Below are 144,179 nucleotides of genomic sequence, written 5' to 3' on the forward strand. Positions count from 1 at the left end.
CTCTGTTACACTCAGGAGTATACCTAGTTGCCACAAGACAAGATGCTCAACCATACATTTAACCTTATCTGTTCCTGTGCTTTCTTGCATAAAATTCTCAAGCACACGGTTCCCCTCACAGAAGACCTCCTTATTCCTGGTAACCACCATAGAGCCACCTGCTGCTGATCAAAGAAGTTTGACAATTACTGGAAATAATCAGTGATCATGAGACAGACCCTCCCTTTTTTTATAAGAGCATCTTTCCCCTTCTGCTCGGGGAGCTGACACATTTTTTCCCCACCTTCTCCTATGTGAAGAAGCTGTCTCTTTTAATAAAAAGCTTTGCATGCCTAAGGGTCCTGTGGAAGTGTTATTCATTTCTATGGTACTGCTGTCCAAGAATCTGGAAAAGGCCCAGTAACAAAAAGCCTTATTGGATTTGAGTCACATTTCGGAACTGGTATTCCTTTGTTGATTCTAAATTCCCAATGGCCACATGACAGATCTTTGAACTGAGAAAGATTTTATATTTAAAAGGATTTTTAGAGAGCTCCCACCCTAGACAAATATCCTATTAGTACCTATGGGATGATCAAATTAAGCAAAAGGAAAAAAAGAGTACCATGGTTCACACTTAAAATACTCCTTTAACAAAATTAAAGATCAAATATCAGATTTAGAACAAAAATTAAAATCCACAACTATCATAAATGCTTTCTAATTTTTTTTTAACATCCTTATTGGAGTATAATTGATCTACAATGGTGTGCTAGTTTCTGCTTTATAAAAAAATGAATCAGCTATACATATACATATATCCCCATATCTCCTCCCTCTTGCGTCTCCCTCCCACCCTCCCTATCCCACCCCTCCAGGTGGTCACAAAGCACCGAGCTGATCTCCCTGTGCTATGCAGCTGCTTCCCACTAGCTATCTATTTTACGTTTGGTAGTGTATATATATCCATGCCATTCTCTCACTTTGTCCCAGCTTTCCCTTCCCCCTCCCCATGTCCTCAAGTCCATTCTCTACGTCTGCATCTTTATTCCTGTCCTGCCCCTAGGTTCTTCAGAATGATTTTTGTTTTCTTTCTTTAGATTCCATATATATGTGTTAGTATATAGTATTTGTTTTTCTCTTTCTGACTTACTTCACTCTGTATGACAGACTCTGTGTCCATCCACCTCACTACAAATAACTCAATTTCATTTCTTTTTATGGCTGAGTAGTATTCCATTGTATATATGTGCCACATCTTTATCCATTCATCTGTCAGTGGACACTTAGGTTGCTTCCATGTCCAGGCTATCGTAAATAGAGCTGTAATGAACATTGTGGTACATGACTCTTTTTGAATTATGGTTTTCTCTGGGTATATGCTCAGTACTGGGATTGCTGGGTTATGGTAGTTCAGTTTTAGTTTTTTAAAGGAAACTCCCTACTGTTCTCCATAGTGGTTGCATCAATTTATGTTCCCACCACCAGTGCAAGAGTGTTCCCTTTTCTCCACACCCTCTCCAGCATTTATTGTTTGTAGATTTTTTGATGATGGCCATTCTGACCGGTGTGAGCAGATACCTCATTGTAGTTTTGATTTGTATTTCTCTAATGATTAGTGACGTTGAGCATTCTTTCATGTGTTTGTTTGCATTCTGTAATCTTCTTTGGAGAAAAGTCTATTTAGGTATTCTGCCCATTTTTGGATTGGGTTGTTTGTTTTTTTGATATTGAGCTGCATGAGCTGCTTGTAAATTTTGGAGATTAATCCTTTGGCAGTTGCTTCATTTGCAAATATTTTCTCCCAATCTAAGGATTGTCTTTTCATCTTCTTTATGGATCCCTTTGCTGTGCAAAAGCTTTTAAGTTTCATTAGGTCCATTTGTTTATTTTTGTTTTTATTTCCACTTCTCTAGGAGGTGGGTCAAAAAAGATCTTGCTGTGATTTATGTCATAGAGTGTTCTGCCTATGTTTTCCTCTAAGAGCTTTATAGTGTCTGGCCTTACATTTAGGCCTTTAATCCATTCTGAGTTTATTTTTGTGTATAATGTTAGGAGGTATTCTAATTTCATTCTTTTACATGTAGCTGTCCAGTTTTCCCAGCACCACTGATTGAAGAGGCTGTCTTTTCTCCATTGTATATTCTTGCCTCCTTTATCAAAAACAAGGTGACCATATGTGCATGAGTTTATCTCTGGGCTTTCTATCCTGTTCCATTGATGTATATTTCTGTTTTTGTGCCAGTACCATACTGTCTTGATTACTGTAGCTTTGTAGTATAGTCTGAAGTCCAAGAGCCTGATTCCCCCAGCTCCGTTTTTCTTTCAAAGAATTTCTTTGACTATTCAGGGTCTTTTGTGTTTCCATACAAATTGTGAAACTTTTTGTTCTAGTTCTGTGAAAATTTCCATTGGTAGTTTGATAGGGATTGCACTGATTCTGTAGATTGCTTTGGGGAGTATAGTCATTTTCACAACGTTGATTGTTCCAATCCAGGAACAAGGTATATCTCTCCATCTGTCTGTATCATCTTTAATTTCTTTCATCAGTGTCTCATAGTTTTCTGCATACTGGTCTTTGTCTCCTTAGGTAGGTTTATTCCTAGATATTTTATTCTTTTTGTTGCAATGGTAAATGGGAGTGTTTCCTTAATTTCCCTTTCACATTTTTCATCATTATTATATAGGAAAGCAAGATATTTCTGTACATTAATTTTGTATCCTGCTACTTTACCAAATTCATTGATTAGCTCTAGTAGTTTTCTGGTAGCCTCTTTTTGATTCTTTAGGTATAGTATCATGTCACCCTCAAACAGTGACAGTTTTACTTCTTCTTTTCTGATTTGGATTCCTTTCATTTCTTTTTCTTCCCTGATTGCTGTGGCTGAAACTTCCAAAACTATGTTGAGTAATAATGGTGAGAGTGGGCAACCTTGTCTTGTCCCTGATCTTAGTGGAAATAGTTTCAATTTTTCACCATTGAGAATGATGTTGGCTCTGGGTTTGTCATTATGGCCTTTATTATGTTGAGGAAAGCTCCCTGTACCTCTACTTTCTGGAAGCGTTTTATCATAAATTGGTGTTGAATTTTGTCAAAAGCTTTTTCTGCATCTATTGAGATGACCATATGGTTTTTCTCCTTCAATTTGTTAATATGGTGTATCACATTGATTGATTTGCATATATTGAAGAATCGTTGCATTCTTGGGATAAACCCCACTTGATCATGGTGTATGATCCTTTTAATGTGCTGTTGGATTCTGTTTGCTGGTATTTTGTTGAGGATTTTTGCATCTATGTTCATCAGTGATATTGGCCTGTAGTTTTTTTTCTTTGTGAAATCTTTGTCTGGTTTTGGTATCAGGGTGATGGTGGCCTTGTAGAATGAATTTGGGAGTGTTCCTCCCTCTGCTCTATTTTGGAAGAGTTTGAGAAGGATAGGTGTTAGCTCTTCTTTAAATGTTTGATAGAATTTGCCCATGAAGCCACCTGGTCCTGGGCTTTTGTTTGTTGGAAGATTTTTAATCACAGTCTCAGTTTCAGTGCTTGTGATTTGTCTGTTTATATTTTCTATTTCTTCCTGGTTCAGTCTCAGAAGGTTGTGCATTTCTAAGAATTTGTCCATTTCTCCCAGGTTGTCCATTTTATTGGCATAGAGTTGCTTGTAGTAATCTCTCATGATCCTTTGTATTTCTGCAGTGTCGGTTGTTACTTCTCCTTTTTCATTTCTAATTCTATGGATTTGAGTCTTCTCCCTTTTTTTCTTCATGAGTCTGGGTAATCGTTTATCCATTTTGTTTATCTTCTCAAAGAACCAGCTTTTAGTTTTATTGATCTTTGCTGTTGCTTCCTTCATTTCTTTTTCATTTATTTCTGATCTGATATTTATGATTTCTGTCCTTCTGCTACCTTTGGGTTTTTTTTTGTTGTTGTTGTTCTTCTCTGTCTAATTGCTTTAGGTGTAAGGTTAGGTTGTTTATTTGAGATGTTTCTTGTTTTTTGGGGTAGGATTGTATTGCTATAAACTTCCCTCTTAGAACTGCATTTGCTGATCCCAAAGGTTTTGTTTCATCATGTTTTCATTGTTATTTGTTTCTCCGTAATTTTTGATTTCATCTTTGATTTCTTCAGTGATCTCTTGGTTATTTAGTAGTGTATTGTTTAGCCTCCATGTATGTGTATTTTTTGCAGATTTTTTCCTGTAATTGATATCTAGTCTCATAACATTGTGGTCGGAAAGGATACTTGATATGATTTCAATTTTCTTAATTGTACCAAGGCTTGATTTGTAACCCAAGATAGGATCTATTCTGGAGAATGTTCCATGAGCACTTGAGAAGAAAGTGTATTATGTTGTTTTTGGATGGAATGACCTATAAATATCAATTAAATCTGTCTTGTTTAATGTATCATTTAAGGCTTGTGCTTTCCTTATTTATTTTCATGTTGGATGATCTGTCCATTGGTGAAACTGGAGAGTTAAAGTCCCCTACTATGATTGTGTTACTGTCGATTTCCCCTTTTATGGCTGTTAGCATTTGCCTTATATATTGAGGCCCTCCTATGTTTGGTGAATAAATATTTACAATTGCTATATCTTCTTCTTGGATTGATAATTTGATCATTATGTAGTGTCCTTCTTTGTCTCTTGTAATAGTCTTTATTTTAAAGTCTATTTTGTCTGATATGAGAATTGCTACTCTAGCTTTCTTTTGATTTTCATTTGCATGGTATATCTCTTTCCATCCTCTCACTTTCAGTCTGTATGTGTCCCTAGGTCTGAAGTGGGTCTCTTGTAGACATTATATATATGCATCTTATTTTTGTATCCATTCAGCCAGTCTATGTCTGTTGGTTGCAGCATTTAATCCATTTACATTTAAGGTAATTATCTATATGTTTGTTCCTATTACCTTTTTCTTAATTGTTTTGGTTTTGTTATTGTAGGTCTTTTCCTTCTCTTGTGTTTCCTGCCCAGAGAAGTTCCTTTAGCATTTGTTGTAAAGCTGGTTTGGTGGTGCTGAATTCTCTTAGCTTTTGCTTGTCTGTAAAGATTTTAATTTCTCTGTCAAATCTGAGTAGAATCATCTTGGTTGTAGTTTCTTCTGTTTCATCACTTTGAATATGTGCTGCCGCTCCCTCCTGGCTTGCAGAGTTTCTGCTGAAATATCAGCTGTTAACCTTATGGGGATTTCCTTGTATGCTATTTCTTATTTTTCCCTTGCTGCTTTTAATATTTTTTCATTGTATTTAATTTTTGATAGTTTGATTAATATGTGTCTTGGCGTGTTTCTCCTTGGATTTATCCTGAATGGGACTCTCTGTGCTCCTTGGATTTGATTAACTATTTCCTTTCCCATATTAGGGAAGTTTTCAACTATAATATCTTCAAATATTTTCTCAGTCCCTTTCTTTTTCTCTTGTTCCTCTGAGACACCTATAATTTGTAAGTTGGTGCATTTAATGTCCCTGAGGTCTCTTAGACTGTCCTCAATTCTTTTCACTCTTTTTTCTTTATTCTGCTCTTCAGTAGTTATTTCCACTATTTTATCTTCCAGGTCACTTATTCGTTCTTCTGGCTCAGTTATTCTGCTATTGATTCCTTCTAGAAAATTTTTAATTTCATTTATTGTGTTGTTCATCATTGTTTGCTTGCTCTTTAGTTCTTCTAGGTCCTTGTCAAATGTTTCTTGTATTTTCTCCATTCTATTTCCAAGATTTTGGATCATCTTTACTATCATTACTCTGAATTCTTTTTCAGGTAGACTGCCTATTTTCTCTTCATTTGTTTGGTGTGGTGGGATTTTTCCTTGCTCCGTCATCTTTTGCATATTTCTTTGTCTTCTCATTTTGTTTAACTTACTGTGTTTGGGGTCTCTTTTTCACAGCCTGCAGGTTTGTAGTTCATGTTGTTTTTGATGTCTGCCCCCAGTGGCTAAGCTTGGTTCAGTGGGCTGTGTAGGCTTCCTGGTGGAGGGGACTGTTGCCTGTGTTCTGGTGGATAAGGCTGGATCTTGTCTTTCTGGTGGGCAGGACGGCGTTTGGTGGTGTGTTTTGGGGTGTCTGTGAACTTATTATGATTTTAGGCAGCCCCTCTGCTAATGGGTTCTGGTTGTGCTCCTGCCTTGTCAGTTGTTTGGCATAGGGTGTCCAGCACTGTAGCTTGCTGGTTGCTTGATGGAGCTGGGTCTTAGCAGTGAGATGGAGATCTCTGGGAGAGTTTTCACCATTTGATATTACGTGGAGCTGGGAGGTCTCTGATGGACCAATGTTCTGAAGTTGGCTCTCCCTTTTAGAGGCACAGGCCTGACACCCGGCCGGAGCACCAAGACCCTGTCAGCCACACAGCCGTCATCCAGCTTTAACTACTGTCAACATATGGGAAACTGCAAGCATTCTGACTTAGTTAAAATAGCATAACAATGGGAGTTCCGTGGTGGTCTCGTGGTTAGGATTTGTCACTTTCACTGTTGTGGCTCAGGTTCAATCCCTGGTTGAGCCGAGATCCTGCAAGCAGACAGCAAATCTGCTGACACCTTGATCTTGGACTTTCCAGGCTTCTGAAGTTCACTTATTGTTTAATGCAGACGCCTGCGGGCTGTTCTCAGCAGCGGCCGCCTCTTCACAGCGAACACCCTCAGGCCCTTTCTCATTCTTTTAAAATGTCTCCTTGAAAAGCTCAGTGTTACCAGGAGAATTTACTGTGTGTCAGAGTCAAAACACCGGAAAGAGGCAAATATTCCCCTAAAATTCCTCTTACAGCAGTTATTTTAGAAAGCTTGTAACCTTTCTCTCCTTCTTTGAGTTGCATAACTTGCATCACCCAGAACTCTCTTCTCAAGGACCTGGGAGCAATCTCTTTGAAATGTAAATATTTGAGGTAATAACTCAGTCTCCTAGTCAGAAGGGAACCTTGCTTTAACTTCTCAGTTGACTAAAAAACCACCTGGGCCTAAAGCCACAGCCACCACAAGATTATATGTCAAGAAAACAAAAACAAAAACAAAAACAAACCTTAAGTCACCCCCACAAACATTGGTAAAAAAGCTTTATCGCTCATACTGAGCACATAATAAAAATTGATTGGTTCACCTGACAGAAATATAATTTGGATTAAAAAAGTGAGGCAAATATGGGAATCAACTCTTATATAATTAGTGAGTTCTATATTTACATCTGAATCATGACTAAAATCTTAGAACAAAATCCATTAAATCTCTATTTGCAATTGTCCATATGTTTATATATGTATGTTTTATATATATATATATATATATATATATATATATATATATATATATATATATATATATGTATACACACACAAATATATATAATATATGACATTATCTCTTACCTCTATTTGGATGATATTACCAAATGAATAAAGCAGTTCTATTCTAAATTGGCTTAGAAAAAACAAGTGCATATAAATCAAATATTTTAAAAAGTTCCAGAAATATAGGAACCAACCAAAATACTTTTCAAAGTCACATGATTTAGATAAATCTTTGTTAAAAAAAGCTAGTTTATTCTTGTCGGCTTAATAAAAACAAGTATGCCTTCAGAGTTGTCAATATTAAATAGAAAGCCGACATACAATTTTAATTCTGCTTGTGTTTACTAGTCCAAAAAGCTAATGATATATCTACTAGATAATTAAAGTTAGTAAGCATACATTTGATTTTAATCAAATTGAGTCATTGTTCTGACAAATTTTATGTCAAAAATAATTGTGTTTTATAATATGTCTGCATAAAAGTAGTTCCCAAAATCTTTGGTATTTCAAAACTTTAAAGGCATATTAAGTTAAGTTAAATGATGGATATTCATTGAATATTTGCATCATTTCTACATAAGATTAAAATATTGAAACATTAGTTAATGAAGATAAGTTTAAGTTTTTATGCTTTTGGCTTTTCAGTTTTTACAGAGAGACTTAAGATATTTGGGTGTATTAATAAATATATTCCTTTTCTCCACTGGTAAATTTTTCTATAAAGAAGCATAGCCTCTAGAGGTTATGCAATTGTATATTCATAAATTTGCTAATCTACTACAAAAGGCTGATATCTGACAGACAATTCATGATTGTCTACTTCCTATTTTCTCTGGAAAATAAAGGATACTAAGAATTAAGATTTACCTAAGAATTAAGATTTATCAACATTTGTAAATTAAACTACTAATATAATAAGGGTGAAAAATAAATTTGTATGCAAAGTATGCAAGGAAAATAAGATGGGTTTTGATAACTACAAGTATACAAGTATGAAATATGAAAGATATGTTTTGGTTAAGAAAAATAAAGGAGAATATGTTCTGTCTAAGATGACTGTTTAGAGGTTACTTAAAGATTGTTCTGAAATAATAGAAGAAAAATAAAATACAAAAACTTGAATGGATATAAAAAATTGTAAAAGGTTTATGGACATAAAGAAGTGAAAAAGAGAGAGAGAGAGTCTTATATGGTCAAACTGACTAAGACTGAATAAACTATTACTGAATGCAAATTTGTGTGCCCGAAGCACAGTGAGGTCACAGTGAAGTGTTAGGGTTTGGAGCAGAGAAAGGTTTATGGCAGGGCCAACCAAGGAGAATAGAAGTTTTTACAGGCAAAATTTGGAGTGAAGCCTGCAAGTTACGTGACTTTCTTCTGATTGGTTGGTGGTTAGGTAACAGGGTAGAGCTCCAGGAATCTTGAGCTCATCCTGAAGTTGCCATCCTACTCCTGGGCGGGGACCTTAGTTCTTGCAGAAGTCAAAGATCTTGTTATGTATATTCCTTCAGGAGGAACCAGGACCCTGCTTTATTACTACAGTATTTTTTCTTGACTGTTTTGCCTTTGTTCCTGCATTCCCTCCTTTCCTTGATTAGCAACTGTTTAAATAAGCTCTTTGGAACTCAGGGAAGGTTTCGGAAGCTGAATGGAACCTTTTTCCTACAAACAAGAAATGGAGGTGGGGGAAGGGGAATGGAAAGGAGTTGTACCCAGGAGGACCCCACAGGATTCTGCTCAGTTTCAATTTTATTGTAAGTTTTAAAATGAGCTTCAAAATAAAAAAGTGTCCAATGCAAAACTAGAGCTAGGTTTTCTTTACCTGTTAAAATGATAAAATCTTCCTGGAATATTGGTTTGCTATTAATAAGAGTTTGTAAAAAGTTTTTTTTTTTTTTTTTTTTTACTTTTTGAGTAATCTGTCTAAGAAACAAAGATACTTTGTCTTACCAAAATAATTTCTTATGCTTTATGTTGTCTTTACCATGTCTTTATTTAGGGAAACCTACTCTCCTCAATAATAAAAGAACTACAGTTTTTCATCATGTTACCTCTTATATTTATTTTTGAAATGTTTTATTATTACTTTGGTGAAATGGATAACTAAATATTGTTTCACAGTGACCTTGATGCCAGAAACTTGGTCTCTGTACACTTGTGCCAAATCGAATCTCGGAGACAGAGTTTTGGGTAAAGTAGAAAAGAATAGCTTTATTGCTTTGCAAGGCAAAGGGGGACACAGGAGGCTAATGCCCTCAAAACTGTGTCACCTAAAAATTGGCACTTGCCATCTGCTTCTACAAGGATCAAATTATGAGCCACTGCAGTTGCTGACCATCAACACCCCCTGAAAGGAATTCAGAGTGGAGATCAGGAATGAGGCACTCTGTGCTCTGGGAAAAACTGGCAGCACAGGTCTTCAGATAGTGAGATATTTTCAGGAGAAGATTTTATGAGCCCAAGTTTTGTATCTCCTCCTATCTGAAAAAGCACTAAAATCGTTCATGGTGACGTCTGCTCCTCGTGGCTAGAAGTAACCTTCACGAGACTAGCAGCAACCTTCTGCAAAAAAATATGTGCTTGGGACTTCTTTGATAGTGCAGTAGTTAAGAATCCACCTACAACGCAGGGGACACAGGTTCGAGTCCTGGCCCGGGAAGATCCTACATGTCATGGAGCAACTAAGCCTGCGTGCCCCAACTACTGAAGCCTGCCTGCCTAGAGCACGTGCTCTGCAACAAGAGAAGCCACTGCAATTAGAAGCCCACGCACTGCAACAAAGAGTAGCCCCCACTCACCACAACTAGGGAAAGCCTGCGTGCAGCAACAAAGACCCAACTCAGCCAGAAATAAATAAATAAATAAATAAATAAATAAATAAATAAATAAGTGTATTAAAAAAATATATATGTGCTTGATTGCATGTACTTCTCCTTCACCAAAATCACATATGTACTGACCTTCCCCCCACCTTTTTGGAGCAGTTTCTCAGAGCTCTCTGAAATGCTGTCTCCCAGGCTATAGTCCTCATTTTGCCCCAAATAAAATTTAACTCACAACTCTCACATTGTGCTTTTTTTTTTTTTTTAGTTGACAACTGTGTGTCCCAACCCAGGGGAATTTAGTGAGGAGTTTTTTAGCAAAGGTTCAAGGGCAGGGTTGCCAATAAGTATCAGGGTATGTGCAGGACCTGCATTCCTTTAATCTGGCCTCAGGTGGTCTCCTGATGAGCTTCTGTGGTTCTCAAAGTTATCAAACTGTGACCTTCTCTCTGAAATGAAAAATGCTTCATCAAATAGTTAACATCTTCCATTTGTTGGGGGTTTTAGTTGTGCAGAAGAGCTCAAAGGTATTATATGTATCCCTTGAGGCAGAACCAGGACCCTGTCCTAAGGCCGCACTATTGTTTCCTGACTGCTCCTCCCTTGTCTCTGCCTCCCCTCCCTTCCCTGATTAGCAGCTATTCAAATCTGTCCTTTGAAACTCAGGGAAGGTCATGGAGACTGAAGCCTATTCCCTACAAACAAGGATCAGGTAACACAGAAAGACTTTCAGGTTCAGGAGACCCATAGGGTCCTGCTCAGTTTCAGCCTGTGATCTTATTTCATCGAATATTAAAACCTTTTGACATTTTGGAAAACTTTTCCAAATCAAATTCTAAATGAAATCTTCTTGACCTTGAACTGACAGTGAAATTTCCCAGAGGGCCACTGGAAACCTCAAAGGATTTATTCTCTCACCTTATAAAAAGTGGATTTTAAACTAATTGATATGCTGAATTGTCAAATAAGAAGAAATACTTAACCTTCACTAGATTCTGTTTTCATGAATATGTTATTAATAAAGTATTTCAGAAATTATATAAAGTTTCTAGAATTTTACCAATGTCCTTACTGTCCATGATACATCCTGATATAATGTTATCAGTCATAATTCCAATTATTATGTTAAAATGTTGTATGTCACAGAGACAACCAAATTTCCTTGTTAATTGAATTATAATGAACTCTCATCAGATCCATGACCATTTTAAATCTTTTGTCATTAACAGAGAGTTATTGTTTTATTCTGATGTTTCTCTAAAATCTTTTTCAATCAGCTACAGGCCAAAGTTCTTGCTATCACCAAAGGGGGCTGCTTCAGAGACACAGGGAAAGGAATGTGGCAGTTGCTCTGGGGTTCAGGATTCTGATGGCATTAATTACTTTGGGATCATACCACTGATTTGAGTAAGGATTTCCAGAACTAATAATGAAGCAGAGTCCCCCTAAAACTGAGTTCCTTTGCCGAGTTTATGACTAACCTCTCTGTCCAAAACATTATTACCTTTCTTGCCCAACACCTGTTCCTCTCACAATTGAAGAGTATCAAAGAAGGGGCATTGAAACAGAGTAGGACACATTGGGGCTTTTCCTGTTCCCTGTTTCTTGTTTGTAGAAAAAGGCTTTAGTCTCCTAGACCCTCTCTGAATTCCAAAGGGCAGATTCAAACAGTTGCTAATTAGGGAAGGGAGAGGATGCAGAAACAAAGGAGGAGCAATCAGGAAACCATAGTGCAGGGTCTTGATTCCTCCTCAAGGGATATACATAACGATATCTTTGAGTTCTTCTGCAGGAACTAAGGTCCCCTTACAGGTGGAGGTTGGTAAATTCAGGCTGAGCACAGATTCCTGGAACACCACCCTGTTACCTCACCACCAACCAATCAGAAGAAAGTAACATACCCTGCAGCCCTCACCCCAAATTTAGCCTATGAAAACTCTTCCCTGAAAACCACCAGGGAGTTCAGGGTTTTTGAGCATGACCTGCTTGCTCTCCTTGCTTGGTCCTGCAATAAACCTTTCTCTGCTCCAAACTCTGACGGTTCAGTTTATTTGGCCTCTGTGTGCATCAGGCACACAAACTTGGGTTCAACAAAAATTTGAAATTGATGGGTTTATGAAATTCCTAACCCAAGAGCAAAAAGGACTGAAATTAATCACATAGGACTGAGTAGACTGATAAAACATGATTAGGATTCCTTTTATGACTTTTGCTTGGAATATTTTTGGTTCTTTAACGTTTTATTTAATGGATTTAGGAAACATTTTTTTTTTCTTTTAAGCTATCTCTAACTTACAATAATTTAGAAGATTATACATTTATAAATAGCAATCAAACATTTATTTTTCTCTCTACTTATCCCTCCAGAATTCAAGAAATCTTAGTGAATATTCTTATTTTCATAGCAACATAGTTATTTGCATAAGTGCAATAAGACTTAAGGACTCGGGGAGAGGGAAGGGTAAGCTGGGACGAAGTGAGAGAGTGGCATTTACATATATATGCTACCAAATATAAAATAGATAGCTTGTGGGAAGTAGTTGCATAGCACAGGGAGATCAGCGTGGTGTTTTGTGACCACCTAGAAGAGTGGGATAGGGAGGGTGGGAGGGAGACACAAGAGGGAGGGGATATGGTGATATAAGTATAGGTATAGCTGATTCACTTTTTTATACAGCAGAAACTAACACAACAATGTAAAGCAATTTTACTCCTATAAAGATGTTAAAAAAACTTGCTGTTAAATTCAGATGTCATTAATAGTGCTGTTAAATTCAGATGTCATTAATAGTGTATAAGCCAGGGTCAAGAATTATGGTCTTGCTGCTAGCTGTAGTGTAGGTATTTCTAACCGCTTTCTCACTGAGTTCTGAATTCTGTTGGGGTTTTACTGGTTTAAGCCCCACAGATATGATTCCAGGATAACAGTAATATAATAAAAATTCAGTAAATAACTTATAGTAGGCCCAGTGTACAATCACAAAATGCCAAAGCTCAAGAAAACAGCATCAGGTGCTGACTTATAAAAGGATCACTGACACTTTTTCATAAAAACATTTGCCTAGCATCACAAACAAGCAAGGCATTGGATGTCCTTACTTTGGAGTGTTTCTTGCGCAAATGAAAATGAGGATTGCCTTAGCTCTCACTCCCAGGGTTACAATTCTCACCTCTTCACAGTGACAGGATTCTCAGTTTTGTACTGGGCTCATGGCTGCAGAGAATAAAGGCAACATTTCCCAGTCTCCCTTTTTTCTAAGTGTGGCCATTTGACCAAGTTCAAGTCTACAAGGTGGGATGGAAGAGATGCAGGCAGACATCTACCCTTGTAACAAAATTTTAAGTATAGTTGACTATAGGCCCTTTGCTGTATGGCAGATCTCTAGAATTGAATCATCTTGCATAACTGAAACTCTGTGCCAATTGAAAAAACTCTCATTTTCCCCTCTCCCTTGCTCCAGATAACCACTGTTCTATTCTCTGCTTCTGTGAGTTTGAACATTTGGAGCATCTCCTGTAAATGAAATCATGCATCACTTGCCTTCTGTAACTAAAGTTCAATTCTTTTGCTTATATACAAAGAAATGGGATTGGTGGATCATCAGGTAGTTCTATTAATTTTTATTTGTTTTAAATTGAAGTTTAGTGGATTTACAATATTGTATTTTATGTATACAGCAAAGCGATTCAGATATATATATATATGTATATATGCATATATATCTGAAATATATATATTTCAAATTCTTTTCCATTATAGATTATTACAAGGTATTGAATATAGTTCCATGTGCTATACAGTAAATCCTTGTTGTTTATGTATTTTATATACGGTAGTGTATATCTGTTAATCTCATACTCCTAATTTATCCCTTCCTTCCCCTTCCTGTTTTGTAACCATAAATTTGTTTTCTACATCTGTGAGTCTGTTTCATTTGGTATTTAAGTTCATTTGTATTATTTTTTAGATTCCACATATAAGTGATTATATGTGATATTTGTCTTTGACTTACTCCACTTAGTATGATAATCTCTAGGTCCAGCCATGTTGCTGCAAATGGCATTATTTCATACTTTTTAATGACTGAGTAATATTCCATTGTGTATATGTACCACATCTTTATCCATTCATCTGTCTATGGGCACTTTAATTTGCTTCCATGTCTTGGTTATTGTAAATAGTGCTGCTGTGGATATTGGAGTGCATGTACCTTTTCAAACTAGAATTTTCTCCAGATATATGCCTAGGAGTGGGATTGCTGGATCATAAGTTAGCTCTATTTTTAGTTTTTTAAGAAACCTCCATGCTGTTTTCCATAGTGACTGTACCAATTTACATTTCCACCAACAATGTAGGAGGGTTCCTTTTTCTCCACACCCTCTCCAACATTTAGCATTTATAGACTTTTTGATGATAGCCATTTTGACTGGTATGAGGTGATAGCTCATTGTGGTTTTGATTAGTATTTTTATAATATAATAATAAGTGATGTTGAGCATCTTTTCATGTGCCTGTTGGCCATCTATACATCTTCCTTGGAGAAATGTCTATTTAGCCCTTCAGTTCTATTAATTTTTGAGGAACCTCCATAATGTTTTGCATGGTGGCTACAAAACATTCTCATCAACAGTGTAGAAGGGTTTTAATTTCTCCACATCTCTGCCAATGCTTGCAATCTTTTGTTTGTCTGATAATAGCCATCCAAACAGGTATGAGGTGGTATCTCACTGTGGTTTTGTTTTGCATTTCCCTCATGATTAGTGATGTTGAGCACCTTTTCATGTGCCTGTTAGCCATTTGCAAGTCTTCTTTGGAGAAATGTCTATTTAAGTCCTTTGCCCATTTTAAAAACCAGATTGTTTTCTTGCTTTTGAGTGGTAGGAGTTACTTACATTTTTTGGACGTTAGTCCCTTATCAGATATATGGCAGGATGGTTAATTTTAGTTGTCACCTTGACTGGGCCAAAGGTGCCCAGATTACATATTATTTCTGGGTGTGTCTGTGAGGATGTTTCTAGATGAGATTAGCGTTTGAATTGGTCGACTCAGTAAAGGAGATGGTTCTCCCTAATGTTGGTGAGCATACTCCAATCCATCGAGGGCCGGAATAGAACAAAAAGTGGAGCAAGGAGCAATTCATCCCTTTTGTTTCCTGCCTGCCTGTTGAGCTGGGACTGTGGTCTTCTTCTGCCTTTGGACCTGGATGTAGATTTACACCAATGCCTCCCCTGGTTCTCAGGTCTTTGGACTAGGGCTGGAACTACTCCACTGGCTTTCCAGGGTCTCCAGCTTGCAGAGAGCAGACTGTGGGACTTCAGCCTCCATAATCACCTGAGCCAATTCCTCATCATAAATCTCTTTATAGTGTCTCTCATAATCAATTATCTCATAATAACTCTCTCTGGAGAGCCCTAATACATATCGTTTGCAAATATTTTCTCCCATTCCATAGATTGCCTTTTTATTGTGTTGATTGTTTCCTTTGCTGTCCAGAAGATTTTTAGTTTGATGTCTTCCCACTTGTCCATCATATATAGGCCAGTGGAACAGAATAGAGAGCCCATAAATAAGCCCAGACATATACAATCAACTGATCTTCCACAAGGGTATCAAGAATACACAATGGGGAAATACAGGCTCTTCAACAAATGTAGTTGGGAAACCTTGATATTAACATGCAAAAGAATGACACTGGAATCCTATTCCACACATATAAACAATTTCAAAATAAGTTAAAGACTTAAACATAGGAATAGAAACTGTAAATTTCCTAGAAGAAAACATAGGAGAAAGCTTCTTGACATTAGTCTTGTCAATAAATTATTGGTTATGACACCAAAATCAGAAGCAACAAATGCAAGAATAAAAAGGGATTACATCAAACCAGACTTGTCTTTTTATATTTAGAATTGGGTCCTTCACCTTAGGTTAAGTGTGAGAAGGAGGTGGACTGAGGGCGCTGGTACTGAGCCCTGAGTTAGCACCTAGATGTCACATCTATACAGTGATTTCTGGAGGAATGACAGTGGACAGGTCTGATCCCTGCCTTCAGGGGGCTTGAAAAGAGGGAAAAAAATTAAATAAAGATACTGAGTAAAAACCTTTATTTTCCCACTTGTCTCAGAGTAACATTTGTCTGCAACTGTATTCTCCTGAGTCAGAGTTTCTTGATTTTTTTTTTTATTTGTCTTTCCCTTTACACTGCATTTGTTATTCTTCGATGATGATTTTCGATTTCATTGTAATCATGCCTTAAATTTCTCCAAATTCTGTTTGAAATGGTAGAAATATAGACACATCCACAGACAGAGAGAGAATGCAGAGAGGTATAAGAAAGAAAGAGGAAACGTGCCTTCACCAAGCTTATACTATAGTCATTTTATATTTAGACTTTACTATAGTCATTTGAGAATATATATTTGAAGAAATAACTTCATTGCAAAGAAAGATGAAAAATAAAAAAACAGAGAAAAACAATGAAACGTTAACATTTTTCTTTGTTGTGTAGTACTAGAGAAACTGAAATGTATTACTGGAGTGGTTTCCTCTTTGTTTTATATTAAAATTGGACAAGGGGAACCAGAATTGTTATCACTATTCCAATAACTGTAAGACTTCTACTGGTGAGACTGATACTATTTTTTGTTAGTCTCACCTTGCAATATAAATGTTTGGGAGGTCTCCTCCATTAAATTTCAAATGTGTTTAAACAGCTTTTAGGAATATATTTACCCTGGCATATATTTTAAGGCAATTTTTATAAAAGAGATAGGTAAAAGATCAAATAGTTCCCAAGTGGTGGTATTTTTTTATCATAGACATTATGTCTACTTTCCCAAAGAAATTATCAAGCAGAGAACTGAATTTGAAATCTTCGAATGATGAAATTCCTCCATTGTCTAGAAAAGTGCTTGAAATGAAGGCTATCCCAGTTCCAAGAGTGAATTCTCGATGGATTCTGTGGTATTTTCTGATAGTAAGAAATGGAAAGGAGAATAGCAATCACAGTGTATGATTTAGCCATCTTTCTCTTTTTCCATCACTCATTCATTAATTTATTTTTATACTTGACTGATTTACTAAGTGTCTCATTTTCCTTTGTTTTCATTTTTGTTGATTGAAGTATAGTTGATTTACAACATTGTGTTAATTTACCCCGTTGCTCATTTAAAAATCTCCCAATATGCTGCTTTTCTCAAAGTGTTTATTTCAGAAAACACTAACTTTTCAAGATCTTCTAGTAAAAAGTAACAGTGGACTCTATGTTTGCACGTGGTATGTCCTGCTGGGTACCCTACTGTTCTGTGGGCATTTATGACACATACCCGCATAGTACAGTCCATGATGGATACAACTGACCTACTGCCACCATTTGCCAGCCTAGAGGTGATTGATTGGTTCCAGTCTATTACAAATGTATTTCCTTAAATGACTGTAGTTTTGGATGTTCCTAAAATCCTTATAAATATTGGCACATCAGCTTTTTTTTTTTAATTGGTCTCTCTTCCGAATTTTAAAATAGAGTCACACATTTGAATGTGTGAAAGCATATCATTTCCTGTTTTTAAGATTCTTAGCTTTATGTCCCCATTTGTTGTGGTGGATACAGGAGAAGAGCTTTTAATTCATCATCGTCAAGTGCTCAGTAATTTGATTGAGGAGACTGAAGATTTTGAACAACAGACAGGCTTAGTTGAACATGTCTTCTCTAAGTTATGGTAATTCTCTCATTGCAGATTTTAAAACTCTAGTCAGTGAAGCATTTGCATCAGTATTACCCTCTCCACTTGTAGAAGAATCTGATTGAACTGATTGTAGAGAAAAGAGAAGCATTCTTGATTTTCTAATATTTCCATTTTGTGCCCTTTGCTGTTATTCATTTTCTTATTAACCCTATATTTCTGGGTACTTGACTGCATGTCTAATGGATTCCCATCCTCATACCCCTGCTCCCAGACACCGAGAGGCAACTGTGGTTTAAGTGTTGTGATGAGTGGGTGCTGTTATCGTCCTCGAGAATGTGGTCTCCACAACAAGGATTTGCTGTTACAGATGTTATTTTCTTCTTTATAAGTTAGACGTTAAGGGCCGGAAGGGGTATCAAAACAAAATCTTGTCAGTTCACAGTTGAAAGAGTACTAATACCAATTAGTCCAAACTCAATCCAGAGTCCAGCTCAAAACGTTACACATTTTGACATTTCTTCTGTGACTTGGAAACAAGTCCACTCACCTCTGAGTCAAAATATCTATTACTTTATCACTCTTTACATATCTTATATGGTACAAAGGAACATTTGACATAAATATCTATTTCAATTTTACAGTGAAATTAGCATGTTGTTTCTGAGTTATTATCTTATTAAACAATTACAATTAGAATTTTGCTCTTTGTAGGCAGTAGAAAAATGTTTCACAAAATTATATTTCTTTTCTGAATAAAAAACTCTTGCGAGTTTACTGAAGTAAATTTCTTTTACATGAAAAAGTAAAATTAAGGAGAATAAGACCTTCCTGAAATCCTATGACTAAAAGAAACATTAATGTTTTCATTTTTGTGTACAAATATGTTATACATTTTTAAAAATTAGAATGATACTGTTTTGAAATACATTCTACATTGGCTTCAATGTGAGTATGATTTTCCCCACGGCTTTATATCTCTCTTTAACATGATTTTTAATAGTAGAGTCTTAATATTTAGGGATTTTTTAAGGAACACATCTATCATATTATAAGAGAAAAGAATGCATATAGTACGTTTCTGTCACCTTTTTTGGAGATTTTGTCTCTTTTATTTCTTTTTATGTCTTTCTTATCTGCTTATGTATCCCTTTAATTATTGAATTATTTTATTTTTCCTTGAAATTTATAAAGCATGTTCTCCCATTTCAATGCTTTTATGGGCTAGTTTAAAGACAGTTTTCAAAACCAGCTTACTAATATAAGCTAACATCCACAGAGAGACGTGATTTAGCCTATAGCTTCGTATTACCAGGGTTAGAATTAAGCTATAACACAGAATAGAAGACAATATATTTACATTTTAATATATGTAAAATATTTTACCTACTTACGTCTCTCATGAATGCTTGTTTGTATGAGCTGGGATGATATTACTTATTAATGTTAAATTGTATCTTCTCTCAAGAGTTACTTTCTGTTTGTATTCTGTTTAGAAGCATGCTCAAATCAATTATTTAGTCATTATTTGTTCAGCTTATAATGGTCACTGCTACTCATTTTATATTGCAATGCTATTGTTCTTGAGGTGTTTCTTTTAAGGTTGATTCCAATATTTGTAACCTTAAATATCCTTAGGTCTATCTCTATGAAAGTTATATTGATAGCTTATTTTTCAGGCTTTTGGATATCTGGGAGGGAGCACAATTTGTTGCCTGCATTCACGTCTTGTCAGTCCCCCCAAAACTCTAAGATTTTGGTCCATGGCCTTCAGTTGCCTCATGTTTTAAGTAATAAAAATGCTAATTGTAGGAAACACTGAAGTAGCTATTACCCATCTCTCCCCACACACTCCTTTCTAGCTCACGACACCTACCACTCACTATCATAAGGGTTCACTTTTGAGAATCCTCTTCTCCATGTCATGCCTTCATTGTGATCTCACCAGAACCTTCATGAATGACATCCTGTATCAGCTAGTCAAGGACACTGCTCTAGGAATTCTGCCCTATCCTTCTGGTGTCAGCATATTTTCTCTCTCTAATGGACCGTTTCTTTTAACTCCCCACTTCCCACCTAATTTCTCTACCGGCTCTTCAAAAGGATTGTCTGTGCTCATCATCTCTGAATTCTCTCTTCCATTTCTCTTCCAAACTTCTTGTAATATGGTATTCACCACCAACTTTGACAAAGCCACCAATGTCCACCTTACTGTTACATCCAGCAGTCATGTCTAAATCCTCATCTCACTTGCCCCCGTATAATCATTGGATACAGCTGGGGGTTCCCTCCACTTTGAAATCTTTGATCAGGTGGTTTCCAGGACACCACACTACTGATTTTCCCCTCCCTCACTCATTTCATCTTTCCCATATATATTGTCTGTATACTTTGCTATGGCCTCATCTCTCCAAATACTTGACATTAGAAAGACTCCAGTGCTCTGTATCACACCAGACTCTTAGATCCAACTATTTAGTTGACACCTCCACTTGAATATCTAATTTGGCATCTCAGTACCGGAAGAAATTTCTTGATTTATCTCCTCCAAATCTATACCTCCACCCCCATTTTTTTCCTTTTCTCAGTTAGTAGCAACTCCATTTTTCTTGTTGATAGGGTCCAAAATTTTGCAATCATTTTATTCTTTCTTTCATACTCCATACAGAATCCATCAGCAAATCCTTTACCTTCAAAGTGTGTCCAGAATTTGACCATTTCTCCCACCATCCCTATGACCCTGTTGCAATCCACCATAATATCTGAACGGAGATCTTGTAATAATCTCCTAACTCTTCCTACTTCTGACCTTGTTCTCTGCCTTGATTCCAGTCTATTCTCAGCATAGCAACAGCTTAGCGTGCTCAAGAAATGCCACCACTCTCCTTCAAACTTCTAGTGTCTCCCCACCTCACCCCCTGTAATGCACAAAGGCTTTGCAGAGGCCTCAGTGACACCAGACTGGCCGCTGGTCACCTCTCGCACTGTGTCTCCTCCCGAGATCGATCTCCCTGCTCATCGCCTGCAGCCACATGGCCTCCTTGCCATTTTTTGGAACACACACCTGCTGTTCCAAAGCTCTTCCCCCTGGGATGGCCTCCCCCAGATAGATCTTGCTCCTCCCCAAACCCTCTCTATTATTTCTTCAATGTCACCCTCCCAGGAAGGCCTTCATTAAGACCGTTTTAAATTTTGCAACTTCTACTCCTGAGATTTCTTAGTCTTTTTCTCTACTTTATTTCTCTCCCCAGCATTTATTAAGTTGCCAATTATCTGTGCCCCTTATCTCCTCCCACCTCATCAAAATGCAAACTCTATGAGGATGGAGACTTTAGTCTCTTGTATTCTTATTATATTGCCAGAGACTAAGATCAATAACTGACATATGGCACTTTATAAAATTTTCAAACAAATTAGAGATACTGTCTCACAATATACTATGGAAAATTGGTCTAGCAATGTGACAAATATAAAGTTGCATGAACATCTTTCAAAGCTGTCAGTGAATTGCTGAATGCATGTACAAACCCATTTGGACATAACAGCAGAAATATAAATTAGACTTATTCTGTGAATGTGAAACCACATAAAACTCTGGCCATTCTCTTTTTTCTCTTCCTCTCCCAGCCCTCACCTTGTGATGGACACAGACACACCTTCTTTCTCTTGGCATCTGGCTGGAGGCTGCCTATGCCCAGGTTCAGTGGACTCAACTTGGTCAATGTCTCTTACTTACACTCATGTTTCAGAATTTATAGTTTCTTAGTTTTTTGAAAGCCTGAAGTGAACATTGTTTTGTGTGTGTGCATCCTTCCAAGAACAATGCTCCTCCTATTTATCACGAGTATGACCTTTTATTCCCTGCATACCCAGGGTATCTCTGTCCACTCTCACCACCTCCCAACTTTGCTGAAAGAGGAGTGGTCCATTCAGCTCCATGCTTGTGCCCAGATGGGGAGGGAGGGGTCTCATTATTTTCCCGGTTGTCAGGTCCCTCCTTTTCCATTAGGAGTTTAAATCTGGTGGTGTGTGATGTTCCGTTCAAATTCCTGCTGCTTTTCATTTCCTTCATGTGGAAGCTGGGCCAAGGAGAGAGCTTCTCTCCTGCTGTACAAGAAGGTAAGAAATTCATTATTTGAGAATCTGGAAAATATCCTTCTTTCTTTCCATATAGAAAAGAGTGATTGCATAACTATCGTCCTTAGATTGCAAAACTTATTAGTAAACGAATTTATCATAGATTCTCTTCTAACCCTCGAATATAAAGCTCTACAAGATAGGTATTTACACCTCTGGAGGTGTTCAATGCACTGGGATTTCAGTTTGTAGAGCTGATGCGCATGCATGAGGGTTTAAACTGACAAGATGATCCGAATCCTGAGCGGGAGGGGCAGCCCTCAGGGGCTGGTTGACTTAACGGGAAATGCTGTCTCTTTCTGAGATTTGAGGGAGGAGATACAGACATGAATCAAATTATCATCCTTCCCACCAATGGCCTTGTTCTCCCCCAGGTAGAAAAGTGAGAGGTTACCAGTGTAACCTGCAAATTATAAAGAGTTCCATTTCAGCTTCACATATATTGAAATTTATAGAAATTCCTGGTAGAGTCTAGCAATAGTTTCAGGGTTGTTATGAGAAGCAATTCAGGCCAATTTAAAACTTTTTATAACTGGAATGAGACAGATTGGGGTATGAATCTCAGTTCTTCAAACTTCTAGCCACATGATGTACACAGAATTCCATGCATAGGTTCTCTTATCTGTAAAATAAGAAACTATCTTGTAAAGTTCATAATTGATGGAAATAATGTTCATAAGTAACTTATCAGAGGTGATACACAACATGCTTGAAATGTGTGCTGGTGATTTATTGGGAAATTATTCATGCTTGTAATTGCTATTTTGGTGAAATTGAGGCAATTGAGTATTAAATTCCTATCTGGATACTGTCATACACTGAGCACCTTTTTTATTATTTTGTTAATTATTTTTCCAGAAATGTTTGAAATGGAGTTGATCAGTGGGGTTACTATAGATTTGGTGTCATTGTTGGAATATTAACTCCAGCATTTTTCTATTCCAGCAGAAATGTGTGGTTACCTAGATAAGAAAAAAGGGAAGAATCGATCCAACTTGCAATATCTTCCATTTCATTGGAGAAAACAAAATTAGAATCAGTGTGTTCAGTCAAGGGTGAACCAATAATTCAGTCCCTGAATCAGAAATTGTGCCACAATTTAAAGCATAAATTATGTCCCCTCCTAAAATCAATTGAATAAACATGGACTGTTTTATAATATCAAATATATATTAGGTTTTCTTACAGAACAAACTTTTCCTCAGCAAGAGATAATAATTAAACTATCTTTTTCTATCATTAAGCAAACCATATACAGCATCCCTTTAGCTGGTGAAAAACAATGATAGGTTTTTAGCTCTTAGGGGATGCTTTTAGGGTAACATCCCAATGTGAGATAAAAAGTTCAAAAGAAAAACACAGACACAAGAAAATGTGCTATAGTATTCCTTGAGTTATATATACACCCCAAAGCAAAGTTACTAAAATCATGATCTGTATGCTTCTTTATATTAACCTTCCCTGGAATATTTCTGAGAAGCCACAGTAGAAGAACACTTGAGATATGAGTACATTTTAAAAGGTAAATTCAGAACTTGATGTGGCTGGTCCATGGGACTTAATTCTCTGGAAGACAAGATTAAAATGGGACTTTGTGTGCATTAGGAAAGGGGGAAGTTGGGCTCGCCCATCCCATGGCCCTGGGCCTAGGCTGAGTGTTTGCATGGCTGTTGTAATTCCACCAAGATGCAAGAGTAAACCTCAGGCCTTGTGGGTCTAGTTTCAGGTAGCTCATCAATATTTCTGTGCACGAATATTAGAAAGTGATTAACAACTCTCTGTGATTTCATCTCAAGATTGTTATTTTCTCTCCTCTCAGGGACAAAGTCCAGGCAGCTGTACCCTGTTACTTTATGAAGCTGTAGCGGAGGACCTGGAGATTTTGCCACCTTCATCTGTTCCATTTCAGTGAAATAATAAGCACATAGGGGAAAATTTCAAAAAAGAAAGAAAGAAAAATTACACTACAATCTAAGATTTATGACATTAAGTGAAATCTCTGTTCCTCAAACCTTCAATTTATAAATAGTGACAGCTGGTGAAGATGAAGATTTTGTACACACACGTAGATGTGTGCACACATACCCACACTCATATTTTGTCTTTGTACATAGACACACACACATACACATAGACACACACACATACACATAGACACATCTGTCTGTACACATCATTTGTTTCACTTCATATAATTTTTAATGTGTGTGTTGTGATGTAGTGAAGTATATTTAGAGAGTTAAAACTAAGAATATATAGGCAAAGTGTCACGAACCATCTTCCTAATACACAGTTGATTTAAAGGGTCCACAAATGAAGCAACGTATCCCAAGACGGTGATCTCAAAGGCTAGGGAGACATTGTGGCGCTTATTCTAGTAGAAATTGTGGCCCTATGCAGGAAAACTCAAACTATTTGGAATATGGCCACTTGGGAAAGGACATTTTATATGAGTTTGAAGTAAGATTTTTGATTGCCAAAACTTTAAAATTAGTTTAATGCGATTTCACAGAACTTTTGGAGAAGCTGACAGCCCCCTCCTCCAGGCTCTGTCTCCTTGTGCATGTTCATGCTTACTATTACCCATGTTCCACAGACCTTTAGCTCTATTCTCCTTACTTTTCCAGTTATATTTTATTGTCTAGGAAGGAAAACATGGAGAACAGATACTCAGAAGAAGAGAGGGGTCAGGAGACCGTGGGGCAGCTGATGAGGAAAATGCCTCCATGATCTTTGCAGTTTTAAACTGTTCTCCAGGCCCCTTGGATGCATGATCTAGTTGAAGAAACAGCTTTAGGGGCTTTGATTCAATTACCACAGAATAACAGATAAAGAAACAGGGTTAGGCAGTTCATCAAAAGTGCATTTGCCGCTGTATCTTTTTCTTTATCCAGATTTCTTTACTTCTAGAGGGCTAGGGGAGACAGACATAGGAGGGATTTTTAAATTCTAACCCCCTTTATTTTTACAATTTGTCAGCAACATTTAGTTCTGAAAAAATTTCAGACATATAGAGATTTGAAGAAAAGAGTAAACTGATCATCTGTACCCATCTGGTTTCAACAGTTGTGGACATGTTGCAACAATTTCTCTGTATGTGTATTTCTATCAACCTACCTCTACCTATATGTCTGTCTGCCCTTAGCTGAATGTTTCTAAATAAAAAAAAAAAAATTACGTTTCTAATTAGATTTCTTGAATCTCATTTATTCTACAATAGTCACCCTACTGTTTTAATTTCAAGGTATTGAATGTGGAGAATATTGAATGTGTCCACCACCCCCATGCTGGACTTGTCTGAGTGATGCCTCATGGTGACACTGACCTCGTTCCTCCATCGCCTGATTTCCTGTATCAGCTAAGTAATCACTGTGTTGTACACCTGAAACTAACATAATATTGTAAATCAACTAACTGTAATTAAAAAAAAAAAGTAGGGTGGGGAAGAGACAGTGATCAAAATCATTCTGTAAATTAGACTATCATCAACGGTAGAATATGCTGTTAAGGGCTAGAAACTGAATCCTAAAGCAATTTTTAATTTGTCTTCTACCTTTTTTTTTTTTTTACTTTTCAATTCAAATTTTTATTAATTTAATTATTTTATTTTATCTTTCTAACGTCTTTACTGGAGTATAATTGCTTTACAATGTTCTGTTAGTTTCTGATGTATAACAAAGTGAATCAGCTACACGTATACATATATCCCCATATCCCCCCCCTTGCGTCTCCCTCCCACACTCCCTATCCCACCCCTCTAGGTGGTCACAAAGCACGGAGCTGATCTCCCTGTGCTACGAAACAGCTTCCCACTAGCTATGTATTTTACATTTCGTAGCGTATATATGTCAATGCTACTCTCTCACTTCACACCAGCTTACCATTCCCCCTCCCCCCATGTCCTCAAGTCCATTCTCTACGTCTGCATCTTTATTCCTGTCCTGCCCCTAAGTTCGTCAGAACCATTTTTTTTTTTTTTTTTTTTTTTTAGATTCCATATATATGTGTTAGCATACGGTAATTGTTTTACTCCTTCTGACTTACTTCACTCTGTATGACAGAATCTAGGTCCATCCACATCACTACAAATAACTCAATTTTGTTACTTTTAATGGCTGAGTAATATTCCACTGTATATATGTGCCATATCTTCTTTATCCATTCATCTATCGATGAACACTTAGGTTGCTTCCCTGGTCTGGCTATTGTAAATAGTGCTGCAGTGAACATTGTGGTACATGACTCTCTTTGAATTATGGTTTTCTCTGCGCATATGCCCAGTAGTGTGATTGCTGGGTCATATGGTAGTTGTATTTTTTTTTTTTTTTAAGGAACCTCCATACTCTTCTCCATAGTGATTGTATCAGTTTATATTCCCACCAAGAGGGCAAGAGGTTCCCTTTTCTCCACACCCTTTCCAGCATTTTTTGTTTCTAGATTTTTTTAACATCTTTATTGGAGTATAATTGCTTTACAGTGGTGTGTTAGTTTCTGCTATATCACAAAGTGTATCAGCTATAGGTATACCTATATCCCCATGGACTGCCCTCTTGCATCTCCCTCCCACCCTCCCTATCGCACACCTCTAGGTGGTCACAAAGCACCTAGCTGATCTCCCTGTGCTATGCAGCTGCTTCCCTCTAGCTATCTATTTTACATTTGGTAGTGTATATATGTCCATTCCACTCTCTCACTTCATCCCAGCTTAACTTTCCCTGCCGGGTGTCCTCAGGTCCATTCTCTATGTCTGCATATTTATTCCTGTCCTACCCTTAGTTCCTTCAGAACAATTTTTTTTTTATTCCATATATATGTGTTAGCATATGGTATTTGTTTTTCTCTTTCTGACTTGCTTCACTCTGAATGACAGACTCTAGGTCCATCCACCTCACTACAAATAACTCAATTTCGTTTCTTTTTATGGCTGACTGATATTCCATTGTATACATGTGCCACATCTTCTTTATCCATTTGTCTGTCGATGGACACTTAGATTGCTTCCATGTCCTGGTTATTGTAAATAGTGCTGCAATTAACATTGTGGTACATGATTATTTTGAATTATGGTTTTCTCAGGGTATATGCCCAGTAGTGGGATTGCTGGGTCATATGGTAGTTCTATTTTTAGTTTTTTAAGGAACCTCCATACTGTTCTCCATAGTGGCTGTATCAATTTACATTCCCACCAACCATGCAAGAGTGTTCCCTTTTCTCCACACCCTCTCCAGCATTTATTGTTTGTAGACTTTTTGACGATGGCCATTCTGACTGGTATGAGGTAATACCTCATTGTAGGTTTGATTATCATTTCTCTAATGATTAGTGATGTTGAGCATCTTTTCATGTGTTTGTTGGCAAACTGTATATCTTCTTTGGAGAAATGTCTGTTTAGGTCTTCTGCCCATTGTTGGATTCGGTTTTTTTTTTATTGAGCTGCATGAGCTGCTTGTATATTTTGGAGATTAATCCTTTGTCCTTTGATTCATTTGCAAATATTTTCTCCCATTCTGAGGGTTGTCTTTTCGTCTTGTATATGGTTTCCTTTGCTGTGCAAAGGCTTTTAAGTTTCATTAGGTCCCAACTGTTTATTTTTGTTTTTATTTCCATTTCTCTAGGAGGTGGGTCAAAAAGGATCTTGCTGTGATTTATGTCACAGAGTGTTCTGCCTAATTTTTTCTCTAAGAGTTTGATAGTGTCTGGCCTTACATTTAGGTCTTTAATCCATTTTGAGTTTATTTTTGTATATGGTGGTAGGGAGTGTCCTAATTTCATTCTTTTACATGTAGCTGTCCAGTTTTCCCAGCACCACTGATTGAAGAGGCTGTCTTTTCTCCATTGTATATTCTTGCTGCCTTTATCAAAGATAAGGTGACCATAAGTGCATGGGTTTATCTCTGGGCTTTCTATCCTGTTCCATTGATCTATATTTCTGTTTTTCTGCCAATACCATACTGTCTTGATTACTGTAGCTTTGTAGTATAGTCTGAAGTCAGAGAGACTGATTCCTAGAGCTCCATTTTTCTTTCTCAAGATTGCTTTGTCTATTCACGGTCTTTTGTGTTTCTATACAAATTGTGAAATGTTTTGTCCTAGTTCTGTGAAAAATGCCATTGGTAGTTTGATAGGGATTGAATTGAATCAGTAGATTGCTTTGGGTAGTATAGGCATTTTCACAATGTTGATACTTCCAATCCAAGAACATGGTATATCTCTCCCTCTGTTTATATCATCATTAATTTGTTTCATCAGTGTCATAGTTTTCTGCATACAGGTCTTTTGTCTCCTTAAGTAGGTTTATTCCTAGGTATTTTATTCTTTTTGTTGTAGTGGTAAATGTGAGTGTTTCCTTAATTTATCTTTCAAATATTTCATCATTAGTGTATAGAAATGCAAGAGATTTCTGTGCATTAATTTTTTGTCCTGCTACTTTACCAAATTAGTTAATTAGCCCTAGTAGTTTTCTGGTAGCATCTTTAGGATTCTCTATGTATATTATCATGTCACGTGCAAACAGTAACTGTCTTACTTCTTCTTTTCCGATTTGGATTCCTTTTATTTCTTTTTCTTCTCTGATTGCTGTGGCTAAAACTTCAAAAACTATGTTGAATAATAATGGTGATAGTGGGCAACCATGTCTTGTTCCTGATCTTAGAGGAAATCATTTCAGTTTTTCACCATTGAGGATGATGTTGGCTGTGGGTTTGTCATATATGGCCTTTATTATGTTGAGGAAAGTTCCCTCTATGCTTACTTTCTGCAGGGCTTTTATCATAAATGGGTATTGAATTTTGTCAAAAGCTTTTTCTGCATCTATTAAGATGATCATATGGTTTTTATCCTTCAGTTTGTTAACATGGTGTATCACATTGATTGATTTGCATATATTGAAGAATCCTTCCACCCTGGGATAAAACCCACTTGATCATGGTTTATGATCCTTTTAATGTGCTGTTGGATTCTGTTTGCTAGTATTTTGTTGAGGATTTTTGCATCTATGTTCATCCGTGATATTGGCCTGTAGTTTTCTTTTTTTGTGACATCTTTTTCTGTTTTTTGTATCAGGGTGATGGTGGCCTTGTAGAATGAATTTGGGAGTGTTCCTTCCTCTGCTACATTTTGGAAGAGTTTGAGAAGGATAGGTATTAGCTCTTCTCTAAATGTTTGATAGAATTCGCCTGTGAATCCATCTGTTCCTGGGCTTTTTTTTTTTGGAAGATTTTTAACCACAGTTTCAACTTGTGTGCTTGTGTTTGGTCTATTCATATTTTCTATTGCTTCCTCATTGTCTCAGAAGGTTGTGCTTTTCTAAGAATTTATCCATTTCTTCCAGATTGTCCATTTTATTGGCATAGAGTTGCTTATAGTAGTCTCTTATGATGCTTTGTATTTCTGCAGTGCCAGTTGTTACTTCTCCTTTTTCATTTCTAATTCTATTGATTTGAGTCTTCTCCCTTTTTTTCTTGATGAGTCCGGCTAATGGTTTATCAACCTTGTTTATCTTCTCGAAGAACCAGCTTTTAGTTTTATTGATCTTTGCTAATGTTGCCTTCATTTCTTTTTCATTTATTTCTGATCTGATCTTTATGATTCTTTTCTTCTGCTAACATTGGGGGATTATTTTTTTTGCTGTTCTTCTTTCTCTAATTGCTTTAGGTGTAAGGTTAGGTTGTTTATGTGAGATGTTTCTTCTTTCTTGTGGTAGGATTGTATTGCTATAAACGTCCCTCTTAGAACTGCTTTTGCTGCATCCCACAGGTTTTGTTTCATCATGTTTTCATTGTCATTTGTTTCTAGGTATTTTTGGATTTCCTCTTTGAATTCTTCAGTGATCTCTTGCTTATTTAGTAGTGTATTGTGTAGCCTCTATGTGTTTTTTTTTTAAATTTTATTTATTTATTTATTTATTTTATTTATGGCTGTGTTGGTTTCTGTGTGAGGGCTTTCTCTAGTTGTGGCAAGCGGGGGCCACTCCTCATCGCGGTGCGTGGGCCTCTCTTGTTGTGGAGCACAGGCTCCAGACACACAGGCTCAGTAATTGTGGCTCATGGACCCAGCCGCTCTGCAGCATGTGGGATCTTCCCAGACCACGGCTCGAACCTGCATCCCCTGCATTGGTAGGCAGATTCTCAACCACTGCACCACCAGGGAAGCCCCTGTGTTTGTATTTTTAAAGTTTTTTTCCTGTAATTGATATCTAGTTTCATAGAGCTCTGGTTGGAAAAGATACTAGATACAATGTCAATTTTCTTAAAGTTACCAAGGCTTGATTTGTGAACCAAGTTATGATGTATCCTTTAGAATGTTCCATGAGCACTTGAGAAGAAAGTGTATTCTGTTGATTTTGGATGGAATGTCCTATAAATATCAAGTCCATCTTGTTTAATGTCATTTAAAGCTTGTGTTTCCTTATTTATTTTCATTTTGGATGATCTGCCCATTGGTGAAAATGGGATGTTAAAGTCCCCTACTATGATTGTGTTACTGTCGATTTCCCCTTTCATGGCTTTTAACATTTGCCTTATGTATTGAGGTGCTCCTATGTTGCGGGCATAAATATTTACAATTTTTATATCTTCTTCTTGTATTGATCCCTTGATCATTATGTAGTATCCATGTTTGTCTCTTGTAATAATCTTTATTTTAAAGTCTATTTTGTCTGATACGAAATTGCTACTCCAGCTCTCTTTTGATTTCCATTTACATAGAATATATTTTTCCAACCCCCCACAATCAGTCTGTATGTGTCCTTAGGTCTGAAATGGGTCTCTTATAGACAATATATATATGCGTCTTGTTTTTGTATCCATTCAGCCAGTCTATATCTTTCTGTTGGAGCATTTAATCCATTTACATTTAAGGTAGCTTTCGATATGTATGTTCCTATTACCATTTTCTTAATTGTTTTGGGTTTCTTTTGTAGGTCTTTTCCTTCTCTTGTGTTTCCTGCCTAGAGAATTTCCTTTAACATTTGTTGTAAAGCTGGTTTGGTGGTGCTGAATTCTCCTAGATTTTGCTTTCTGTAAAGATTTTAATTTTTCCATCGAATGTGAATGCGATCCTTGCTTGGTAGGGTAATCTTGGTTGTAGGTTTTTCCCTTTCATCACTTTAAATTTCTCCTGCCACCCCCTTCTGGCTTGCAGAATTTCTGCTGAAAGTTCAGCTGTTAACCTTTTGGGGATTCCCTCGTATGTTACTTGTTGCTTTTCCCTTCCTGCTTTTAATAATTTTTCTTTGTATTTAATTTTTGATAGTTTGATTAATATGTGTCTTGGCATGTTTCTGCTTGGATTTATCCTGTATGGGACTCTCTGTTTTTCCTGGACTTGATTGACTATTGCCTTTACCATATTAAGGAAATTTTCAACTATAATCCCTTCAAATATTTTCCCAGACCCTTTCCTTTTCTCTTCCTCTTCTGGGACCCATATAATTCAAATGTTGCTGTGTTTAATGTTGTCCCACAGGTCTCTGAGATTGTCCCCAATTCTTTTTTCTTTATTCTGCTCTGCAGTAGTTATTTCTACTATTTTATCTTCCAGGTCACTTATCCGTTCTTCTGCCTCAGTTATTCTGCTATTGATTCCTTCTAGAGAATTTTTAATTTCATTTATTGTGTGGTTCATCTTTGTTTGTTTACTCTTCAGTTCTTTTAGGTCCTTGTTAAATGTTTCTTGTATTTTCTCCATTCTATTTCCAAGATTTTGGATCCTCTTTGCTATCATTACTCTGAATTCTTTTTCAGGTAGACTGCCTATTTCCTCTTCATTTGTTTGGTCTGGTGGGATTTTACCTTGCTCTTTCATCTGTTGCATATTTCTGTGTCTTCTCATTTTGTTTAACTTACTGTGTTTGGGGTCTCTTTTTCCCAGGCTACAGGTTTGTAGTTCACGTTGTTTTTGTTGTCTGCCTCCAGTTGGTGAGGTTTGTTCAGTGACTTTTGTAGGCCTCCTATTGGAGGGGACTGGTGCTTGTGTTCTGGTGGGTGGACCTGGATCTTGTCTTTCTGGTGGGCAGGGCCACGTCTGGTGGTGTGTTTTGGGGTGTCTGTGAACTTAGTATGACTTTAGGCAGCCTCTCTGCTAATGGGTGGGGTTGTGTTCCTGTCTTGCTAGTTGTTTGTCATGGGGCGTCCAGCAATGGAACTTGCTGGCCATTGGGTTGAGCTGAGTCTTAGCGTTGAGATGGAGATCTCTGGGAATGCCCTCTGTGTTTGATATTACATGGGGCCAGGAGGTCTCTGGTGGGCCAATGTCCTATACTCAGCTCTCCCACCTCAGAGGCTCAGGTCTGACATGCAGCTGGAGCACCAAGACCTTGTCAGCCACACGGCTCAGAAGAAAAGGGAGAAAAGAAAGAAAGAAAAAAATAAATAAAATAATAAATACATAAATAATAATTTAAAAAATAGAAGAGAACATCCAAACCAATAAATCCACCAATGATAACAAGCACTAAAAACTAATCTAAGATAAACATAAAAACCAGAGACAAATCAGTCACAGACAGCAAAGCCCAAGTCTACAGTTGCTCGCAATTTCCATGGCCTCAATTTCAGGAGGATTCATTGTCTATTCAGGTATTCCACAGATGCAGGGTACATCTAGTTGATTGTGGAGATTTAATCTGCTGCTCCTGAGGCTGCACAGAGAAATTTCCCTTTCTCTTCTTTGTTCACACAGCTCCTGGGGTTCAACCTTGATTTTGGCCCCACCTCTGCATGTAGGTCGCCTCAGGTATCTGTTCCTGCCCAGACAGGACAGGATTAAAGCAGTGGCTGATTAGGGGACTCTTGCTCATTCAGGTTGGGGGGAGGGAGGGGTAACGTAGTTATAATTGGAATTCTGGGTGTTCCTGCAGCAGCAGAGGCTGTAGTGATGTTGCAACAGCCTGAGGTGCACGTTGTGTTCTCCTGGGGAACTTGTCCCTGGATCATGGGACCTTGGCAGTGGTGGGCTGCACAGGCTCCCAGGGAGGTGTTGATAGTGACCTGTGCTTGCACATAGGATTCTTGGTGGCTGCAGCAGCAGCATTAGCATTTCTTGCCTGTCTTGGGGGTCCAAGCTGATAGCTGCAGCTCATGCCCATCTCTGGAGCTCCCTTAGGTGGTGCTCTGCCTTCTGTGGGCATACAGGGAAGGAATCCCCTCTCCTCATGCACCCCGAAACAATGGTCTCTTGCTCCTTAGGCAGGTTCAGACTTTTCCCCAGACTCCCTCCCAGTTAGCTGTGCCATGCTGGTCCCCTTCAGGCTGTGTTCACATAGCCAGCTGCAGTCCTCTCCCTGGGATCTGACCTCTGAAGCCAGAGCCTCAGCTCCCAGCCCCCACCCACCCCAGTGGGTGAGCAGACAAGCCTTTCAGGCTGGTGAGTGCTGGTCGGCACTGATCCTCTGTGCGGGAATCTCTCCGCTTTGCCCTCTGCACTCCTATTGCTGTGCTCTCCTACGTGGCTCCGAAGCTTCCCCCCTGCCACCCACCCTCTGTCTCCACCAGTGAAGGGGCTTCTTAGTGTGTGGAAGCTTTTCCTCCTTCACAGCTCCCTCCCAGAGGTGCAGGTCCTGTCCTTATTCTTTTGTCTCTGTTTTTTCTTTTTTCTTTTGTCCTACCCAGGTACAAGGGAGTTTCTTGCCTTTTGGGAAGTCTGAGGTCTTCTGCCAGCATTCAGTAGGTGTTCTGTAGGAGTTGTTCCACATGTAGATGTAGTTTTGACATATTTGTGGAGAGGAAGGTGATCTCCAAGTTTTTCCCCTCTGCCATCTTGCAGGTCCTCCCTACCTTATTTTTTAAAAAAGATTTAAAGCAGCTTACTGAAATATATCTTAGTCAAAGGAGAAAATTAGATACAGAGCAAACTCAGAACAAGGGAATATTAGATGTAGGTAAATAAAACAGAGAATAAGATTAGGCTAAAAATTAAATTAAATTAAATTAAATTAAATTAAATTAAGAAGATGGAAGGAACAAAAGGAGAAAAGATTTAAATAAATCTTCACTAGTTACTGCATATATACGTTTTTCTCAACAGAAAAATTATTCCCTAGGTGTAAATTAAGTACCATTGAAAAATACATGTATTCTAGTGAGTTATGCTTTCAGTATTTGGTGATTTCTCTTAAAATGATGAAAAGCAGAATTGTGTCATTACAGAAGATGTGCTTTTGAGTGGGGCAAATCTCCACTCCCATGTCCCTTCCACTCATATGGGACATGAGAAGGTACCTAACCTATGCGAGACTTAGTTTTTTTTTTTTTTTTTTTTAAACATCTTTATTGAAGTATAATTGCCTTACAATGGTGTGTTAGCTTCTGCTTTATAACAAAGTGAATCAGTTATACATATACAATATGTTCCCATTTCTCTTCCCTCTTGCATCTCCCTCCCTCCCACCCTCCCCATCCCACCCCTCTAGGTGGTCAAAAAGCACCGAGCTGATCTCCCTGTGCTATGCGGCTGCTTCCCACTAGTTATCTATTTTACATTTGGTAGTGTATATATGTCCATGACACTCTCTTACCCTGTCACATCTCACCCCACCCCCTCCCCATATCCTCAAGTCCATTCTCTAGTAGGTCTGTGTCTTTATTCCCGTCTTGCCACTAGGTTCTTCATGGCCTTTTTTTTTTTTTTTTTTTTCCTTAGATTCCGTATATATGTGTTAGCATACTGTATTTGTTTTTCTCTTTCTGACTTACTTCACTCTGTATGACAGACTCTAACTCCATCCACCTCATTACAAATACCTCCATTTCATTTCTTTTTATGGCTGAGTAATATTCCATTGTATATATGTGCCACATCTTCTTTATCCATTCATCTGTCGATGGACATTTACGTTGCTTCCATGTCCTGGCTATTGTAAATAGAGCTGCAATGAACATTTTGGTACATGACTCTTTTTGACCTATGGTTTTCTCAGGGTATATGCCCAGTAGTGGGATTGCTGGGTCGTATGGTAGTTCTATTTGTAGTTTTTTCAGGAACCTCCATACTGTTCTCCATAGTGGCTGTATCAATTTACATTCCCACCAACAGTGCAAGAGTGTTCCCTTTCCTCCACACCCTCTCCAGCATTTATTGTTTCTAGATTTTTTGATGATGGCCATTCTGACCGGTGTGAGATGATATCTCATTGTAGTTTGGATTTGCATTTCTCTAATGATTAATGATGTTGAGCATTCTTTCATGTGTCTGTAGGCCATCTGTATATCTTCTTTGGAGAAATGTCTATTTAGGTCTTCTGCCCATTTTTGGATTGGGTTGTTCGTTTTTTTGTTATTGAGCTGCATGAGCTGCTTGTAAATCTTGGAGATTAATCCTTTGTCAGTTGCTTCATTTGCAAATATTTTCTCCCATTCTGATGGTTGTCTTTTGGTCTTGTTTATGGTTTCCTTTGCTGTGCAAAAGCTTTTAAGTTTCATTAGGTCCCATTTGTTTATTTGTGTTCTCATTTCCATTTCTCTGGGAGCTGGGTCAAAAAGAATCTTGCTGTGATGTATGTCATAGAGTGTTCTGCCTATGTTTTCCTCTAAGAGTTTGATAGTGTCTGCCCTTACACTTAGGTCTTTAATCCATTTTGAGTTTATTTTTGTGCATGGTGTCAGGGAGTGTTCTAATTTCATACTTTTACATGTACCTGTCCAATTTTCCCAGCACCACTTATTGAAGAGGCTGTCTTTTCTCCACTGTATATTCTTGCCACCTTTATCAAAGATAAGGTGACCATATGTGTGTGGGTTTATCTCTGGGCTTTCTATCCTGTTCCATTGATCTATATTTCTGTTTTTGTGCCAGTACCAAACTGTCTTGATTACTGAAGCTTTGTAATATAGTCTGAAGTCAGGGAGCCTGATTCCCCCAGCTCCATTTTTCGTTCTCAAGATTGCTTTGGCTATTCGGGGTCTTTTGTGTTTCCATACATATTGTGAAATTTTTTGTTCTAGTTCTGTGAAAAATGCCAGTGGTAGTTTGATAGGGATTGCATTGAATCTGTAGATTGCTTTGGGTAGTAGAGTCATTTTCACAATGTTGATTCTTCCAATCCAGGAACATGGTATATCTCTCCATCTATTTGTATCATCTTTAATTTCTTTTATCAGTGTCTTATAATTTTCTGCATACAGGTCTTTTGTCTCCTTAGGTAGGTTTATTCCTAGATATTTTATTCTTTTTGTTGCAATGGTAAATGGGAGTGTTTTCTTAATTTCACTTTCAGATTTTTCGTCATTAGTGTATAGAAATGCAAGAGATTTCTGTGCATTTATTTTGTATCCTGCTACTTTACCAAATTCATTGATTAGCTCTAGTAGTTTTCTGGTAGCATCTTTAGGATTCTCTTTGTATAGTATCATGTCATCTGCAAATAGTGACAGCTTTACTTCTTCTTTTCCAATTTGGATTCCTTTTATTTCTTTGTCTTCTCTGATTGCTGTGGCTAGCACTTCCAAAACTATGTTGAATAATAGTGGTGAGAGAGGGCAACCTTGTCTTGTTCCTGATCTTAGTGGAAATGGTTTCAGTTTTTCACCATTGAGGACAATGTTGGCTGTGGGTTTGTCATATATGGCCTTTATTATGTTGAGGAAAGTTCCCTCTATGCCTACTTTCTGCAGGGCTTTTATCATAAATGGATGTTGAATTTTGTCGAAAGCTTTCTCTGCATCTACTGAGATGATCATATGGTTTTTCTCCTTCAATTTGTTAATATGGTGTATCACATTGATTGATTTGCGTATATTGAAGAATCCTTGCATTCCTGGGATAAACCCCACTTGATCATGGTGTATGATCCTTTTAATGTGCTGTTGGATTCTGTTTGCTAGTATTTTGTTGAGGATTTTTGCATCTATGTTCATCAGTGATATTGGTCTGTAGTTTTCTTTCTTTGTGACATCTTTGTCTGGTTTTGGTATCAGGGTGATGGTGGCCTCGTAGAATGAGTTTGGGAGTGTTCCTCCCTCTGCAATATTTTGGAAGAGTTTGAGAAGGATAGGTGTTAGCTCGTCTCTAAATGTTTGATAGAATTCACCTGTGAAGCCATCTGGTCCTGGGCTTTTGTTTGTTGGAAGGTTTTTAATCACAGTTTCAATTTCAGTGCTTGTGATTGGTCTGTTCATATTTTCTATTTCTTCCTGGTTCAGTCTCGGCAGTTTGTGCATTTCTAAGAATCTGTCCATTTCTTCCAGGTTGTCCATTTTATTGGCATAGAGTTGCTTGTAGTAATCTCTCATGATCTTTTGTATTTCTGCAGTGTCAGTGGTTACTTCTCCTTTTTCATTTCTAATTCTATTGATTTGAGTCTTCTCCCTTTTTCTCTTGATGAGTCTGGCTAATGGTTTATCAATTTTGTTTATCTTCTCAAAGAACCAGCTTTTAGTTTCATTGATTTTTGCTATTGTTTCCTTCATTTCTTTTTCATTTATTTCTGACCTGATCTTTATAATTTCTTTCCTTCTGCTGGCTTTGGGGTTTTTTTGTTCTTCTTTCTCTAATTGCTTCAGGTGCAAGGTTAGGTTGTTTATTCGAGATGTTTCCTGTTTCTTGAGGTAGGCTTGTATTGCTATAAACTTCCCTCTTAGCACTGCTTTTGCTGCGTCCCATAGGTTGTGGGTCGTCGTATCTCCATTGTCATTTGTTTCTAGGTATTTTTTGATTTCCCCTTTGATTACTTCAGTAATCACTTCGTTATTAAGTAGTGTATTGTGTAGCCTCCATGTGTTTGTGTTTTTTACAGATCTTTTCCTGTAATTGATATCTAGTCTCATAGCGTTGTGGTCGGAAAAGATACTTGATACGATTTCAATTTTCTTAAATTTACCAAGGCTTGATTTATGACCCAAGATATGATCTATCCTGGAGAATGTTCCATGAGCACTTGAGAAAAATGTGTATTCTGTTGTTTTTGGGTAGAATGTCCTATAAATATCAATTAAGTCCATCTTGTTTAATGTATCATTTAAAGCTTGTGTTTCCTTATTTATTTTCATTTTGGATGATCTGTCCATTGGTGAAAGTGGGGTGTTAAAGTCCCCTACTATGATTGTGTTGCTGTCGATTTCCCCTTTTATGGCTGTTAGTATTTGCCTTATGTATTGAGGTGCTCGTATGTTGGGTGCATAAATATTTACAATTGTTATAGCTTCCTCTTGGATCAATCCCTTGATCATTATATAGTGTCCTTCTTTTCTCTTGTAATAGTCTTTATTTTAAAGTCTATTTTGTCTGATATGAGAATTGCTACTCCAGCTTTCTTTTGATTTCCATTTGCATGGAATATCTTTTTCCATCCCCTCACTTTCAGTCTGTATGTGTCTCTAGGTCTGAAGTGGGTCTCTTGTAGACAGCATATATATGGGTCTTGTTTTTGTATCCATTCAGCCAGCCTGTGTCTTTTGGTGGGAGCATTTAATCCATTTACATTCAAGGTAATTATCGATATGTATGTTCCTATTCCCATTTTCTTAAATGTTTTGGGTTTGTTATTGTAGGTGTTTTCCTTCTCTTGTGTTTCTTGCCTAGAGAAGTTCCTTTAGCATTTGTTGTAAAGCTGGTTTGGTGGTGCTGAACTCTCTCAGCTTTTGCTTGTCTGTAAAGGTTTTAATTTCTCCATCGAATCTGAATGAGATCCTTGCTGGGTAGAGTAATCTTGGTTGTAGGTTTTTCTCCTTCATCACTTTAAGTATATCCTGCCACTCCCTTCTGGCTTGCAGAGTTTCTGCTGAAAGATCAGATGTTAACCTTATGGGGATTCCCTTGTGTGTTATTTTGTTTTTTTCCCTTGCTGCCTTTAATATGTTTTCCTTATATTTAATTTTTGACAGTTTGATTAATATGTGTCTTGGCGTGTTTCTCCTTGGGTTTATCCTGTATGGGACTCTCTGTGCTTCCAGGACTTGATTAACTATTTCCTTTCCCATATTAGGGAAGTTTTCAACTATAATCTCTTCAAATATTTTCTCATTCCCTTTCTTTTTCTCTTCTTCTTCTGGGACCCCTATAATTCGAATGTTGGTGCGTTTAATGTTGTCCCAGAGGTCTCTGAGACTGTCCTCAGTTCTTTTCATTCTTTTTTCTTTATCCTGCTCTGTAGTAGTTATTTCCACCATTTTATCTTCCAGGTCACTTATCCTTTCTTCTGCCTCAGTTATTCTGCTATGGATCCCATCTAGAGTATTTTTAATTTCATTTATTGTGTTTTTCATCATTGCTTGGTTCCTCTTTAGTTCTTCTACGTCTTTGTTAAATGTTTCTTGCATTTTGTCTATTCTATTGCCAAGATTTTGGATCATCCTTACTATCATTATTCTGAATTCTTTTTCAGGTAGACTACCTATTTCCTCTTCATTTGTTAATTCTAGTGTGCTTTGACCCTGCTCCTTCATCTGCTGTGTGTTTTTCTGTCGTCTCATTTTGCTTATCTTACTGTGTTTGGGGTCTCCTTTTCACAGACTGCAGGTTTGTAGTTCCCGTTGTTTTTGGTATCTGTCCCCAGTGGCTAAGTTTGTTCAGTGGGTTGTGTAGGCTTCCTGGTGTAGGGAACTAGTGCCTGAGCTCTGGTGGATGAGGCTGGATCTTGTCTTTCTGGTGGGCACATCCACGTCTGGTGGTGTATTTTGGGGGTGTCTGTGGCCTTATTATGATTTTAGGCAGCCTCTCTGCTAATTGATGGGGCTGTGTTCCTGTCTTGCTAGTTGTTTGGCATAGGGTGTTCAGCACTGTAGCTTGCTGGTCATTGAGTGATGCTGGGTCTTGATGTTGAGATGGAGATCTCTGAGAGATTTTTACCATTTGGTATTACGTGGAGCTGGGAGGTCTCTTGTGGACCAGTGTCCTGAAGTTGGCTCTCCCACCTCAGAGGCACGGCCCTGATGCCTGGCTGGAGCACCAAGATCCTTTCGTCCACACGGCTCAGAGTAAAAGGGAGAAAAAATAGAAAGAAAGAAAGAAAGAAAGAAAGAAAGAAAGAAAGAAAGAAAGAAAGAAAGAGGCTATAATATAGTGAAGCAAAATAAAGCTATTGTAAAGCAAAGCTATACAGACAAAATCTCACCCAGAAGCATATACATATACACTCACAAAAAAAAAGGAACAGGGGAAAAATTAATATATCCTGCTCCCAAATTCCACCTCCTGAATTTGGGATGATTCGTTGTCTATTCAGGTATTCAGCAGATGCAGGCACATCAAGTTGTTTGTGGAGTTTTAATCCGCTACTTCTGAGGCTGCTGGGGAGATTTCCCCTTCTCTTCCCTGTTCACACAGCTCCTGGGGTTCAGCTTTGGATTTGGACCCGCCTCTGCGTGTAGGTCAGCTGAGGGCGTCTATTCCCCGCCCAGACAGAACGGGGTTAAAGGAGCAGCTGCTTCGGGGGCGCTGGCTCACTCAGGCCGCGGGGAGGGAGGAGTACGGAGGAGGCGGGGCGAGCCTGCGGCGTCAGAGGCCGGCGTGACGTTGCACCAGCCTGAGGCGCGCAGTGCGTTCTCCCAGGGAATTTGTCCGGGGATCACGGGACCCTGGCAGTGGCGGGCTGCACCGGCTCCCGGGAGGGGCGGTGTGGAGAGTGACCTGTGCTCACACACAGGCTTTTTGGAGGTGGCAGCAGCAGCCCCAGCGTCTCACGCCCGTCTCTGGGGTCCGCGCTGATCGCCGCGGCTCGCGCCTTTCTCTGGAGTTCGTTTAGGCGGCGCTCTGAATCCCCTCTCCTTGCGCGCAGCGAAACAAAGAGGCAAGAAAAAGCCTCTTGCCTCTTCGGCAGCTGCAGACTTTTTCCCGGTCTCCCTCCCAGCCAGCTGTGGTGCGCTAAACCCTTCAGGCTGTGTTCACCCCGCCAACCCCAGTCCTCTCCCTGCGATCCGACCGAAGCCCGAGCCTCAGCTCCCAGCCCCGCCCGCCCTGGCGGGTGAGCAGACAAGCCTCTCGGGCTGGTGAGCGCTGCTCGGCGCCGAGCCTCTGTGCGGGAGTCTCTCCGCTTTTTCCTCTGCGCCCCTGTTTCTGTGGGATCCGCGCTGTTAGCTGCGGCTCGCGCCCGTCTCTGAAGTTCGTTTAGGCGGCGCTCTGAATCCCCTCTCCTCGCGCACCAGGAAACAAGGAAGAAAAAGTCTCTTGCCTCTTCGGCAGCTGCAGACTTTTTCTCGGACTCCCTCCCGGCTAGCTGTGGTGCGCTAACCCCTTCAGGCTGTGTTCACGCCGCCAATCCCAGTCCTCTCCCTGCGATCCGACCGAAGCCCGAGCCTCAGCTCCCAGCCCCCGCCCGCCCCGGCGGGGGAGCAGACAAGCCTCTCGGGCTGGTGAGTGCTGGTCGGCACCGCTCCTCCGTGCGGGAGCCTCTCCGCTTTGCCCTCCGCACCCCCGTGGCTGCGCTCTCCTCCGTGGCTCCGAAGCTTCCCCCTTCTGCCACCCGCAGTCTCTGCCCGCGAAGGGGCTCCTAGTGCGTGGAAATCTTTCCTCCTTCACAGCTCCCTCCCACTGGCGCAGGTGCCGTCCCTATTCTTTTGTCTCTGTTATTTCTTTTTTCTCTTTTGCCCTACCCAAGTACGGGGGGAGTTTCTTGCCTTTTTGGAGGTCGGACTTTTTCTGCCAGCGTTCAGTGGGTGTTCTGTAGGAGCAGTTCCACGTGTAGATGTATTTCTACTGTATCTGTGGGAAGGAAGGTGATCTCCGCGTCTTACTCTTCCGCCATCTTCTCTCCTCCCCTAAACATTTTTAAAGTCGAGACTTAGTTTTTATGATTCAAACATTTTATGATTTTTTGGAGGCTAGATAACTTTCCTGTGAAAGCACATAGCAGAGTACCCGGCCCAAAATGAATATTCAAATTAGCATTCAATTGATATGTTTGTATTCTACATACGATCTTAGAAGAATGGGTGATACCACTTTTTATAGCATAGATAAAGTTCATTGTATGAAATATATAAAAAAATCAAAGGAAAATCTAGGTGCTAGTTATAGTTATAAATTTTGAAGCAGCAGTTGTGTTCCATAAACATTTGGAATTATTTACGTTGCCCCTACCAAGTTCAATTTTTATATTATTGTGATTGATGCTATTCCTGTTTTCTCATTAGGGGGTTTTTAGGTTTTACTCTGAACAACTCTCCCCAGACTGATAGGCCATGAAATACAGTACTCATTTTCTCTAATGCACTGTTTATGGTCTGAGTATTACTTGCATATTTCACTGTGATGGAGAGCTACTGGAACAGGAAAGCCACTCAAAGTGTCTTGGTGAGGGTGAGAATCTAAGAACGTGACCGCCTCATTTGCCTTGACAGCTACCCAGACCTGGGGATGCATTTCAGGCAGCCCAGTGAAATTTGTGATGGGGGCTTGCTGCTTCCTTGTCCATGTTTTCCACCAAATAGAAGTCAGTTATCCACTTGTTTCTTTTGCCCCAGGACTGGCAACATTTCACAGATAAGGGCATGTATCTCTTCATGGGTGTTGTCATGACAAATACAGTTTATTGGTGGCCATTTCTGCATTTTATTTTCCACAGCTGCAGAGGAAAACAGATTGCATTTCGAGATGAAATCATGGCTCATGGAAGAGTAAAACTATGGCAGGGAGAAATGAATGGGGTGAAAAAAAAACTTAAAGAAAAATGATGGGGTGTAGGGTGTACAGAAATTGCTAGTGAAAAGTCAGAGACCCTTAGAGAATTAAATATGAAAGTCAAAATGCCGATAACTGAAGGCTTGTTTTAAACAAAGAATCATCCCTTTTAGTAACTGCTCTTCTAATAGCATGCATTAGGTTTCAATTTAGCATTTCAAAATTATCAGTCAGTGTCTCAAAGGTTTCAGAAAGTCAGCATCAGTTGAGAGCAATACCTGACAATTGTTTAAGTTTACTCTTGAATTTGGCATGTTATGGGATGACTCACCAAACAATTCCCTCCTGAAAAAATTACTTAGAGAAGAATCAGTTGACTTGTAAAGTAGAACTGTACTGTGTGCTCCAAACATGGCACCTGTGATCCTTCTTGCTTTCTAACTATCCTTTGAGAAAATGGGAAACAAAAGGAAGCAAGATGCTAATTTAAAGCGAAGGAAGAAAGAGTGAATGATTCAGGTATTTTCTTGTACATTCATCACTGCGTGGGCAGCCTGATGGGGAGTCCCGTGGGAGGGACCATTTACACGGGGAGATTTATTGGGCCAGGCACTGCTGCATGTGTAGGAGCTAATGAAGATGCTAAGAAGAAGGAATTAACTTCAGGAGCAGAGAGGAGAGCTCATTTCAGATAAGGAACCAAGTTCCATTAAATGAAGAAAATGAAAAATAGAGTATGAATGCTATTGCAACTTCTTCAAAAATTTGGGCTAATGATATTTGGAATTTAAGTCAATTAAGAGTACAAGATGTAGTGTGGCTGTAATTAACCCAAAGTTTAAAAGTTCCACATATAGAATGTTTCAAAGGGCCCCGTCAGCAGGTTGCTGGTGGTGAACAGGGCGTGCATCTCGGATGGGAGGTACTCGGATGCTGAGTGAAGCCAGGCGCAGGTGCAGGGAGCAGGAGCGATAACCACGCCATCTGCCAGCCAGGGTATTACCTGACTCCAGCTTCTGTTTCCAGAGGCAATGACTATGGAGAACATTAAAAGAAAAAAATAATACGGTAGTTTAAAAATGTTTCCCTCATATTCTGCAGAGCTTTGAATAGGGATGTGTGTGTGTGTGTGTGTGTGTGTGTGTGTGTTTCTCCTTTTGAACGGGAGAATAATTCTCAGTGACTGCTTAGGACATATCTTTTGAAATTCACCTCTGAAGCGTCATTTTTAGTGATGGCTGCAAGATAATGATCCTAACCTTTCAATCTACTCTTTATTCAGCTAATTTTTCATTATTTTTCAAAGTTGGGAGTTTGACCAGTTATGTCACAGATAACATTCTTGGGTGCTACTGTTTTATATTTAAGGTAATTTCTGTATGGTGAGATCTTTAATTAAATCATTCAGGAAGTAGTCATTGAGGGCTCACCTTCCGAGTTGCTTGCTCCCAGTTAGGTGCATTTAAGCCTAGGTTCATGGGAGTTGAAGGAGCCTTAGGGAGTGAGGCATGCTGACTCCTCCACCATCTCTAGACTGTGGAGGGGATGAGCCCCTCCACTCGCAAAGACTGAGGGGAAATAATTTTCCTGAGCTAGCTTTCAGTTCATGTCTGTGTTGGCAACATAATGTAAGCTCTTGGGAGAATTCTTCCATTGAATTATTTCTTAGGAATAAATACCCAGGAGTTGGAGTAATGGGTCAAAGATTACTAATTTCCTCTTAGCTCTTGAAATATATTCCCATTATGTTTTCCAAAATTTTGCCAATCTGCAGTGTTACAGGGAGGAATTAGTGTGATTCTGCATGTCTCATTTTGGATTAGAGCCTAACATGTATTTAGATTTATGTTAATTTAATAGGTGTAAAATTGAATTTCATTGTTGCTTAAATTTCGATGCTTTCATTACAAATGTTCTTGGATATTTTCCATATGTTTCTTTATTGAGTCTATTTCCTAATTTTTGATGGTTCCACTCATGATAATCACCCATCTATCTATTGGAGTGTTGCTAATTTTCTTACAATTTTAGAACCATTACAGTTCTTGTGAAAAGGATACATACTAATTGCAAAAACAATAAATATGTGTAGAGAAGCATAAAGAAAAGGGATGGTGCAATCATTGTACAGTGGCCTGGTTCTGCCCATGAAGGGAATGACGAACACAGATTAGTCTGCTTCCTCTCCTATTAGTCCTCATCTAAGGGAGGAGAGCATGAATAAGGTAGATGATTGAGAAGTCCCACATTCTAGATAATGGCTATCATGTCTTTGGTGACCATTTGTGTTATATATTTAGCAAATCATTGCCCATTTCCTTTTCACCTTGTTTATGTGTAGTTGGCTTTTTCTATACAAAAGTCACCTTTTCTGCTATAAAATTTATCAATGCCACTTAAAAGTGACATGGGTGGGAATGTATCATTGTCTACATTCTGTGGAATAATCACACATCCTGCTCCACTGATGTCAGTCCTGGCCATTTGACTAAGGAAGTGTGACCAGAAGTGGCACTGCCACATTCAAGAGGAAGGTTTAAGATGTGATGATGTTTCTACCGTATACTCTTTTGTCCTATCATGGTATTGAAAATGTCTTTATGGGGTCTGCTCTTTCAGCAAGACCCTCAAATAAAGACTAGTGAATAGAGTCCCAGCTGATCTGTGTACCTGTAGCATGAGTGAGAAATACGTGAGATTTTAGGGATTGTTTATTATCACCATATAACTTAGCCTGAGCTGCCTGATAAAGTCACACTCCTTCTAAAGGCATCACATAATTCCTGTTAAATTTCTTTTTAGTTACTATGCATTTGTGTCACTGCTGTAAACCACACATATTGTTTTATTCTATTTTCTTATTGACAATTGTTTATAGAATGGAAGCTGATTTGTACTTATGATTTGTTATTTTTTGAATCTTCCAACCAAATATCTGTACCATGAATAACATTTGTCTGTTCTTCAGTTCTCCCCTAGTGTCATTACCAGGTGTCCACTATTTCCTGCATGCTCAAGACTTCCAAAATAAGCCTTTAGTCCAGACCTCCCTTTGAGTGTCATTTCTCAGCCTTAATTTTCCTAAGTTCATCAATGAACCTATTTTAAAAATTCTTGATTTTACTCCCCAATATTATTTTCTTTCCATACCCTTGGTCCTAAATAACAGCAATGCCAGCACCCTGTCTCCTAAGCCTCTAATGTGGGTGCGTGCTTTGACCACCCTCTCATTCCACCAGGAACCTCATTACTTCTACCTTCTGTGAGCCTTTGAAGCATGTCACCTTCTTACATTAACACTGTATCTGCCTCATGTCAGTCCCTTTTCTTTAATCACTTAAACAGCTATGACAGTCGCAACTACACCAACTGTTTCCTTACATCACTGCCAAAGGTGATTTTTTACAATTCATTTTTGATTATTTTTAATAATTTTCCATGATTTCCTTTTGCTTCCAGGATAAAATCATTGAATTGTATTTTGTACTCGTTGACAAGAGCATTTCAGCTTTATGATTGCATGACTCATCATTTGAGGTCCAACAGACTTCTTTTAACAGTGAAAAACAGACAAGGTGGGGAAAATATGCTCATGAGGGCTCTGTCATCATGACAGTCAGCACTGGCATGTAGGAAAATAGACTATAATAATAAAGATATTCATCTGTAGACTGAATAATTGAGAGCATTTTCCCATATATACTGTGTGAGGTTTGTTTAATTTTGTTTTCTGCTGACATATTAAAGCCAGTTTTATCATCCTTCTTTGGTTGCTGAATTGTTCAGGTCCTGTTGGTTGCTGGAGTTCTTGTGTTCATGCATCTTTTGTGTCTAATTATTCTATCAATTCTTAAGAGAGGAGACTTAAATTTTCAAATTATAGTTGTGGATTTTTCTACTTCTGCTAGAAGTTCCATCAGTTTTATTTCATGCATTTTGAGGCTCTTTTGTTTGGTGCATATATTTGGGATTGCTCTCACTTCTTGATGTACCACCACTTTTTTTCATTTTAGTGTGTCCTTCATTGTCTCTGGTAACTTTTTTCCTCAGAAATCTACTTTATCTGACATTTCACTTGATTAGTGCATATGTGATATATGTTTTTCTATCTTTTAACTTTCAACCTGTTTAGACTACTATATTTGAAGTCAGTTTCTTGAAGACAGCATATAGTAAGGTCATGTTTTGTAATCCACTCTATAAATCTATATCTTTTAATTGGTTTATTTAGACCTTTTAGTTTTAATGTAATTATGGCTGTTAGGGCTTAAATTTTCCATTTTGTCTTTTTTTCTATTTTCTGTCTATATTTTGTTTTTATGTTTTACTTCTTCTTTTTTGACCATTTTTAGAATAACATTTTTCTATAATTTTTTTAGTGTATATCTTTGTATAGCATTTTTAGTGACTGTTTTGGGTATAACATTATATGTTAATAATTTATCACAATTTGCTGGTATCATCATTTTACCAGTGAATTATAGAAATCTTACCTCCCTTTACATTTCTTTAAGCTCCCCAATTTATAATTGTTTTAAATATGTTCTTTATAAACATTTTATGCTTTTGTTGTAACTGTCAAACATAATTTAGAAAATTCAAAAGAAGGAAAGTCTACTTTATTTACCCATATTTTTGCTTAGCAGACTCTTCTTTCCTGATTTTCAAGCTTCCTTCTTTCATCATTACCATTCTGTTTAGAAAAATTTGTTTAGCCTTTATTTTATTGTAGCTCTACTGATGACAGACATTCTTATTTCCTTCATCTTAGAATGCATTGATTTCCTGAAGAATATTTTGCTAGGTATGCGTTCTTTTCTTTCAGCACTTGAAAATATTGTGGCTTCCTGGCCTCCATGGCTTCTGATAAGAAATTCACTGTCATTTAAATTGTTTTTCGCATGGGAAAGTGCTATTTATTTTATTGCTACTTTAAATATTTTTTTTGTTGTCTTTAGTTTGCAGGATTTTAGTTATGAGGTGTCAAGGTGTAGATCTCTTTGGGTTTATTCTGTTTGAGATTTTTGTAGATTCTTGAATCTGTGGTTTTATGACTCAACAGATTTGGGTAGTTTTCAGTCAATATTTCCTTATTATTTTTAGCCTCACCTCTTTCTCCTGGGACTCTGATGATACAAATGTTACATCTTTTTTTATAGTCGCAGAGGTCCCTAAGACTCTCTTCATTCTTATTATTTTTTATAGTACATTTTTCCTCTGTCATTTGGACTGGATAATTTCTCTTGTTCTATTTTTTAGTTCACTGATTTTTTTTTTTTTCTCTGTCTCCATCCATTCTGCTGTTTAGTTCATCCACCAAGCTTTTTCTTTTATTTTTAGTATTTTTCATTTCTAAAATTCCCATATGGTCCTTCTTTATAATTTCTGTTTCTTTGCTGAGGTTTTGTATTTTTTATTTAAGCACATTTGTAATTTTTGAAGCATATTTCTGATGGCTGCTTTGTTAGATATTTCTACCATCTCAGTCATCTTGCTGTTGACATATATTAATTTGCTTTTTTTCATTCAGTTTGAGATCTTCTGTTTCTTGCATTATGAGTGATTTTTTAAAATTGAAACTTGGAAATTTTCATATTGTGTTATGAGAGGCTGAATCTTATTCAAGCCTTCTGTTTTAGATGGCTTTATTTGGCACTGTGGGTTAGGGGGTGCTGCCTCATTACTGCCATGTGGATATAAAGTCCAGGCTCCTCAATTAACCTCCATTGATATCCAAAGGGTCTCTTCTCATTCCTGCCAGGTGGGAGCCCTTTCTCCCCATGTGGTCTCCACTCACACTGTTACTGCTCGATGATGGTGAAAGTTCATTCTCTTCACTAGCCTTCTCTGACACTACCCCAGTGTCAGAGAATCTGGTCTCCCCATATAGTCTCCACTGATACCATGAGGAGCAGAGAGCTTTTGTTGCCAGCATGTGGGGATTTGAAAAACCTGACTACTTGTCTCTTTCTGACTCCACCCTGGAGTGGATGCTGGGGTACCTCATGACAGCCTCACAAGGACAGACATCCTGGGTTCCCCACTCGGTCTTTGCTGACATGGATGGGGGTGGGAACAGTTTCTTCTGTGTTTCTGTGGTAGAATGTTTATTATGTAAAAGAAAAGTGCTCTATTTTGCTAACCTGTCCTACTCCTTTGGATACAGAGAGCAGATTTTTATTGAGGAGCATATTTTTATTTATTTGTTCATTCATCTGAACATTTCTGGTTTGCTGTCTTCTCCAGCTATGAATCTGGCATATCTGAGGCCAAAAGAAAACCCAAAGAAATCACCACTGTGCTTCTGCTTGGGTCTCGAGATCCCTGGCCAGTCTGCCTTCTCTTTACCTTTAGAGTCTTCCTGTGTTTGTTTTGCATATGATTCCGGGAGTTTTAGTTGTACTTAAGGTAATTGAGACTAACTTTAGTTGTGTAGAGGGATAGGAGAAACTATGTCTGCTCCATTTTTCCAGAAGTGATAGCCTCTTCTGCCTCTTTTAATTTAGAGAAGAATCTTGCTGCACTGAAAACAAAGAAGTTCTCAAAACTGAATGGGGTTCTGACAAAAGGACCTGGGAATCAGTGGGAAGGAGATTCAATGGGACAAATTGGGACACTTGGAGCACCTCCCCCCAAATGATGACTGCAATTGATGGAAACAGTTAAAACATGTGTGTGTTTCTTTAGTTTATAATTATATTTGCTATATAAAGAGCCATGTACAAAAATAAATTAGAAAAATGTATTTGGCATTATTGGAGGTGACAGTTATACTGAGAACTTTTTTTGAAAATTGACAGTTTAAAAGAAAGAAATAAGTATTAAACTGCCTCTCTGATACAACTGTATTTCAAGGTAACCAAAAATGTCCATTTCTCAAGCAAAAGCTCTTTATATAGAAGGAATTATTGAATTTAATCATGGCCACTTTACAAATCCTAATGGAATAATTAGTTCAGATAATCCTTATCAAAGGGTGATAAAATCATTACTTGAAAGTTTGTCAGAAAATAAAATTCACATTGTGTCAAGTTATCACTTCACATATCATTACTAGTCCTGAGGGCTGCAGCGTAACTTCAATGGAGAGGTGTGTCTGTCCTCGGCTTAACGCAGAGCTTAATCTCACCACAATCCTTACTGACTTGATGTCACTATGTGTGTCTCCTGAGTGATGCAAATGAAGTAGGTAGCACCTCCTATGAAGACTCTTCATAAAATATATAAGCTCATCCAGCTGAGCTTTCAGAATTAACTTTCAGTCAACAACATAATATAGTATAAAAGACAGAAAAACAAGTTAAAGCACATTAGCATAAAATTAAAAAAAAAAATTCCAGAATGTGGGTCATTTTATAGCACACCTGGGCAGTCTTCCCCACAAGTCAATAGTTTGGGTAGGAGGAAGGTAGTGCTATTTATTTGAACCTCAATATAACTCGGTGACCTTTCAGTGCCTATTAAATACTCAATTTGACTGTATATCCTCTAGGGTACAAGAACACGTGACATTCAATATTTTCTAATCATCACTCTTTATGTAGAATAAATCTGCCTATGTAGAAAGGCAAACTTGTAAAAGAGCCACACCCTCATTTCAGAGTCTAAAAAAGCATACACTAGGTTCCCAGTACTTTTCCAGGGGACCCTTTAGTACCTTTTTTTTCTATCCCAGAGAGGATGGTCTTGATAGACAAATGATCAGAAGATGCAGATTGTGAAGAATTTCAATGATGTCATTTGCTTTTTCAGAGGTAGTTGAGTATGATGGGGAAGAACACAGAGGCTGGGTCCAGACTCCCTTCTGTGGAATCCCAGCTCTGCCAAATGTTAGCTGTAACCTTTGGCAATTTACTAAATCTCTCTGTGCTCTAGTTCTTCCTCTGTAAAATGGAGATAATAATAGTACATACATATACAGGGTAGTTTGAGGATTAAGCAAATTAATGTACATAAAGCAGTTAGAAAAAACCTGTCACCTACTCTGACAGTTTTAATTTGAGTTCTTGTTGCTATGATGGTAAATCCCACAACCGAGTCAAGCCAGATGAGATCTAAAATGTGCCCTGTACCCTCTCTTGCAAGCCCTTCTTCTACCCAAAATGGCCTAACTCTGCATATCCTTTAAGGCTTAGTTCAAATAATATTTCTACTGCCTTCAGCTGGAAAGTGATCTTATTTATGTCCACTCATGTCTTCTATGCTATTCTTGCAGATTGTTTTGCATCATAGCTATTATTTCAGCCAGTATGACTTTAGCTCCTTTATATGGTCGTAAATCTAACATTTAGTGAGCATTTACTATGTGCCAGGAATAATTTGATTGATTTACATGTTTTAACTCATGTAATTCTTCCAACAATCCCTAGAAGCTCTAATACTTCTTACTCAAGTCTTTGTAGATAGGGAAGCTGAGGTGCAGGGAGGTTCCTAACATGCTGAAAGTCACTGCTCAGAAGGGGTAGAGTTGGAACTTGAACCCAGGAAGCCTGTTCTGGCACCTGTGCTAGAGCACAGCACTACACTGGGATTCTCAGTACTGAGAGATTTCTGGGAAGAGTGGGGTGATAGACTGCAGACCGAGCCCTCCCCTCTTCGCCTCCACCCCGTTCATGCACACATTGACTGTAGGACACTGATGAAGCTATGAAGCCCCTCGGTGTCTTAATGTCCCCTCCCGTATGTTGGGGATATTATCTTACCCAATACCTCCCATAGACACCCCACACTAAGAGGCACTCTGCCCTTATCAGCATCATGATAGTTCCTGTCCGCCACCCACCATATTAACCTCAGTTCAACCTATGCTGTGTTGGTAACCACCTTGCCCAGGAAGTCCTGTTTGAACATATCAGTGGCGTAAGTGGTCAGCCTGTGTGAGCTTAAAGTTCTTTATTACTTTGGTCTGAAATGTGAGGCTGGACTCATTTGTCCAAGTGCTAAAGTCAAAGTCATAGAGCAGTACAGACCCTGCAGGCTTAGACCCTGGGGGCCCCATCCAGTAAAGATGCTCTGTTTTCTTGATGCATCAATCGTGGCTCATATTTCCTGCTGTTTCCAAGTGATGGAGTCAGCCTTTGACATTATGTTTGTCTGGTTTGCCAAGTAACTTCATCAGTTGCTTTTCATTTGTTAGAAAGTTCAACAATCGAAACTCAGATGACAGGTAGGTAAAATCAATTCTTCTCATGGATTTTTTAAGGTCTAATTAGATGGATACTTTCAGATGTTAGAATCCAAGGACACTGACTTTTCTTATTGGGAAAGTAAATCAATTGTATTGGAAACATTTTCCGGGTCTTTGATAAATGATGAGCTATTTTCACTTAACTGTACACAGTAGAAAAATGAATAAAAGTTTGTTAATTCACCAACAAACTGTAATTCCTATGACTGTCTCTGAATATTTCTGTACAAAGCTGTTTAGAAATCATATCAAGGCTGGGATACTTGTTTATTGATACATTTTGAGAGTTGTCTGGATAATGAAATCACAATTTTGTAGGTCATTTTTTAGGTGAATGGTATTTGTCAATGACAACATGATTTCCATCAAACTGGTTGCTGATTCAGTGGTCTTTAGACTATTACCTGGTACTAAGTGTGTCTACTAACCCTAACTTTTCTCTGACTGGTGTCCCTCTTGACGGAATGGTTTAGTTAAGTGACTTTTTTTTCATGAGCCTGTATTTAAGATGTTGACACTGTTATCCATTATCTCTGATACCCTGGGTACCTCTGTGAATTGTGCTGCTCCCTCCATGTGCCCCCCTCCACACACACACAATTGGGACCCTGGCTGACTCTGACCATCACTCTCTCCCTCGCTCACGAAGCTCCAGCCCCACTGGTCAAGAATGACCCATAGCACCTTCACTTGCTGTTTCCTCTCCCTTGGAACCTTCTTGCTCTTCTTATTCTGTAAGTGTTTTCTCCAAGCACTTCTGATGGACACCACATACATAAAGAGGTGTTTGGCCATGGTCAGCGTCAGGGGCCTCCTGCCTCTCCCCTTCTCACCCTGGCCAGTTCAACCCGTGCAGGCCACCAGATCATCTTACCTAGGAAGTCCTGTTCAAGCATGTCTCTGCCTTATAACTACTTCACCCCTTTATCTAGCTTTATTTTCCTTCTTACCACTTCTGCCATCTGGCATTGGAGCTATTTGTTTGTCAGTTTCATATGTTACAAAGCAGCATCCTTGGGGCCACTGCTTTGTCACTCATGGCCACTGTTGAATACCAGGGCCTGTGATGGTGCCTGGCACATGCTAGTTCAATGCACATCTGTTGAATCAATTAATCAATTGGACAATGAATCAACCAATCAGTTTTATAGGCAGTTTGTGCAGTGGTTGGGGTCCAGGACCTGGAGAGAGATGGCATTGACATGCCAGGTGGAACTCTTATTACCCATGTGGCCTTGGGCGTGCCATTCAGCCCCCAGGACTCATCTGTTTAATGGGGAGAATAATAGTCCTGTCTCATCAAGATGTTGTGAACCTGAAATTAATTAACATGGAGAAAGAGTTTAGAAAATTGCCAGGCTCTTAGGAAATTAAGCTCACAATAAATATTGGCTATTATAATTATTTCCATAGTGCTTTATAATTTTCAGAGTATTTTTCATTTATTATATTGATAAATCCTTGTTACAATTCTGTGAGGCAGAACAGCATTACATAGATGACCGAGCTGAGGACGGGAAGTTGAGCCTTAGGTCACCATTATGCATTAAGCTTGGGCAGCACAGGGCTGACACCCCAGGTCTCCTAAACCCCAATCTAGTGGTATTTCTAGTAAAAAAAAAAAAAAAAAACCTAGTTTCTCAAAATGGTACTTTTGTCTCCAGTTAATTTCCACACCACCTTACCCCTCTGGGTTCATTGTCATTTTCTCTTTGGCTGCCTTTAAGGTCCTGATTAGTTAACCATTTTGGATTTTAATATCCACATTAAAAATCTTCTTAATAGATAGTGTCCCTACTGGTTTTAATGAGAATGGGGATGAGGAGGATGAGGGTGATACGATGGCAATCTTTAGATAACATTTGATCATGTGCCTATGACTATTCTCGGTGCTTTACAACTAAGCTATTCCTCAAAACAACCCTTAAAGAGAGGGTGTAATATTAATCATTTTACAGATGAGCAAACTGAGGCATTCCAAATCCAGAAGACATAGCCTTGGCCATCACCTCTCAATAGAAAAATGCTGTGATTTCCTGAAGAGCCAGCCCTCTCAGGAGTGAGCAAAACATGCACTAGATCCCCTGATCCTCTCTTTCTTCCAAAGAACCCTCACCTGTGCTCTTTATGGAGAGAATTGTTTCAGCTATTGCTCTTCTGATAACCTCACCTGTGCAAGGTGTCAGTGGATGAAAGATGTTTCTTTCATCTTCTCAGGAAGTTCTTTTTCATTTATCAGAAAGGCAGGTGGGGGAGAGGTTTTGACTAGGAGAGTTTTTGGCTCTATCCGAAGAGGAACATTTATCCTGTCTCTGTCTTCAAGCTGCCTTTCACGTAAAAAAACATGCCAAGATAAATCAAAAGGGGATTTGACTTCAGATTGGACTTTACTACAGAAAAGACTTGATTCAAATGTCCCAAAGAAATGAACATGCATCACAGGTATGAGCTCTGGATCATATTTCAATCTTCCCACCAATTCTGGGACAAAGTAGGATAAAAATAAAGTTTTCTAAATAAACGGTACGAAACATGTAATCCCGAATAATGATTACTCCAGAGATGTGCCACCTTCTGTGAAAATGTAAAGTTTGATCTTTTCTTCAAATCTCAAACGCACGAATTCTTTGAACTTAAAGAAATGAAACTTGAAATGTTCAAGAGGTTTTAGCTGAATGCATAACCTTGAACTACAAGTTCATGTGTATTGATTTATTCTGCACTTTCATTTTCAGATGTGTTTAGGCTTTTGGTTTCCTTTGAGGCACCCCTGAGACAAAGCAATCTGTTCTCTTCTAATGGTCTCAGTTCTGCTTCCTCTTTGGTGAATATTCCAGTCCATCTGGATGCCAAGCTCAAGAAATGTACCCCTGAAGTGCTCTCCACCATAGTGTCCTGGGTTTGATTGCATCTTCCCTGGAAGATATACAGAGTCTCAGGGCATTCATGGAAGATGCATCCCATGTTATGAGAGTAATGTGGCTGGAGCAGGTGGATGGAAACAACAGTGGGTTTCTATGGCATCACACATGATGGGAAAGGGCAGTCAAGACATTCCCCATACCATTTTAAGCTAGGAGTGTATGATTTTTAAAAAAAATCAGGTCTTTAGTACTAAGCCTGCTGATGTGGGTTTGTGTTAATCTCTCAGGTCCACACAGATACTCTATTTGGCTTCCTTGCCAATATTTAGGGCAGTATGTAGAACACACCACTGATTCCATGTTCCTCTGCCCTTGCATCTTCCCACACAGAGAGAATGCTTCCAAACCATGCATTTTCATGTTCATGTATTTCTTGGCATATGGAACCAATTTAATTTTTTTCTATAGGATTGTGACTTTTAAATAAAATATCTCTCTCCCTCCCCCATTTATTCCCACTTATAAACCTCTTCTCACCGGGCCTTTGTGCTTTCTATGTGGTCTAATTACCTCTCTGTGAAGCCCTAAGATCACTGTGCTCACTTCCTGACCCTGTATGGATATTTGAGGTCCTCAGTAGCAACTATTTTTCCTTTAGGTATAAAATAAGGGAATTTTGGGTTCAGGAGCAGAACACATTTTTGCATATTCATTTGTTTATCTGTGAACAACTTTTAGAAGAAATAAAATACTGCAATGAAATAAATGCCTGTTATAGGTATCGAACTCAAAGTAGAGGAGGTCATACCTGACATCTATAGAATTTTATAATTAAAAAAAGAATTGAACCTTGGGTTAGCAAAGGTTTTTGTATCTGTAAATTGGGGACTATACTGTATTTCCCTCATGTATTTCTCATGAAGAGTAAATGAGGTAATTCATGTAAGACTCTTAGAATTGTTCTGAATGTGGCACATAGTAAATACATAAACATTAGTTACTATTTTTAATAAAAAGTGAAGAGGCATTTAGAAAGCAATTGCAGACATATTTTAGAGATATTGCAGGTTCTGTCCAGACCATCCCAATAAAGTGAATATCACAATAAAGTGTTTCAAATTAATTTTTTTCATTTCCCAGTGCACATAAAAGTTATGTTTACACTATCCTGTAGTCTATTAAGTGTACAATGCTGTTATGTCAAAAAAAAAAAAAAACTATGTAAGTACCTTAAATAAAAAATTCTTTATTGCTAAAAATGGTTAACCACTGTCTGAGCTTTCAGTGAGTCATAACCTTTTCACTGGTGGAGGGTCTTGCCTTGATGTTGGTGGCTGCTGCCTGATCAGGGTGGCGGTTGATGAAGGTTGTGGTGTCTGTGGCCATTTCTTAAAAGAAGACAACAATGAAGTTTGCCGCATTGACAGACTCTTGTTTTCACTATTGATTTTTCTGTAGCATGCAATGCTGTTTTGATAGTTTTTCACCCACAGTAGAACTTCTTTCAAAATTGGAGTCAGTCCTCTCAAACCCTGCTGCTGCTTTATCAATTAAATTTTTATCATATTCTAAATCCCTTTTTTGTCATTTTAACAATCTTCACAGCATCTTCACCAGGAGTAGATTTCATCTCAAGAAACCACTTTCTTTGCTCATCAGTAAGAGTCAGCTTCTCAATTGTTCAAGTTTTATCCTGAGATTGCAGCAATTCAGTCATATCTTCAGGCCTCACTTCTAATTCTAGGTTTCTTGCTGTTTCCACCACATCTGCAGTTACTTCCTCCACTGAAGTCTTGAATCCCTCAAAGTCATCCATGAGGGTTGGAATCAACTTCTTCCAAACTCCAGTTACTGTTGATATTTTGACCTGTTTTTATGAATCATAAATGTTCTTCTTGGCATCTAGAATGGTGAATCCTTTCCAGAAGGTTTTTAATTGACTTTGCCAAGATCCATCAGAGGAATCACTATCTATGGCAGCTGTAGGCTTACAACATGTATTTCTTAAATAATAAGACTTGAAAGTCATAATTACTCCTTGATCCATGGGCTTAAAAATGAATGTTATGTTAGCTAGCTAGCATGAAAATAGCATTAATGTCTGTATATCTCTGTCAGAGCTCTTGGGTGACCAGGTGCATTGTCAATGAGCTGTAATACTTTGAAAGGAATCTTTTTTTTCTGAGTAGTAGGCCTCAAGAGTGAGCTTAAGATACTCAGTAAACCATGTTGGAAACAGTTGTGCTGTCATCCAGGCTTTGTTGTTCCATTTATAGAGCACAGCAGAGTAGATTGAGCATAATTCAGAATGGTGAGTGAGCATTGGCTTCAACTTATCACTAGCTGCATTAGCCCCTAACAAGAGAGGCTGCCTTTTGAAGCTTGAAGCCAGCTATTGACTTTTCCTCTCTAGCTATGAGAGTCCTAGATGGCATCTTCTTCCAACATAAGGTTATTTTGTCTACATTGAGAATCTGTTGTTTAATGTAGCCACTTTCATTAATGATCTTAGTCAAGATCCTCTGGATAACTTGTTACAGCTTCTACATCAGCACTTGCTGCTTCAGCTTGCACTTTTATGTTACAGAGAGAGCTTTTTTCCTTAAACTTTATAAAACAACCTCTGCTGGTTTCAAACGTTTCTTCTGCTGCTTCCTCATCTTTCAGCTTTAATACAATTGAAGAGAGCTAGGGCTTTGCTCTGGATTAGGCTTTGGCTTAACAGAATGTTGTGACTGATTTGATCTTCTATCCAGATCACTACAACTTTCTCCATATCAGCAATAAAGCAGTTTTGCTTTCTTATCATTAGTGTGATCACTGCAGTAACACTTTTAATTTCCCTCAAGACCTTTCCCTTTGTATTCACAGCTTGGCTAACTCTGGTGCAAGAAGCCTACCTTTCAGCCTATCTCAGCTTTTGACCTGCGCTCCTCACTGAGATTAATCATTTCTAGATTTTGATCTAAATTGAGAGATGCCTGATTCTTCCTTTCACTTGAACACTTAGAGGCCATTGTGGGGTAATTAATTGGCCTAATTTCAATCTTGTTGTGTCTCACGGAACAGGGAAGCCTGAGGGGAGGGAGAGAGATGGGAAAACTACCAGTGGGTGGAGTAGTCAGAACACTTATCAATTAAGTATGCTGTCTTAAATGGGTATGGTCTGTGGAGTCCCCAAATAATTATAAAGTAACATCAAAGATAACTGATCACAGATCACCATAAAAATAGAATAATAATGAAAAGTTTGAAATATTGCAAGAATTATCAAAATGTGATACAAAGACACGAAGTGAGCAAATGCTGATGGAAAAATAGGCGCTGATAGACTTGCTCTGCACAGGGTTGTCACAATTTCAATTTGTAAAGAATGCAATATCTGTGCAACTCAATAAAGCAAAGCACAATAAAATAAGGTATACCCATATATACTTTATAATTCAGGAAGAATTCCTTGCTTCTGAGGATGGAGAAGTTTAGGTAAATACTGGGACATTTATATTTATATTTAGTAGATTTGTTAAATGTGAATAAATATGATTAATAGATCTCTCTTAGTAAAATTTATATTTTCATAGATATTATCAACTTAGGGACAAATTGAGTAGCTCCATTTTAAATAGAGTAGTTTCATCAATAAAATATCACAATCTCATCCACTTTCCAATAGTTTTCCCCTCAGGATCTCCCACAAAATAATCTGAGATGCAACCTCCAGAGGCTGTGGTGGGGTCATTGACAATCCCTGCAGCCAGTAGCCAAGTTGGAGTGGCGGGAAATCTGGGAGAGAGATCTTCATGACTTAACAAGGTCTCCATCTAGGAGGTTTGTCCAAGGGGGAAGGATTCCAAACCCTAAATCGAGATATAGGGGTGAAGCTCCTCTTCAGAGGAGAAACAGCAAAATTCTGACAAGGCAGCAGGCTGCCTTAGCCACTAAATTCTGGGCCTGGAAGAAGCAGGAGTACCAGGAAACCTGCAGGGATGGCACATCGCACAATCTTATGGGATGCATCATCTCAGCCCAGATGCTGAGGAGAGTCTGCAGCTTGGGGGAACACGGGTGCCCAGACCTTGTCTCTTGGGGCATTGTGGGCTGGGTCTTGTCTATGGCACAGAGAATCCCTGGTCTGATGGAATGGCTCAAACCTACCAGGTTTGCTCACAGAGAGCTTGGATCTGAAACTGTCATGAATGAGGTATGTGTGTTTATGTGGTATGTGTGTGGGGTGTATCTATAGATCCAGAAGGGGAAGACCTAGAGTGAAGCTGATTTGGGACACAAAATCAAAATAAAACTGAAATGAACATAATCAGCAATCGCAACGACTGTCGTGGATTGGGGACTTAAACTCCAGGCACAATGCTAGAATTTTAATATAGATCATGCATCCAGAAACTTCAGTGGTATTTCTCACTAACCCCATAGAGCATTTGAAGAAGTAGAAACTCAGAGCAGTGGAGCTACAAGGCCAAGATGATGCAGGAAGGGTGCTTTTGTCCAGAGTCAATGAGTACATTCTCTGTTGGTGCGGGTACCCAGACATACCGGGGAATGTTGACTTTGTCCCTGCTCTTCCTGCAGGGCTGACTCCTGATTTTGCCCTAGCTGAGGTCCAACTTGGCTGCATAACAGGTTCATGGTGTCACGATCTTAAGTCATCAAAGGTGAAAATGAGTCCAGTGAAAAAAGAGCCACATCCATTTTCTAAAATATTCTTAATAGAAATGGAGATAATAAAAGCTATAATAGTGATAAGATTATCTATTCCTACATTTGGCAAATACTTAGTACTTGTTATCTAGCTCACTGTTAGAAGGTTAACATTAATCATTACTGTATTTCATCCTCAAATTAAATTTATAAGAGAACTAATGTCATTCCTTGAATTTTTTTCAAAGTGCATCTCAGAAAGGTTACATAAATTTTCTTCAATGTTACATAGGAGTGCTACACTTAAAATCCATTGTTTTCTGATTTTTTTCCACTACTCTACTTTGCAATAGGAATAACGTTGCGAAACAAAAGGGTACAAAGAAACTTATCTGGAAAGATAACAGCTTCTTTCAAAGTTCTATTTCTTGTTTTCTATTTTTATTTTTAAAATTTATTTTGTTCAAGTATAGTTGATTTACAATCAAAGTTCTATTTCTCTTTCATCCATTGAGTGACAGCTTTGGAGGAAGAAATGACTGCAATAAATAAATTTTGACCATACTTTCTAGAACCAGGCATATTGTAATTATATTAATACTCTAATATAGTAGGAATTGGGGTGGTGGGTGTCTTTTGGCATAGAATGGGTAGCATCTTGAAGTCCTAGATGGAAATTAATATGGTATGCTTTGTGTTCAATATTTAGAAGACAGATACAATAGCATTTCCCATATTAAAAAGAAGCAGATAATTAGAAATGTTTGCTTGGAATGTAGTGTTTTCTCTCTTCTTTTGTCCTGGCCCAGCTATAGCTGTGTCCATCATCACATGCTCCATCTGTCACCATCTATCACAGGAGTTATATGGGTAGCATGCTTCATGCAGCTCCCTCTTGCATTCTGAAATAGGTGTGCAACCTCTCTAGGGTCCTGGGAGTGAATGTTACAGGAGCTCTCTGGTGCCTCCACAGTAAGGTTCTATATTCTGATTTTTCATTTTTAGCAGGCCATGATTATACTTATTTCTCTGCTGCAGAATTCCCTATCTAGCTAGACTATTTGTAGATAAATTCCCAGGAACCAATGCCAGGAGGGATTCCCCTCTAAATATGGAGGCCAGGGCTGCTTCCTTACATCCAGGCCAGTGAAATGATTTGGCGCTGGTCATCAGAGATGATAAAGATGGAAGAAGGGTTGGCAACTGCAAAAGAAGGAAAAACTCCCCTTTCTTATTAACTCCAAGGGAATCAATGGAAGAAGAAAAAATAACGTTTAATTATGAAGTTACATTTTCCCATGTGAGTTGGTGCTTTGGTTCAAAAGTTCTCCCTTTTGCTTTGGTGTCTGCTTTCCTGGGGGAAAATTCAGAATTCACAAAGCAGTAAAAGGCCTGGGACTCTTGGTAGATTAATGTACAAGTTTAATGTATAAGATTTCAGTGCTCTGCCTCAAATAGTTTCCAGTGAGATACACACATATAACAGATGAAGAATCAAAAACTAGGCAATTGGAATTATTTGAATTTTTAAAAGCTTGAGGTTGGATATGATCTTTCAGATGTTTGTAATTATTGAATAGTTTCAATCAATGGCAGAAATATTTATGACAAACTTGTTGTTATCTTTGTCCAAATATACTTTTTTTTTTTTTTACTTTCCAAAGGAAACAGGTAAGTAAGGATTGCCAATACATAACATTTTTTAGACATGATCCCTCCAGAGAAATCCGATTCTTCGGTGAACCCAGATGTTAAAGGGAATAGAGGCAATTTGATTTGGATGATTGTCCTATTTCTCCAATTCTACACTGTAAGTTTCTTGTGCATAAAATGCTTGTCCAATGCATCTCTGTGTTCTCCTGGTGCCTTGCACTCTGTAGGTCTTTACCAATTAGAATAGAATTATGGCTGTTTCCTACCTCATTGATGTCCAAACAAATGCTGAGGTGATACAAGCGACCTATGATGTAACTAAATAAGTGGCACCATAAGAGAATTAAAAGAAGAAGAAATAGTCTCATTTTAAAACCATTTTTTTATAACACAGAGCAAGAATTGACAGTGTTCATTATTTCTGTCCTGTGTCAAAGCTATTTTTTTGAATTTTATTTTATTTATTTTTTTATACAGCAGGTTCTTATTAGTTATCCATTTTATACATATTAGTGTATATATGTCAATCCCAATCTCCCAATTCATCACACCAAATCTATTCTTAAATATCCTCTGAGTAACACTCATGAAATAGATGACCTCATAGTGTCAGTTTCCAGCTTACTTGAGCATTTATACCACAGATCCAGCCATATAGAGGGACTGACCCAGCATGCTCTTTTCCTGCTCAGAATTCATGGAGGAGGGAGTGTGGTCAAGGTGATGGAGTAGGAAGGCTCTGAGCCTATCTTCTCCCATGGGCAAATCAAAATTGCAACTAATTGCAAAGCAACTATCTATGAGAATAACCTGAAGACAAGCAGAAAAGATTTTCCACAACTAAAGATATAAAGAAAGAACAACAATGAGATGAGTAGGAGGGGCAGAGATGCAATAAAGACCCATACCCCTGGTGGGTAACCCACAAACAGGAGGAAATCACAATTTCAGAGGTTCTCCCGAAGGAGTGAGGGTCTAATCCCCACATTGGGCTCCCTAGGCTGGGGGTTCTGCGCCAAGAGCATCTGGCTTTGAAGGGCAGTGGGGCTTGCATATGGGAGAGCTGGAGGGTTGTAGGAAACAAAGACTTTGGTCTTGAAGGGCTCACACAGAACCTCACGTGCTTCAAGACCCAACACAGAGGAAGTACTTTGAAAGAAAATTGGGTCAGACCCACTTGCTGACATTGGAGAGCCTCCTGGAGAGGCAGGAGACAACTGGGACACCCTCGTGCCCCACCCAGGAACATAAATGCTAGTGGCAGCCAAATTTGGGAGCTCATTCTACCACAAGGACACTGGTGTCAGCAAGCACCATTTTGGAATCCTCCCTTTGGTCTATTAGTGGTGAGGGTTTACCTGCCAATCATCCAGTTAGTACCAGTCCTGGGACACACAAGGCAGAGCAGCCAGCCACATGGAGACTCAGTCACACCCACAGTGTGCTGGCACAAGCCCTGGGACTACCTGAACCCTGCAAGCACCCACGCTGGGAGCTGGTTCCACCCACCAGCAGGGTAGTGCCAGCCCTTGGACGCTCCAGGTAGCACAGCCAGACATACAAGGATGCATCCCAGCCCACCAGTGGGCCAGTAGCATCTGCACAAGGCAGGACCTAGCAGCCAATCAGGCCAAGGACTAGCCCCACCTACCAGAGTGCCCATAGTAGTCAGACTGGCCACTATAGAAGGTCCCATGCAGCCCACATAAGAGGCACCCCTAGAGCATATAGCTCTGGTGAGCAGAGGTGAGTGTGCTGCTGGGACACATAGGACATGTCCTACATAAGGCCACTTCTCTAAAGTCAAGAAACATAACCACCCTCCCTAATACAAATAAAATAAAACAAAACAGATAATTAGGTAAAATGAGGTGATAGAAGAATATGTTTCAAATGAAGAAACAAGGTAAAAAGAAGAACTAAGTGAAGTGGAGACAAGCAATCTACCAAATAAAGAATTCAGGGTAATGATCATAAAGGTGTTCAATGAACTTGGAACAAGAATGGATGAACCCAGTGAGAAGTTTACCAAAGAGAAAATATAAAGGACCAAACAGAGCTAAAGAATAAAATAACTGAAATAAAAAAAAAATAGGATGCCACTCTCACCACTTTATTCAACATAGTACTGGAAGTCCTAGCCACAGCAATCAGACAAGGAAAATAAAGAAAAGGAATTCAAATTGGAAAGGAAGAAGTAAAACTGTCACTGTTTGCAGATAAACACTATATATAAAAAATCTTAAAGATGCCACCAAAAAACTATTAGAAGTAATAAGTGAATTCACTAAAGTTGCAGGACACAAAATTAATATACAGAAATCTGTTGCTTTTCTATACATGAACAACGGACTATCAGAAAGAGAAACTGAGAAAAAATCCCATTTACTATTACATAAAAATAAAACTGAGGAATAAATTTAACCAAGGAGGTGAACAATCTGTACTCTGAAAACTATAAGACATTGATGAAAGAAATTGAAGACAACACAAAGATATAGAATGATATACCATGCCCACTATGTTGACACATTTTTAAAGCAAGTTAATTGACAATTCTTTTCTGTGTAATAATTTATCTACTTCAACTCATTCTTAATTCCCCTAACCTAGTTGGTGTCCCAGAAAATCCCTGGCTCAGGGATTCATTCTGCTACAAAAGTTACTTTGCAAGTCTTTTCCTGGTTCTGAGATTGTTTTGAAAATTAGTCATGCTAGAAAGCCTGATGATGTAAGAGAGAAAAAATGCTGGAGGAAGATTCCAGAGAAAGGTCAAGGTGATGAGACGAAGAGTGCATGCACGTAGAAAAATCTAAACAATAGGAGAAATTTGACCTTCATGAGACGAAAGAGAAGGTGTTGATGGAAATGATGAAGTGTGTGTGTGAGTGTGTTTCTGTGTGTGCCTGTTGTGTGTGTTGGAGAGAGGTGAGAATAAATTAATGCCAGATGCAGAATCGCACAGATTACAAAAAATCATCTCCTATGGGTGGACCAATTGCCAAAGAACTCGGTCTCACATCAGACAAATTATCCAAAATGTGGAAACCGTGTGCCTCGGTCCAGACTGGATTGTAGTTTCTGCTCTGGCCCTCAGCCAGTTGCCTTTGTGCAGTGCACATACTGCACATCTGTATGCAGGAGCCCCTTGATACTCTATTTTATTTTTAAAATTAAAAATGTGGATCTGGGTCTCAGATAAAGAGATTGATAGATGATTGGAGGGAAATTTTATATATTTAATATAGCTAGTGAGTCAAATAGGGGAGTGGTAGCTTATTAGGGAGACGCAAATGAAATAGTGGCTACTCTTGAGTTTGGAAGAAAAGGGTCTCTTGTGGCAGCATTTGTGTCTGTCTCTGCCATGTCAGACACCTGAGCCATGGGGCAAACGGTGGATGATTAAATGATGAAGGTGAAGACATGTGGGGGAAGGACAAATGGAAAACAGTTAAGTGTTGGCCAGAGTGTGGTTCGTGTGTTGGACTATGAAGGGAAGATAGGTCAGTGAGGACTGTAGAGATTGCAAACACAGAAGGGTCACTGGCTGGCAGAGGTGATGAACCCGGAGAATAGAAGCTGTGGAAACATGGAGATGAGCAAGCTGGAAGTTCAGAGTTTGTGGTGGGAGCACAACAATGCTGGGCCTTGGGACTCCAGGTGTTGGTTACTTGTGGGTGATGACAAGTCATGGGCCCCTGGGTGACCACTGTGTTGTGAGTTGGAGGGTCACTGGAACAGAGAGTGTTGGGGAACCAAGATCACATTAGTTGAATCAATCTAGTTTGTATAGATACAAGTCTTCCAGCGTGATTTCCAGAGATGAAGTAGAGGAAGGCTGAAGGGGGTGTGTGGGGGGAGAGGGGAAGCCAGGGAATATGTATCCATGTGTCTTTGTGTCATGAATCTCCGTAGAGGAGAAAAGTGAACTAGGAAAATCACCCCTCCTCAGTGGCCTTATTGGCTCAACTGGAGGGGTCAGCTCTTCCTCCTTCTCCCCCTCCTCTCCCCTCCCATCCCCCTCTTCCTCCCCTTCTTCCCCTTCTTCTTCTTCTGTCCACAGCTGCTTTATTCATAATAGCCCCAAACTGGAAACAACCCAAATAGCCAAATAAATAGGTGAATAGGTAAACAAATTGTGGAATATACTTAAATGAAATCCACAATCATGATAAAGAGGAATCAACTGTTGATATATATATACTACAATGTGGGTAATTCTCAAAATAATTATGCTGAGTGAAAGAAGCCAGACATAAAATAATATATTGCATGAAGTTACAGAAAATACAAACTAATCTATAGTGACAGAGGAAAGCAGATCACAGATTGCTGGGGAGGAGGGGCAAGGTAGACTAAGATGGAGGAATTACAGGAATTACACAAAAAATCTTTGGGAGGGTGATGGATATATTCATTATCTTGGTTGTGGTAATGGCTTCACAGGCATATACATATGTCAAAACTTATTAAATTATACAATTTAGACATGTGCAGTTTATGATAAATCAATTGTACATCAAAAAGTTGTTAAAAATAATACTCCCTCCCTCCATAAATTTAATAAACCCTTTTGAAATCTTATTTTCCAGCCTTGGTTTTCTTCTTTCAACAGTAAATATTTCTCTCCATTCTCCTCCTGCTTGCATGATTTCTGATGAGAAGTCTGCTATAATACTTACCCTTGATCCTCTATAAGTGAGATATTTTTTTTCCTTTTGGCTTCTTTCAAGACTTTGTCTTGGTTTTTGTTTTCTGTAGTTTGAATATGATATGCCTCAGTGTAAATTTTTTTCAGTATTTATCCTGCTTGATGTGCTCTGAACTTCCTGGATGTGTGGTTGGATGACTGTCATTAATTTTGGAAAATTCTTATCCATCATTCCTTCAAATATTTAGCAACAACCTTCCTCAGGGAAAAGACAGCTTCCAGTGAGGTTGAAGAGGAGGAGAGTGTACATTTGACAGGACTGGGGTTCCAGTGCCAGCCCCCCAGAACCTAAAGCCCTCAGACGGGTTTATTCCTGAAGGAATCCCTCTCCCTCTGCCTTCTCAACAGCATCAAGAGTGTAGCTAACTTTTTCTTTTTCAATGCTGCTGCTTCCTTTCCTTTGACTCAGAATATTCTGCCAGATTTCTAGAGCAAAACCTCCTGCTCTCAAGGTTTCTGACTATTTCTAAGCACGATAAAGTTGTTTCAAAGACAACTGTGGCTAAAGTAATGTCTCTGTCCTGAGCCTGGAAATGTTGTACAGCTGACTGCTTTATTGGGAACCAAAACACTGGGAACAGCTGGGTGGGTGCCTGAGCAGTTCCAGGCTGGGTTGGGCATGGGTAAATGATTGGGTTCTTTGCTTCTGCTGTGGTATAAAAATAAAATCTGCATTGTATATTTTTAGTAATTTAAAACACAATAAAAGTGATCAGAATCCTTTAAAAAATCTGCAATGGCGTAACCAGGATAGAGATTTGCATAAATAGGTTACAGCAACACAGAAACTGCATTTTCTGTCTCAAAAAGGAGGAAATAAAATGCAGATATAACTAAGGAAAATAATATATACAATTCTGTAGTGTTTCATTTGGAAAATATGAGTGTATAAGTGTAAGGAGAGGTAATAGTTCTCTAGAAAATATTATCACCTTGCAAAAGGGAAGGAAGTATGGTTAAACTGCTATTACTTCTCTGATGAAATATTTAGAATGGCAAAATGTCTTTGAGAGATATGCACATTTTGTTTTATTTTTTTCTAAATCTAACTTCTGAATATGTCCACTTCCATTCAGACTAACCCAAAGGATAATACAATGCAGTTTGAAGGGCAGTGAAGAACAAAGTATTGGAGTGACAAAGAAAATGATCCCACAATGTTCTATAGATAGCACAAAAGAGTACCATTCACTGCTGCTTTTTCAACTCATCACAACTTGTACAAGCCAACTCTGTAAGCTAATATCTTCAAGAAGAAAAAAAAAAACCCTTATAAAATACATTTCTAACAGTATTTTCTAATCATAAAATAGATTCCAGAGAAAATTCAGAAGATGTTTAAAAAACTGAAAATGTGGCATTTATAACATGAGGAGTATAAATAAACACAGGAATCTAGAGGCAAGAAACAAAATTGCATCTTGTGGATGAAATTTTTGGAGGTGGGGAGAAGATTGTTCCAGAGGATGTCACATTGAGTTCATCCACAGCCTAGCACACTAAGGAACATTGTCTTTCTAAGAATTTAGGAACTACTGCTCTAAATCTATATTTTTTTTCCTTTCATCTCCCTTATCATTTTTTTAATTAAAAAAAATTAAATTGAAGTCTAGTTAGTTTACAATGTTGTTTCAACTGTACAGCAAAGTGATTCAGTTATATATATACATGTATGTATATACATATTCATTTTCAGATTTTTTTTCTATTATAGGTTATCACATGATATTGATAGTTCCCTGTGCTATATAGTATGTCCTTGTTGTTTATCTGTTAAATATACGGTAGTGTGCATATGTTAATATCAAACTCCTAATTTATTTCCCCCCACCCGCTATCCCCTTTGGTAACAATAAGTTTGTTTTCTATGTCTGTGAGTCTGATTTCCAGCAGTATAAGAACAACTGACAGTGTGAATACACCCTACATCATGACACAGTACTCACACATATGTGTGTATCCATGAGATGAATGCTCATAATTTCATTTTTTTCTAGTCTTTTCTCTTCTCTTCCATTCTCTTTCATTTTTAAAATGCTGATCTTGACCCCACTTCATTGATTTCACAATCCACGAATATGTGGCCACCGTAGGTGGAATACTGACCTGCTTATGATATGTTCTTAATGCTGATTTGGTTTTCCATGTCCCACCTTTTCCTTCCCCTTTTTGAAGATCTTTTTCCCCTGCCATGATTCAGAAGCGTTTCTCTACCTTTATCTGTGGAACTCTGCTGTCTCTGACCACCAGTGAGGGCAGGTCCATGGGCCACGTGTGGACAAAGCCCCCTTGCATCTCCCAAGGGCTACCTTCTGGGGTGGGGTGGAAGAAAGGAGCCTCTGAAAACTTTTCACTTCATCTGAACACAACTGGGTCCAGAACCCAGGATTCACAGCTCGAGGGGGTGAAACTACTTACATAAGACTCTCCAAAAGTGCCATATTGCAGCTAATGGTCCTGCCTCACACTTTATGGAGAGAAGAAATGATGGGAAGAAGCTTATTTTCCTGCCATCAAGTCCTCCGACTCCACACATCTGCATCTACAGCCTGGATGCTCCGTCCTGGACAATGGCAAAGTGCCCTTTCTCTACCCAAAGGCTACTGCTGCTCTACTACTTAGGGTACTAATCCTGCCCATGTTTGTGACTATTTTGCAGCTGCAACTAATCTCTTTTCCCCTTGATCACTGACTTCTCTCTTCCCTTCCGCCACAGACATGCCAACACCCCACACTGAAACTAAACGGCACACCTACTCCTGAGCGCGGGCCCTCACCAGCTGACGCCTCATTTCTTTGCTTCTCTGCACAGCACAGCTTGAAAGGGTTGCACGTATTTGCTGTACCCACTTAACCTCGTCTCCTCACAGTCAGTCCTCTGGGCACTGGTCCCCGCAATCCCAGGGAATCTGCTCTTGATGGGTTACTATGACGTCATAGTACACTGCTGACGTCACTCCATTGGTTCCCATTCTGTTCACTCAGCAGCATTTGACATCCCTGACCACCTTCTTTATGAAAATCTCTCCTCAGAATCTTCTGATTTTCCTCCCTTCTCACTGGATGCCACTGCTTAATCTCCTTCGCTTGTTCAGCCCTTTCCTGCTCTTTTATTCGCTGTAGTCCTTATACTTTGTGTCATTATCTAATTTAGTTTATTGTCAGTTTCCACCACTAAAATGTACGTTCTGATAGGACAAGGGTTTTTTTTTTTCTGTTTTGCTCCCTGATAATCTCCAACACTTAGGACAATGTGTGATCTATAATTGTCATTCAATGCTTTGTTAAATGAATCTCGTAGTGTCTTGGATGTATACGTTTTAAAATTTTATAAGTGCTATTGTGCTATAGATGTTCTTCTGTCTTTTCTTTTTTTAATACATAACCCTAAGCGTTTAAGATCACCAATGTTGCCTTATGTAGATAGAATATATTGGTTTTAATATTTCAAGGTATTCTCTTCATGTAAACATCATATTTTATTTGCCTATTTTCTTAGGAATTAACGTTTAAGTTGCTCCGAACTTGTTATACCACAAATATTGAAACCAAGATTAGTCCCATGAATGTCGCCTTGTGGGCCTGTGAATTTCTCTGGGAGAGGTATACTCAGGAGAAGGGCTTGTGAATCATAGGTTATATGTCTTCATTATCTCTACATAATAAGTACTGCCATGTTGCTTCCCAAAAATGATGCATAAGTTTGCATTCTTACCTAAGGTATGTGGAGGCTTATTTTCCCATATATTCCACCACATTTATAATTACCTTTCTTGTTTTTATCAAGCTGATTGGTGTAGAATATCCTTTTAAAAAATAATTTAAAAAATTTTACATTCGTACCACTTTATATGGACACTGAAGTATGAATTTCAGTAATTTTCACTTTATGAAATATTATTCTTCTTTTGATATTTCCCCCAACCATTTAAATACATAAATCATCCTTAGCTTGTGGATTGCAGAAAAACAGGCAGCCTGCTTGTTTTGGCTACCAAGCCATGAGCTAGGTGGTTGGCAGAATGATATCTTACTGTTGCTTTTCTTTGAAAATATCTGCCTACTAATGAATTTAACCATCTTTTTCGGAACTTGTTAGCTTTTTAGGTTTCCCTTTTATTATTAACTTATTTTCTGTCTTTGATGAATGGCATTTTTATTAGTTTTCCTGTATTTGTTTACATTTTTAAGACTCTGATATATTCTTAAATATTAGTCTTTGTCAAGTTTTTACATTTCAATTAATCTTCTCTCAGTCTATCATCTGTCAGGTGGCCTCCTATTTGTCTCTCTCAGTTGAACAGATATTTCAAATTTTGGTAGAGTAAATTCCAGTAAGCTTTTGATCTTCATGGTTTGTGAATGTTTAATATTACCAAAGAGGCAATTCCTTACTTCTATATCACAAAGATATTTTTCTATATTTTCATCTCTTAGTTTTATGTTATATTTCACTTTCAAGTCCTTAATTCTGCATCCATCTTGTAGTTAGTGAAAGATACAGATCCAGCTTAAATTTCATGTGAGGTGAACAGTCATCCCCAAGAAAGCTATTTAATATTTTTTTTCTTTATTATTGATTTGTTGGTACCACTCTTATATCAAGTTTTATCTGTTTTATGAGCATTTATTTCTGAGCTTGCTTTTCTGTTGTGAGTCTATATTTTAATTGGTACCATAGTATCATGTTATTTTATTATTACTAACATTAGCATTATTATTATTACATTACATTCTATCTTAAATTCTTGTATGACAATTCTCTCTTTTATTTTCTCAAGACTAGTTTATTCATGGAACTTCATTCTTTCCTATAAATTTTTAGATAACTTCTTTTCAAAAAAAGACTTGAAAAAAATCCAATTGAGTTTTTAATTTGATTTCATTAAATTATAAATTTATATGTTAATTTGTGGTTAAATAATATATTTTTCTTTCTTTGTACTCTAAGGTTTTAAGAATTTTCTTCAGAAAGTAGTTGTGCTTCCTCTGCGGGCTTAGTTCCTAGGTATGTATTTTTGCTCTTGCCAGTATAAAGGAATGGTCTTGATTATTTTAAAATCTGTGCTAGAAAATTTGTTGTAGTCTTTTTACTCTTAGTAGTATATCCGATATGTTTTCTGTACTTGCCCATAAAAATCTATAAATAATGGACATTCTACTTAATTAAAAAAAAAAAAAAATACATGCTTTGTCTCTTTTGCTGGTCTGCAAGTGTTATCCAGAACTTCTAGTGCCATGCATAACAACAGTGAGATCAGGCATCTTTTTCCTGCATTTAAAGAGGTACATGGAGATTTCTGGGTTTTGGTCTCACATGTAAGGAGCTTGACGGTCATCACTCTTGTTCCACAAATAAAATAAAATAAAATAAAATAAAATAAAATAAAATAAAATAAAATAAAATAAAATAAAATAAAATAAAAAGCTGAACAAACTGAAAATCAAGAATTCATCTTAGATCCTTAGAGAACTGAGGACACAGGGAAGATGACTGCCCTCAACATTGAAGAAATGGGCAGGTGGAAACAGAGAATCATAACTCAGCAGCACAAAAGCCCAGGAGTACAATGTAAATTGTGATTAACAAATTTCTGGAGGCACCATGTGGAAGAATTTAAGAGCTAAAACCCCACAGGCCCAGTGTGAGGGGAGTGCCCACAATTGGTGAGTTTTATCCCCAGGAACCTGACCAGGTTTTCCAAGTAAAGGGCAGAGAAAACTCCATTTACGCTTTTGGCCAGGGGAGAGAAAAGTTGCCATTTAGAAGTATGCCCAGAGCATTCTGATTTTCTTAACAAGGCCTGGCCTCAGAGAAACTATTTTACCAGAACCTAACCAGCCCGGTGAAGGGAACTATCCAACTCCAGCCTTTTCTAGATTTCCTGTCTCATCTAAGAAAGAACAAATAAACAAAAACCCAGAGCAGAGAAGCACAGGCTCACTAAAAGACTGATACACAGTTATAGAAATTGTTTCCCTGCTCGCCCTTTTTCAGCCAGGCCAAAAAAAAAAAATGTTTTTGGGGAGCAAGTTAACATATAAAGTGGTGTTATATAAAATATCAATTGTCTTCTGTATTTTGATAAGCATCAGTACCAGTTCTTTCATTTGAAACACAATTTGTGGCATTGGAGGAAAAAGAATCTGTGATTGTTGAAGTGAATTTTGTTATAAATGCAAAGAAAAGATACAATATAGAAAAAATACTTTCTAAAAAACCCCACCATATCACCATATAAATAGAGATACTATGTGATACAATGAAAAGAGCTGTGCATCTCAGACACTGTTAAAGAAAAAAAAAAATATCTAAAGGAAACCTGAGGACAGCCAGAGAGACAAAAATAAGGGCACAAGGGAAAATATTAGCCTCTGATACCTACAGGTATAGCAGGCAGTAAACACAGCATATCCCCACCATGTAAAAGAAAACGTCACACAAAAGGATTTTAAACCTTATTTTCTCTTACCCAGTACCTCATGTACAGATTTCAGCAGTTACCAGACACACTAAAAGACAAAAAACATAGTTTGAAGAGACAGAGTAAGCAAGAAAACCAGACTAAGATATGGCAGAAATTTTGGAATTATCTGGGAATTTAAAGCAACTATAATTATAAGCTAAGTGCTAAAATAGAAAAAGTGGGCAATATGTAAGAACAGATGGGTAATGTAGGCAGAGTGATGTAAACTCTAAGGAAGAATCAAAAGGAACCTATAGCAATCAAAAACACTGTCACAGAAATGAAGAATGTGCAATTTTTTATTGGGTTGTTTGTATTGATGACATAAAGCTACATGAGCTGTTTCTAAATTTTGGAGACTAATCCCTTGTCAGTCACATCATTTGCAAATATTTTCTCCCATTCTGTGGGTTGTCTTTTCATTTTGTTTATGGTTCCCTTCACTATGCAAAAGCTTTTGAGTTTAATTAGGTCCCATTTGTTTATTTCTGTTTTCATTTCCATGACTCTGGGAGACAGATTGAGAAAGATATTGCTGTGATTTATGTCAGAGAGTGTTCTGCCTATGTTTTCCTCAGAGAGTTTTATTGTATCCGGTCTCACATTTAGGTCTTCAATCCATTTTTCGTTTTAACATCTTTATTGGAATATAATTGCTTTACAATGGTGTGTTAATTTCTGTTGTATAACAAAATCAATCAGCTATACATATACATACAACCCCATAGCTCCTCCCTCTTGTGTCTCCCTCCCACCCTCCTTATCCAAACCCTCTAGGTGGACACAAAGCTGATCACTTTGTCCCAGCTTACACTTCCCCCTCCCAGTGTCCTCAACTCCATTCTGTATGTCTGCATCTTTATTCCTGTCCTGCCCCTAGGGTCTTCAGAACACTTTTTTTTCTTTTTTTTTAAAAGATTCAATATATATGTGTTAGCATCCAGTATTTGTTTTTCTTTTTCTGACTTAATTCACTCTGTATGACAGTCTCTAGGTCCATCCACCTTGCTATAAATAACTCAATTTCATTTCTTTTTATGGCTGAGTAATATTCCATTGTATATATGTGCCACATCTTCTTTATCCATTCATCAGTTGATGGACAGTTAGGTTTCTTCCATGTCCTGGCTATTGTAAACAGAGCTGCAATGAAAATTGTGGTACATGACTCTTTTTGAATTATGGTTTTCTCAGGGTATATGCCCAGTAGTGGGATTGCTGGGTCGTATGGTAGTTCTATTTTTAGTTTTTTAAGGAACCTCCATACTGTTCTCCATAGTGGCTGTATCAATTTACAATCCCACCAACAGTGTAAGAGGGTTCTCTTTTCTCCACACCCTCTCCAGCATTTATTGTTTCTAGATTTTTTGATGATGGACATTCTGACAGGTGTGAGGTGATACCTCATTGTAGTTTGATTTGCATTTCTCTAATGATTAGTGATGTTGAGCATCCTTTCATGCGTTTGTTGGCAATCTGTATAGCTTCTTTGGATAAATGTCTGTTTAGGTCTTCTGCCCATTTTTGGATTGGATTTTTTGTTTTTTTGATAATGAGCTGCATGAGCTGCTTATATATTTTGGAGATTAATCCTTTGCCAGCTGCTTGATTTGCAAATATTTTCTCCCACTCTGGGGGGTGTCTTTTCTTCTTGTTTATGGTTTCCTTTGTTGTGCAAAAGCTTTTAAGTTTCATTAGGTCCCATTTATTTTTGTTTTTATTTCCATTACTCTAGGAGGTGGGTCAAAAAGGATCTTGCTGTGATTTATATCATAGAGTGTTCTGCCTATGTTTTCCTCTAAGAGTTTTCTAGTGTCTGGCCTTACATTTAGGTCTTTAATCCATTTTGAGTTTATTTTTGTGTATGGTGTTAAGGAGTGTTCTAATTTCATTCTTTTACATGTAGCTGTCCAGTTTTCTCAGCACCACTTATTGAAGAGGCTGTCTTTTCTCCATTGTATATTCTTGCCTCCTTTATCAAAGATAAGGAGACCATATATGCATGGGTTTATCTCTGGGCTTTCTATGGTTCCATTGATCTATATTTCTGTTTTTGGGTCAGTACCATACTGTCTTGATTACTGTAGCTTTGTAGTATAGTCTGATGTCAGGGAGACTGATTCCTACAGCTCTGTTTTTCTTTCTCAAGATTGCTTTGGATATATGGGCTCTTTCCTGTTTCCATACAAATTGTGAAATTTTTTGTTCTAGTTCTGTGAAAAATGCCATTGGTGGTTTGATAGGGACTGCACTGAATATAATGATTGCTTTGGGTAGGACAGTCGTTTTCACAATGTTGATTCTTCCAATCCAAGAACATGGTATATTTCTCCATCTGTTTGTATCATCTTTAATTCCTGTCATCAGTGTCTTATAGATTTCTGCATACAGGTCTTTTGTCTCCTTAGGTAGGTTTATTCCTAGGCATTTTATTCTTTTTGTTGCAATGGTAAATGGGAATGTTTCCTTCAATTCTCTTTCAGATTTTTCATCATTAGTGTATAGGAAAGCAAGAGATTTCTATGCTTTAATTTTGTATCCTGCTACTTTACCAAATTCATTATTTAGCTCTAGTAGTTTTCTGGTAACGTCTTTAGGCTTCTCTATGTATAGTATCACGTCATCTACAAACAGTGGCATTTTTACTTCTTCTTTTCCAGTTTGTATTCCTTTCATTTCTTTTTCCTCTCTGATTGTGGTGGCTAAAACTTCCAAAACTATGTTGAATAATAGTGGTGAGAATGGGCAACCTTGTCTTGTTACTGGTCTTAGTTGAAATTGTTTCAGTTTTTCACCATTGAGAAAGATGTTGGCTGTGGGTTTGTCATATAGGGCCTTTATTATGTTGAGGAAAGTTCCCTCTATGCCTACTCTCTGGAGGGTTGAATTTTGTCGAAAGCTTTTTCTGCATCTATTGAGATGATCATATGGTTTTTCTCCTTCAGTTTGTTAATATGGTGTATCCCATTGATTGATTTGCATATATTGAAGAATCCTTGCATTCCTGGGATAAACCGCACTTGATCATGGTGTATGATCCTTTTAATGTGCTGTTGGATTCAGTTTGCTAGTATTTTGTTGAGGATTTTTGCATCTCTGGTCATCAGTGATATTGGCCTGTAGTTTTCTTTTTTTGTGGCATCTTTGTCTGATTTTGGTGTCAGGTTGATGGTGGCCTCATAGACTGAATGTGGGAGTGTTCTTCCCTGTGCTATATTTTGGAAGAGTTTGAGGATAGGTGTTAGCTCTTCTCTAAGTATTTGATAGAATTTGCCCATGAAGCCACCTGGTCCTGGGCTTTTGTTTGTTGGAAGATTTTAAATCACAGTTTCAATTTCAGTGCTTGTGATTAATCTCTTTGTATTTTCTATTTGTTCCTGGTTCAGTGTCAGAAGGTTGTGCTTTTCTAAGAATTTGTCCATTTCTTCCAGGTTGTCCATTTTATTGGCATATAGTTGCTTGTAGTAACCTCTCATGTTCCTTTGTATTTCTGCAGTGTCAATTGTTACTTCTCCTTTTTCATTTCTAATTCTATTGATTTGAGTCCTCTCTCTTTTTTTCTTGATGACTCTGGCTAATGGTTTATCAATTTTGTTTATCTTCTCAAAGAACCAGCTTTTAGTCTTATTGATCTTTGCTATAGTTTCCTTCATTTCTGTTTCTTTTATTTCTGATCTTTATGATTTCTTTCCTTCTGCTAACTTTGGGTTTTTTTTTTTTTCTTCTTTCTCTAATCCCTTTAGTTGTAAGGTTAGGTTGTTTATTTGACATGTTTCTTGTTTTTTGAGGTAGGATTGTATTGTTATAAACTTCCCTCTTAGAACTGCTTTTGCTGAACCCCATAGGTTTTGGGTCATCGTGATTTCATTGTCATTTGTTTCTGCATATTTTTCATTTCCTCTTTGATTTCTTTAGTGATCTCTTAGTTATTTAATAGTGTTTTGTTTAGCCTCCACATGTTTTTATTTTTTACAGATTTTTTCCAGTAATTGATATCTAGTCTTATAGTGCTGTCATTGGAAAAGATATCTGACACAATTTCAATTTTCCTAAATTTTCCAGGGCTTGATTTGTGACCCAAGATATGATCTATCTTGGAGTATGTCCCATGAGCACTTGTGAAGAAAGTGCATTCTGCTGTTTTTGGATGGAATGTCTTATAAATACCAATTAAGTCCATCAAGTTTAACTTACCATTTAAAGCTTGTGTTTCCTTATTTATTTTCATTTTAGATGATCTCTCCATTGGTGAAAGTGGGGTGGTAACGTCCCCTACTCTTATTGTGTTACTATCGATTCCCCTTTTATGGCTGTTAGCATTTGCCTTATGTATTGAGGTGCTCCTATGTTGGGTGCATAACTATTTACAATTGTTATATCTTCTTCTTGGATTGATCCCTTGATCATTATGTAGTGTCCTTCTTTGTCTCTTGCAACAGTCTTTATTTTAAAGTCTATTTTGTCTGATATGAGAATTGCTACTCCAGCTTTCTTTTGATTTCCATTTGCATGGAATATCTTTTTCCATCCCCTCACTTTCAGTCTGTATGTGTCCCTAGGTCTGAAGTGGGTCTCTTGTAGACAGCATATGTAAGTGTCTGGTTTTTGTATCCATTCAGGCAGTCTATGTCTTTTGGTTGGAGCATTTAATCCATTTACATTTAAGGTAATTATTGATGTGTATGTTCCTATTACTATTTTCTTAATTGTTTTTGGTTTGTTATTGTCTTTTCTTTTCTCTTGTGTTTCCTGCCCAGAGAAGTTCCTTTAGCATTTGTTGTAGGGCTGGTTTGGTGGTGACGAATTCTGTCAGCTTTTGCTTATCTGTAAAGATTTTTATTTCTCCATCAAATCTGGATGAGATTCTTCTTGGGTAGAGTAATCTTGGTTGCAGCTTTTTCCCTTTCATCACTTTAAATATGTCCTGCCACTCCCTTCTGGCTTGCCGAGTTTCTGCTGAAACGTCAGCTTTTAACCTTATGGGGATTCCCTTGTATGTTAATTCTTGCTTTTCCCTTGTTGCTTTTAATACTTTTTCTTTGTACTTAATTTTTAATAGTTTGATTAATATATGTCTTGACATGTTTCTCCTTGGATTTATCCTGTATGGGACTCTCTGTGCTTCCTGGACTAGACTGACTATTTCCTGACCCATATTAGGGAACTTTTCAACTATAACCTCTTCAAATATTTTCTCAGTCCCTTTTTTTTTCTTTTCTTTTTCTGGGACCACTATAATTCGAATGTTGTTTCATTCAATGTTTTCCCAGAGGTCTCTGTGTTTGTCCTCAATTCTTTTCATTCTTTTTTCTTTTTTCTGCTCTGCGGTAGTTATTTCCACTTTTTTGTCTTCCAGGTCACTTATCTGTTCTTCTGCCTCACTTGTTCTGCTATTGATTCCTTCTAGAGAATTTTTAATTTCATTTATTGTGTTGTTCATCCTTATTTGTTTGCTCTTTAGTTCCTCTGGGTCCTTGTTAAACATTTCTTGATTTTCTCCATTTTGTTTCCAAGATTTTGGGTCATCTTTACTATCATTACTCTGAATTCTTTTTCAGGTATACTGCCTATTTCCTCTTCCTATATTTGGTCTGGTGGGTTTTTACTTTGTTCCTTCATCTGCTGTGTATTCCTCTGTCTTCTCATTTGGCTTAAGATACTGTGTTTGGGCTCTCCATCTTGCAGGCTGCAGTTAGTAGTTCCCATTGTTTTTGGTGTCTGCTCCCAGTGGTTAAGGTTGGTTCAGTGAGTTGTGTAGGCTTCCTGGTGAAGGGGGCTGGTGCCTATTTTCTGTGGATGAGGCTAGATCTTGTCTTTCTGGAGGGCAGGACCACATCTGGTGGTGTGTTTTGGGGTGTCTGTGAACTTATTATGATTTTAGGCAGCCTCTCTGCTAATGGGTGGGTTTGTGTTCCTGTCTTGCTAGTTGTTTGGCATAGGGTGTCCAGCACTGTAGCTTGCCGGTCATTGAATGGAGCTCAGTCATAACATTGAGATCGACATCTCTAGGAGAGCTTTTGCCATTTGATGTTACATGGGGCTGGGAGCTGTCTGGTGGACCAATGTCCTGAACTCGGCTCTCCCACCCCCGAGGCTCAGGTCTGACACCCGTCCAGAGCACAAAGACCCTGTCAGCCACACAGTTCCGAAGAAAAGGGGGGGAAAAAAGAAAGAGAGAAAGAAAAATAAAATAAAATGAAGTTATTAAAATAATTATTAAAAATATAAAATATAAAAGTAATAAAAAAAAGAAAGAGAGAAAGAAAGAAGAGAGCAACCAAACCAAAAAACATATCCTCCAATGATAACAAGTGCTAAAAACTATACTAAAAAAACCCCAAAAACACAAAACAAAAAACAAAAAAAGGACAGTCAGAACCCTAGGACAAATGGCAGAAGCAAAGCTATACAGACAAAATCACACAGAGAAACGTACACATATGCACTCAGAAGAAGAGAAAAAGGAAAAAAAAGAAAAAAACGTATATATATAAAGAAATTAAAAAAGGAAGAGAGCAACCAAATCAATAAACAAATCTACCAATGATAATAAGCTCTAAATACTAAACTAAGATAAACATCAAACGAGAAAGTAATTAGATGCAGATAGCAAACCCAAGTCTACAGTTGCTCCCAAAGTCCACTGCCTCAATTTTGGGATGATTTGTTGTCTATTCAGGTATTCCACAGATGCAGGGTACATCAAGTTGATTGTCGAGATTTAATCCGCTGCTCCTGAGGCTGCTGGGAGAAATTTCCATTTCTCTTCTTTGTTCGCACAGCTCCTGGGGTTTAGCTTTGGATATGGCCCTGCCTCTGCCTATAAGCCAGCTGAAGGCGTCCTTTGGGAAGTCTGAGGTCTTCTGCCAATGTTCAGTAGGTGTTCTGTAGGAGTTATTCCACATGTAGATGTTGTTTTGATGCATTTGTGGGGAGGAAGGTGATCTCCACGTCTTACTCCTCTGCCATCTTGAAGGCGCCCCCCTTCAATCCATTTTGAGTTTATTTTTGTGCATGGTGTTAAAGAATGTTCTAATTTCATTTTTTTTTTTTACATGTAGCTGTCCAGTTTTCCCAGCACCATTTATTGAAGAGACTGTCTTTCTTCCATTGTATAATCTTGCCTCCCTTGTCATAGACTAATTGTCTATAGATGTGAAGGTTCATCTCTGGGCTGTCTATCCTGTTCCATTGATCTATATTTCTGTTTTTTGTGTCAGAACCATACTGTTTTGATTACTGTAGCTTTGTAGTATAGTCTGAAGTCAGGGAAACCGATTCCTCTGGCTCCATTTTTTTTCTCAAGATTGCTTTGGCTATTTGGGGTCTTTTGTGTTTACATATAAATTTTTGGATTTTTTTGTTCTAATTTTGTGAAAAATGCCATTGGTCATTTGATAGGGATTGCACTGAATCTGTAGATTGCCTTGGGTAGTATAGTGATTTAGTCAATAATGATTTTCCAGTTCAAGAACATGGTATATCTTTCTACCTGTTTGTGTCATCTTTGATTTCTCTAAGTGAGAAAGAGACCAGCAACTTAAGACATCTTTGCACATATATACACTGCTACACCAAAACCTGATGGGAACAGCCAAGTCCAAAACTACAATAGATACACACATACAAAAGAAAAAGCAACCAAAACATAATACTAAAGATAGTCATCAAACCACAAGAGAAGAGAATAGGAGAGGAAGGGAAGAAAAAAGACCTATAAAAAAACCCCAAAACAATTAAGAAAATGGCAATAGGAACATACATATGGATAATTACCTTAAAGGTAAATGGATTAAATGCTCCAACCAAAAGACAGAGACTGGCTGAATGGATACATAAACAAGACCTGTATATATACTGTCTATAAGAGACTCACTTCGGGCTTAGGGACACATACAAACTGAAAGTGAGAGGATGGAAAAAGTATTCCATGCAAATGGAAACCAAAAGAAAGCTGGAAGGGCTTCCCTGGTGGTGCGGTGGTTGAGAATCTGTCTGCCAATGCAGGGGACACAGGTTCAAGCCCTGGTCTGGGAAGATCCCACATGCCACAGAGCAACTAGGCCCGTGAGCCACAATTACTGAGTCTGCGCGTCTGGAGCCTGTGCTCCGCAACAAGAGAAGCCACGATAGTGAGAGGCCCGTGTACTGCGATGAAGAGTGGCCCCCACTTGCCGTAACTAGAGAAAACCCTCGCACAGAAATGAAGACCCAACACAGCCATAAATAAATAAGTAAATAAATAAATAAATGGATCATCAAGTTTAAAAAAAAAGAAAGCTGGAGTAGCAGTACTCATATTAGACAAAATAGACTTTAAAATAAAGCCTGTTATAAGAGACAAAAAAGGACAGTAGATAACAATCAAGGGATCAATCCAGGAAGAAGATATAACTATTGTAAATATATATGTACCTAACATAGGGACCCCTTAATATATAAGGCAAATACTAACAGCCATAAAGGGAGAAATCAACATTAACACAATAATAGTGGGGGACTTTAACACCCTATTTTCATCAATGGACAGATCATCCTGACAGAACATCAATAAGGAAACACAGGTTTTAAATGACACATTAGACCAGATGGACTTAATTCACATTTATAGAGCATTCTATCCAAAAGCAGAAGAATACACTGTTTTCTCAAGTGCACATGGATCATTCTCCAGGATAGGTCACATCTTGGGCCACAAATCAAGTCTCAGTAAATTTAAGAAAATCAAAATCATATCAAGTATCTTTTCCAACCACAACTCTATGAGATTAGAAATAAACTACAAAAAAAAAAAAAACTATAAAAAACACAAACACGTGGAGGCTAAACAATATGCTACTGAACAACCAATGGATCACTGAAGAAATCATAGAGGAAGTCAAAAAATTCTTAGAGATAAATGAAAATGAAAGCACAATGATCCAAAACCTATGGGATGCAGCAAAAGCAGTTCTAACTGGGAAGTTTTTAGCAATACAGTCTCATCTCAGGAAACAAGAAACATCTCAAATAAACAACCTAACCTTACACCTAAAGCAACTAGAGAAAGAAGAACAAACAAAACTTAAAGTGAGTTGAAGAAAAGAAATCATAAAGATCAGAGTAGAAATAAATAAAATAGAGATGAAGAAAACAATAGCAAAGATCAATGAAACTAAAAGCTGGTTCCTTGAAAAGATAAATAAAAGATAAAACTTCAGCCAGACTCATCAAGAAAAAAAGGGTGAGGACTCAAATCAATAAAATTAGAAATGAAAAAGGAGAAGTTACAACTGACACCACAGAAATACAAAGGGTCATAACAGACTTCTCTTTAGAAATTATGCAAACAATAAGAGAGTGGAGTGAAATATTTAAAGTGTTGAAAGAAAAGAACCACCAACCTAGAATTCTGTATCCAGGAAAATTATTCTTCAGAGTGAAGGATGAATAGAGGCTTTCTCAGATGAACAAAAATTAAGGAAATTTGTCCCCAGTAGACTTGGTTTGAATAAAACGTTAAACTAAATTCTTCAGAAGGAAGGAAAACTGTGTAGGTCAGATATACAAAAAGAAAGGAAGAGTATTAGAAAAGAAATAAATGAAAATAAAACAAATCTTTTATTTCTCTTATTATTAATTCATCTAACAGATAACTGTTCAATATAATAGCAAAGATATATTCTGTGATTATAGCTTATGGATAAGTGAAATGAATTACAGTAATGTTAAAAGAAAGAAGAGGGAGGAATTGGGAATACATTATTATCAGGTATATGAACTGCCTAGGAAGTAGGATGGTGCAATTTGAAAGGGGATTTGGATTAGTTATAAATGTATAGAGCAAACTCAGGAACAACTACTAAAAAGTTAAAAAAAACAAGTAGTTGTATGCTAGTTGTATGCTAGATAGGAGAAAAAAGTGGAAGCAGAAAAAATTTTGAATTAAAATTAGAGAAGATAGGCTTCCCTGGTGGTGCAGTGGTTAAGAATCTGCCTGCTAATACAGGGGACGCAAGTTCGAGCCCTGGTCTGGGAAGATCCCGCATGCCGCGGAGCAACTAGGCCCGTGAGCCACAATTACTGAGCCTGCGCATCTGGAGCCTGTGCTCCACAACAAGAGAAGCCATGATAGTGAGAGGCCCACGCACTGCGATGAAGAGTGGCCCCTGCTCGCCGCAAATAGAGAAAGCCCTTGCACAGAAATGAAGACCCAACACAGCCAAAAATAAATTAATTAATTAATTTAAAAAAATAATAAAATTAGAGAAGATAGAAAAATAGTGAAACACACACACACACACACACACACACAAAGAAACAAAGACCAAAGGCTAATAATTTTAAAAAGTAATGAATACAGGCGATATTAATCCAACCATATAATTAATTTAAAGATCAGTAGTCTAAATACACCAATTAAAAGACAAGGACTGTCAAAGTAAATTAAAAAAAACAAGTTCCCACTATATATTGTCTGCAAGAATCTCACTTGAAATATAAAGACTTAGATATATGAAATGGGTTGGAGAAAAATATACCATAATAACACTCAGTGAAAGACATATCAGTTTCAGATGAAGCAGAATTAAGAGCAAGGAAAATTATCAGGGGATATAGAGAGATATAACACAATGATAAAGGAGTTTTAACTACTATTACAGTTGGGAAACTCAACATCTCTGCATTAGTAATAGATCCGCTGGGCAGATCAATGGTGACATAGTTGAATTGAACAACACCAGCAATCAACAAGATTTAATTCACATCTATGGAATATTTCATCCAATAACAACAGAATACATTCTTCTCAAGCTCACATGAAACATTCACCAATTAAACAACATTCTGGGTAATAAAACATACTTTAACATATTAAAAAGAATAGAAACTATACAAAGTCTGCTTTCAGACCACAAAGGAATTAAACTAGTAATCAATAACAGAAAGATAGTTGGAAAATCCCCCACTGCTTCTAAATAACACAAGGGTTAAAGAAAAAAATCTCAAGAGAAATGTAAAAATCTTTTTGAATTAATAAAAATACAACTTATCAACATTTATCATATGCAGTAAAAGTAGTGCCTAGAGGGAAATTTATAGCATTCAGTGCATATGATAGAAAAGAAGAAAGATTTAAAATCAAGATGTAGATTTCCAACTTATGAAACTAGAAAAAGAAGAATAAATTATTTACAAAGTAAGAAGAAGCAAAGTAAGAATAAAATTTAGGGCAGAACTTATTGAACTTAAATAGGAAATCAATAGAGAAAAATCAAAGAAACCAAAAGCTGGTTCTTTGAAATGATCAATAAATTGATAAAACTCTCACCATGTTAACTAAGAAAAAAAAGAAAGAAGACATAAACAATGAATTGAATTCTGAACCTCCACTAACTCTCTTCTGGAGAGCAGAGGCATTGAGTGGGAAGCAGGGAGAAAACTGTACTTTGGATAAGGACACTTGAAAGCCCTTAACCAGTTATTATCAGTCTACTCCACTGAGGATATTATTCTTTATCTGATAAGCAGAATAGCACTTACCTTATACCTCTTAAGTAAAACACATGGATGTCAGAAGGTGGGTGATAAGCTGGCATTTAAAAAAAATATTTTACTATAGCAAAATTGACATTTTTGTTTTGGTGTACACTTCTACGCATTTTAACACATGCATAAATTTATAGAATCACACCAGAATTAGAACACAGAATAGTCCCATTATCCAAAAATTTCCCTCAGGAATTTTATAGTCACATTTACCTCCAACTCCTAACCCCTGGCAACCTCTGTTGGAGGTTGGAGCAGCCGTGGATTTTGTTCTATGTGCCTATAGTCTTGCTTTTTTCAGAATATCCAAGAAATGGAATAAAACAATACATAGCCTTGTAAGACTTCTGTCATGCAACAGAATGCCTTTGGGATTCATTCAAGGTTTTGTGTGTATCAAAAGTTGGTTCATCTTTATTGCTGACTAGTATTCCATTGTATGGATGTATCCCAGATATTCTATCTATTCACATAATTAAGGTATTTGAGTAGTTTCTAGTTTTTAACTTTTACAAATAAAGCCACTATAAACATTTGTGTACAGGTTTTACTGTAAGCATAATTTCTGAATGCTATTCTGTCCCATTGATCCATTTTTTAATCTGTTTTCCAACACCACCGTTTATTGTAGCTTTACAGTAAATCTTTACAGTAAATCAGAGAGTTTGATTCTCCTGTCTTTATGCTGATTTTTTCAAATCTATCATTTATCTATCTATTTTTAATTAATTTACTCATTTTGGTTATTGTACTTTTCAGTTCCAATCTTTTCATTTGATTCTTCTTTATAACTTCTATTTTGTTGCTGAAACATTCTGTATTTCCATTTGTTTCAAGAGTTTTCACAACTGACTGTTAGGTGATTCCAGTGTCTTAGTTTTGGTCTTGGGGTTGTTGTCCTATCCCATGTGAGCTGAGATTTTCCTAACTCTTTGTATGCCAAATAAGTTTGGTTTGTATTCTGGACATTTGGATGACTAGCTACTAGGTAAAACATATTTTAATCTATATATTGAGAGTTTTTCATTATTTTATAAGGGAAAAATATTAGGAAATTTGTTATATTTAAATTTTTAAAGTTAATCATCCTTGAATAAAGACTCTGTGTATGATCATGAAAAGAGAGGGCACATTCTCTTTGGATTTCTTTGATGTCAACATTGTTTCTTTTTGATGCCTCTTCTTTGGTAGCTGAAATAATAATTGAGTTAGATTTATGTAATTTGTTTAGTCTTCTCCCAGTTTGATGAACTAAGGATATAGCTAGAAACAATTGTTCTCCTAGCAGGAAACTTAAACTTATGTATAGTCAGCCCTCTGTATCTGCAGGTTTTGCATCCATGGATTCAACCAATTGTGGATCAAAAATATTTGAAAAATAAACTTCAGAAAGTTCCAAAAAGCAAAATTTGAATTTGCTGCTCACTGGTCACTATCTACATAGCATTTACATTGTAATAGGTATTATAAGTAATCTAGAGATGATTTAAAGTATACCAGAGGATGTGCATTGGTTATATGCAAGTATTATGACATTTTATATAAGTGACTTGAGCATCCGTGGATTTTGTTATCTGCAGAAGTCCTGGAACTAATCCCCCAGGGATACTGAGAGACTACTGCAGTTTATTCTTTGTATTTGTTAAAGGTTTGGTGGAAACTAGATTTCTGTTCCCAGTTCTATATTTAGACTGACTTTCATGTGTTGCTTCCAGTGTGGCTACCCAAGGTATTTTTCCTTCAAGATGCCTAACCTGATGGTGAGAAGTCCTTTGATCTGACTTCCTTCTGGTGCAGCTATGGAAGGGGTTGTGGCATGACTCCCAGCATGACTGCTTTCAGATGATGTTGATCCTGAACAGTTTAAAGAGTTCTGTATACCTTGTACTTAGATGTACTATGCCTTGATTTTGCCATCAAAACTCGGTAGAGAGGTGGGATCTTGCCACTAGCAAGAGGATTGGGCGAGCAGGAGTTAATTGGCTGGGCCAAGATGCAATTTCACTCCAGAGGATGCCTTATATGTATTCTTATTGCCTTTTCCTCTAACTGTATCCACCACACTACTCATTTGGTTAGAATTGAAGTAGTCTAGGTACAGACAGCATTTGCCACCAGGTTGTTTGACCCCTTGTATCCCCAAAACCCTGCATCCTCACAACCAAACCCACACAACCACCGCCTGCAGCTTCAGGCACACGCTGGCACCAGACCCGCGTGGATGCGGTGTGAGCGTGTACGCTATCAGCTGAGATGGATGCACTGGAGCCCCTGCTCTCTGGCTCTGCTTGTTTCCTGATGATTTGGTTTCTCTCTCATTCCTGTGTCTGAACATTTACTTTGGAGCTCCTTCTGTTTCCCTGGACTTTGTCTTTCTCCCTGATACTGACATGTGAGACGATAACCTGGCTAAGAGGATGGGGCATTGCCTGCCCAGCCCACCAAACCCACAACACCAGTAACTGCTGACCTACCTCTGCCTCACAGCCATGTGGATGTGGCTGGACATTCGGCCCTTGATGGCCTTGCTTGTCAGGAAGTCAGCCCTGCTCCTGACCATTTTTCTGCTTCCTCCCTGCAGGACTGGCAATCATTTTGTCATCTGTGTTCACTCCTCCATTCTCCAGGGCTGACCCCATCCCAGAAGGCACGTCCATTTCTGGGTTTCTGATTACTGGCTTCTCCTGAGAACCATTTCCATTAACCCCTTTGCAGCTGGCTGGGCTTAAGTTCAAACGGAGCCTTTGCTCAGTATAATAGCACTTTCCCAATTCTTGGCTAAATGTGGGTCCATTTTACTGGCTTTTTCAAGCTAACGTAGCAACCCATGGCCCCGTGGTGCTTAAGATTCAGCCTGCCTCTTTCTCCATCCATTATTGCCCTGAAAATGAGAGTTCAGAGCATGTCATTTTACAAATGGCATAGATTTTCTTTTTAGATGCATTTTCTTCCCCTCCTTCCCAGTGGAGATCATTTGTCAGGTTTTGCTCACTCACTGACGGAACTTTGTGAGTTTTCTTTTTCCTGCAATTTATCCTTGTCCGCTTGGCATTTCACTACCTCTGCAAAATAGGGCATTTCATGGTATATTCCATTCTTGTACCATTTATAAAGGTGTGAAAGCTAGACCTCGCAGCGCTGTGGGAGAAACCAAACTGTTCAGTTTTATTTATCATATTCTTCCAAGAAATAATTATTAAAAATGTGAAAAATTCATGCTATGCTAGAAGAGGGGGTGGTAAGGAGAGGATGGTGGGAGCTATGGTTATAAAGATGAAGGATCCATAGTTCCTGCCTCTGGAAGAGAAGGTACCCACACTGATTGTGATGTCTGCTGTAACCAGTAGTATAAGCATGACCAGCAGGTGGCGCAGTCCAGAGGCAGCCACGCCAGTGATTGTGAGTGAGCCAACACGGGCTAGCATATCCATAAGGCCCTCCCCTACCTGACATGCTGTGTCTTCAGGACTTTTAGTTGGGGGACCACTGAAAATGGTGCAAAAGGAATTCTTATCCAAGAGGTTTCAGAGGATGTTAGTTGCTGCTCTACCATAGACAACATATGCTTTGGAGATACAGGATATATAATCAGCGAATATGTGGAAGGGAAGAAGAATCAAATTAGTGGTTCTGAGATGGGGCAGGACCCTGTCGCTCCCGCCACACCAGTGTCCTCTGCCTGCCTTTTGTCTGTAGAAAAACCTTAGCTAAAGAATAAGTTTAATCAGAGAAGTGAGAAAATGCAGAAACAAAGGAAAACAGTCAAATGAGACCAAATAATTATAGTTTAGTCATTAAGCAAAGTCAAGAACGTTTAGTTCCTCCTCAAGGGCTATAGATAATATTCTGAGCCACATCCTGTGAGCTGTCTTGTAGATACTGAAACCCCCCACCAGGTGAAAGAAGTGAACTACATGATGACCAGACTGTAGCCATGATATAAGCTGCCACAAGTCTGAGAACTGGCCTCAGGAAATGGGAACAAACCTAGCCCCCTCCCTCCATCTATAAAAGTTCTTGGCCACTGACTGTCCAGGGCTGGGAGGAGTCAGCCTTTGGACATGAGTCTGTCCCACCAACCTTGCCTCTTTATTGGCTTTTGAGGGGTGAGCAGCCAAACCCCACTTTTGTTAACAGTTGAAGCAGGTCTTCACTGCTCACCGTGGTAGACACTGGTCACATGTGCTATTGAACACTCAAAACGTGGCCGGTCTGAACTGAGATGTGCTCTAAGTGTAAAATGCATACCAGATATAGAAGACTTAGTATAAACATTTAAAGTATGTCATTAATTTTTTTATATTGATCACCTGTTGAAGCAAGTATATTTTGGATATATTGGGTTAAATAAAAGTGATTTATATCATCTGTCTCTTTTTACTTTTTTAACATGGCTACTAGAATATTAAAAATGACATCTGTGGCTTATATTTCCATTGAGCAGTGCTGGACTAGAGCATGAGAGGATTTTAGGGAGAGAAGAATTGGAGTTAGTACATCAAGGACATTAAATGCCTGACTAATTAATTCAAACAGTATTTGCCAGGTGGTGAGATTGCATTGATTTTTGAGTAGAGGAATAAAATAGAATACCAAGGGAAGATTAATCTAGTGGCAGGGGCATATTTCAATTTCCTGTTCCTTATTCATGAAAAAACATTGCTCCCAACCTTAATGATAATTTATTTTATAGTTTCTAGTTGAAATTTTGCCAAAGGAAAAAAATGACTTGTGTCACCATGCTTATTTACTCATTTTCAGATAGATTCTAGGTAGATTAATGCACCATGTTTCCCCTTATAGAAACCTTGTTAACTTCCTCCGAATTACTTATGTTGGCATAATTGCATAGTGGGCTCTTTTTAATAACTCTTACATGATTGTAGAGAAGGAAAGCAATGCTTATTCTTTTACCACTCGCACGGACAGTGCTTCTCACCCTACACAGTAGGCATGCAAAAGACATTTGAAGGAAAAACAGTCACATTCTCTGGCACAGTGAGGGATAAATTGGGAGATTGGGATTGACATATACACACTACTATACAAAAAATAGATAACTAATGAGAACCTGCTGTATAGCACAGGGAACTCTACTCAATACTCTGTAATGGCCTATACAAGAAAAGAATCTAAAAAAAAAAAGTGGATATATGTATATGTATGACTGATTCACTTTGCTGTATACCTGAAACTAACACAATATTGTAAATCAACTATACTCCAATAAAAATTAAACAAAAAAACAGTGGTGATATTTAAACCCACTGATATTTAATATATTTACCTCCAAATTCAGATGAGAGCTTCAATAATTAAAAAAATCTATTCTAGACACATTAAACATCTATTCTAACCTTAGGATGTTGGTATTATTATTATGCTCATTGACAGATGAGAAAATGGAGGATTGAAGAGGTAAGATAACTCATCCAAGGTCACATAACTAATAAATGTAGAAGGTTGTGTTTCAAACCTAAAAAGAAAAGTATCATGAATGTTTCCAAAATTTATACTTATTTCTCCAAGCTGATTTTTTTGATATGGGTATTTTTTGAGATGAGGTGCCGTATTCTTAAAAACATGTTTTATCTAAGTTTTAATATTGAAGGGACAAATTAAAGTGTGAATACTGGTGGGCTTAATCTGATATTCTTCTTTTCAATTTAAATAAAAGATTGTGGTATTTTAATCACTTGCCCTCTGTCTTTGCTGCTGTTGTTGTTGTTAATTTTCCTACGGGACCATGGGGTTCTGTGCCTACCTCTGATCAATTCAACATGAGCAAAACCTAACTCTCATTCCATCCTCTCCAGTCTTTCTTACAGATGACATCTAGAACAACCTTGACATGTTGCAGAATAATCTTAATGTGATTTTATCAAAGCGTTGTTAAAATTATAGCATTTTAAATCCTTACTCTGGAAAAATCACATTTTGGAACCTGATATGTCTACCCATCTAATCTACTTTTATTTCCCACAGTCATGTTGTATAATTTTGTTTGCATAAGCTCTGCACATTGCCTATTGAATTATATTTGTAAGTATTTTAAATTTTTGGAAACTTTTTGAAAAGGACCTTGTGTATTTGCAAAATGCATCTTGCTGTAATGAATAACAGTTACTTTAATATTTGTTTAGTATATGACCTCATTAATAAACTCACTATTTCTAAGGGCCCTCAGTTTGTTCTTTTGGTGTGCTTAAATCTATAAGTAATGGTTATTGTTTACCCTTCTTAATACTTATGCCTCTTATTTATATTTTGACCTCTAAAGAGCTAGATATCCAAAACAGTATTAGCCGACAGTGGTGGTAGAAATAATTTTGGTGCTTTCTAACACTTGCAGATGATGCCTCTATTAATTATGATTTCTGATTTTTCTACATGAGTTGTATTTATTCTGTTAAGGTTGTATGAATTTATTACTGATTTAGTAAATACTTGCAAGTAATAGACATAATTTTATGAGATCCCTTTCAGAATTAAAACAACCACATGCTTTTATCTCCCTTTAATTATTAGTCTGATGATACATATTATTAGTTTTCTGCTAATATTAAAACATTCTAGAATTATTATATCATGGTCTTCATACATTTCCATTTTTAAATAAAGCTAAAATAAATTTGTTCAAATTACAGGCATGATGCCAGCATGCACATTTGAAGATACAGTGTTCTTTGAACTTCTTTGACTAGGTTTGATGACAGCCTTATGTTGGATTTATAAAAGAGAATGGAGGACATTCAACTTTTATTTTTTAATTCCCTTTCATGATTTGGAATGGGAATCATCTATTCTTTGTAAGCTTGAAAGGGCTTGTCTTTAACTTCACTATAGACTTATTACCTTTTCATGTATTTGCATTCAATTTTTTGTTGTTGTTAGTGACTTTTGTATTATAGTGTTTATTTAAGGGAATTAAATTTTATTTATTTGTTAACTAGAATGTTCTAAATTTAAAAAGTCATTAATTTCATATTTTCTCTAATTTGTTTCTTATGGTACTGTATTGCTCTATTTTATTGAAATGATATTTTCTATAGCTTTATTGAGGCAGAAGTGATATAGAGTAATCTGCATATATTTAATATATACAGTTTGATGAGTCTGGACAAATGAATCCACCCATGATATCACCCCCCAATCAACATAATAAACACATTCAACACAACCAAAAGATCCTTGTGTGTCTTCGCTTTTTTTTTTTTTTTTTCTGCTAAGAACACAACATGCATCTACCCTCTTAACACATTTTGAAGTACACAATATTGTACCATTAACTACAGGCACAATGCTGTACAGCAAACCTCTAGGGTTTATTCCTATGGTTATCTAGTGTAACTATAACTTTGTTCCCACTGAACAACAACTCTCACTTCTCCCTCTTTCCCTAGCAGCCATCATTCTGGGATCTGTTTCTATAAGTTTGACTATGTTAGGTATCTCATATAAGTGGAATTACACAGTATTCATCCTTTTGTGACTGACTTATTGCACTGAGCATAATGTCCTCCAGGTGCATCCATATTGCCACAAATAGTAGGATTTCTTTATAGTAAAGGGAAAAATAGAGTAAAAGGTAGCCTATAGAAAGGAAGAAAGTATTTGCAAATCATCTGTCTCATAAGGGGTTAATTTCTAAAATATATAAGGAATGCATTCAACTCAAGTCAAATACAAAATAGGCTGATTTAAAAATGGGCAAAGGACTTGAATACAGATACCAATGGCCAACAGATATACAAAATGTTACTCAACATCACTAATGATCAGATAAATGAAAATTCAAACAACATTGAGATACCACCTCACCTGTTAGGTTGGCTATTATTTAAAAAAAAAAGAGAAAGATAATAAGTGTTGGTGAGGATGTGGAGAAATTGAAACCCTGTGCACCACTGGTAGAAATGGAAATTGGTGCAGCCACTATAGAAAACCGTATGGAGACTTTGGGGTCTAGGACATGGACATCTTTGGGGGTGGGGAACATTAGTCTGTCTACCACACAATTTTTTGTTGTTGTTGTTGTTGGCTGCATTGGGTTTTCGTTGCTGTGTGCGGGCTTCCTCTAGTTGCGGTGAACGGGGGCTACTCTTCATTGTGGTGCATGGGCTTCTCATTGTGGTGGCTTCTCTTGTTGCGGATCATGGGCTCTAGGTGCGTGGGCTTCAGTAGTTGTGGCCCATGGGCTCAGTAGTTGTGATGCACGGGCTTAGTTTCTCTGCAGCATGTGGGATCTTCCTGGACCAGAGCTTGAACCCTTGTCCCCTGCACTGGCAAGCAGGTTCTTAACCACTGAGCCACGAGGGAAGTCCTCAAAACATTAAAAATAGAACTAGCATATAATCCAACAGTCCCACTACTCTGTCTATATCCGAAAGAATTGAAATCAGCATGTGGAAGAGAATTCTGCCCTCCCATGGCCACTGCAGCACTATTTACAGTAGGCAAGACATGGAGACAATCAAAGTGTCCATAGGTAGATGAATGGATAAAAGACTGTGGTGTGTACATACAATGGAACATTATACATTAGTTTGTTTCTGTTGTTTTTATTATATTTTTCTTGCTCTTCAATGACTTGTTTGGATTAGCATGTTTAGGTCTTTCCTCAGCTTGAGAATATGTTCCTTTATTCAATCTTTATTAGTGTTTCTCTTCATTTATGTCATGCACTATTCAGAGGCACTATGAAGAGATTACAGCTCTGACTTCAGGGCTCCTTTTTATCATTTCTCCTCTAATTATTACTCACATCAGCCTTTTGTCTTTATTCAGTAAGAGACTCCCAGACTTGACTTTGCATCACCAATTATAATTTGTACCACTTTTTACAAGAATCTTAAATTATGGCGTGGCAACATTTAGTTATTTTTTCCTTAAGTCATTCTCTTCTTTTTTAAAATCTCTTGTCTCTTGACTTAACGTCTCATTCATCTATTTTTCACTTTCAAGGATCCATGTTTTTTTTTTTAATTAATTAATTAATTAATTAATTAATTAATTAATTATTTTATGGCTGTGTTGGGTCTTCGTTCCTGTGCGAGGGCTTTCTCTAGTTGCGGCAAGCGGGGGCCACTCTTCATCGCGGTGCAAGGGCCTCTCACTATAGCGGCCTCGCTTGTTGCGGAGCACAGGCTCCAGACGCGCAGGCTCAGTAATTGTGGCTCACGGGCCTAGTTGCTCTGCGGCATGCGGGATCTTCCCAGACCAGGGCTTGAACCCGTGTCCCCTGCATTGGCAGGCAGATTCTCAACCACTGCGTCACCAGGGAAGCCCCCATTTTTTAAAAATATTCCTTCAGAGAACGAGTAGATACTTTCTACCAATTAATTCTTAAAATAATTCTTTTTAAAAGTTAAAAAAAAATATTTATGTCCTGGTATATTGATTTCAAAACTCACATTTTCCTGTGTCCACACCCTCTGCAATGTTACCTTGTAGCTCCTACCATTAAACTGTGGGACCTACTCTCCACCCTTTGAATCTGGATGGGGCTTGTAACTTGCTTTGGTGAGTAGAAGTAAAAGCAAAAGTGGTCTGTGTTGTTCTGAGTCTATGCCTCAAGGGGCCTTGGACTTCTCTCCCAGAGCCCTGCCTCTTCCAGGGAAAAGGCCCATTGTAGCCGGCTAAGTGGTTAGCCATATATGACAAGTTGCCCCCATCATCCCAAATGACAGCCAGCCAACTCCTAGATGTGTGAATGCACCTGCTAATCCTAGAAACGGAGCCTAGACTCTCTCACTCACCAACAGGACCCATGAACTGAATAAATGCTTTTGTTTTAAGCCATGACATTTGGGATAGTTCCTTTTGCTGCCCCTTGAGGTGTTAGTTAACTGATAATGATGATATGTTTATCTCCCTTTTTAGATTCATAGTTTTTTATAGATACCATAATGAAACACTTTGGGGTAAGAATTCTAAAAAAGGTGTTTCTTTCTTCATGTCCCATGTCCCATTGGTCCCACAGTCATAAGAATGGATTCTTCTTGGACCTCGTCTTTATTTACCTGCCCGCTTCTTCTCCTGCCATTGGCCACAGGAGTCAGGTGGGCTGTCATGGCATTTGGAGGATACGCCTTTCAATTTTTTTCAATGAGAAAAGACTTCCCATGCTCAAGACCTTCTATCCTAGAATATTTCCCATACTCACATGCTTTCTGTTGGTACATTTGCACCTCAACTTCATATAGCCATTTCTAGCTATTGATGATCTCTGGAGAACAAAGTGGGTTCATATAAAATAATAACTTTAAACCTGTCTTCTGCTCCCACCTCTGGTCTTTCACATTTGGGATTCCACTGGGGTTTCCTCTCAAAATTCATCAGGAAAATTTAACCCCGTGGTCCCATCTGTGCCACCTGGGAGGAAATACATTGATGTTTAGCATTCCTTGGCAAGCTCCTTCCTCTTTCTGATATTCTTTCTTCATTTCAATTGTTTTGTGTTAGGGGGGAAGAGGAAAATTGGGTATAGTCATACCCAGGTCACCATCTTTTGCAGAAACAACTTATATTTGGAGTTTTGTAAGTGAGCTTCTTGAGTAATGAGATCACTTGTGGTCACAATCTCTGTTTCTGGGAGAGAAATGGACGCAGGGTGATGTTGCCAGTCTCCCCCGCCCCCTGGAGCCCATGGTGAGGGGTAAGCTTAAGACTGGACTCTGCAATGGAGTCAACCACATCAGAATCCCTGCCTGGGACCATGATCTGTAGCCTGCAGTCTGCAGTCTCAGCCTGGGCTGGCATTTTTTGTTGTTTGCATATAAAATGCATAAAATGTAACCATCAAATTTTCCACCATTTGATGTAGGATCCTTCCAAAATCTATTCAATTAAAAAAAAACTATTCTAAAGAAGGAGAGAAGAATAATCAGATGCACAGAAAGAAGCAGAGGTAATGAGAAGAAAGAGGAAGCTGTCTGGGTTCTTTGCGGCCTTTCAGCTGCCAGTGAGCTGAGATACACATCTATTACTATAACAAATCCATCCATTTTGCATTTCCAGGCCTGAGTTGGGTTAACAAAGAGTCCAAATATATGTTCCAAGTGTCATCTCTACTTAGTTAATATCAGGTTTCCCTGTGCTCAGTCTGGCAGTTATAATGCCTGCTCTCTCTGCTCTGGAACTTTCTGAGGACTGAACGATCCAGAAAATATTAATGCAGTGAAACACCATAACTCACTGTGAAATATCACTCGAAGGCTTAAAACATTGTGATCATTCATAAAATAATTACATCCATGAAAAGTCAATACCTCCCTGAAGACTTTCACGGCTCCAAGATTTATATGTTTCCCATATTACACGAGCAAAGCCAACCCACCCACAGAGCAGAGTAAGTCCAGAAGGGCTCAAGGGAGAAATAAGGTTTCAAGCACACTCTGCATTTCTATTAGCCTTTCAGCTCACCACCTCTACAAGATGGATATACAATAAAGTGAAACATCTACATTATTAGAATGGTGTTTCATAACTTGCGGGTTGAAGTATACCTTCAGATTCTTTGAGACGTGGGTGGGAACACTTCTGATTCCTGGACTGAAAAATGTTCTCTGGGAAAAATAGGCTGAAGTCTGCATTTCATGCCTTTATTTTATTCCACTATCTCAGCATCTGCTTACTACAAGTGGTGTGGTCTGTGTAATTGTTTTATTTAATTCTTTTTTTTGGCCACACCATGTGGCATGCATGATCTTAGTACCCTGACCAGAGATCGAAACTCTGCCACCTGCAGAGGGAGTGTGGAGTCTTAACCACTGGACTGCCAGGGAAGTCCCTGTTTTATTTAATTCTTAAACCACATTTTTTCCTTTCTTCTCCATCTATCTTCCCCAGATCCTTTGGAACTGCAGAGTCCTTGCCACTGAATTCGATAAATATTATAATTGTTAAGTTAAAACATCTCTAAGCCACCATATCCCAATTTGGACATTGGAAATGATCATATTTGCCCTACTGGACTGTTAAAAGGTTAGAATGAGTTTTATGGAAATAGGATTGTCAAATTCTGCAAGTCAGTTTCTCTCTCCCTTCACTTGTGGGAAGCTTTTCCGACCACTGTGGGGGTGTCAATTACAGGCCAAGTTTCTCTGCTGGTTGTGTGGACCCCAGTTACCACAGCCCAGCTGAGCACCTACAATGTTTCCTGAAGCAGCCCATGTTGGGCACCGTACTTTCAGATTCAGTTAAAGGGCGATGGGTGATGGGTAGGTTCTTTATGAGATGAACTAGAGGTCAGAATAGTGAGCAACATTTTATTTTAGTTAAACTAGTGGAAGGTTGGTCTGGCTGTTCTGAATTGGGTTTTTACTTTTTGTCTTGGGGACTTGGGGGACCTACATCTGAGGTTAGTGTCTTGCATAAATGGAAGTTTTGCTTAACGCCTAATTGTGGAGAGGAGTGAACTTGTGTTTGGGGCTTCCTAAAATCTTATTTAGCTACATGTGCACTGTGACATTAGGATTTCTTTGCAGGAATAACTTACTTTCTTGTCCTTTTCTCTGAACTATGAACTCAACTAGTCACAAAAGCTTACATGGTATTTTATTGAAGACTCCTTTCAAGGTGGATACAACTTAGAAAGTTTATCATTAAACTGGAGAATTGTGTTCACCATCTGAAGAATCTCAACCCCTTTCAGCAAAAGCCTGCTCTATAAGTTCTCCAGATCCCGCTCAACTCTCCAGGAAGGAAGCTGCATCGAAAGGAAATCAAGCCTCTTGTGGATGGACGGCAGGTGGAAGGGTGGTCCTCTCTGTGGCCTGGTTTCATCGTGGCCACTGCTCTCATCCGGCTCAGCGAGAGAACACTGGGCATGGGGTGGGCCTTGTTTATAAGTTACAATCAGTGGCTTGGCAAAGGGTGCCAGGGGTCAGCCACTAAAAACACCAATTTGAACACTGCATTATTACAATCATTATTGATGTTTTCACTTAATGTTTATACAACATTGGCTAAGCCTTTCGCCCTTTACAAAGCATAAAGCTTGACAGTGCCATTTATTATCCTATCTAAGTAAAGAACTCTTTTCTAAATAGAAATGCAACTTCATTTTAACCTAAAGGCCAATCTCATCACTGAGGCAGAATTATAAATGAGGCCATCTTAAAAAAGAAAATAATCAACTATTAATTATTTATAGAGCTTAATGATGCATGAAATTTGTCACATTTTCAAGTGCATTTTTAGCTAAATATGCACAGATGATAAAAGCCCTGGGATCTAAATCAGCAATTAATTTCAAACCAAAATGTGTTTGAAATTTAGCACTCTACACTTGCGTTTTTCAAAACCTAAAGATTCAGAAGAATCTATGCCTTGCCTTCACCATTTTATTTATAGCTGAGTTTCAATAAAATGCACCTGTTTATATTCGAAAGGAAATAGCATATTCTTGCAAAAGCTTCAGAATTTCAAAATAAATTTAAGCCAATATCGTTTGAAAGCAGCTGAGTTAGATTTGGGAACATTATGTTCAACTCTCAGTAACAAGATTAGAATAAATGCTAGTAAAATATGGAAAAGAATGAGGTCACTAAGTTGAAATATTGTACTCTGCGAGTTAGGAGAAAAGTAGATATTTGAAAACACAATTAACCTTCGCAAAGGAAAAAACACCACATTCACATTAGGGAATGGGCAAACTTAACTAATGAAAATTTATAGCCCTGTAATGTTGGCAAAGAAAAAATCTCTCTCATTTAAAATGTCAGAATAGTCTCAGATCTCCTGTTAAGCAATTTGTTAAACTTTCCATGGTAATAAATATTAGATTCGATCATTGAAAAAAGCTCAAGTAGAATGAGAATGCTGAAGGGCACTTGTGAAGTGTCTGTTTTTAAATTTCAAACATCTGTTTGTTGATTAAATTATTTATTCATCTTTAATCACTCCTTCAGTAAACAGAATGTCTCCTAGGTGCCAAGGCGTTGAATTAGACTCTCCTGATACTAAAAATAGTGTCCTCAAGGTCCTCACAGTCTTGAAGGTAAGACTCCTGTAAGCAAATAATCTAAGTGACGTAAGTCAGTCGCATGACATTGACTACTAGCTGCTTCTTGTATCAGTTACACATTCTTCAGTTAAGATAACCACTCTTTTACTCTGGTACAAAATCAATCCCATCTTCTCCCAGACTCAGTTGCTGCTGGTGTGACCATGGAAAAGGTTTTGCCGGATAAACGTTAGGGAAACGTGTAAGAATTCTTGGAAATTGCCATAAAGGTATAAGGCGATGTCCTTCCTGCTCAGAGGAATGCAGTCATGATGGCTGAGCACCCACAGCCATCTTGGGCTATGAAGTCACCTTGGAAACCCATGCCATGTTCTGGGATGATGGAGTAGAAAGACAGAAGAACTCTGAGCCACTGATGATTGTGGAACCTCCAAAACAACCCTGGGCAGATCATCTCTGAACTTTGTTTTGTGAAATACAGAAACATACTTCTACCTTATTTTGAGGTATCATGTTGTAGAAAACTGAACCCAGCACTGATGTGATGGTATATTCAATTATAATAAACTGAAATCTTATAATGTACCCTCATTATGATTTCAGTGCACAGGAAAGAAAATAGCAAAGAAAGCAGTCTTTGCTTGCTTTATATGCCATGGAGAAATAGAACAAATAAATAAAGATAACAATGCTAAAAAAATATAATAGTGAGATACATTCTCTGAAGAAATTATAGTGGTGTCTACAGACTCGGGGCACTAATTCAGAGGAAGACATGAGAAAAGCTTTCATTGTGGAGTCATGACTGAGCAGAATTTTAATTAAGGACTATTTTGGAGGCTGCTGTTGGGGAGAGGAATAATCCAGGCAGAGAGGGCAGCGTAGATGAAGGCAGAGAGACACAGGAGAGTAGTGCGTTTTCTGGGGTATGTAAACGCTTTACTTTATGTTTGAGGTAGAGGGTAGCTGGGGTTGTGCTGTGAGTTTGGGGAAAGAGGCTGGAGTGAGAACAAGATACAAGGGATACATCCCACGAGGTCCTGCTACTTTTCTTTTGATTCCAGAACTCTTATAGTTACAGGAAGGTCATGGAGATGCTTGGAAAGTTTGGCAACAGAGTGAGATTAAAGAGCTATTCTTTAGATTCACAGAATGAAATGTGCTTTGGAACAATCCTTTTGAAGGATTTTTTTTGTTTTGAATAAAACATTGAGAAGTTTTTCCATTGTTCCATAATGATAACAACAGACACTTGTGTGGTGCTTCTCTGTGCCAGGCACTGCCAGGCACTTACAAGCACTTTGTACTTAGTAGTTAATCTCATTCTAAAAACACTGCTGTAGACTATAGGCTAGGTGCTGTTGTTAACCCCATTTCACAGATGTGGAAACTGAGCTCAGAAAGGAAAAGGAAGAGCTAGGACTTGAGTCTGAAGCAGATTCCGGTCTCCCTTTAGAGTTAGGTGATAGTCAAGCAAGAAGACTTACATTTGGATAGCACCTGAGATTCTGGAAGATGAATTTGCAGCAACATGGATGGACCTAGAGATGATCATACTAAGTGAAGTATATGCTATCACTTATACATGGAATCTAAAAACATGATACAAACGAACTTATTTACATGACAGAAACAGATTCATAGACATAAAAAACAAACTTATGGTTACCAAAGGGGAAAGGGAGGGTGGGAGGAGGGATAAATTAGGAGTCTGGGATTAACAGAATCACACTACTATATATAAAATAAACAACAAGGACCTACTGTATAGCACAGGGAACTATAGTCAACATCTTGTAATAACCCATAATGGGGAAGAATCTGAAAACGAATATATATATATATATATATATGTATATATATATATATATATATATATATATATATATATATATATATATATATATATACACATATATATATATATATATATACATATATATATATACATACATATATATATATACATATATAAAACTGAATCACTTTGCTGTACACCTGAAACTAACACACCATTGTAAATCAACTATACTTCAATAAAATAAATGTATTTATTCATTTTTTCATGGACAGGCATTTTATTTTAAATATAGCAGTGTGTACATGTCAATCCCAAACTCCCAATCTATCCCTCACCCCTACCCTTCCCCCTGGTAACCATGAGTTTGTTCTAAGTCTGTAAGTCTGTTTCTGTTTTGTAAATAAGTTCATTTGTAACATTTTTTTTTTTTTTAGATTCTGCATATAAGCAATATGATATGATATTTGTCTTTCTCTGTCTGACTTACTTCACTCAGTATGATAATTTAAAAAAAAGATTTTGGAAGACGAGGGTCATGTTTAATTTTTACTACCATCCTGTGACTTTGTTCTTCCTATCTCCATTCTACAAAGAAGCTGTACTTCAGAGGGTAGAACTGGGGACCGTGCTGGGACCTCAGCCCCAGGCAGGTCTACCGGTCAGATCAGCCATCCACAGTTACCCCTCTATAAAGAATTATTCTCTTCCCGGAATAGACAAAGCTTTGTAGTAAGGTAGCATAAGCCCCCATTTGGTCTCCAAATGGGAGCCAAAAGGCAGCCTTACCAAGGGCAGGCAGCAACCGGCCATTTCCAGAGACCAGCCTTGGGCAGCTTCCCAGAAGAGAGCCCAAAGTGGAAGGCCGCTGGGATTTGGGGCTCATTCTGCCTTTTCTGGGATGAACAGGAAGGTTTTCAGTAAGGTCCTTTTGAGGTTCTTTTCTTGGGGTCAACTCTCTATTTTCCTGGTAATCCTTTGGAAATTCTGCCTGAGTTGGGAGGACTTTGGGGATTTGACCACCTGGTTATGTCAGGAGACATCTGTGCTTGCAAAATAACTATTGTCTATCTTCCACTTGAAAGTAACTTATTTTAAGGTGCAAGTAGAGATTTTCAGTTGCATTATTAAAACCACTCTGGAAAGGGAAATTTATTAATCATTTATCAGTTAGAGGCAAATCACTTAATATTTAACATTATTTAAATGAAAGTGTTTAAACATAGTTTTCTTTTCCCCCTTGATTGTTAAGCTGGCGCTGAAGCAATTCCAAAGTTTATGACAAGTTTTCCCCCTAAGCTGGAGTCTGTATGAGCCTCTGGGGACCAACAGCTTCTCATCAAAACGGTGAGCCCTGGCAGGTCATTTGTAATTAAGTATCCACAGGGGCCAGGCAGCTCATTCTAGGGAAAGACGAGTCAGGGTCAACAGGAGGGGGGAGTGGGGGTGGGTGGAGCTAATTGGAACTGCGGGATCTCAGAGCAGAACATCAGGGGTCATCTGATGTGTCACCTGTATGTCACCTTCCTGGCCTCCTGAAAGAGAGAGTGGATGGGACTCTGGAGCTGCTTTTGAGCCCTAATCTCCGGTGGCTGTTGGAGGACTTATCTGTTCCTTCAGCACACGTTACTGACCGCCAACGATACGTCAGAAGCTGTTCTGGGCACTGAGAACACAAGGCCCATGAACGCTAGTCTCCGTCATCAAGGAAATGAATGCATAATTTCAGAGTAGACAAGTAGCAGGAGGGAAGGAACACATGGCATGTTCTAGACGGTGACTTATGGCGGGAAAGGGGGTGGGCACTGGGGCTTCCCAGCCTGGGTTCCCCAGAGAAGGTGCCCAGGAGTAAGGAGCAGGTGCCGCCTCTTTATTTAAGGAGGTCAGTCCCGCAGAGGTGAGAGTGAAGCAAGAAGGAGGTGGCAGAGGATAGGGGACCCCTCCAGGGGAGAACCCTGGGAGAGCCTGTCCACCACTGCCCTCTCCCATGAGTTACACCCTAGGAGAGGCTTAACCCGTGTGCTTGCGAGCTTGCACGCGCGGGTGCAGAGCTGGGTGCTCAGGGGCCGCCGGCGGTCTCAGCAGGAGCCGGGTGAGCTGCGGTCACGATCCTCCAGGGACGGCCTGGTGCATGCGCAGAGGCCCGAGGGGTTGCTGCACGGCTGGGTGTACCCCACACCGCTCCCCAGTCTGCTGGTGGCCTCCAGGACAGCTGGTGCCGGTAATGCCACTCAGGCCTCCATTTTTGCGAAGAGTCCTCACTTCTTTCCTGAAAGGAGAGGTGGCAGGCAATCAGTTGCTTTGTTCTTGGTTGGCCACCGTAGCTGCAATGACCCTGCGATGACCTATTTCCTGTTACTGCTGGGCAAGGAAGCTCCGAAAGATATTCCCACCGTTCAGTCCTTTCAGTGACTTCCCCAGCCCTTCCTGTCACTGATCTTTGACCTGTGCTCCTTTCTTGTCTCTCACCAACTAGCCATGACTTTAATCGCTGCCCAGGACTCTGCATTTACAGAGCTTAGCCCGATTCATGTGAACCTCTCTGGACACTGTCTCTGGGAGGATTGCCCTTAGCTTTAGGGCCACCGCTGAGCATGGTTTTAATGTGTCAGTGTCCATCTTCCACTGACACCAACGTATTATGTCAAGACATCTGTGAGTAGGTCAGGTGGGCATTGAAAATCTCCCCAGATAAGTGTGTGTTGAAGCAGAGGTGTCAGTGCAAAAGAAGGCGATACCCTGGGCCTCTGGACTACCTGTTAATGAAATTTACTCATTATTCCCGGACTTGCATGGACCTTATTCCAAATACAACATTTTCATGAAACAGTGGATTGCTACATCCATTTGCCTGTATGGCTCAGTGTCTTTGAAGAGACTTAGATATTGGTGGGCAGCTATGATCACACCGTCCCTGGAAGGTCAGGTTCCACTGGACTGTCTTCATCCTTTACTCAATGCCATGTTAAGACAGATCCAGAATGTCCTCTTCTTTTGTTATAGGTTGATATTGTGTCCCAGTTTCAAGGAGCCATTCCAGTGGTACAATAAGATCAGTGCCAGGGGTCCTGGTTGGAACTTTGAATTCCACGCCCTGAGTGATATATCGCATGCCGTTATATTCTCCTGATCCAGATTTATGTTCTGATTTCTCCACACAAGTACATGAGCCTCAAAATTCACTTCCACATATGCTTCTCTAGGGGTGAAATGTCTTTGTCATTTAAGCTACTTCCTCCAGCAGTGGGTTATGCTGAGACTTGACTCTGGTTTTCATCCTGGAGGTGACATGGGGTGATGTATTAATTATCTATCACTGCATAACAAATGACCTCCCAAACTTAGTGGCTTAAAGCAATACATGCCTATTATCTTATTGAGTCTTTTTGTGAATCAGGAATCAAGTCATGCTTAGCTGAGTGACTCTGATTCAGAGTTTCTCAAAAGACATGATTTAGGTGCTGGCTAGGGCTGTGGTCTCTTGTGAGGGCTTGTGTGGGGAGGATCCTATTTCAAGCTCACTTGTGTGTTTGTCAGCAGGATTCAGGTCACCCCTGTTGTTGGCCAGAGGGTCTTATTCCCCTGCTGCATGTTTGCTGGTGGCCTCCCTCAGGTACTTGCCTTGTGCTCCCCTCTGTGGGGCACCTCATGACATGGCACCTGCCCTACCTCAGAGTGAGAGAGGCCAGTCCAAGATGACCCAACCTCACAAGGAACATCTATCACTTTTGCCATATTCTCTTCCTTGGAAGCTAGACACTGGCTGCAGCCCACACCCAAGGACAGGTTATCACACGAATGAGAACACTGGGAGGTGAGGATTAGAGACAACAGAAAGATGTGATTCTTTCATCCCATCCTGAACATGAGAGTCTTCAAGCATCCATGGTTCTAACAAGTCAGCAGTGTGAAGAGACTCAATTACTTTGAGAGTCAAGGTTCATTAGCTCACTTCCCTGTTTTAATGGGTCTAATTGTGTACACTCTAGGACAAAGTCCAATATTCTGGGTTTGCCCCAGACGGTTTCCTGTTTAAATGCATTTGCTTGTTTAAGTCACAAAACAAATGACACAGAGGATGGAGACCACATTATGAATTCAATGGGTCCCGGGCACTTTTGCCTTGTTAGAGCACTACTGTATACACACATATATGCACACACACACACACACACACACACAGACAAATGGACTATCTATCTATCTATTTATCTATCTATTGTATATGCGTTTGTTATAACTGTTTTATGGTGGGAGTTGTTTACTATTTGATACATTCCCATCCCTTCTTTGCATTCTAACTCACTGTAAGGCTCAGACCCACTGCCCCTCTCAACTTCACTATTTCAAAAGTCCATGCATTAGTGTCCCTAACCCCAGTCTCTACTACTTCAATCTTGATAAACTGTGAGGTCCATGAGGCAGAGATCATGTCTGTTTTATCTATTTCTGTAAATCCAGCCCTTACCACAGCAAGTGCACAATGTATGTTTGCTGGAAGAATCCCTGAGTGAATAGATTCTTTCTATGCTACCCTCTGCTTACAGGTTTGTTGCATAAAAACCACTTCTGATAGTGTCACTTCCTCTCTGAAAATAATCACAATGGTTCCTCATTACCCATAGAATTTAGCCCTAATTCCTTATTAGGACCTGCAATACTATCCTCACTCTGACCTCTATTATTTTGCCCAATTCTTCTGCAACAAGGCTCTGTGAACCTTAGCCCTCACTGACCCATCTTGGAGGTAATGGATGGATATCTTCAAGGATTTGGGAGGGATGTTGTAATTACAGTAGTTAACACCTCTTTGGGTATTTATAACTTACTGCATAAGGTGTTTAGGAGATGGGGAATTTGCCCAGTAAGTCAACATAGGTAGTAATAGGAGGAAACAGAATATAAACCCAAGCAGTGTGATTCCAGTCCCCAGACTAAGATACGACATCAAAAGGTCTCGTTCTTGACAATTTTCATAAAGCTCAAAATTCGCAGCCTGGTCACCAAACTTATATGTTCTTAATGCTTATTCAAGCTACTAAAATACGGACTTTGATCATCGTCGTTTTATTGCTGGCGATACTCTTCGTTGTCGATACTCCTGAGTATGAATCTCCATGTGGGCATTCAAAGCTGCCCATGATCTGGTTGCTTTTGTGCTTGTCCATCTCCACTTCCTTTGTTTCCCCTCAAACGCTCTCCTGCTTGAGGCAAACCAAACGAATGTGCTGTAGCTTCTCCAGCCCTCTCCCTTCCCTATCACATCCTCCACGTGGTACAACTTGACCAGCTCCCCAGGGCCCACCTTCAGTGCTATATCCCCTAGAAAACTTCCTCAGCACGCCCTTGCCCACCTCCCCTTAGAAATAGTCGGTGAAATGTTATCCATTTAGTTAATTTTTTCACATTCTCTGTTTTATTTATTCAAATGCATCAATAAATATTTCCTATTAGGATGAAAGCTATGTGAAGTCAAGGACAATATAGACAGAGACCCTAAGAACTCCAACATGCAGGACAGAAGGCACATCAAATTGAAGGGGTTTGGACCCTCCCTGGGTCCCTGCAGGTCCTGCTATTGCTTTGCTCTCTGTTCACAGGAAAGCTTCCCGCCTGAGTGTCTATACTTCCTCAATTCATATTGCTTCTTCTACCTATTAAAATTTCTTCCATTTATCCCAAACTATTTTTGTCCAAAACACAGTGGCTTTTACTTTCTTAAGCCAAAGACCACTTCTCTTTGCAAATTGTATTCAACCTCTTACCAGCATTTGAAGCAACTGCCTACACTTTCCATCCTGAAGTGCAGTCTGGTTTCAGCTTGGGTAATGCCACGTTCTCTTTGGGCTTTCTTCCTGCCAAATTAGATGTTCCTTTTTTTGGTGTCCTTTGCTTGTTGCTTCTCCTGGAGTCCCAGGGATCAGTTCAAAATCATATTCTCTGCTATATCCACACTCTTTTCTAAGTTGACTTCATCCAATCCAGTGACACTAAGCAATGAAGACGAGAGCTATATTATTCTAAACACACAAGACCACACTCCATCAGTAAAATCTAGGAAACTTTTCTAAGACTTGAGCCATGGTCTCTGCTTCCTCCTGAGAAGTGTAACCTGAATGATTCAGAAAGCCGCGCTCTCTATAATTCAGGAGATAAAGTTCCTATTTGATGGCAGACCTAGATAGATCTAATTGGAGGAATAAATGGCATGTGATACTTGTCTCTGTGAGCTATACCAACAGAGCATGACATATTTGTCCTCCTGGGTTTCCCCAGGGTCCCTTGTCCACAGAATGGTCTGTGAGTTCCTCCTGACAACAGCCCAACTCCCTGAAGCTCCACATTTGGCACATCCCCAAAAAAATCTGCTTCAGACAAATGACTGGACTTTCTAGATCATGCAAATTAAATAAAATGTTCTTCGCATTTATAGCATTTTCACAACTTCTAAAAGTTATGTGATTGCCTGTGAAGAGCTGATGGTACTTACCCTCTTCAGGAATATAATTGTCAGTTCACCCAGCACTTGGGCTTATTAAGCAGATTATCATTGCAATTTTAAAGCTAACTATTAGCATGTGTTTAGGAGAGATTGTTATGTTTTACAATATTAAGCAAGAGAAATGAATTCATAATTGCAAATTAAACTATCCTTTAAGGAATTTGTTAATTTAATAAAGATCTATGCTACATAAGGATGAGGATTTTTTGAGGAATTAAGTAAAACAAAGAATATTTTACAGATTTTTAATTGCCAGTTTAATCAATTATTATTTTTATTTATTTATTTATTTTTGGCTGCACTGCGCGGCATGTGGGATCTTAGTTCCCCGACCAGGGATCAAACCCACACCCCCTACAGTGGAAGCGTGGAGTCTTAACTGCTGGACTGCCAGGGAAGTCCTTAATTAATTATTTTAAACATATTCCATCTCAGAATTCTCCAAAGACTTCATGTTTATACTATTCCCATGGATTAGAGAGAAAGCCTTTAAGGCAAAGTCAGGGAACGGTATTCCAAGGTCCAAAAAAGAAAGTAAAAGAATGCCAGATGCCCTTCATTTCAACAGGAAATATTCATCTGGCATTTGTGGGTATAGAGTATGCAAATCCAGGTGCCACCTGTCACCTGTGACTAGAGCTGTTGTGGCCAGGGCGGAGGGTGATGTAGGCACTTCGCTCAATCAGTCACCCATGGTAGTTCCTCTTGCAATGAATACTGGAGTCTTGTGGTGTAAACCGAGAGCTTGCTGGTCACTGTTTCTGTTGAAGGATTTTAGTTGTGATGAGGAAGCAGTCTGGAAAAGGTGTGGGATTTGGAATTAGATGAGTTGTTCGGATCTTAGCTCCACGTTAACATTTTACTCTTTCCCCCAATTTTAAATTTCTCTGAGCCAGAATTTTCTCTAGTATGAAATAGGCATGTAGCACCATGAGTGGGTCCCTGGTGCCGTGTGAGGTGCAGGAATAGAGCCTGAGAGGAAAGAACAGCTTGCCCTGTACCACAGTAGTTAGAGAATGCCTGCCTAATCAAGAATGAGTAGACCGAAGTGGAGCGAGGGTTGGACTCGGTCGTGAAAGCACTGAAGGACACCCGCTAATTTACACTGCCTTGAGCATATTTTAATCTCTGCAAAAGCGGGTAGATTACTGTTTCTCAAACCCTTTCATTCAAATACCTAAGGCCGTAGAGGAATGAATGGATGACGGAAGATGTCCTACTAAATTAACCAATGCAAATTCAGACTTCTTTGAAATGTTCTGATTAACTAACGTGAATTTGGCATTCTAATTCATAGTATATACATTATCTAAAATATAAGATGATTTTTAAGTTAGTTGCAAACAAAATGACTTGACTTCCTGCCCCACAAACTTTGGGGAAAATGGATATTTCACAGAGATTTTCCTTATCACTTTTCAGATGCCCCCGCCCTCCTGCCCCACCGGCACACAACCATGTGTCCACAGGGTTTATATTTTTAAGTTTAAGAAACACTATTTGAGATGATTTCTAAGTTCCTTCTCAGCTCTAAATTCTGCTCACATCATGAATGGAGAAAACGTTAAAATGAAACCTACTGGAAGATTAATGCATTTGTGGAAAGGTGTAATTGAAAGGATCACTTAAGCAGGAAAAGAAGGTGGATAGGGAATAATTAACATCAACAAATTACATCCTTCCTATGGTCCATCCGAGGAATATTTCTGCAAGTCTGATTACAATTAATACGTCCTGATGAAGTAACACATGACTGCATTTTTGTTTTGTTTTGTTTTGTTTTGTTGCCAATAAACCCCAGGAAGATAGATAATCTTTTTTTTTTAAGCATTTTATAAATTGATTTTAAAAAATAACAATTTAAATGACATCAGTGATTAATCACCGGTGCTCCCCCTACAGCTGAGGGGAAAAAAATCTTATGTATAGTTGAGTTCCAAAGGAAAATCAAGACATTATTATCAGGCACCAATTAGCCAGAATAGTGCTGTTGGTCCAGTGGTATAGACACTGACATGTTCAGTGTACCAGTGCAATTAAAATATATACATTTACAATTTTCCTGCAAAAAAAAAAAAAAACACTCAAGAAGTGAAATAACTATGCATTAAAACAGTTATTCACTCATCCATTCACCCTTTTTGCATCTCTGAAGCCATCACTACAGTCACAAGGACAAATGAATAAAAGAAATTCTAGTAACAAAAAAATCCAAACCTCACCCCCACTTTGTGGGTTATTATGTGTTAAAATGACCACAATAAAAGGGCCATGAGCTACCTGAAATGGCAATGGCAAAATGACAACTGAAGCATTTCATTTCAAATAAAACCAAACTCAAACTCATGAAAAAAAAATCCGCAACAATATGAGGTTGGTATTACTATGTACAAACTTACAGATACAAATAAATAGCATTTTAGAAATGTTGTTGGCTTAAGTACTAGAAATTAGGTCTGAGGAATTTCTTTCTGAACTCTGCATCTTGAAGATTCCTAAACAAACCAAAAGATATAAACTCTTCATTGCTTTTAGTAATCTATCATCTGAAGAACTTGGGGCTTACTGAATAATGTTAACACCTGAAACTCACATAAAGAGCCAGAAGTTTCTAGTGAGTCTACAGGTCAACCCCTCCTAACATCTGCAAGTCAGAACAGATGACTAGATTCAAGGTACTAGGGAGCTACTTCAATTCCTGCTTTATTTGCATAGCTCTGTACCTCTATTTTGTACCATTACAATGATTTCCCTTTGTGATGTTTTCTTTAGAGGGTTTGAGCGAAATCAAAGAAAGAGCCCATCTCTACTCTTGGTATTTAAATCAAACCCAAATGTTCTTCAAAAGAATTACGTTTTCCTTCTTTGTTTACAAGAAAACAGCAACTCTTCTGAAATATCATCTTAGTTCTCCCAGGGTTCCACATCTAGAAAAGAAACAGATGACTGAGGCACAACCCACTCTGGGAGTTGTGGCCCTGTTCCTGACTCCACAGGAATCTCTATTTCCAGTCCACAGTTTATCCCCAGAACATGGATGCAATGTGAAAACCTTTCCGCACAAGGTCTATGGAGAAAAGGGGAAACAAATGGAAACTAGCACCAAAGAATAAGCTGCCTTGGGAAGAATGAGAATGTTCACTCTCCAGGGCCAGCACGAAGTTCAGGAGTGAAGCCAACATCCACCTCAGGCTCTAGCAGGCAACATGGAATATGTCCAGGATAGCTTGATTGAACAGTACTTTCCAGAAATTGTCAAGGACCAAATCTCAGACTTTTCCCTTTCTGTGCTTGTTAAAAGGTTATAGTATAAATGTAAATTATTCTTTTCATCTTAATGATCCATCCCAGGCATCCGTCCACTGGCAAATCGTGTTACATGACAACACGAGAGTATATATACTACTCTTTGTCCTTCTAGACTGAAACAAACATGAACCTTTCTATTCCCCAAATACTGTCACAAAGCCTATGATTGAAAACCTCTAGTTTTGCTCTGTCAAGGAGTTACTACAAACGCCCTCAGCACTTCAGCACAGAAGTTCTATAATTTTGTTCTCTTCTTAGGAAAGGCAGTGTCAAGGTCCAGTATACTCTAAATTGTCTTAAAAGTAACCACAGCAAGAACTACAGTCCATATGACCTGTCAACAGACAAGCAGACCACAATTTGTCAAAGCTAAGAGATTCAGCAATTTATATTTTTAGTGCTTGAGTCCTTTATCAGTCTATCCCCAGAGTTAACTTTTTCTTGGCTGGAGTCCAAAAATACCAACCTATCATCTGGGTAGAAGAGATTCTTATTATTACCATAGGTTAGATGAATGTATCTCAGAGAATTTATTGTTTCCATATCATGAGATGGAGCTTCCTTGCCTAGAAACCATCTCTGAATACAAAGTGTCCATTAGTCAGCCTGAGATCCCGCATCAGAGGGATGGGTTCTGTTTGAAATCCATGGGAAGGAGTGGGCTGCAGCTTCCCTGATTGCAGTTTAGGTTGAGAAAGTCATTCTTCTCTGCTGAGATGGCTGGCTGGCATCACCAGTCAACATTAAGTGCTAGATGTGGTACTGCTGGGCTGGCATGGGTCCCCTGCATCATCCCAATCCATGAAATGTCAATGTCACCAACAGTCTGAAATAAGTCCTGACTGAAAGCGTGAGACAAAGGCTCGCAACTTCAATTTGCCAGACATCCTTGTAATTATAATATTGAGCCATTTATTAAAAGCTAAGTGGTTTCTGTCCTGTAGAAAAGGGCAGAATGTAATCGTCAGTGTCCCATTGGAAGAGTTGATCAGTTGCCTTGGAACAGTGGGAAATAGTGCGAGGAACATGACCTTGATCAGCTCCATCACATGGCCTGGGGTTAGGACACTCGGATTATCTGTGTCATAGCCTCTTCATCTGCTTGATTTGGATCCTGCATATGGGGACTATCTTTTTCCTTTAGAGAGAAAAATCGTCCACCTTCACCACGCTTCCGTGCCATGGCATGACGGTGCCGAGACTCATGCAGGTATTTCCTTCTTTCCTTTGGAATTTTCCCTTCTGTCTCTAATTTAGCCCAGGCTTGCCGCTTCTTAAGTATATGGTGGTACTGTTTGGCATTCACATAGGGAGGCTCTTCTTCAAGCATCTCTGCCCCAGGGAGAGGGATGCTCTGGAAAGCAGGCACAGAGCCAGCACCAGGCACCGTCATGACCATCCCTCCTGAACTGACCACATTGCCTGCCACTGGTAGTGTCACAGTGACAGTCTCTTGCCCACTGCTGGTTGTGTTGGCATTGGCTCCGGTCTGGACAATCTGTGCTCCTGCCAAACTGGCTGCAGGTTTGGTGATCATGCCTTGCTGGAGAATGGTGCCATCTGAATTAACTGGCTGATAGACGATGGTCTGCCCTTCGGCAGTTTGTGCCATTTGCTGCCCCTGGACAGCAATCTGCTCTTGCGTCTGCGTCCGGCCAGCGGTGACGGCTGTGTGGGGCTGCTGGATGATGATCTGCTGGGTCTGGCCCTGCTGGCCCTGCACCTGCATAGCCTGCTCACCCTGGATCTGGATCTGTCTGGGTGGGGCCAACTGTATCTGCTGCAAACCCTATGTCCCAGATACAGGTACTTGCATGATGGTTTGACTTTGTCCACCAGGAACAGCCCGGACCATGATGGGTTGGCCAGTTGATGTGATTGATTGGCCTCCACTGACCTGTACCATTAATGGCTGTCCCTGGACCTGCTGCTGAATCTTTCCAGCCTGTACAACAATCTGCTCTGTTGAACTATTGCTGTTTGCTGTATACTGATCCTTCCAAGTTAGAGTCTTGACCACAGTGAGTTTCACTCTGGAGATCCTAGAAGACTTCAAGATGCACTCCTTGGAAACATGGGGGAGGTACAGCTGTATATAAGCAAAATGTAGATAAATCTTTCCCCAGACTTCTCTCCAGGGCTTCATGAATTCTGAATGCAGGGGCCTTCGTGTCAGGCAAACCCAACACCCCCCGGCCTGGGGCGGCCTGAGAAGCTGTGCCTAAGGGTCGGGGGAACGGGGACGCATCGCATCCCCAACTGGCTCTGGCACCCTGCGAGGGTCTGGACTCTGACTTGCCTGCTCCCCAGGGTGCTGTCCCCGCGCGGGGTGACCCCCTGCAGGCCTTGGCCAGGAGTGCCCTGGGGAGCTCGCAGGCTCCGGCAGGGGCTGTCAGCCGCCCTGCTCGGCTAGGCTCAGCTCGACTCCAAGATAGATAATCTTGAAAGAAATGTAAAAATCACCTTACAGCAAATTCCAACATAAAGAGAAATAAAAATGGCATAGCAGGTAAATATTTTGAAAATAATTCTGTGTCTTATTTATGAATAAATCAAAACTAGTAATTGGATGAGACTGATACATTTGTCAAGGGCCTTTCTGTGTTCTATACCAATTTTCTATTTCCTTAACGATGAATTAGGGAACGGACCAGGCTCTGTGCTATCTGCAAAAGAAAGAGAAATGAAAGTGATGTAGTCCTTGGATATTTTTCTGTTTTGGAAGATAAACCAGGAGACGCTAGGTAAGAGGGCCAGGCTATGGTGGAGAATGCATAACATGTGATTATTTCACTTAGGGGAGGGGTTGGGTTTTCAAAGAAGAAAGGCTATGAGTTGAAATTTGAAAAACAATTTTAGAAGGTAAACACATAGTGAACAATTGTTATGGATAAAAAGCTTTCCAATAACAGGGAAAAGAATGTACAATATAAGAAATGTTTTTCAAAAATAATAGAAAGCATGTTGTTATTGGTAAAGTCTAACTGAATATGATTGGTATAAAATGCTTGTAAAAAAAAACAATGATGGGGCTTCCCTGGTGGTGAAATGGTTAAGAATCCTCCTGTGCAGGGGACACGGGTTCGAGCCCTGGTCAGGGAAAATCCCACACGTCGTGGAGCAACTAAGCCCGTGCACCACAACTATGGAGCCTGCGTTCTAGAACCCGTGCTGTGCAACAAGAGGAGCCACCACAATGAGAAGCCCATGCACAGCAAACAAGAGTAGCCCCCGCTCGCTGCAACTAGAGAAAAGCCCACACGCAGCAACGAAGACCCAACGCAGCCAAAAATAAAATAAATAAATTTATAAAAGAAAAAAAAAAACAATGAAAATGGAGCCAGAAAGATAAGCAGGAAAGGGCTAAATCACATAGACTCTTATAGATCAACTAATTATTTAGTTTTATCCTTAAGTCGATAATGGAGAGTAATTGAATGATTTAGAAAATGGAAGTAGTATGGTGTTATTTATCTCTAGAAAGATCACTTTGGGAAAGAAGAGAGGGGATTAGAGGTTTAGAGAAGACATTTTCAGTGTCTACACAAGATACAACAATGCTCAGAATTAAACAGGTATGAGAGTATAAAAATGTGGGCCAACTTCAGAGTTCTTTCAACTTGAATCAACAAAACTTTATGATTAGATCAAGTAAGGGATGAGGTCAAAGAAAAGTAAGCCTCATGTGCCAACAGTGTGTCTGACTCGCTCACTTTTATAGCTTCATAATTTCAGACAGTTTTTGACTCATTTAGGCACTTAGTATGTGTTAATTAAATTAAAGAATAAGTAGATAAATGGTTTGTGTAATTTTGATATTTACTGAAGGCATATGGGGGAGAAAAGACGCCGCGTGGACTTGTGAGGTGAAGAATATGAGTCAACCCGAAGAAACTGTTCAAGAGGCAGGTTAGAAATAATTACCCGGAAGATTCCAATTTCACAGTGCAGTGATCTGCATTAGACACACCCTACAGCAGATAAATACAATAAAGTCTGAACAAATATTTTAAAAACCCAACTATTTGTAAGTACTTGAAAGGGAACCAAGAAGAATACTGAGAAGGTTTGACCATTGAAAGAAAGAAATGGCGTGTTCCCCTGAAGAGACTTTTCAGTGAGGACAGAGTTGAGAAACTAGTGGTCAAGCAGAGAGTGATGGCCATGACGGCGTGCGATGCAAAAGGAAGGAGATTAGGACTATCAGAGCAGCTGAAAATTGAAGATTGGCATCCCAGAAAGGAGATAATGAAAGAAGGAGTGTCCACAAATCTACTTATAAACTCTTAAAGCATCGGCTAACCACCAACCTTGGAGGGGATCTCCAAGAACATAGCTAGAGTTGAAAGGTTGAAATATTGAAGCAAATATTCCAGCTGCTGCCCATCATGAGGGAGACAGAGTTTGGAGTTTGGGTTCTAACAAATTAGAAGAGCTTAGTAAATACTGAAGGTTCACCACTAAATCAGGCCAAAGTATGATTTATTGCAAAGTATGAATCTTGCAAACCAACTGTTGAGCAAAGGGAGCCTGAGAGAAAAGATGACATACTGTGTGGTTCCAATTATATGAAGTAGAAAATCGGACAGAGGTCATATGTGTTGTTAGAACCCTTATGGGAGATGGCAGTCACTGGCTGAGCGAGACATGAGGGGACTTCTGGGGTGCTGGCACTGCTCTGTTTTGCCATTGAGTGCTGGCTACACAGGTATGTTCAGTTTCTGGATATCATCTGGCTCCACACAAATGGAATATACACTCTGTGTGCACGTTAGATTTCAAATTATTTGAGAAAGAGAAACCGAAGAAGTACAGACTGAGAGCTGAATAGCCAGGGAGCTAACAGGAGCCATTTATTGTGCACGGGTGGCCAAAGGGCTGTACGTGTTAACCATGAATCTTTGCATATAATTATGTTGTTGATCTACATGATCAACGATAAAGACATTTAAATTGTATAAACCTATGAGCAATTCTAGAAATAATTTCTCTACAATCCTGGGGGAGAATCACAGCAAGTAAATCCTTGAGGAGGGGCAGGAGGAAGTAGACTTTTTGCTGTACTAGTTGCTCTGCCTTTGCTGCCTGGTTTACTCAGCAGATGGTAGTGTCACCCTATCCATTATGTAGATGAGGAAATGGGGCTTAAAGAGATGAAGCATTTTGGCAAGCATCCTGGAGGCTGAGTGGTGAGACCCGCATGTGATCTTGGCTTAGTCACATCAGACAGAATGAATTTTAAAGGGATTCTAAACTTTATTCACATCTCTCTATGAATTCCGTCTCTACAAGGGAAGTCACAGCCACTGCAACATCTCCCTGGATTCTCTTCCTCTCCTCTCCAGTTACTCTATCCTCAGTGGTGGCTCCAAATCTCTCCTTTGACAAACCCCAAATTTTGTCCCTGAATGGTTCTCCTTCCCCTGGCCCAGCACGGCCTCCACCTACCAGGGCACCCAGGGCCCTGGCACCTGCACCCTACCTTGGCTCCAACCCCAGCAGATCCCCTTTTAACTTGTGGGAGGGGGAGGCTCTGAGAAGGAGGGGAGCTTGTTCTTTCTCTTACTGCTTTGCTGTGCAATGGAGGTTTGAAGAATTAATTTCTCCTCCTCCTTCTATAAGAGAATCTTCCCTCAAACCTTCTACAAGTCTGACTGCCAAGCACCTTTACTCCTCACTGTCAGCAGCAGCTCTTGCCCCCGTTATCCTGACCCCTTCCCGATGTCCCTACACATTTTCTGCAGTTACCGTCCTCTCCAGGCACCAACCTGGTCCTGCCTGTCATGCACCTGGTTGATGCATCTGCCTGCAGCCTCCTCGTTAGATACCGTGGATCTCATTTGCCCTCCTGGCTTCTGGGACACTGGCTCTCCCGGTCTTTTTCTTTTCCTGCCCTTCTTCCTCCTCCTGCTACCTAAATGCAAAAATCCCCAAAGAGCTGGTCTTCTCTCACACGTGTTGCTCCCTTTTCTGCAAAATCAAATATTATCATTTTTGAGAATGGCACTCTTATTTTTTGTCTCTGCCTTATTCTCCTTCCCGTTTTAGCCTCCTTGTTCCACCGACTAACAGACACCTGCTTGCGGATGTGCCTCCAGCATTGCTAGATCACCGTGACTGCTGTGGTGCCCTCACATCCCTGCCCTGTCCTTTCCTCTGTTTCTCATTTTCTCCTGATGACACTGTTTCTAGCACACAAGTTGAACACTTCCAGATCCTCCCCTCTTTTCTCCAAACCAGTCACAGAACCTTCTGAGGATTCAATTTTGGCATATTCCTCCTGTTTGATTCTTTTTTGCACATTACCCTCATGTGGCATCTCATTACCTCTTGTCAGATTTAAGAGGTAAATCTCATGCTCATAACCCTCATAATCCCACTCCTCATCACCACTTTAATATTTCTTTATAAAACTTCTAATCATGTTGCACCTCAGCTCTAAACATTTGCAGCAGGTCAGGCCCACTAGGAAGCAAGCTCTGAGGTGAAGCCTAGGGTGCAGGATGTTTATTAGGGACGGCCTTTAGGATCTGTGCCTGTGGAGGTGGGGGAGCAGGAGAAGCTGAGATGTGAGCAGGTCCAATGCAGCCTTGGTGGACCCCTGGGAGCTCTGGGTCTAGAATGGCCCTTGAGAGTTACCTCCCAGGGCATTGAGTGGCCAGACCTTTTAATCCCCACCCTGGTCAGTCACCAATGCTGGGCAAAGAATCTCCCTGTGTAACCAAGTAGGACCCTATGGGGCCTTCCCTGGACAGACACCACTTTACCCATGTCCTCCTCCTGCCTCTTCTTTGTAGAAAAACTTTAGCCTCCGAGGCCTTATTCTCTGAGTTCCAAAGAGTAAATTTAATCAGAGAAGTGAGAAAATGCAGAAGCTAAGGAAAATAGTCAAGCAAGACAAAATAATGATAGTTTAGTTCCTTCTCAAAGGCTATAGATAATATTCTGAGCCACGTCCTTTGAGTTGTTTTGCAAATACTGAAACCCCCACAAGTTGGGAGAAGTTAACTGCATGCTGCCCACAAGCACGTAGACCCCAGACTGGTTGGAACCAGAAGGTTGAGGATGTTGACTCCTGGTTACCTCACCACCAACCAATCAGAAGAATGTCCACAAGCTGATCACACACACTGCAACCCCCTCCCTCACATTGTCTTTAAAAACCTTTCCCTGAAACCCAGTGGGGAGTTCGGATATTTTAAGCACTAGCTGCCTGGACTCCTTGCTTGGCACCTGCAATAAATGCTGCACTTTCCTTCACCACAACCCAGTGTCAGTAGATTGGCTTACTGCACGTGGGCAAGCACACCCATGTTTGCTTTGGTAACACCTGCAGTTGAGGCAACCCCTGGAAGGGCTGATGGCTGGAGAATGTCTGTTGACAGCCCTCCTTGGCAAGTCTCCTGCTGAAGGGGGTCCTGGGCAGCTCATCACACTGGCTACTAGAGTCCTCAATGGCTCCCTACTACTTCCAGGCCCTAATTTAAGCTCCTCAGCCTGGAGTTCATGAGCATCCAGCCTGGTTCTAGTGCCCTCCCATTTCCCTCCTTCAAGCCTCTGCCTTCAAGGCCATTGCCATCATCACATTGAGGAACTCAGTATTGGGTCCATGAGACACACACTTTTTCATCTCAGTGACTTACACATTTTTGCCCATTTTGCTAAAACTCCCTATTCAACCCTTCCTTTATCATAGAAATCTTATCTTCCAAGTTCAGTTCACATGACCCTCTATCTGAATTCTTCCCTGATATTCACAGCATGAAATGGTCTTTCTTTACTCTTTTTTCCAGTTAAAATGCGTATGATCTTAGTAAAATACTACTACTAATACTATTACTACTACTACTACTACTAATATTCAGGACCATTGCGTTTCCTGCCATCACTGCCATTGTAATTTAACAGGGTCCATCTGTTTCCCAATCACTACACCCAGTGCTGGTCACTTTCTAGTTCTATAACAGTTATCAATGTTCTATTTCCCCTTGAGTGTACCCTGACATAACGTTACATCCTCAGTCAGATCCAGCCCAATGCTTGGCTTAAAGAAGCCAGTCAACAGTAGTTTTCTGAGTGACTGAATGTAAAAATAAATGTTATTCAAGAATGTATCACAATATTGACCTCTTTACTGTTCTGCTACTGGCCTGGAAAAAAATAATCTTTGTCGACTGAGAACCACAAAAAGGAGTAAATGAATGCTGCATCTCAAGTCTGTAATTTCATCACTGTAAGAGCATCATAACCTTTTATCACAGCCTATAAAGACAACCATAGTCTCAGAAATACAATTAAGTGCCTAATGAATCCCACCTTTGTCAACAGGAAGAAAATATGGTCCAATGAGCAGGTGAGTTTTCTTTGCTGTGCCCTAGGACAATGACAGAGAGTTGGGGTGAGTATAGATGGAGAAACAGGAGTAATTTAATTGTACAGAAGAGAATCATCCCAGCTTAATTTGTTGAAATGCTTTTTCAACATTTTTTTAAAACATCTTTATTGGAGTATAATTGCTTTACACTGTTGTGTTAGTTTCTGCTGTATAACAAAGTGAATCAGCTATACGTATAAATATATCCCCATATCCCCTCGCTCTTGCGTCTCCCTCCCACCCTCTGTATCCCACCTCTCTAGGTGGTCACAAAGCACCAAGATGATCTCCCTGTGCTATGCAACTGCTTCCCACTAGCTAGTTTACATTGGTAGTGTATATATGTCTATGTCACTCTCTCACTTCGTCCCAGCTTACCCTTCCCTCTCCCCATGTCCTCAAGTCCATTCTCTACTTCTAGGTCTTTCTTCCTGTGCTGCCCCAAGGTTCATCAAAACCTTTTTTTTTTTTTTTTTTTTTTTACATTCCATATATATGTGTTAGCATATGGTATTTGTTTTAATCTTTCTGACTTACTTCACTCTGTATGACAGACCTTAGGTCCATCCACATCACTACAAATAACTCAATTTCATTTCTTTTTATGGCTGAGTAATATTCCATTGTATATATGTGCCACATCTTCTTTATCCATTCATCTGTCGATGGACAGTTAGGTTGCTTCCATATCCTAGCTATTGTAAATAGTGATGCAATGAACTTTGTGGTACATGACTCTGTTTGAATTATGGTTTTCTCAGGGTATATGCCCAGTAGAGAGATTGCTGGGTCATATGGTAGTTCTATTTTTAGTTTTTAAGGAAACTCCATACTGTTCTCCATAGTGGCTGTATTAATTTACATTCCCACCAACAGTGCAAGAGGGTTCCCTTATCTCCACACCCTCTCCAGCATTTATTGTTTGTAAATTTTTTGATGATAGCCATTCTGACCGATGTGAGGTGATACCTCATTGTAGTTTCGATTTGCATTTCTCTAATGTTTAGTGATGTTGAGCATCCTTTCATGTGTTTGTTAGCCATCTGTAGATCTTCTTTGGAGAAATGTCTACGTAGGTCTTCTGTCCATTTTTGGATTGGGTTTGGTTGTTTTTTTGATATTGAGTTGCATGAGCTGCTTGTATATTTGGGAGATAAATCCTGTGTCAGATTATTCGTTTGCAAATATTTTCTCCAATTCTGATGGTTGTCTTGTCATCTTGTTTATAGTTTCCTTTGCTGTGCAAAAGATTTTAAGTTTCATTAGGTCCCATTTGTTTATTTTTGTTTTTATTTCTATTTCTCGGTGGTGGGAAAAAAGGATCTTGCTGTGATTTATGTCATAGAGTGTTCTGCCTATATTTTCCTCTAAGACTTTTCCAGTGTCTGGCCTTACATTTAGTTCTCTAATCCACTTTGAGGTTTTTTTTTGTGTGTGTATGGTGTTAAGGAGTGTTCTAATTTCATTCTTTTACATGTAGCTGTCCAGTTTTCCTAACACCACTTATTGAAGAGGTTGTCTTTTGTCCATTGCATATTCTTGCCTCCTTTATGAAAGAAAAGGTGACCATATGTGCATGGGATTATCTCTGGGCTTTCTATCCTGTTCCATTCATCTGTATTTCTGTTTTTGTGCCAGTACCATACTGTCTTGATTACTGTAGCTTTGTATAGTCTGAAGTCAGGGAGCCTGATTCCTACAGCTCCGTTTTTCTTTCTCAAGATTGCTTTGGCTATTTGGGGTCTTTTGTGTTTCCAAACAAATTGTGAAAAATTTTTTTCTAGTTCTGTGAAAAATGCCATTGGTAATTTGATAGGGATTGCCTTGAATCTGTAGAATGTTTTGGGTAGTATAGTCATTTTCACAATGTTTATTCTTCCAATCCAAGAACATGGTATATCTCTCCATCTGTTGGTATCATCTTTAATTTCTTTCATCAGTGTCTTATAGTTTTCTGCATACAGGTCTTTTGTCTTCCTAGGTAGGTTTATTCCTAGGTATTTTATTCTTTTTGTTGCAATGGTAAATGGGAGTGTTTCCTTAATTTCTCTTTCAGATTTTTCATCAATAGTGTATAGAAATGCAAGAGATTTCTGTGCATTAATTTTGCATCCTGCTACTTTACCAAATTCATTGATTAGCTCTAGTAGTTTTTTCATAGCATCTTTAGGATTCTCTATGTATAGTATCATGTCATCTGCAAACAGTGACAGTTTTGCTTCCTCTTTTCTGATTTGGATTCCTTTTATTTCTTTTTCTCCTCTGATTGCTGTGGCTAAAACTTCCAAAACTATGTTGAATAATAGTGGTGACAGTGGGCAACCTTGTCTTGTTCCTGATCTTAGTGGAAATGTTTTCAGTTTTTCACCATTGAGAATGATGTTGTCTGTGGGTTTGTCATATATGGCCTTTATTATGTTGAGGTAAATGCCCTCTATGCCTACTTTCTGGAAGGTTTTCATCTTAAATGGGTGTTGAATTTTGTCAAATGCTTTTTCTGCATCTATTGAGATTATCATATGGTTTTTGTCCTTCAAGTTATTAATATGGTGTATCACATTGATTGATTTGTGTATAATGCAGAATCCTTGCATTCCTGGGATAAACTCCACTTGATCATGGTATGATCCTTTTAATGTGCTGCTGGATTCCGTTTGCTAGTATTTTGTTGAGGATTTTTGCATCTATGTTCATCAGTGATATTGGCCTGTAGTTTGCCTTTTTTGTAACAACTTTGTCTGGTTTTGGTATCAAGGTGATGGTGGCCTCGTATAATGAATTTGGGAGTGTTCCTTCCTTTGCTATATTTTCGAAGAGTTTGAGAAGGACAGTTGTTAGCTCTTCTCTAAATGTTTGATAGAATTCGCCTGTGAATCCATCTGGTCCTGGGCTTTTTATTGTTGGATGATTTTTAATCACAATTTCAATTTCAGTGCTTGTGATTGGTCTGTTTATATTTTCTATTTCTTCCTGGTTCATTCTCAGATGGTTGTGCTTTTCTAAAAAATTGTGCATTTCTTCCACGTTGCCCAATTTATTGGCAGAGAGTTGCTTGTAGTAGTCTCTCATGATCCTTTGTATTTCTGCAGTATCAGTTGTGACTTCCCCTTTCTCATTTCTAATTCTGTTGATTTGAGTCTTCTCCCTTTTTTTCTTGTTGAGTCTGGCTAATGGTTTATCAATTTTGTTTATCTTCTCAAAGAATCAGCTTTAGTTTTCTTGATCTTTGCTATTGTTTCCTTACATTTTCATTTATTTCTGATCTGATCTTTATGATTCCTTTTCTTCTGATAACTTAGGGGTTTTTTTTTTTTGTTCTTGTTTCTCTAATTGCTTTAGGTATAAGTTTAGCTAGTTGATTTGAGAGTTTTCTTGTTTCTTGAGCTAGCATTGTATTGCTATAAACTTCCCTCTTAGAACTGCTTTTGCTGCAGTCCCTAGGTTTTGGGGTGTCATATTTTCATTGTCATTTTTCCAGGTGTTTTTTTGATTTCCTCTTTTATTTCTTCAGTGATCTCTTGGTTATTTAGTAGTGTATTGTTTAACCTCCATGTGTTTGTATTTTTTACAGTTTTTTCCCCTGTAATTGATATCTAATCTCAGAGCATTGTGGTCGAAAAAGATTCTTGATATAAATTAAATTTTCTTAAATTTACCAAGGCTTGATTTGTGACCCAAGATATAATCTATCCTGCAGAATGTTGCATGAGCACTTGAGAAGAAAGATTATTCTATTGTTTTTGGATGGAATGTCCTATAAATATCAATTAAATCCATCTTGTTTAATGTGTCATCTAAAGCTTGTGTTTCCTTATTTCTTTTCATTTTGGATGTTCTGCCCATTGGTGAAAGTGGGGTGTTAAACTTCCCTATTATTATTGTGTTACTGTCGATTTCCCCTTTTATGGCTGTTAGTATTTGCCTTATGTATTGAGGTGCTCCTATGTTGGGTGCCTAAATATTTACAATTGTTATATCTTCTTCTTGGATTGATCCCTTGATCATTATGTAGTGTCCTTCTTTGTCTCTTGTAATAGTCTTTACTTTAAAGTCTATTTTATCTGATATGAGGATTGCTACTCCGGCTTTCTTTCGATATCCATTTGCATGGAATATCTTTTTCCATCCTTTCACTTTTGGTCTGTATGAGTCTCTAGGTCTGAAGTGGGTCTGTTGTAGACAGCATATATATGGGTCTTGTTTTTGTATCCATTCAGCCAGTCTATGTCTTTTGGTTGGATTATTTAATGCATTTTCATTTAAGGTAATTATCGATATGTAGTTTCCTATTCCCATTTTCTTAAATGTTTTGGGTTTGTTATTGTAGGTGTTTTCCTTCTCTTGTGTTTCTTGCCTAGAGAAGTTCCTTTACCATTTGTTTTAAGGCTGGTTTGGTGGTGCTGAATTCTCTTATCTTTTGCTTGTCTGTAAAGGTTTTAATTTCTCCATCGAATCTGAATGAGAACCTTGTTGGGTAGAGTCATCTTGGTTGTAGGTTTTTCCCTTTCATCACTTTAAATATGTCCTGCCACTCCCTTCTGGCTTGCAGAGTTTCTGCTGAAAGATCAGCTGTTAACCTTATGGGGATTCCCTTGTATGTTATTTGTTGCTTTTTTCCTTGCTGCTTTTAATATTTTTTCTTTGTATTTAACTTTTGATAGTTTGATTAATATGTATCTTGGCGTGTTTTTCCTTGGATTTATCCTGTATGGGACTCTTTGCACTTACTGGACTTGACTGACTATTTCCTTTCCCATATTATGGAAGTTTTCAACTATAATCTCTTCAAATATTTTCTCAGTCCCTTTCTTTTTCTCTTCTTCTTCTGGGACCCCAATAATTTGAATGTTGGTGCATTTAATGTTTTCCCAGAGGTCCCTGAGACTGTCCTCATTTCTTTTCATTCTTTTTTCTTTATTCTGCTCTGCAGTAGTTATTCCCACTCTTTTTTCTTCCATGTCACTTATTCTTTCTTTGGGCTCCATTATTGTGCTATTGATTCCTTCTAGAGAAATTTTAATTTCATTTATTGTGTTGTTCATCATTGTTTGTTTGCTCTTTAGTTGTTCTAGATCCTTGTTAAATGTTTCTTGTATTTTCTCTATTCTATTTCCAAGATTTTGGATCATCTTTTCTATCATTACTCTGAATTCTTTTTCAGGTAGACTGCCTATTTCCTCTTCATTTGTTTGGTCTGATGGGTTTTTATTTTGCTGCTTTATCTGCTGCATATTTCTCTGTCTTCTCATTTTGCTTAACTTACTATGTTTGGGGTCTCCTTTTTGCAGGCTGCAGGTTCATAGTTCCTGTTGTTTTTGGTATCTGCCCCCAATGGGTAAAGTTGTTTCAGTGGGTTTTGTAGGCTTCCTGGTGGAGGGGACTGGTGCCTCTGTTCTGGTGGATGAGGCTGGATCTTTTCTTTCTGGTGGGCAGGATTGCGTCTAGTAGTGTGTTTTGGGGTGTCTGTGAACTTAGTATTTTTTTAGGCAGCCTCTCTGCTAATGGTTGGGGTTGTGTTTCTGTCTTGCTAGTTGTTTGGCATGTGGTGTCCAGCAGTGGAGCTTGCTGGTTGTTGAGTGCAGCTGGGTCTTAGCCTTGAGACGGGGATCTCTGGGAGAGCTCTTGCCAATTGATATAATGTGAGGCTGGGAAGTCTCTGGTGCTCCAATGTCCTGAACTCAGCTCTCCCACCTCAAAGGCTCAGGCCTGATACCCAGCTTGAGCACCAAGACCCTGTCAGCCACACATCTCAGAAGAAAAGGGACAAAAATAAATAAATAAATAAATAAATAAATAAATAAATAAATAAATAAATAAAATAAAGTTATTGAAATAAAAAATTAAAAAAATATTATTATAATAAAAATTAAAAAGTAATTAAAAAAAAGAGGAGAGCAACCAAACCAATAAGCAAATCCACCAATGATAAAGAGCGTTAAAATCTATACTAAGATAAGCATAAAAATCAGAAACTAGTCAGTTGCATACAGCAAACCCCTCGTCTACTGTTGCTCCCAGAATCCACTGACACAATTTTGGTATGATTCATTGTCTATTCAGGTATTCCACAGATGCAGACTACATCAATTTGATGTGGGGATTTAATCTGCTTCTCCTGAGCCGGCATGGAGAAATTTCCCTTTCTCTTCTTTGTTTGCACATCACCTGGGGTTCAGCTTTGCATTTGGCCCTGCTTCTGCATGTAGGTCACCCTCTGGCGTCTGTTCTTTGCCCAGACAGGAAGGGGTTAAAGGAGAGGCCTAATAGTGGGCTCTGGCTCACTCAGGCCTGGGGGAAGGAGTGGTATAGAATGCGGGGTAAGTCTGCAGCGACAGAAGCCAGGCGTGATGTTGCACCAGCCTGAGGCATGCCGTGTGTTCTCCCATGGAAGTTGTCCCTGGATCACAGGACCCTGGCAGTGGTTGGCTGCACATGCTCCTGGGAGAGAAGTTGTGGATAGTGACCTATGCTTGCACACAGGTTTCTTGGTGGCGACAACAACAGCGTTAGCATTTCATGCCCGTCTCTGGGGTCCGTGCTGATAGCCATGGCTCACATCTGTTTCGGGAGCTCGTTTAGGCAGTGTTCTGAATCCCCTCTCCTCGAGCACCCTGAAACAATGGTCTCTCGCCTCTTAGGCAGGTCCAGACTTTTTCCTGGACTCCCTCCCGGCTAGCTGTGGTGCACTAGCCCCCTTCAGGCTGTGTTCATGCAGCCAACCCCAGTCCTCTTCCTGGGATATGACCTCTAAAGCCCCAGCTTCAGCTCTCAGCCCCTACCCACCCCGGCGGGTGAGCAGACAAGCCTATCAGGCTGGTGAGTGCTGGTCGGCATTGATACTCTGTGCGGGAATCTCTCTGCTTTCCCCTCTGAACAGCTGTTGCTGTGCTCTCCTCTGTGGCTCCGAGGCTTCCCCGGCCCCCTGCCTCTGCCAGTGAAGGGGTTTCCTAGTGTGTGGAAAATTTTCTTGCTTCACAGCTCCCTCCCAGAGGTGCAGGTCCCATCCCTATTCTTTTGCCTCTGTTTTTTCTTTTTTCTTTTGCTCTACCCAGGTACATGGGTATTTTCTTGCCTTTTGGGAGGTCTGAGGTCTTCTGCCAGCGTTCAGTAGGTGTTCTGTAGGAATTGTTCCACATGTAGATGTATTTCTGATGTATTTGTGGGGAGGAAGGTGATCTCCACGTCTTACTCCTCCACCATCTTGAAGGTCTTTTCCAACTTTTAATATCTAAGAACTTTCTGATCTTGCTTGGAGGATCTTTTCAACTTTCTTAAAAAAAAAAACAAGTAAGAGCTTAATTTCTTGAGCACAAGAAACACATTTTATTTGATGAAGCCTATTTTATTTTACTCTTCTTTGCTTTTGAGACAGCAAGGTCTCCTGCTTTTTTCTCCAAGAAAAAAAAAAAACTTAGAAAATGCAGGGTAAGATGTTAAGATTGTTTAGTAATGAGGAAGCATTGGAGGGGGGTTTTTGGAGAAAATGAGCTTTACGAGGGATGTGTTCAGAGTTAAGATTGGTAAGTTTATTTTGTGCTGTGCAGTGAAAAACAGCATGCATCAATTATGCATGGATAATATTATTGCAGCAATACGCTTATCCATGTTTATACCATTGTAAAATGCAACAAATAGCTTATTTTTATGTAGAGGAAGATTCACTGTTTCTCAAAGTGCCTAAAGTACAGAAAGATATTTAAAGTCTTCTTTGACCTTATGGAAACTTCCTTCATGTTCACAAGGAAAAGATAGCCTTGCCATGATAGACCCTATTTTCCAATTCTTCCTTTATAAAGGTCCTTTCTGTAATTCTGACTTAATCAAATAAGGTGCCGCCCATTTTCTCCATACAGCAAAAAATCCTGCAAATAATAGATCAAGGGAACAGCATGAGTCCACCTTTGTCAGTTAATGAATCATTGAGGGGAAAAAAAAATACCCTATTAATTTAATCAGTTTCTCAGAGCATAATTTGGTATTGCCCTTTAATTTAATGCAACTGTTATAAAAAATCTCTTTTAAAAATCACTTCATGTGTTTTCAAGCAGTCAAAATATCAGCAATTTACAACATCCCCGTTCTTTAACAGTGTGAATGTTTAAAATAGCTACAATTAATGTTATCATTAGGAAAGAAAAAGGGAAGTGAAGACTTGCACAGGCCAAATCCATCTCATTCTAGATTCTATTAGGCTGCGTGTGATTAGCATAGGGAATGGGCGCTCTCAGAGGACCCTAATTACAGCCAATCCTGTATCAGCAACCTCTTGCTACTTGTTGGGATACCCTTGTGGCTATCACAAGCCATGAATTAGCAAGTGCTTAAGGACAATGCTTATTTATCCCCTGCATTGTAAAATAGGGTTTACAATGGCAGTCTTGTTTTATTATTCAGAATTACAGGAGAGGTAACTTTAAATGGGATCCATTGCAATACTTAGTAGGTAGAAGACTTTATGTAATGCTGGCATTTTTCTTTTTAAGATGGGGATGCTAACTTTTACACTCTGCATATTATACTAAGTAAAAAATAGTATTAAAATGTAAATAAATGACTTTATCACTAAATTTTGTAGATTCGTCTTGAGATGTGGTAAGATGAAGCTATATGAGTAAGACATACACACACATGTATATGCATATATACATATATTTATATTATAGCCACAAAAGTCACATTAATATGAAGTATATACACTCTACCCTCTTCCTGGTGCCTTTTAAAGACAACCTTGTCCCTTACGCTGCACTAGCCACAAGGACCAGGTTCCTTCCTCTTTTTCTCTTCTCTTTTGCAGTCCATCTCCTGTTAGCTAAACATATATTTTAACTTTAATGAGAATGGTACTATATACATTCTATCCTACAGTGATAGTTATGTCTCTCATGCTTTATCTTTAGATTGATTCCCAATATGGAAAACCAATCCACAATTTTGCATTACTATGACTCAATTTGATGGAGTTAAAAATGTGGTATCCAGAGCCACAAAAATTGAAATAATAGTCATTGCAAATTGTGGAGAGGGAGGGCAGTGTTGAAAGCAGGCTAAATACTAATCATTTATAATATAATTAATACATGTTTTATAAAATTGCTAAACCAGTTGAGGGTTCAAACACAAAAAGAAGGCAAAGCAACAGTGGTTCTCAGTGCCTGGTGTTGGGAAGTGGTCCAGGGATAAGGGAGGGGTTGATGCTTTTCTTGATAAGCCTTTGATGTGACATTGCATTTTACGAGTTGCATGTATTTTTTTCCTATAAAATAACCAACAGCAGGTTAGATGAGAGGATGAAGAAGTGACTTCATGGAGGATTGTGTCAACATCTCTGACACATTTCAAACTCCTTTTCTCCTCCATGACTCACGTACTTTCAGTGCTGGCCCTGCACTTTAGTGACACATCCCTAACAGGGTCAGGAGAGAGGGCCAGAGATGTATTCCTTTAGTCCTTGCTATGTTAAACTGATGACAATAGCTCAATTAAACATGGAAGCCACTGAAAAATCACAGAAATCTATTACTCCTCATCCAAATGCAATTTTGTCTAATCATGTTTTCTCTAACCAAATTGCAAAAATGCTCACCCTATCTCCAGTGCCACAAGTGGCCGTAAGTGTGGGGAAGCATTGTCAGAGTTGAAGCAGATAGGGATCTCGATGTAGCAGAGTTAATCTACTTTAATTTTGCAAATTTTATGAAATCATATGGGCAATTGAACAAGTTTCTAGGATCTGCCCCAGGGGGGCCTCAGGAACCATGGAAATGAGACCCCTAGAGTTTTAATTTCATTTGCTTCATGGTGACTTTGCCTCTGGGCACTAAATATAAAAATTTGTGGTCAGAGTGGGAAATGAAATAAAAAGAGACTTCTTTAATTCAGACAAATTACTACAATGAGGAAAAGAGAAAAAACACATTTGAAGAATGTGTCTGGCTTTGCCCAACAGACAAATAATGATCACACAGAAACCTAATGTCTTCTGTCTGTAATATGTCCAGATAAATTACCATGTGCCGTTGATCTCGGATACTGGCTTTCCTATATACGTTGCAATTCTTTAAACATTATTTCCTGATATTCGGACTTAAGGTCACCAGATGTGGATTTTCATACATTAGGCACAAAAAGTCATTTCAACTCATTGTGGGCCTTGTCAGCCAACATTTTAGCGTAAGTGATATCTCCATCATTGTTAAGCAGATTGTGCAATTACATAAAAACCTTACTTCAGTGACTTTGGAAATGTGCTGTAGAAAAAAGAAGATGTCTCCTGGGGACGTCACCCAAGTGGTGCTCGTGGTGGTAATAGGGGTTCCCTGGCTCGACGGAGCTCTGAGCCCATAGGGATCCAGCCAACTGCCCCCAGAGCTATTTATGGTTACCTGCTCTCTGGACTGGAGTTTCAGGCATAAAACATCAGAAGAAGACCCAATCTTCCAAAAAATTATACCTATATTATTTTATTTATTCTATCATTATCCAACTCTGCATAAGAAATTTTCTACAGGTGTGGCATTGTTGCAGACAATATGGCAGTCCTCTGTAATACATAAATTGATTAAGCTGGCCTAGGATTTTCCCTCTAAATGGCTGTGTGGATTTTAACATGTCACTTTACGTCCTGGGCCTTTCATTCTTAATCTCAAAAATTAATGGACTAGGAATAAATTGTTTTTAAGGCCCCAAGTCCAGTCCTGATATTCTAGCCTGACCTTTAGCCCATCTTTCATGCTTTAATCATGGTCTCAAACGTAAAGCATCAGCGTCTTCCTTCTGCTAGGAGTCTAAGAAGACCGAAGGAAAGAGAATAGATTTTATTTCACATCCTGAGTAATTATTTGCTTCTTTGAGCACATTTCCTCATTTACAAAACACTGTTAATGACATGGAATCCATGTGCACGTTAAGGGTGCTCAGTGAAGTTATGGTATGACGTGCCTCACATGACATCTTGAACCTTGGTTTAATTATTAGCTGTCATCATCATCATCATCATCACATCAGTCAACGTAAGAATTACATTCTTTTGTTTCTCATACAAATACAGCTGGGAGAGCAGCAGATCCTGCTGTGTCAGCAGCCGAAGACAAAGGGTTTGTCTGAGCAGCTGGGCAGCCATAAGTTCACCATCTCTATGCCTGTCTCTCAAGTCATCCTTGAGAATGCAAATAAAGATAGATGAAAACCACTTTCTTCCTAGGCCCACGGAGCTAACTCGTCTGTGGAAATGAACTTCCATTCTCTCTGACAATTAGTTTCACTCTAAAATATGATAATTCTTTGAAATTGCACCAAGAGAGAAAATATGGCATGCTCCGCGTTCAGCAAAGGGAAGATATGGGGCTGCCGGAGACATTAATCTCATTTGCTCTGCACCTGATTTTTCACCGTTAGAATATGCAGCAAATCTCTGTGCTAAATCTCAAGCCATTTAGCTCAGCAAAGCAGGTTAGTTAGAGACAATGCAAAACTCTACCTTATAACTTTCTTTCAGTAAATGTGATATTCAGATACACAGTCTGAGCCCTGGGCTAAAATCTGAGATGGTCTCCTTTTGCAATTTTAACAATATTAGATGTGAATCCAAGCAAACAAAAGAGGTATTTGTGGCCTGGACTCTCACTCCAGAAGCATTTAAATCTTAAATAACTTTTATATAGTCTGTGGTGAAAAGGGCTCATGAAATTAGGTTGGATGAAAGGTGGGAGGATTGTTATGTATGTCTACTTAGCTCTGCAATAATTGTCTTTTATCTTTTTCCAAAGACAGAGACTTAACTGAGTTATTGTTTTATTAAATACTGCAGCTCCATATTAGACTCAACTGGAACTTGGGTGAATCCATGGCCAATATGTTAACTATTAGATATTAGAATATCTAGCTGATTACAACTGATTAACTACTCTTCCCTCACTGTTGTTGAATAGTGTCTCCCCCAAACACATGACCTGTTGAATATCAGAATGTAACCTTATTTGAACATAAAGTCTTTGCAGATGTAATTAGTTAAGATGAGGTCATCCTGGAGTAGAGAGGGCTTTAAATCCAGTGACTGGTGTCCTGATAAGGCCACGTGAAGACACAGAGATGCACACGCAGAGGAAAAGTGGCCACGTGCAGACAGAGGCAAAGATAGGAGTGATGCAGGTCCAAGCAGAGGACCGCCAGAGATGGCTAGCATCCGTCAGAAGCTACAGAGAGGCAAGGGAGGATAATCCCTTAGAGCCTTTGGAGGGAAGATGATTTTGGACTTCTGGACTCCAGAATTTGGAGATAATAAATTTCTACTGTTTTAAGCCACCCCATTTGTGGTACTTTGTTGTGGCAGCCCTAGAAATCTCACATGAGCGCTATGTTCTGGACTCACAGTAGAACCTCTGGGTCAGTGCAGTTGTCACCTCTCCAGATCTCTGACTTTAGATCTAATAGTCTGCCTTGTTTTAGATCTGAGCTCCCCAAGAAGAGTAAACATGATTTAGACATCTTTTTACCCACGATATCTGTCGGTGTATTCATCTTTGCATCCCAGGTATCAATATGTGTTCACACCCTCCCTCTCCTCTGGTCACTGCTGCAATGACCAACTCTGTGAAGATTTTTTTTTTTTAAACATCTTTATTGGAGTATAATTGCTTTACAATGGTGTGTTAGTTTCTTCTTTATAACAAAGTGAATCAGCTATACATATACATATATCCCCATATCTCCTTCCTCTTGCGTCTCCCTCCCACCCTCCCTATCCCACCCCTCTAGGTGGTCACAGAGCACTGAGCTGATCTCCCTGTGCTATGCAGCTGCTTCCCACTAGCTATCTATGTTACATTTGGTAGTGTATATATGTCCATGCCACTCTCTCACTTCGTCCCAGCTTACACTTCTCCCTCCCAGTGTCCTCAAGTCCATTCTCTACGTCTGTGTCTTTATTCCTGAACTGCCCTATGGTTCTTCAGAACCTTTTTTTTTTTTTTTTTTTTTTAGATTCCATATTTTGACTAGCTTTGCTTAAATGCACACAATGGCCCCTCCGCTCAGGCCTGCATCACACATCCCCTACTTCCTGCCTGGGAGCTTCTCTGACTCCGGAGTAGGCTGCCCTGGGAATGTGTCAGCTGCCCCTGGTGCAGGGGCGTCAGCACCTGCAGGGCACGCTTGGCTAAAGGGAGATGGCACCTTGGATAAATGCTTTCCCTACTGTGCTCGGGAACACAGCTGTTCAGCGCATCCCTTAAAGCTCTTCCGTACATTCTGAGGACTGAGGGTTCTGATTCTTCTCTGCGAGGGAAACTGGGTTGACAGTCGGTACTAGAATTAGCCCTAGCAATTAGAACTTTATAGCCCTAGTAAGTAGGAGTTTATAGCTGGATCATTCTCTAGTCAGAAGGCAAAAAGTCCCCAACCCTGGAGGAAAGTAGGGTGGTGGCGGTAACCCCTAGCATGGAGAAGGCTTGCTATCGCTGGGCCTCTCGCATGAGTGCTGGGAGAAAATTCAAGCAGCGAGTGAAGAGTTAGGTTTTATGTTAGTTGTGGCATGTGAACAGAATAGGGGTGGATAAAAATAATTTTAAGGATTTTGAAATTGGTTGGTTAACTCTTTGGAAGTTTTAGGTAATATGTGGACCCAGATCAGCCGACTCACAACTTGAGTGAGCTTTGAAAGCTGCAAGTCCTCTACAGCCATGTTCACAGGAGACCTTCATCTCCTCCAGCTCCAGGGAGGACCATGCTGAAAACCAAGCCCAGGATTTAACTGAAACAATTTCAGAGCTATAAGAGAGATTGACTTCCGAGCCTTAGCATACCTCCTGTGACAAAATCAGGCCCTGATTGATAGTTAAAAATTGGAATATGAGAACTAGAAAGGAGATATTTAGGAACACAAGGCTGAGAATCTTTTTTTTTTTTAATTGAAGTATAGTTGATTTACAATATTGTGTTAGTTTCAGGTGTACAGTGCAGTGATTTGGTTATAAATATACATATATATATTCTTTTTTCTAATTCTTTTCCATTATAGTTTATTATAAGGTATTAAATGTAGTTCAATGTGCTATACAGTAAATTCTTGTTGCTTATCTATTGTATATATAGTAGTGTGCATCTGTTAATCCCATACTCCCAATTTATCCCTTTGGTAACTATAAGTTTGTTTTTTATGTCTGTGAGTCTGTTTCTATTTTATTTATTTATTTTAAAATTTTTATTGAAATATAGTTGATTTACAATGTTGTGTCAGTTTCAGGTATACAGCAAAGTATATATATATTCAGTCATGTGTATATATATATATATATATATATATATATATATATATATATATACATATATTCTTTTTAGAATCTTTTCCATTATAGGTTATTACAAGATATTGAGTATAGTTCTCTGTGCTATACAGTAGATCTTAGTTGGTTATCTATTTTACATATAATACTGGGTGTATTTTAATCCCTAACTCCTAATTTATTCCTCCCTCCTTTCCCCTTTGTTTTATATGTTTGTGAGTCTATTTCTGTTTTGTAAATAAGTTCACTTGTATCATTTTTTTAGGTTCCACATATAAACAATATCATATATTTGTCTTTCTCTGTCTGACTTACTTCACTTAGTATGATAATCTCTAGTTGCATCCATGTTGCTGAAAATGGCATTATTTCCTTCCTTTTTATGGCTGAGTAGTATTCCATTGTGTATATATGTGATATATACATACATATATATGTGATATATACATACATATATATGTGATATATACACATATATATGTGATATATATATCACATCGTCTTTATCCATTCTTCTGCTGATGGACACTCAGGTTGCTTCCAGGTCTTGGCTATTGTAAATAGTAAGGCTGAGAACCCTGAAGCCAGATCTCTTGAATCTTCTGTGAGTCAGAAGCAGCTCCTCTCTTCCCAGAGAATAGCAGCCTCCTCTTCCTTGGAGACATCAAATGAACAATGTGCCTGTAAGATGAAACTGGTCCTCTTTAAGGTATATCCTACCACCCTCACTGCATCCAGGCCTATGACCAACGTCAGGTCTCAGCCCAAATGGGGGAATGCAATCCCATCCCTGGGAGGGAAGATCTCACACATGAAAACCACTGCAGGAAGCATCCAACATATGTCAGCAAGAACTGTGAAAACATGTATGGAGGAGCATATTGGGGTGGGTGGATAGAATGCTAAAACTGGAGAGAGGAGAGTCTTTATACGGGAACCCTCATCCATGACTCAGAAATACACAGTCTTCTCTGGAACTCATGGAGCTGATCCTAATATGGATCCATGGAGTCAATAACTTCCATGGAGCTAATGGAACGTAGAAAGCCTACTGTAAGTGAATGGAAGATTCCTTAGATTCATTGGCATAGTATTGAGGAGGGGGTCCTGGGGTAATGGAGGCAGCAATGTTAACATCCGCTCATTGTGTGAAGCCAGATGTCTTACTGGACGATGCCTATGTTGGAGGAACCCAGAAGCTCAGTGGGAACTGTCGTCTTCAGGCATAGCTTGTCAGTAGGATATGATGACATGGGGGTTCCAGAATGGAATGGCAGAAACCAAATAGTTGCACTTAACTGTCAGCAGCATTGTGGAAATAACGACCACAGTGAGCACAGTCAAGGGGTCAGTGGTGGAGGCTAATAGGTCGATGAGCAGAAAGGACCAAATAAGATGTTGTTTCCCTTATATTATAAACAAAAGTGGACTGCTGCTGAACAGAGACAGAGACAGAGAGAGGTGGGGAGAGTTGGTGATTGGAAATTGTAGTCCTCACTTCATTTTCATATTGAAGTCAATTCATGGACACAAAGCCCATTGATTAAAGGGAGGATGGACACCCTTGAGGAAGGACTCTGAACACCTTCACAAGCAAAGGTCATAAGCATCCTCTAATACTTATCAAAGAGATTTGCGGCCATGTAACTTTGCAAAAGTAAACAAGGTCACATAGAGAACTAATACTGATACCAGATACTCAAAATGCCAGCATGATCCTTAAATTAGAATGGGATCCAAAGGGCACCAGTGTTAACTTGACTTCTGGTCCAAGCCAAGGTCACAGTGACTCAAAGTGTCCATAGACCTTGTTATAATCACATTCTTCTGGAGTATAATGGGGGTAGATACACTTAATAGATGGCATAACCCTCACATCACTTCTTTTAATTTTTTTTTTTTTTCTCATGCACTTTTTATTACATTTTTTTAAACATCTTTATTGGAGTATAATTGCTTTACAATGGTGTGTTAGTTTCTGCTGTATAACAAAAGTGAATCAGCTATACATATACATATATCCCCATAACTACTCCCTCTTGCATCTCCCTCCCACTCTCCCTATCCCACCCCTCTATGTGGCCACAAAACACCTCACATTGGTTCTCTGACCTGCAGAGTAAAAGTCCTTAGGCTAGGAAGGGCCAAAGAGAATCTGTTGAAATACTCTCACTCCCTTACATACGAAGAAATATTATATCCATGGAGAAATTTTAGGAAACAAGAATGTGAAAAAGTCTAGGAAGGTCAGTACAAAATTGCAGATCTTTGTGTTTCATGTTAATAACCTTCAGAGAGCATTTACCATGACGAGACACTCAACAATTTCATAAACAGGATGACTTCTCTTATGGGTCCATGAACAAGGAAGCTGCAGAGGAAGCGCTGGAAGCTTAGCATGGACCTGACGTCACAGGCTCTGTCTTATTCTCATTAAGATTGATCTACTTCCTGTTGAAGCAGAGACCAGCGCTGTACCACTGATTTGGCATCATTTCTTCAGATGACTAGGTATTGAAGCTCTTTTCACTCTTTCACCCTAGCGGCACCAGTGATTTTACTAAATAGAATTCACACCTACTGGAGATATGAGTCTGTCTACCCGGCCCAGAACTTAACTTTCTCCAGAACCACCATGCAGAATACTAAATTTGAAGGCATGGTATCTTGGTCTACGTTATGTATTGCAACCATGGAATCTAGCTATTGTACAATATACCTTATCACTCAACGGCTGCAGATCCAATATAATGGTGGACTAGACTGGCAAAGTCTCAATCAAGGCACCAGCTTGGTAGAAAGCTTACGATGGGTAGTGGTTGTGGTATATCCCTCTAAGTTGTGATATATCTGTTCATCCAGTGACCCCTATGGCATGTGGCTGTCTGGCATTATGGAAAACGGTGTTGTGTCTCAATAAGTATAATATATATGATGAGTATCATGGGGGGTGGAAATAGGATTGGTCCCCATGATTTAGCCTCTGTCCTAGTCTCTAAGGGGAAATTCTTCCACTAGGGTGTCCAGCGAGGGTTCCACTGAATTAGGTGCTACTGCTTGGCCAGTTTGAGCTCCTGAGGCCAGTGAACCAGCAGACAAAGTTAGAAGTTACCACATTAATGGGTATAAATTACCCTGTTTACCATCAGACTTTGGGATTGGTACTACACAATGGTGGCAAAGAGGAATATGTGTGGTATTTGTTGAGGGTTCCCTTGGCGTTGGGGAAACTGTTTTTTGTTTTTTGTTTTTCCAAAAAAGTCCAACAACAACAGACAATTAAGAACTCAGAACTACAGAGTAGGTCTAGCAAGCAACCTAGAACAGCTGAAGAGCTGGCCAAGGGTGAGGAAATTGTGGCAAGAGAGGAAAATAATGGATATACATTTTGTCACTGGAACCATCTGTAGTGATAGTGAGAAATATAACTTATTCTTCTCCTAATACTCCTGAGTTAGGCCTTTACAGAGCTAGTGTCTAACTACCACCTTGATCCATCAGCAAAAACCCACTTTGGAGTGGGCTTGCAAATACAAAGTATCTTTGAAGATAGTTCAGAGGAAGAGCTGAACTGTGATACAATCTCTACGAAATCCTCAGCAGATCCCCCCAGTCATTCTGGAGCTGGGATGACTGTTGGGAATTCTCCCAGTTTGGACAAGGAGGATGGGTCGTGGAGTGGACATGGACAGACACATATTTGGGATGTCCCTCAGGATGGGCTGTGATATTGGGCAAATAACTCCTTTAAGCTGAAGTCAATTTCCAGAGAGGGACTAAACTGAGAGCTGTCAGCCTTCAACTCTCTTAGCAACTGGAAAAATGGGTGTCTCAGTGCAGACAGGTGGCTGCAGGCAGCACACCACCACACTCACTGCACGTGGGAACACTGGGGACTGAGGGAGTCGCTGGATCCCAAAGAAGAAGAGAAAGAGCCAGCCCCAGCTCTCAATGTGCACAGCGTAGAAACGCCTGGATGAAGTAGCCTGGAGGAGAAGAGCATACGCCCTAGCGGGGAGCTTTCTGAGAAACAAATTCTAACATGGCTGCTTATACATGTGTGACCTTAGACAAGTCCTTTAACCATCTGTGCTATAATAATTTTTTATTTTATTTTATTTTATTTTTAATTAATTTTTATTGGACTATAGTTGCTTTACAATGTTGTGTTAGTTTCTGCTGTACAGCAAAATGAATCAGCTATACATATACATATAACCTCTCTTTTTTGGATTTCCTTTGCATTTAGGTCACCATAGTGCATTAAGTAGAGTCTCCTGTGCTATACAGTATGTTCTCATTAGTTGTCTCTTTTACACATAGTATCAATAGTGTATATGTGTCAATCCCAATCTCCCAATTCCCCCCGACTTCCCCCTTGGTATCCATACATTTGTTCTCTACGTCTGTGTCTCTATTTCTGCTTTGCAAATAAGATCATCTTTATCATTTTTCTAGATTCCACATATATGTGTTAATATACAATATTTGTTTTTCTCTTTCTGACTTGTACTATAGTATTTCTGGTTGTTTGTTTTAATCTGTAGAATGGGGGTTATGGTTATGCCAAACTCATAGGGTTATTATGAGGATAAAAATAGTTAATCTTGGTAAAGTACTTGTCATATAGTAAGTACTACAGAAGGATTTGTTATTTAATAAGATGGCCCTAGCCAATAGCATTTCCTATCAACCATTAAAATATAAGCACAAATAGAAGTATTCACATATGCAGATATTATATGGGTATCACAGGTTAGGAAATATTAGATTACAGAGGAAAGGGAATTTTTTTTAGAGGGAGGTTGCTGAGCAGATTGTTAAACAGTTTTCTTATTTGGTTGTGGAATAAGGATTCGAGCACAGATATAACAGCAGCTGTTTGCTGAGCAAACCCAGTGTCACAACACTGTTCATTTCTCTCTCAGCCTCCAACCCACTGCTTCTTTTCCTCTAATTCCCCACTGTGCATATTGGCCCAGTTGGTTAAAAGGTCTATTCTGCTCTCTCATGTATAAAGCCTATGATGTATCAGCAGCTTCAGTGCCCAGAGGTTTTCTCATTATTGAATTCCCAGTGGCTCTTTCTTTGCACTGTAATTGGATAGCGGTCTTTGGAGCAAGTGTCCAGGGCACACAGAGTCACAAAACTAGGTGCTGTCTAGATAAATGAGATGTTGACCATTAAAACAGAGACGTATGGACACATATATTCCCCAAGATGAAGGGAAACAATTGATAACTGAGATGGGGAACGTCTGCCTCATTTGTGTGCTGATTAAGAAAGGATTTAGATCCTTCCTGCTAAGGCAGAATGACCTGTGACACTTAATTAGTGAATGCAATCCATGCATTCTTCCCAGTGGGTAATTAAGGCTCCATGCCAGACCTCCCCAAGTCCCCAAATGTTCAACCTTCACACACACACACAAACACACACACACAGAGGTACTTTTGCTCTATTTATTAATTCTTCATTATTCAACATTGATGCTTATTCCAACACTGAATGGATTATCAGTTTTTAGTAATTAATGGTGAAATGTCAAATGGTAAAAGCCAATTATTTTTCAGAGCAATATGTTTCAATGAAATATTCTGAAAAACATTAGTGTCAGGAACCAACACTTACACATGATAATGGCTGAATTCTGTTAAAAATGATGCATTGAACCCAGTATTGCTATTCCCAGTATAGGGATTAAAGTGATGATAGTTTATATTAATTGGTTCACTGAACACACATTTAAAGGTGTTTAGGGGGATCTGACATTCTTGGGGTGGAGAGCAGGCTCTCCACAAGGAAGAGCGATGCTTAGCAGAGCAATTGCAGTGCTGCAGGAACGTTGCTGTCCTGGACACAAGGATGGAGCAGACAGGAGAGGAAGCCTGCTTGAGTCCATACGTGTCATTATAGGTGCATAGGCAGGTGCATTCATTGCGATCTTCAAGATGATCATTTTTATCCTTAGGATATTCACTGTAGTAATGACTAAAATAGAAAACAAAGATGACAACAGATGTTAAACATAAAAATTCAGCCAAATAAAGCTTTGCTAGAAAACATAAAGAAGGATTCCCTTGTAAAAGAGCATGCTACAATAGAATTTTGAAGACTAAATTCATATTTCCACCATCATAGTTAGCACCTATCTTATGCCGTGTACCTATGTGAAATAGTATTAATGATATAATATATAATTAGCTTTGTTAATTTCATTTGTCTCAAGTAAAGTATGGTCATAGGAATGAACAACAATCCCTTAAATTCCAAAAGTGTACCCACCATAACACTTACGTATATAGAATATGAAAGTTTTGAGGTTCTATCAAATTACATAATGATAAAACATTTGTAACATCAAATCACATCAATTTTTTTCTTATTGTGGTAAAAAACACGTATAAAATTGACCATCATAATCATTTTTAAGTGTACGGTTCAGTAGTGTTAAGCAATATATTTACATTGTTGTAAAACAGATCTCCAGAATTTTTTCATTTTGCAGAATTAAAAGTTCCTATTTATTAAACAAGAACTCTCCATTCCCCCCACCCCTTTCTACCACCCCTGGTACTTGCTTTTCTACTTTCTATATCTATGAATTTTTCTACTTTAAATACCTCATATAAGTGGAATCATGGAGTATTTGTCCTTTTGTCATTGGCTTATTTTCTTTTTCATAATATCCTCAAGTTTCATCCATGTTGATGACAAGGATTTCCTCCTTTTTTAAAGCTGCATAGTATTCCATTATATGTGTATACCACATTTTGTTTATCTATTCATTGCATCAGAACATTTTAAAAGCAATGTAATGTGCTTTAATGTTATTTGTTTCTATTTTTCAAAGTAATACTTGTTCATTGTAGGATATTTGAAACATATAAAAAGGAATAAATAACTAGTTTTAAATGCTAGAATTCTACCATCCAACGGTGATCACTCTAATATTATTTTACATATTTCTTTCACATTACTGAGATATAGATTTCAACGCTGTTGTTTTCAGGTGAACTTATTTTAACATACAAATGAAGTGATGCTACTAAAATTTATTTAACCCTTATGCTAAGATATCAAATAGGAGTCATTAGCTCTGATAGTCCAGAGAGAAAGAGAGAGGGAGAGACAGAGAGAGAGAAAGAGACAGAACGTAAGCTTATATTAAGTGATGGCAGTGGGGAGGTAAAGAAGTGAGGGTTGTTTAAAAGATACAGTCCTTTTGCTTATCCAAGTCTCATAGTTCTCCAGTAGTTCACATACATTTCTCATGGTTTTCAGGTTTGAACTATTTCATTAAAATTTTAAATAGGGCTTATTTTGAAATATAATTAAACCAGTAATTACCACTGTGAAGAAATTTTATAGACTTTTGTATATTTATCTTTTTAGGGTTTAGCCAATGCATTTTAAACTTATAATAATGTGTACTTCTGGGTTGTCTAGGGGTATAATCTTCCTAATAAGTAAGTCACCATTTATATTTGGCTTTGCTACAAATTCCAAAACAATATTAAATAATATGGAAAGTAAGCGTTCTTGTTTATGTTTTGATATCACTTAACATTCCTCTGATATTTCATGAGAAATTGTTACCCTTTAGGCTCCATGTTCAAGTTGCAACACTATTTAGAGGGCTGATTTAACATTTCTTCACTTGCAAATTAACATAGTATGAAGGCATACAAAAATACAAAATCTGAAACTAAGAATAAGATCATATCAAATTTTAGCTTTCTGACAAACTGTTCACTTTTCCGAAAACACTGTATTTATTAAGACCTCATTCAAGACCTCACCTTGTTTTGTCTACCATCCTAAACTATTCTGTCATAAACTTTGCCCAATTCCAATGTTTCTCACTTTGAAAGATTAGCATTTAAAACTGCTCAAGCACAGAGTCTGAAACTGTCTAATTATCCTCTCCAAATAACTCCAGAAAAGCTGCCTTAATTGGCCAAATTAGTGGTTAAGTAATTTTCTGTGTTCTTTATCAAATAGTAAAATACATGTAACAATGTGGAGAAAATATTAACATCTTTAAGATTGATATTAGGCATCTTTTAAGAAGGTATTTTAGGAAGAGAACTTAGGAAAATTATTTTGACCAGGCACTTAAAAGATGGTGAAATCCTGAGGACATACCAAGACAAAAAGTGACAATGTGTAAACTGACACGCAAGAGGAAAGGAGAAAAAACCATTATGACTGGTAAGGTGGTGAGAAGAATAAGGAAAAAAAATGAAAAAAGGAAAAGGGGGGAAAATGAGAAAGATAAAGAGGAAATGTCTGGGTGGGTTGGAAATAAAAACTTCATGAGAAATGGTGTTTGAGGGACATTTTAAGAATGGTATTGTGTACACTTCCATTAAATGTTTGCCAGGCTGCACATAACCTCACATCCATTTTTCTTCTGAAATATTTACTCCAATCTATTTAGTTCACCACTAATTAGTGTGATAGAGCTTCCTGAACTCCATTATTTGGCAAAATTGGTGCAGCTGAAAGAACAACAGAACTGCAGGCATTCGCAGGATTAAGTGGTTTCAGACCTTCCGAGGCTGTGAAGCTGGTGTGGTGGGAAAAAGGAGAATTCTAGACACCCACTGTCTTCTCTCTCTTCTTCTTTCTCTCCTCCATCTCTTTTTTCGTGTCCTTCTTATTTTTTTTAAAGATTAACTCACGCATTTTGTTGAGGACACGCTCTCTTCCCTCTCCTTCACCTTGAGAGATTTCAATGTACTTGTTTTGAGAATTACGACCCTTTGCATCCACAGAGCTTGCCTGGAAGGACTGAGAACCAAGGTCACCTTTGTCAACATGGCATTCATATTTGCTCTTAGAAATGATTGTCCAGGAAGTTCAGGCTATAAATCAATAAGTAAATATACAATTTGCTTTAGAAAATTCTTGAAAACCAATTTATGGGCAGAAACAGTTTGCCTCTGGGTAAATGACACTTCTATTAGAACAACACTTCACTCCCCTGGCCAAACTGTTCGCTTTCCAACAAAAGCTTATTTATTAAGGCTCCTTTCATGACCCCTGCCTTGGCATGTCCACTAATCCTAAACTGTTCTGTCAGGAACTTCACCCAATTCCACACGAGCCTGTTTACATGTGCAGCAATCATTGCTGGTCTCTGCAACTGGACAGTTCACTTCTTCCTTATGGCTTCACCGCCACGTGTGGACACAGCCATGACCTAGAAGCTAACTCTAATCTGAAGAAAAACAAAAAACGGTTGTACTCTCTTCTCCTGTAACACTGGTCTTCAATGTAGTAACAGGAGAGTATGTGATGCATGGCCTTAATCACTGAAATGTGAGTTGGCTGTTTTCTTTGATAAGTAAACAAATAATACTAAAATATGATGAAGCTAGTGAAAGTTGGAGGACACTTTACAGTTGAAAGGTTAAAACACTTTAACTCTTTTTTGTTTTTAGAGACTTGGGGTGGCTAAACCTAAACAGAAAATACCTGCATTTCTATGATTTGAAATGGAAAAAAAGGAAACAGATAATTTCAGACTGTAAAGTAACCACTTATTTATTTTTATTTATCAACTTCCTATTTACTCATTGAACCTATTTTTCAAGACTTTTAATTATTTTCTTTACCTAAAGAAGAACATCTTTGGCAAAGAAAAGTTAGAAGTACCTTGGCTGAACTGGCCTCCTCGAATAATGGCATTATATAATTGAATATTATCAATATTTATCTCTGTAGACACAAGTGAGAAAAGAGGAAATGCTACATTATCAGGTTATTTATTTATTTGAATAGTTTTATTTTTTGCCAAAACTATTAACAAAACTTATTTTTAGGAATTATTAAGAATGGACATTTACTAAGATTCTGAGGGCTAGGAAAGCATCTTGTTCAACATCTGTATTCTATAGGAGAGAAAACAAGGTGAGAGAGGTGAGGAGACTTGGTGAAGGCCACTCTGTTTTCACGGTAATCAGAACAGACCATTTTTGCTAGATTTTTTAGTCTCCTGTCTCAGGTTTCCACAAGTATATATAAGGCTTATTTTATAGTTACAGTCAAGTATCTCACAGCTCTTAATTCCTATCAAATAATATAAATAATGAATATTAGCACAGATTAAAAAAGCCTGTGGGAATAAGTACAAAGCACTCTTAATTGGTATATTTATCAAATTACTCTTTATTGAACACCTGTGCCAGGCAGCGCACTAGGAACACAAGGTGGAGAAGGCATCTATGTTCTTGTCTTACGGAAGTTTACAGTCTAAGAAATATGGATGGAATATGGGGGCGAAGCAACGAATAAGGTACAAATAGTGATTAAGGCTCAGAATGAGACAGAGGTCACAGTGTGTGCTGGGGGCTCCTCTGGGTGGGAAGGAAGAGGTGGGTGTGGCCGGGGCGGGGACTCCTGGGGAAGGAAAGCACAAATGTCCACGGAGACACTCTGTTCCAGCAACTTCTGGAGTACAGCGAGTTTCTCTTCTGTGGGTCTCCCCAGCAATACTGAAACACAGCATTTAAAAACACAGTCTTTTGTTACTAGCAGTAAACAGGTAGGGATTACGAATTTCCTAGACAGTGTTTTGAGAGGTCATATTACTCTTGAATACCGTTATCTAAAACACTTTCCACAGGAAACCACAGGAATCCAGAGTGATGAAAACACTAAGACATCGCCCTCAAAGTAGAGACACCGACATTGAACCCCAGCCCTCTAGAAGATACACGTTATGCTCTGTTATTCTGCTTATAAGTTCCATTTCTCCCCTGGATCAGACTGTAAGGGCAGAAAGTCCACGTGTCTGCTGCATTGCTCCAAGCTCTCCAGCACTGTGATGGACACGACCCAGATGGGCAAGGAGTACTAACTATTGATCAATAATAAATAGCAACAATAACACAAAATCTTATCTATTGTTACTGCTGCTCGTCAACACTTTGGGTAGGATTTTGATACTTTTCGTAGTTTATAGTCACAAAGTGAAGGGATTGAGAGATGACAGTTGTTTTTGTAAACGTGGATGGTTTCAGCTTTGAGGCATCGTATAGGCACATCAGGGCCGGACAGGAAACCCAGATAGACACGTTAGGGGCATGCTAGACTATAGAACTTGTCTCTATGTAATGACAGAAAAATCTAAATCAGACAACTCCAAGTGGCACAGTAGACGTGCATTGGATCTGAGTGCCATGCGTTCCACAGTGGGTTCCCTGCATGGGGTGTGGCAGCTGTGCTCACCAGGAAGGGTAAATGCTACAGAGTGAGGGCTCTCCTTGGTCCCCAGCTGACCAGGAGAAAAAGGCAATGCTACTCACAAGTATCAGATTGTTAGATTGTTGAGCCCCACCAAGCTAATGGAGAGTTAGTGCAAGAAGGTTCTGGAGAAAAGGGAGGTCCGATTTTGGAGTTGTTGGAACATCTTCTGGACAGAAGAGGTGTGGTGAGAGAGATTTGTGTTTTTGTGGGATAACACCAAATAGAGTGGGAATTTCAAAATACTGCAGGGTAAATTTCATACTCCCCTTGGTGGTATCTGTGAAGGATGCTAAAATCTTTGGTTAATATTGACCCAATAATCTCATAGGTCAAGTGTTCCAGTGACAGATGCCAATGCTTGCAACTGGAAAGGGCAGAATGTGTGTGTGTGTGTGTATGTGTGCGCGCTTGTGTGTGTGTTCTCAATAAAGAAAGAGAGAGATGGATTTTGGCAGTGGGCTGGTAAAATGTTTAACTTTTATCTGGTTTTCCAAGGGGAAAAGTTCTGCTTTGCAACATTTGCTGATTTCACGGCTGATTTCAAGCACCCAAATGACATCACTGAATGCGGAGCTGGGAGACAGTACGAACAATTGACTCGTGGGAGCTGGTGCAAGCAGGTTCCGACACAACATCACTATTTGTGTACACACAAGAGCTTATGTGTGAAAAAGTCACGTGGCTTTGGGTTACGAATAGATCACACTTTTAAAACTATTTTAAGTAGCTGCTTGAGCCTCCATTTTCTTAATTTATTGGAATATCCATTTTGCTCTCGTGGGGCACTTGGATTATTTTAAGAATCCCAAGGATTATTTGGTCCAAAAGATCCAATCACACATCTGGACTCCATCTGGCAGAGAGGCCTGGGACATTGGATCAGCAATTCTGATCCAGAGCTTCCCAGTTTTTAGCCCCATTTGTGTCTATGGCTGCCACATAGCTTCCAGGCCTGAGAGCTTGTGCATCTTCAACCCTGGCTGGGTATCTCTTTACAGGAGGGGGATCCCAGAGTTATCCTTGATTATATTCACATGCTCAGCTGTTTTTCCTAAACATGTTCTCACTTCATGGGATTCATGTGATGGGTGGAGTGAGGCCACACTCCCTCCTCCTCTTCCACTGATTTACAGGAGGAGGTACCTGAGTAGAGAAACGGAAGCTTGGCCATG

The 144,179-nt window shown here is 38.8% G+C and overlaps 1 pseudogene; it reads right to left on the minus strand.

The window, feature by feature from the left end:
• Positions 1-110,043: 110,043 nt before the first annotated feature.
• On the minus strand, positions 110,044-111,016 carry LOC137768455 (nuclear transcription factor Y subunit alpha pseudogene; annotated as a pseudogene).
• Positions 111,017-144,179: the final 33,163 nt, after the last annotated feature.

The sequence above is a fragment of the Eschrichtius robustus genome, chromosome 8 (assembly GCF_028021215.1).
Source record: "Eschrichtius robustus isolate mEscRob2 chromosome 8, mEscRob2.pri, whole genome shotgun sequence".
Classification (NCBI taxonomy): domain Eukaryota; kingdom Metazoa; phylum Chordata; class Mammalia; order Artiodactyla; family Eschrichtiidae; genus Eschrichtius; species Eschrichtius robustus.